Source organism: Erithacus rubecula, assembly GCF_903797595.1.
Source record: "Erithacus rubecula genome assembly, chromosome: 8".
NCBI lineage: Eukaryota > Metazoa > Chordata > Aves > Passeriformes > Muscicapidae > Erithacus > Erithacus rubecula.
In genome coordinates, this window is record NC_136659.1 from 23,063,284 (window position 1) to 23,185,179 (window position 121,896).

The 121,896-nt window shown below is 47.8% G+C and overlaps 2 protein-coding genes across 4 annotated transcripts; one reads left to right on the forward strand and one right to left on the reverse strand.

Moving 5' to 3' along the window:
• The first annotated feature begins 39,316 nt into the window (after positions 1–39,316).
• Positions 39,317–62,478, forward strand: IGFBP5 (insulin like growth factor binding protein 5). Its single transcript, XM_079310804.1, has 4 exons — positions 39,317–40,664; positions 57,285–57,511; positions 57,672–57,791; positions 58,157–62,478. The coding sequence occupies exons 1-4, from the start codon at positions 40,334–40,336 to the stop codon at positions 58,286–58,288; spliced, it is 810 nt and encodes a 269-aa protein (XP_079166930.1). The 5' UTR covers positions 39,317–40,333; the 3' UTR covers positions 58,289–62,478.
• A 2,185-nt stretch (positions 62,479–64,663) lies between these two features.
• IGFBP2 (insulin like growth factor binding protein 2) lies at positions 64,664–121,492 on the reverse strand. 3 transcript variants are annotated; one of them, XM_079310801.1, is made up of 4 exons: positions 120,990–121,492; positions 69,856–70,079; positions 68,300–68,440; positions 64,664–66,568 (listed from the first exon to the last, which is right to left on the reverse strand). In XM_079310801.1, the coding sequence occupies exons 1-4, from the start codon at positions 121,387–121,389 to the stop codon at positions 66,401–66,403; spliced, it is 933 nt and encodes a 310-aa protein (XP_079166927.1). In that variant the 5' UTR covers positions 121,390–121,492; the 3' UTR covers positions 64,664–66,400. The 3 variants fall into 3 exon arrangements, with proteins under 3 accessions (XP_079166927.1, XP_079166929.1, XP_079166928.1); XM_079310803.1 differs by lacking the exon at positions 120,990–121,492 and adding an exon at positions 93,465–93,486; XM_079310802.1 differs by lacking the exon at positions 120,990–121,492 and adding an exon at positions 90,449–90,494.
• Positions 121,493–121,896: the final 404 nt, after the last annotated feature.

Consider the following 121,896-nt stretch of genomic DNA (forward strand, 5'->3'; position numbering starts at 1 on the left):
GATTCAGGTGGCTTTGTTCCCTTTGTCTTTGCCAAACGTTTACATTCCTGCAGACACCAGGGTGTCACAGGAGGGAGCACTGGCAGGAGGCCATGGCCCCTGCACCCTGGCTAGAGTTACATGGCATTGGGCATAGAGCAGCCAAGGAAGGACAAATTCACAGGCTTTCACTGGGACACCCAGCAAACACATTTTCTACTGATGACTGCGTGCTAATTAGCCCAGCCCAAAGGTAGAGGATGCTTTGACTCATTAACAATGGTAGTGATTAACTAAATTTCCCATCTCTCTTCCGGCTGGAGCTTCAGGATCTCTCCTTCACCTCAGACTCCAGTGTGGAGGATATATTTAGTGGCTCTGTCCATGCTGCTCCAAGACAGGGTTGCTGCAGAAAGACACAAAACTCCTTCCACCTCACACCCCTGCTCAGGAAAAAAAGACAGACTTGCCCAGCAAGTCCCCCTTAGGCAGCTTAATGTTCTTAGAGTGGGAGCAGAAAGGAAAATTTCTGCCCCATACCCTTAATACCAAGATGGTCTTTGTGGACCTGTGATGTCTTGGCCTTTTGCAGCTGGGCAACAGAGGTCCAAGCTGGACATCTTTGAAGCTTCAAGAACAGGTTTGATGGTCTCATTCAAACTTCTGAACTAACCCACTGCCACAAGCACAGTGATTTAAGGCACAGTGGGAGACAGCATACAGGGGAAGGAAAAAAACCACCACAGGTTACACATGTGATCAGTAGCCTCAGGAGGTTTCTACCCATTGCAACCAGACCTGCAAGGAGCATTTCCAGAACGCTGCCTTGCCTGTCAGATCAAGAAAAAGTGGTTGCTATGACGCCACAAACCATATTTCTCAGGCTGAGATGTGCCAGAATTTCAAACAGATGTGGCAGTGCAAACAAGAAGCCCCCTTGGGAGCCTGCCAGGGCTCAGACAATGCAGCAGCACCCGCACATGGTTGGCAGCCAGGCCGAGCCAGCCCAGCAATAATGGCCCGTGCATGCACTCTCTGGCCTGCCTTGCAGCTGAGCCCAGAGCAACTCAGCAAACAGTGGGACTGGAAAGCTTTGAAAGAAAACTGCTGAGCAGGGAACTCTGCTGAAATAGCACCTGCCTTTTTTCTTCTTCTTTTTTTTTTTTTTTTTTTTTTTCTTTCTCTTTTCTTTCTTTCTTTTAGGGCCACGTTTATAGCTTTTTTTTTTGGAAAGGCTAACCCCAGGCCTGTTTGGCACTTGCTCTTGGCCTGAGCCTTCACGTGAAGATCCTCTGTAAATAGGCTAATGTTGGTTTCATTTCCACTCTGAAAGCAAGAAGGGATCCTTCTGTTTCACTAATGCTTTCTTCTCTGGCGGTAACAGAGATGGCTGGAGTGGGGCAGGAGGGGGGATTTGGCTGGAAACAACACTGGCCAGAAAGGAGAGGTTCTGCAGGAACAGGTTGACTTTGTCAAGCAAGGTTTCCCAGGGAAACGTGCCAGCTCATCTTTCACCTCCAAAGGTCAGAAACCCACTTCCAGCAAATTTGGACATTTTGAGGTTTCACTCAGAAGTGGAATGGATTATTTTTATTAGAAATGGGTTTTTTCAAAGACAGGCAATATCTCTTCTTAGACTAACTAGGAGACTGAGTAAAACAAATCCACTTTGGGGCTCAGCAGCCTTTCTTGGGGTCTGAAATGAGAGTGCACCATTGTCAGCTGCACACAGGTGGGGAACACTTGCTCTTCACTTACCAGCTCCATGTCAGCTGTTTAGGCAATTTGAGGAAAGAGCCTCTGGGGACAAGAAGAAGAGATATTAGTGAAGAGAGAGGGGCCAAGGTAATAGTGTGAGACAAAGAGAGGTACAGGTAGATGAAGATGTGTCTCTGTCAAATCCATAGTTTTTCTCTCCGGTTTTAGTGTCCTGTTTTGTGTATTTTTAATTATTCTTTTGATCTGGTACAGTTCTAGAACACTCCTGGGTGTGGGCATCCTGGTCTGTAGCTCCTAATCTACACTGGGATTAGAATTCAACAAATCTGCTGCTCTGGCAGAGGGCAGGAAAATGCTGGCATAAGAACAGACAATAGAGAATAATTTTTTCTTCTTTTTCTAAAGGCTAGGAAAGCCAGCATGGACCCCACAAGAGGTGTTAAAGCAACTAAAACTACCCTCAGTTTTATTTCAGCTGCAGTTTGCCATTGGTCATTGTGCTAAACTGAATTAGGTGGTACATGGAAATATCTTGATCCTAAATCTCCACTCCCAGCCCCTGTATTGCCTCCTGTGGGAGTTTGGTGTCAGGGCAAGGATGAATTTAACTCTGTTGCAATATCACTTCAACAATTTAAGTGATAAAGTGAAAAAGAGCTGTTTACTTGGATGTTTTAGTTCTGCTGCTCCTGGTGCACAGGGGAAAAGGGCATTTGTGTTTGAACAGAGTGGGAGCTGAATACCTGGCAAGAGCAGGAAAAGAAAAACCCTCTTTTCTGTCGTGTGTTTGGGTCCCCAGGGAATTCTGGACACTGAGCTCCCTCCTGAATTCCAAGGAGTAGACAGGCTAATGTAGTCCCTGGATCTCTGAATATTTTATTGAGAGACAACTAATGAGAACAATCCATGGATTACAGACCTGATCTTGGTATTTTTGCAGGTATGTGGGCAACTGAGGACAGGACAAAGGAGGAAGGAATAGTGTATGGTTGTGGGAGACCAGATCTGAAATAGTAGGATCAGTCTGGAGAATCTCAAAGGAACTGCTTGAAAATTTTTATATTATATACACTTCCCATGAGAAGTGTTTTTGACACTGAATGCTGAGGATACCAGGATCATGCATTGAACCAAGGTCTATAAGGCAGCTTTCTCAGTGCTTTAAGGAGCTCATTAAGAGGAATTGGGAGGTCCCAACTACAGGGTGGTAAGCACTGTAAATTTCTTATATTCTTTCCCCAGGCAATTTGCCAGTGACCACTGAAGAAGAGCCTGACGGGTGGACATTTGACAAAATGCTTGGGAACTCACTGGCTTGCCACTGACACAGGCAAATGGGGAGGCAAAATGACTGTCAGTGGGTTATACTCAGCCCAGGGGACACTTCTTCAATGTTCTTTCAGAAAAAAATTAATCAAAATGAGAACTAAAACACTGGGGAAAATCAAGCTGGACTCCTCCACTGTTGTCTGACCCCGATGAGCTCGCAGTAGAGAGATTTCACTGCTGAGAACAGGAGACAGTGAGTGACAGGTCTCACAAAGAGCAGTTTGAAATTCTCTCCTAGGGAATAAATATCATGTTTACCAGAGCTGTCAGCACCCACTGCCCAGCTTTGCACACCTGCAGATGACTTCCTCCTGAACTTGATTCCCGTCCCTCTCTCTTTCTTTAGATGAGCAAGGTACTGAGGGTGTAATTTATGGTGTCTATTTATGCATTAATCTATTTATTTGTCTTTCTGCAGGTAAATCAATTCCTCCCTTGCCGTGCTGGCAGGGTTTCAGGGAGGGAGCAGGAGGATGCGTGGGAGCGGAGGCTCCCGAATGGTTGCACACAACTCCTGACTCTTTACTGGCACAGAAAAACGGTTTCCCAGCCCTGGGATTCCATATTGCTCTGCTGGAAGAAACAGAACCAGGCATGCTCTCTCTAGGCCTGATCTTATCTAAAACCGCTCCCAAGGCTGCACTGCCTAGATATGGGATGGCTATGGAGAGCCCGACTTTGGCAGCTCCAGCAAGGTGCATGGGAGCTCTGATTTTCACATACCCTGCAGCACCTTTTGTCTCCTTCACATCTTTTTTTCCTCCCTTTGATCCAGGAGAGAGACAGAGCTTCTTCCTTTATTCCCTTGCTAGGTTTCAGGCCCTGAAGGATTTATGATCATTGAGTCATGATCATACAGAATTGGATTCAAAGTCAGAGACCTCTTCTTCTGTCTGCCCTTTTCAAGAAATAAGTTTCCAACCTGAACCTGACCCAGGAGAGGAAAAATGACACAACCAGTATCAGGGCAGAATCTGAAATTGCCTGGCAGGAAAAAAAAGATAATTTGTGTGAGAATAACATATTGGCATCTAAGCCCAACAGGCAATTACCCACCAGTGGAACTCATGGTGGACTCAGAGCTGGATCAGAACTCACCTTTTCCTTCACTGAAGTGAAACCACTGATTATTCTGTATCTAGGCCCCCACTAGCAGTGGGCCTGTGTCAGTTTTGCAGTAGTGTTAGACCTTGGAAACCTTTATCTAGAGCCATATGCTTCTTTTTCTGAGATCAAGCAATTAGGATGTGTCAGTTAAGAATGGATTTGCCCTGCTCTCTTTTGTGTCTGCCTGTCACGAGGCAGGTGACAGCAGCATCACTCAGAAAGCTCTGGGAGAGACAGAAGAGTGGAAAAATGCTGCCTGGGATACATGTTCTTTTTATGTGTGCTCCTTTTTGGTTCTTAATGCGGATTTTTTTCTGCTCCTTCAGCAGTTTTCCTGCTGCCTCTGCATGACATCCTCACACTCAAGCTTCAGCACTGAACCATTGGCTTGTTGGCCCAGAGAAGAATCCACAGGGCACACATCAGCAGGGCTTTCTGACCAGCTGGAGGGAGCATGGCAGGATTTTCCCCACACCCTTTTATTTGGTGCTTTAGAGCAGCTGAGCAGCAGAGCAGAGCTGCAGCATCCAGCAAGGCAGTGCTGGCTCAGCCAGGCAATCTCTGCTCCTTTCTCAATAAGGGTCTTGTGGCTTAGCTGAGGCAATGACAGGTTTCAGCCATGATCCTGCCCCTTCCTAGCAAACCTACCTTCTGAACAGCAAATTGGCAGATAGGCCAGGTTGGCTGGACCCCAGGCCTTCCTGGATCCCTTCCCTGACTTCTCATCATGCGTGTTTTAAATTACTGTTTAAATCAAAGATGTCAGTGATTCAGGCCAAAGGGCTTTGCTGAGAGGTAATCTCATACTTTTTTTCTGGCATCCTTCCTTGTGCTGATCCCAGCACTGAAGGCTTGGGGATCATGAGGGGGCTGGAAGGGCTGCCTTTCCATGCTGCACAGAGCACACAGCCCACTTCTTTGGAGGACCAAAATATTTTTGTATCATTTCTTTCTATAGGAAGGACATGAGACAAACATTACAAGCCAGATATTTCCTGGGTTTTGACACGTTACAAGTTGCAGCTTTTAGTCTTGTTTGCTGTTTGTTTGTTTGTTTGCTCTTTTCCAAAAGAGTTCCAGGGACTTGGATTCAGGGATGGGTGTATGTAAATGTATGGGTGCTGCTATGGGCTGTGAGAGCAAATTTAGGTTTGCAGTATTTGGCTCCAGTGACCCAGCTGCTCTGCTGCTCCTCTCGCTGGGAATGAGGTCAGTCCTGGTGCCTGGCTGCACCCATGCCCCCCCAGCAGTGTCAGTGTGAGCTGAACCATGCTCCCAAACTCACTGCAGACTAGAAGGAGCCTTTTAGAGCACTGCCCAGCTCCTCTAAACTTGGACTGTACTACCTCAAAATGAGGGAGAAGGAATCTAATATCTGCTGCCAAACTCTGCAGGAGAGGGAAACTCCCTTCTAAGCACAGTAGATATTAATGTTTATTCCTTCTCCTATGACAGCATGTCCCTCTCAGGGACCCTACCTATACCATTGGTTATATCTGAATGCAGAGAAATGGCCTCCCCTGTTTTGGAAGGTATTTCAGTAATTATCTGCAGTCCTGAATTCCCTAGGTTGGCCAGAAGGGGAAAAGCATTTCCTCCTCTGTCACCTTTAATTGCATTGCACCTCCCCTTCATTCCTCATCCACAGCAATGCTAACAGGATGCCTCTGGTGGGATGCCTGGCATAGTGGAATGGTATTGCATTCTGCTCCAGGTTCAAGCAGGGGCTGGCTGAGAATGGTTTGGGGGAGAGGAGTGTAGAGTGTTAATCAAGCTGTATATTTGCCTTTAGTTTGTGGATTAATTTAAAGTGTATAAATCAATAATTGCTCTAGCACAGCTTTGCCTCATTTTCAGCTTTTCCCAAGGAGTTTTCTATCAGGGCTTATTTCTGCTTTACCCTTTCTGGAGTCCCTCCTCTTGTCTCTGCCTTGTTGCATGTCTCTCTATCTCAGCCTTTTCAGTTCTGCTGGAATTTTGTTAGACTTAAGAGTCTTTTTTACAAAAGCTCAGTAAAATATGATCATGGCTTTATAAAATGCATGAACGTGAAAAAGTCAAAGCTGTAAATGTATGTCCATCTGAAAAAACTCAGCACACAGACTAATACTCTCAGGCATGAGTGAAGCTCCTGGAGTCTGAGGGGCACAAACCACTTTTATTCCACCCCTGGCAAAATCTTCAATCTCAGCGTCTCAGTAGCAATCTCTGTATCCCTTCTGCAGGGAATGTTTCTCCCAGCCCCCAACTTGGCTATAACACAGCACTCTCACTCTCCAGATTTCTATCCTCACCAGTCCCTGCCAGGGATTTGTGTCCAGATCAATCTTTTCTTGCACTTTTTTTTTTTTTCTGTCCTAAGGCCTGAACAGCTGCATCTCATTCTGAGAAGCAGAGAAGTCCCCAGTGGGTGGGAAGGATGTCTCTGCATTGTGATCTGACCTACTGTTGTCTTTTGACACCTGATTGCCTCTCTTCCACTTTCTAAATGCTGAATCCCAATGGATCTAGCCCTGTGCTGCCAGTCATGTCCTGTTCTTGCACTAATTCACAGACTGTACAACCTAAAATTTATAATTCAGCTTTAAAAAAAAAATTGGGAAAAAAAAAAAAGTAAACATAGATATGTCAGTATAGTTCTCAGTTGGTTCCTTAATACTTTTTCTCTTAAAAAAGTAATATAAATGTTGTCAAGCACTTGTCTCCTATCTGTTTTTTATGGTCTGCCTATGCTTTCTGTGACCTCCTAGGAACTTCCATGGTAATATTCTGGTTAAGATCAACACCTCACTGGTTCTAGAGATTTCTGTGATAGATAGTGTCCAAGGTTCTTGCAAGTCTGATTTTTAATGACATCTACTCAGACATACATCTGGGACATCATATTAAAAAACAATCTAGGATTCTCTCAGCTAGAAGAGCAATGGGTGGGAATGTTTATGTCACAGGGATGTCTGCCTTTCCTGAATTTCTAAATCGGTTACTTCCATCAAAAATTAAATCACAGCCACCCCCAGTCTCCAACAAAGATTTAGTAACAAAGAACTGTTAGACAGATGCAGTAATAGGACAAATCCTATTACTAGGGATTTATCTGTGTACCAAAACAGGCATTACCCATTATTCTCTGGAATCTATTAAAATTAAGCACTAGATCCAACTTGACATAACTTTTGAAGATTCCAAGTTTGGAGCCAGAGAACTAAGAAAAACTAGAGCAGAGAGCCTAAACAACTCCCAGTTTGAGAGAAGGCTGTAGAGGGGTAGAAACCCACAGCTACACACAAATTTTAATTGATTTTTCCTAGATAAGGACATTGTCTCATTTGTGAAGTAGAAGACTCTGAGTGACTTGGGAGGCCAATTCAAGTTTATCCACTATTTTTCTTATTTAGTCTACAATGTCTCTGAGATTAGGTTGTTGGTACTTTATTCTTTCAAGAGCTAGGGCACACATGCACAGACCTCCTAGCACTTATGTGTAGAAGGGAAGAGCCTGGTTTCAATTCTGTGCTCAGAATAAAGGCAAAGTACCAAACAAATTCAAATATGGTGAGAAAATGTTTTTTACATCTGACACCTGACTGAAGCACACCAGGGGGATTTTGTTCCTTTACCAGGTCTTTTGTCCTATCAGTGTTTCTCAGTTTCTTAGAACAGGCAATTCCAATATTTGAGAACAATATAGACTCCCCATTTAGTTATTTCCATCTCTACTGGGTTGGCCTTTTATTGACAATGGGCAAAAGGATATGCTCCATTTCTGTTGCCCTGGGATATCAATTTTCCAGGAGGCTTGGCCAAGAAAAAACCATGGACACTCTGAGCAGGCTAGAGCTTTATTTGTGGGGTTCACAGCAATTCAGTCAGCTGCACTGTGAACTCTGTGTGGGAGGAGATTCCTGGAGAATTGTCTTTATACATGGAGAGTATCAATATCTACAGTTTATGCCTGACACCTTTTTTCCTGGATGGCCAGGTAGCTCCAGCTCCTCATGCCATCATTCTTTGGACCCTTTTCATATCTCTTTCTCTAATGAAAGAAGAAAACTAATGACATTGTAACTAAAGAAACCAGAGGTGATAATTAATGAAAGAGTAGAAATTAAAAAGTAGAGTAAGAAATTAAATCTGTGTGAGGCAGGGGCAGCTCCATGTAATGAAGGTCTAAGAGATGATCACCTCCACAGTCTAGAGGTGACCTCAGAGCTTCTGCAACAATTTTCCTCCAAAATAACAGGCTGGAAAACTACACTCTATTAGCAGTGGTTAGTCCCTATTTTAAGGTGCTTCATCTCCCTTCAAAAGCACAAATGACCCACACCTTCATAACTTGATGAGTTGAGTCTGTGGAGCAGAAGTTCAGGTTCTATTTTGTCCCACCTCTATCTGAAGGGTTCAGCCATGGGTTAACCTCCATGCCCTGTAACATTTCAGAGCAATCAGGGAAGACAGACAGATGGAAACACCGGGGGATGGAGGGAAGCTGATTTATATGCAGCTGAAACACAGCCGTGGGGCTGCTGCCAAGCCATATAGATGTGGTGGCAACACAAACAGAGACACGCAGAACAGCCTGTGCAAATATAAACACTGCCACACGTGATGAGGGTTCACCAAGTTCATGCAAACACCAGGGAAGGAAAAGAAAAAAGATACTTAACTGGGGAGGCAAGTGTAAAGATTATGTCAGGCACAGGAGCTCTGTTAAACAAGAAAACAAAAAGAAAGTGCTTCTTTTCTTGTTCTAAAGAAAATCACGCTTAGATAATAGGAATTTGCAACAGATTTAAAGGACATGGGCTGTCTTGTGTCATCAGGAGATACTCTTAACACTCCTGTCAATAACAGTTGCTATCAGTGATCAGTTTTCCTCTCCTGTCTAGATCTGGTGGCTGGTAGTTCTTTAAATCATATGTCTCAGATCGATCATTATGTTTGTTGCTCTGTCACTTCAGGATTGTTTCCAAATGTTGGAGGATCTTACTGAAAGCTGTCCTGGCACTTCCAGTGCTGCTCCAGTGAACTGGCATTTCTTCTCCAGCTTTCCCACGTGAATCTACACCAAGCCCAGCAGAGAGTAGAAGTCGTCATCCTGCTACAAGGGGCCTGCATGGAACAAATTTGTGGAGCTGAGTATAGTGCCTAGAGGTTATGAATTGCAGGGTAGAAACCACTAAAGCAATTATTGCTGACTGCTATCCTAGGACAGAAGGGACATGGAAACTAAATACTCAGCCATAGCTGAGGACGTCTCCTCCACCACCACGAAGTCCTCCTGGCCACACATGTAATAACAAACCATTTTCTTGCTTTGGGGTATCGTGTTGCAGAGATGCCATTGCTGCATTTTTTAGCAGCACCAAACTGCAGAAAACACTATATTCCAGATAATTTGTTTTCCAAGATAGTATGCCTTTCTTCCATAGAAAAAGCAATTCCAGCACTTCTCCTACTGCACATACCCCCTCTTTTCACATCCCAATGTCCCTCTAGGGCCTGCCTCTTTGCTGCCATCCTTTGGCAGCCTCCAGGTAGAAAAAAGGGCAGAGAGTCACTGACTGCCATCTGTGAAACCTTCAAATATCCCCATCAAAAGCTAAGCACTCAACAAACAAAGCTGTGGTGTCTTACCAAGGGCCCAGAGGGACACCGCAATTTCCTCCGGGCTGAGAGATTAGATGGTTAGAGCTCAGGAGTGCAAGCCAGAAGGCTCCCATCCAAGCCCAGCCACTGACTCAAAGTCCATAACCACCTACAGGCCTTTGCCAAATACAGCTGTAAGCAGAAAGTTATATCCATGAGACTGATGAGACACAGTGTCCTCTTGTTTGCTGCTGTCCATAATATTGACCTGGACAGACCACACTGGTTAGTTGAAACTGGTTGAGATATCCTTGAACAAGGGTCCTTCCCATCGTACCCATAGCTACAGAGACACTCTTGGCTGCTGGCACCCTCTGTTCACCCACAGCAGTCAGCTCCAAGGATGCTGAGAATATTCCAGATTTTCAGTGTGGGAGCCTTTCCATGGAATGAATCTCCCCTGGGGAGAAAAAAAAAAAGAAAAAAAAAAAAAAAGGTGATGAGATTATGATGCTGAAATTCCACCTATTTTGTATCCTATCGTTTCTTGTTTCAATGGAATGTTTATATCCATATGGGGTTAGTTGGATATTCACCATTTGCATTCTCTTTTCCAGATGGATGAGGCCGTGCTGGAATCTCTCATGTGCTAATCAACCCACCTGCAATAATATATAAACACATGCTATTTCAAGATCTCAATCTATCATGGTGCTTTGCTTCAGACTCTTACTTTCTTGATAGTTCTTTCCTTTTTCTTCAGTGTCTTAATCTCTCCAAGTCCTTCCCAACAGTTGTTAGACACCATTGTTAACTCATCTACAAGATGGCTGTGCCTTTTGCTCTCCAGACAGATTGAGAAATGGAAATGAAGTGACTATTGCTTTTTGCATCATATTTTTGATAAGGAGACGGAGTGAACTCTAAAATATAGCAGCATGAAAGTAATTTGTCTTTTCAAAAATGCATCAAAATGTCTCCACATCTGTTTACATTCTCCAGTTCTACATCTCATCTCCATAGGGACTGAACAACTCTGTTTGGTCTCGCATTGAAGTCTGGATATTTGTTCTGACTCCTTGTGAAGGCTGTACAGCCCAAAGCACAGTCCTTTTGGATGCCTCCCCATTCCAGCAAGATCACATTTCACTCTCTTTCTCTACATTTATTAAGTGCTCTCCATAGTGTGAAGAAGGCTCAGTTGACAGCCCTGGAAATGGAGGATCTCTGCTTAGACATAAGATGCAATATATGTATCACCACTCCACCCACTGGAAATGAGACTTCACCTTGGAACCTCAGCAAAAAGAAGCAAATTAACTCTCTGTGACCAAGAGTCAGCTCTTCTGCTGTTGCAATACATGCAAGTGGCAGTTTTGAAGAAAAGGCAGATGTGGGCAAGTCTTGCTTACCCTCTTTGGATTAGATCACAGAATCATAGAATCATTTCAGTTAGAGAAGACTTTTAGATCCCTGCTAAGTCCTGTGCAAAGATCCCTCTGCCCCTTTGAGACAGGTGTACCTGGGGTGTTGCCAGCAGGCCTGATGTCATATAAACCAACCCATGATTAAAAAGCCAAAAAATTCTGTTGGTGACACCAGGCTCAGAACCAGATATTGGTCTGCTGGCTCTTCCAGTTTCTTTTCTCATCATTCCCTCCAACTAGAAAGACAAAAAAAAAACTATTTGTGCTCCTGATCTCTTAACCAGTCATCCCAAGATCCTGAAGTATCTCTTAATATCATCTATTCTAACATTTCACCAGCTTTCCTTGGTTCCAGACAGAAACTCTGTCAGCAATGAATCAGATTTGCTTCCAAACCAATCACCAGCATCAACCTCAGTGCATGCAGTACCTTGAAGATCTGGAAGGGCAATATGAATCCATATTTCTCCTGGTTGCCTTATTGCCATTCCCAAGCTCAGCAGGAATTCACAGCCAAGCCAAGAGTGCCAGGATGCATTGGGTACATGGCAGGACCAGCAGTGAACCTGGCAGCAATCGCAGCCTCAAATAATTAAAATGTTAAAAAAAAATTATGAAAGAGGATCAACTGCTGTATAAAGCTTTTTCACATTTTCAGCCATTTTCTTTCAAATTTTGCTCCCACATATATTTAAGAGTCCGCTATGAATATACAAATTTGTGATGTTATCCTCTTTGAAATGTCTTTAAAGCTTCTCTTCTTTATAACATGGAAGGCAGTCCCAGCACTTGTTAGATCTCTGAAATCTTGAGGCACCTGGTAGTTTCATTTCATAGTTCTCACTACTCAGTATCTCTATTCATTTTTTCTGTCCCTTTCTCTTTAGATTATTGAATAATCTAACATTGGCATATGAAAGAACTTCATGAGCACACTAATTAGCATAAATAAACCCTACCATTTTAATGTGATGCATTTATTCTCTGCCTCACTTTCAGAGACAGAAGATCCATTCTGTGGAAAAGCTAAGGCTGGGAAAATGTCTTTTAAAGAATAAGATGGACAGATCAGGCTGGGAAACAGCTACAAGTGATTCCCTCTTTCCTGGAAATGGCCTCTAAAAGGCACTAGTGTTAGCAGTGATGCTACAGTTTGATAAAAGGAGGCCTTTGATTGCCCACATCACCTCTCCTTTTTTTTAGAATTGTGTTGCAAACATAAACTTTAAAAGAAAATAAAATCTGAAGGAGGACTCTGAGCTGTCCTCCTCCTGCTGTATAACTTTTAAAATCCATTTGCCTTATTTCTCTCTCCCTCTCAGAATAATTGTTTCAGTAATCAGAAAAGAGTGGGGATGGTTGTGTGGTATTTACAGCTGTCAGTGATTTCACGAGCTGTTGTAAACATCCCTGCCACTTAAAGCATGTTGAGAAGCGTGTTGAGAATATATACATAATACATATATACAATATATATAACATACATAAAGTGTGTTTGGAATATATTGACCATATACTGTCACGGTCAGTGCCATTTTAGTGGAATTGAAATTGTATTTAAGACTCCATGGCTGACTGTGAGAGATTGGTTTCTGTCATAAAAACTGAAATACTTTATTGATAACATGTTTTATGAGCCTAGCTGTTAGCCTTGGGGGTGTCATCACACTGTAACCTTCCAGTTCTTTCCCTCTGGAATGAATTGAAGGTGGCTGGTCCATTAATTTATTACCAAGACAGGTGCTGGAGCAACAGAAAAGAAGGTAAGAAAGCAAGGAAGAAAGAAAGAACAAGCAAGATGGAGAGACTGACAAACTTAACTACAAGACAGCATTTGCCTGGGCTGTAATTTGCTTGCATGCCAGATGTCCCTACGGTTCAGGCTGACAGAATTGCAGAGGGTGGGAAGTTCAACACTGCCCAAAGCCAAAAATAAGAATATTTTTAAAAATAAAAGCAAAAATTACTTTGCTGTTTATGTCCTTCACCAGTGAAAACTGTGTCACTCCACATACATAGCTGACCATCCCATTCACTAACGCTTCCCCCTGCAAACATGTGCTTGGAGTCCTCCTCTTTGGCCAGACCAGCTGAAAAAATGGATTTTAATGTAGCAGGGTGAGGGAATTGTAAAATGCACCTCTCTAATTAGTTTATGAGTTTGAGAGTGAAGGACTTGGGCGAAGAAATGTCATGATGTCATTTCTGTGATATTTGAACAGGCTTATTCATATTCCTCACCTTATATCTTTTCCTCTTGCACCCATCTTCCTTTCCTCACCTCTCAGTCTCCCCCCATCACCCCTGTTTCTTTCTTGCTTCTTGCCAAGTCCATCACATACCCGGGGTCAAACAGGCAGTTCTGCAGATGGGTTGATGATGCTGCAAAACACTCAGTATGAGATGTTTCTGTCTGGCCTACAGATGGGAGACTCATAAACACTTGATACACCCAGTCCCCCATTACTGGTTTAACAGCTTTTCTACTGGAAAGCCAAGAGCTTCCCCAGGCAATGCAGGGAGTTGCCATATGTTGGGAATACTAATAGTTCCTCTAAAAGCTCATGTGTTTTCAGGCTAACAGAAGAGCTGAAATTCTTTTCTTCTTAGTATGCTTTCAGTCGTTGCAAAAGGATCCATCTGGATGGGCTCTCGTGTGGGTATTGGCAGGCCCTGTCTATTGCATGTGTGTGAGTGCTAATAATGCTTTTTGTCTTAAGTCATAGAGAGATTGACTGCATTAAAACATTCTTCATCAGGATCTTCTGTTCCTGATGACACCAGGGCACAGCTCACCAGAGACACCATCACTACATGTGCCTGATTCTGAACAGAGTTTCTGAGAGGTGCATGTATGCCTGCAAGCACCAAGTGGGGGAAAGAGGCTGTTCCATACCTCCAGAGTGCTGCTCCATCCTGCACAGAGCACAGGGCACCTCCTAGAAACCAGAGTGTCCTGGAGTAGGACATCATTAGGGGCCTCTTTTTTTACTGTGAGGTTCCAAGTTTGATCTCAAGACAACCACATCTGTCAGAAAGTCACAGGAGATTCTTCCCTGTGTGAGGCCTAAAAGTATTTGAGTATCCTACTGGAAGAATCTGTCTTCCTGAATTCCTTTGGCTAACCTGAAAAGGAGACAGCCAAACAATGACCAGTTGCCTTGAGGAGCAGTGAACATGACAAAATTCTCCTTTATCTACCCTACTTTTTCATGAAGTGCTAGGAAGAGAACACCCTGCCTCTGTCTGATGGCACCCCAAGGACTGAGGGCTTAAGTGAAGACCACATCAGTCTGTGACAGTGAAGGATTCCAGTCTGCATTTAGTAGGAAAAAGCTCATTAGCCTTGGTTGTCTGGCTGAGTTACTGAAGGGAAATTGCATTCTTCTTCCTGAATCCCTTTTGTGGTTTGAGATTGACAGTGCATCCTTCTTTCCACACCAGAAATACTTAAGTAGTGTAGTTCTGTACCACCTTCTGTCCTAGCTATAGACATATTTTTTTGTATATTATATATGTAAATCCCTAAGGAAACTGTAAAAAGTTCAGCAGACCTTGGTGAAAGCAAACTGGCTTCTCAGTGAGACAGAAATGAGGTGTGCTGAGAAAAGAACACCTCTAAAGGGAAATTCAGAGAGTTGTTCCCTGAGCCTTGTGCCAAATTCCTTTGTAACCTCAAGGTCTTGGTGTCCAACAGAGACTACATCACTCTTAGGAAGAGGCTAGAAAACATAACTGAAAGTGCTAAAATGCCATCATGTATACAGCCTCTCTCCCTGACCTCAAACATAGTTTGAATCACCAGATCTCAAAAGATGAATAACACAAACAAGTAAAATCTAGAGCAGAAACATGGAAGAATTTCCTCACAGGAAAGACTTAGAAAGAAACACTCTGATGTAGATCATTGACAAACAAAATACAAGAAAGGAATATAAAACTCTGAGTGATATGTACCTAATGCCCTCATCACACTCCCAGATGAGGGATTTTCACCTCTTTCTGAGGCACATGTCTAGCTTGAAATATGCAAGCTGCTCGTGTCACATCTTCATGTGAACACCTCAGATTACTCATAGGGTTTAAATTTTGGCACCCTGCCTCAGGATGTTCCTGAGTCAATTCCCCAGTGGGAAGAACTGCAGGAGGGCAGGACTGCCCCGTTCCTGGCAGTGGAGCTCTGTGGAGAGCAAAGCAGCTTTGTGATACCCAATCTCATCAACTCATTCCTCCCACCTTCATTCTTAGAGCCATAGTGAGTTCAAACCAGAGACTCTATTCCTTCAGATGAATTCACTCCCTGTGACATTGGATCCAGCCCATGTATGCTGGGGATGCCTCTCTGTCCTTCCCTCAAGAGCATTTTAGACAAAGAATAAACTTCTCTCTAGCTGTGCTACATTAATCAAACTAACAGCCCTCAGTTGCTCCAGACCCCACAGTGGTCCCCATCACTGACACGAACATTTCCAGAGAAAATGAGGGGTTTTATTCAGAAGAAGATGATATTTGCTGTATAACTTATACAAAAGCCATTTGTGGTGAGATATTTGTATATTGGAGCTGCCTTTAAAAATCTTAGTTTCATAAAAGGCTTTGTCATCTCCAGAAAAAATACTGACACATTTACATTAAAACCAGAATTCTTGGAAAACTGTTTCGTCTTCTGCTAGCTGAAATTAAAGAAGAAAAAGTCCACATTGGTAATTCTTTTGTCAACAATACAGCACAAAGGCCTTGGTGTCCTCTGAAGTCTTGTCAAGTACTTACTGTTACTCACATGGTAGAAAACAACTTTTGTATCTTCTTTAATGGAGTACAGAATATTTATGTAAGGAATCAGATGGAGAATGCTGGAAGGGCTCATTCTTATCTACACTGATGTTCATCCCACCAGCTTTAGCCATTTGTAAATCAGATGCTTAAATTAAATAGCTGTCTAGATTATTTTGTTCATGAAGAAAGGTGGAGATTTTCAAGCAGGAATAGCCTCCATCTTTGGAACAGGCTGGGATAAATATTCCTTAAAGATACACATCTTTCCCCACTGCCTAAACTGGGATCTGTGCAACTTGCTATAGCAAATACCTGAACACTAGAAAGTTTAACTCTAGAGGAGATAAACCACATCTTGAGACTGCCCTCCAGTATAACATTAACCAGACCACTCACTGCATGACCGCCTTCATTTTATCCTGTTTCTGTAACCTTCTGGGTCGTTCTCTCTCTGGTAAAGCTGTGCCAGACACTTATGGGACAGCAGAGGGATTTTGCCAGCCTATCACAATGTTGATAGATCTTGTTTCATGTCATCACAACAGCAGTCTTCTCCCCTTTCTACATCTTTCCCTTTTTTGCACTCTGGTTGAGTTCTGGGGACTTTCCCGTCCTGTGTCACTTCATCTGGTCACAAAGCCACAGACACAGCCTTGTTTGCCAAACATGTTGCATAAGGTTCAACTTTGTGGGTTTCCTCCGGAACAAGAATACAAAGATCTTCTGTGGCAGCAAAACATCAATTTTCTCTCTTAGGGTGCACTAGACATGGGCTTTGGCCTCTTTATTTCCAAGTGAAAACAGAGTTTAAACTTGAGCAGGATCCTGGAACAGGAGAAAGGTGCTCAGAAATGCCTGAAAGTACTAAAAGGAGATCATTTTAGTACTAAATTCCAAGTCAAGAGCCAGGGTGTACCTGGAGATGCTGCCAGCAGTCTCTTCCAGCTGCCACTCCAATAACACCACAGATGAGGGGCTCCTGACCCTTGCTTGGTGCAGGTCACATTTCCAACCATCCAACACCTAAAATCCCTGCTGTGTCCCCTGGCTGCTCTCCTTGTACCTTTGGCAATCCCAGAGGTGCCTCTGCAGGGCAGTGACAGGCCCAATAAGTGAGCCAGGGTAAGATTATGAATTTGTGTCTTGCTGCACACCTACTGTGAAGTAGGAGGCTCTGGATTAGACACAGCTGTCTGGACAATGGACACATCCAGTCTGGTTGGAGCAAAGTACCAGAAAGGTACTGAGGCTGTACAGTCATACAGTGCCATGCAGCCTGCAGCAAGAAACAGCCTTTTCTGTACACACTTTGCCCTTGAGGAACCAAGGGAGAGCTTTTAGCCCTCATGGTTAGTGTGGAAACTTCCCCCAGTGTGTTTAAGAAACAATGTTTTGTGGACAACATCTTGGCTTATCACTGAGCAACATTTCTCCCCCTCATTCTGTTAATGGCAGTCAAGAGGGAAATATTTGGTATTCTCCATGAACACTCATGGCAGTTCCAAGAAGGGCATACTTAAGGTCTGTGGCCTACCCCAGGCATTGTTCAGCTTAAGGCAGCTGCCAACGAGCTAGAGGGTTGTATGAGAACATTTGGCAGCTGAGCTGGGTCTGAACACACGACATCTGGCCCTGCAACCTGAGGAAAGTAAGAGCAGGATAAATAAATATGCTGTTTCCCACACGTTATCTAAACGTGTTACCCTGTGCAAGTTTATTAATCCCTAGGGAATTTCTTCCTCATTAACTCATCCAGAGTTCTCTGGAAGCTCATCTCCATCCATGACATCCTCAGATCAACTGCATGCCACAGGAGGAACTACCCACTTTGTCTGATTCTCACATGGCCCTGCCAGTTCCATTGGGTGTGCACCTCACAAGCATCTTCCTCTGCCCTCCTGCATCCCCAAGGATGGCTCTGCACCCCCTGCACCAGCACTGCTCACACATGGTAGCTGTGACCAGTGAAAGAGCTAAAGCTCAGCTCCTTGTCCATCCTGCTGCAGTGCTCCAGCCTCTCTTTTGCAGAGTTAACACTCCACACATGGCCTGCACCAGACATCTGAGACAAGACAGTGATCAGCTGATGCATTTTGAAGTCCCAAAGTGTCTGGGGGTGCTGTTCCCTGAGCTCTCCTCAGTGCACCAGGAGAAAAGCCACTGAGCATCAAGAAGGAGACGGCTCGGCGTGTCGCAGCGTGACATCTGCTCCTGCTCCTGCTCAGCACCAATAAGGGGGAAGTAAAAAAACATTCTTCAAGCTTTCCTAAATCAAAAGTGTGTGAAAAGCTGAGGCTGGGGAAGAGCTTGTCCCCTGCCAACAAATACACACACAATCGTTTCTTCCATCCGTATCTCCTCAGGGCAACTGAGTTTCTGGTTGAGCCCAGTGCTGAGTCACTGAGGTATAAATTCTATGAATATAAAAACCTTCCTCCGTGACAGCAATCCAAGAAAGCACAAACGAGCAGAAGAGATGGAAGGAAATAAAAAAGCTAAGAATGTATCAGGGCTGACAGTCCCAGAAAAAGCCCTAAAGAAGGTATCTCAGCACCCTCTCTCTGCAACAGCTTGCCCCAGCAGAATCAGAGCCACCCCTTCCTGAAACCCCCACAACAACAAATCCAAAAGATTAATGCTTGTTCCAGAGTGGTGCCAAGGAGCTCTCCTGCTTCTCTCAGGAGACTGCAGAGAGCTTTGCACCTGGCAGGATGAGGTCTTTGGGGTCTTGGAGGGGAGAGCCCACTTTATGGCTGGAGGTGAATGACAGCCATCTGAGCCCTTGTCCCATGCTGTGAAGGGTGGCAGGGCTGCTGTCTGAGCTGCTCTGGCCAATTTTTACAATGCTACCATTATCCATCAGCCATCTGGCAGGCATAGCCTTTATTTCTTCTGCATCCAGCCCTGTGTTGGCAGATGTTAGGTGGAAAGGAAGGTTGGCAGGGGGAAATTTGGCATCTTGTCCCTTCTCCCCTTTGCTAACATTCCTTTGGCTTGTAAGTCTGACAAACCAGTGATGGGAGAAGATTGCTATCAGGTAAGTTCTTTGCGAGGACACAGGTTTTCATTTCTTTTAAGACTTCAATGGCAACATACATTTCCCAGGAACCAGCAAGGAAAAGCCTAAGTGGAAAGGCAACTAAGGAAAATCCTGGGTTTAGGGTTTTTGTTAATAAGAAGGTAGGAGTGTCACATCCTCCAAAATATCCTTGAGGGTCACTGATGTTCTCGGCTATTAAAAAACCTCTCACAAGTGTCATGGGCAATGCAGAGGGTGCAGTGCTGAGGGAGGATGAAGGTCTTCCACAAATGACTGTCACACAGGTTTCACAACCAGGGTGCTGACAGGGGCTGACCTGCTCCACAGACTCATTTCCTGGAAGAGTGCATCCTCCCCAAATATGGCTTGACTGCCTGAGCTGAAGATGCTGTTATTCATTACTTCGAGACCCAAAGCAGGGACTGAGGTCCCATTGTTCTCAGCACTGTGCTAACAGAACGAGGACAGGCAGGCTCTGGAAACCAAACCCAGCAGGAGAGGGGCTCCAACACTCCCACCCCTCCACTGGGTGGTCTCAGCAGAGCTGTGCTCTTCTGGGCATGCTGGACTTGAGTGGCCACATTTCTCTGAGAGGCTGAGTACTAAAAGTGAAGACAGAAGTCAAACCCAGCAGGCAGAGGAGCTGCCCATGGCACTAGCCTGCACAGAGCAGTGCTCCTCTCCAAACGGGCTCAGGGGCTTCTGCCAAGGGCAGACTCATCGAGAAACTTGTCCAAAGACAGCGTGTCTTGCTCTGACTTTAACGTGATGCCTTTTGGTCTCTGCAATTCCCCCAGCACCTCTCAAAGGCAAATGGATTTGATTTTGGCAGCTGTTCAGTGAGCCACATGTTCAGCTGATCTGGATGATGTGATTGTTTTTGGGAGGACTTTCCAGGAACATTAAAATTGCCTGGAGGATGTGTGTAGCTGGCTGGAGCAGGCTGGTCTGAAAGCAGGAACCCATCCAACTGTGACGAGTTATGGTCCCAGGTGCAGCCAGTTGGTCCTGTCGTGCCTTCAGCAGGGTGTGCCTCCACCTCCAGCCAGGACAGACACCCTGGACACACAGCAATGGCAGCTGGGAGGAGACACTATGGCCCTGCACGAGCTCTGTGAGTCCTGACTTTGCTCCATATTAACCAGTGAAAGAGAAGCAGCAAGGCTTGGCTTTCAACTTAGGAAAGAAAGGCAGGCTGTGTCCCTGCTGGAGCAATTTCAGAGAGGTGGCACAGAGCTGCACATCCAGCACTCAAAAGAGCCCAGAGGAACAAAATATGAGGTTTGGGTTGGTTTTTTTTTTTTTAGTTAGCTAATGGTGAGAGAAATAAAGTGTTGCTCTTTGGAGTGAGATGCAGGGCACTTTTCCAGCAGAAGGATTTTGAGCCTGAACCTCAGCCCAAGGATCTGTCATGAGTAATGGTTGGGTGTCATGCTGGCTACTGAGACCCCTGGTCTGGCAGGAGCACACTCAGATCAGACTCTGCTCCTTGCAGCAGAGACTAAAGTAGATAATGCAACATGGAGATTTCCACTGTCACATTTGTCTGATAACACACCAAAAATAGGTCTCCCTCTCAGGATACTTTTTTGTTCTCAGAAAAAAAAAAAAAAAAAAGCAGATGGTACTACACCAGCTTCTCTAGATAGTACAAAAAGACAAATTTTAAAACCTCCTCATTTGACTTGTGAGATTTAAAATGACCATCAAGTAGGGAATTTTTAAGTGAGGACATCTGAGAAAAATGAGCACAGTCCCAACTGCCTGATCGTTCATGCCACAGTCAAGTCCTTCCTTCAGGAGTCTTTTTCTCAGAAAGTTCCCTCCTGCCCATCTCTCAGCACCCACCCACAGAGCTGTTCAACTGGCCACCTCACAGGAGAGGCACAGACAAACCTTTACCTTCTCATACAAACACTCAAATCTTCCTTGGAGCCTTGTCACATTTCTTCCTTATTTGTAATGGGCTTCAGCAAAACTCATTGTCCATCAAATCCATGTGCCCAAGACCATGTAGTAGAATCCTGGAGTGTGTGTGAAAGCAATTACATTTTGCTGCTGGATGTCTTAGCTAAAATGCAAATTAGCTGTCACTCTTTAGTAAATTCTGTGGTACTAGGCTTTACTCTGCTTCCCTCTTTTCCCTTGAGTCACAAATAAACATGAGGGAAGAGTGGCCTCTCCTACACATCTAGAGATGCTGATAGCTCAGTCAGGCAGCAAGACTTGGCTGGCCCTGTCTGTTTATAAGAGCTTACAAATCTTGCAGCTTAAAAACTACAAACCACATGAACATGCTGCTAAATGGCTCAACTCCATGACTGAGGGAAGACACCAAACAGCAGAGGAACCCAATAGGAGATGGACATCAGATGGGATATGAAAAGAAGAGTGGCAGTCTGGGGGGAGCTGACCCCTGTACTAGAAATCTAGCTGACACCTAACTAGAAATCTATTCAACTGCCTCAGGTAGGAGCCATGGCCCATTTCCTTCAACATCTTTGCAAGAGAGATGTCAGCTCTCATCTTTATTTGTTATCATGTGCTGGTTTTAGCACCAACAAATCCAGGGGCACTTGAATCTCAAACACTGTGTTCTTCTCTGATGGGCTGCCACAAATTCTACAAAGACTGCCTGCCTCTTGCCCTGTGACCTTCTGATGAGTGGAAATAATGTTTTACTACCAGCAATTACAGCAAGAGAAAACAAATTACTCGTCACAAGTTTGAGCTACAATAAAGCAGCTGATGGTGAGTCTCCTGAGACAATTAATATAGCTCAGCTTGGAGAACAACACAACTGTGGGAGCTCTCAGCCAGCTGGAAGACTGCAAGACTAGCAAAATGACAAAGTCAGCAGTTACTACCTTTGCCTGGCTGGTTGTGTATCTCATGCCAAAGAGAGGTGACAACCTGTGGTCCCTTTACTTTAATCACAAACAGTGCTCTCAGCAAGAGAACCAGCCTCCCCCAGCTTTGTGCTCCCTGCTGCAGCCCCACAAAGCACCAACCAAGCACAGACAGCCTGCCAGCACCCCGGCTGCACTGAGGGGGAGCATCAAAAACCAGCTCAACGCTGTTTCTGTGCACAACAGGACATCTGTTCCTAGCTTCAGTCACCTCTACAGCTTGATCCTGCCTTTGAAAAACATGTGAATGTGGTATTATCACTTGGGCTTGAGCATGACCTCAAGCATGAGGGAATCTGACTGCTGGAAGACCTGAAGCCAGCACTGAAATCAATGAGTGCAAATGGCTGCAGTGGGCCAGAACTCCAGAGAGACACTGGAAACAAAACCTTGGGTTGTCTCCTGCAATCAGCCAGCACCTGGTGGGCAATGCAGCATTTTCCAAGGCTGCTGCTCTCTCTCTCTCTGTCCCTTGCTGAGGAGCTCTGCTATATTGGGGTCAAAACCTGAGAGATGATGCAAGGCAGAAACACAACACACTGCACAACTGTCCACCAGGCACATCTGGATGCAGTGTAAACCTCACCTCTTTGTCATTTATTGCTCCCTCTGGGAAGTTCAGATCTGTGCAACAACAACAAAAACCAAAACAAAACTGTGATTAGTGATGTGGAAATGTTGCTACAGGTTGAGATGATGCAAAATGTGGACTGGTTTAGACAAAGCAGGTGAAATGCCCAGCTCTCTCTAAAACAGAAGACCTCTTCAAGCATGTTTTCCTTTCTCCAGAGGAAGGAAAGGAGAAGCAATGAACTGTGAGACTGTTCCCAATGTAGATTACCTCTACCTGCTCCCTCCTGGATAAAACCTGGCAAGTTACTGTCTTTTATAGTTTCAATGGACTTCCCATTCTCCTCTCTCCTATCCTTGTCACCTGTGATGTAACAAATGTGGCAGCTTATCCAGATCTCAGCTGAGCAAATATTCCAGGCACAACCACATCCCTACCAATACATCTTCTGAATTTCCCCACTGTGTCCTTTCCCAGCTGTTTTGCTGGATATGATGTCACCCACATGACATTGTCCACTCTCATCCTGCCATAAGCATCCCCAAAGTTTATCCTGCTGTCCTGCCATCACAGCAGGTTTCACAAGAAGCTGACACCAGGCTCTCCTCTCCTCACGTGGCTCATATCTAGCAGATTATGTATAAGCACAGATGGCTCTGCACAGGCTGCTAATTAGGGATTGTTCCTTTTCATCTGGTCACTGGGGTTTGTCCTGGGCAGGAGCAGCCTGACTCCTTCCTCTTTGATTTCAGAGGGTTTTGTAAGAAGTTACCAGGCAGAACTGATGGTGGATGAGGTTTTCTTGAATTCCTCAATTTACATGGCCTGCAGGGTGATCTGTAGCTCTGCAAACACACCCATCACTGTTCAAGGATTTGGTCCTATTTACAACAGGCAGCAGGGCTAAGCAGAATGCACAGAAATGTGACCCAAGTTTCCAATCCCCAGGACAAGGATGAACATGGATGGCTGTGTTTCTCCCACCAGCTCACTGCCTCTGTCAAGTCCCTGAGTACAGGGGGGGAATAAGCTCAGTGCTTAGCCATTTTTATCACCCCTTCTCAGAGGTACACAACATCCAGGCACCACTCTGCTCTGCTGGGGATGGTGCACAGGAACAGCTCAGCTCAGAGCAGCTTATGCCTCCATGTAGGCACCTTCTCCATCACTGCCTGCCTGTGGCTGTAGGGCATGGGCCAGAATGGTGCACACAGGCAAGATCCCTTCTTGGGATCAAAGGGTGCCTTTGACCAGCCTTTCCAAGCCACTACAACTTCTGTCTCACTGCTCTGCTTCCCTCCATCCCCTACTTAGCCTCTGTGGCCACAGAGATGGGGCAAACAGTGGGCAGCAGGAAAACCTACAGGACACCATCTAGATGGACAGAAAGACAAGAGTGGACACTGGAGATGTTGCACTAGAAAAGCTTTTTTGGAAGCATGGGGAGAGCAGAGAGTGCCCCAAAAGCCATCAGTGTCACAGTGCCTCCCACAGCAATGGACATGGAGGAGGAGATGATGAGAGCAACATCAGGCTCCAGCTCCACAGGAGGATCAGCTACAGGATGAGCAGTCTCCTCATGAAGCAAAGAACAGCCTTCACAAACTCCTCAGCACATCTGGCCACGCTCTGTAATCTAGTGAAGCTCATCCCATGCCTCCATTCCCCCTGGGAAATGGTCTGCTGGCAGCTCTTGGGAGGGCTGAGCTGATGCTGTGATTCTTTCCTACGTTAGCCTTCAAGAGGGAAAAAAACCCTCAACTGGGACATCCAACACCTAATAAAAATTACCTTAAAGAGACTTCTGACAATATTCCTTAGACCTCACATTTTCTTGACACGTTTAGTTATTTCTGGTGGCAGGGGCAATTCCTATGCAGGTGAGGCATTTTCCAGTGTGGAAACACCTCTGTGGCAGAGGAATGAACTGTCTGGTTGCAATGTCTCACACACATATTCCTTAGATGGCCATGACCAAACCCCTGCTGACTTGGAATAAGTGAGACAAGCAAACAGACCTTCAACTCTGCTGTGGAGCAGCATCTCAGCAGGGGAGTGTTCCTTTGCCCTTCCCCTGAGCATCCTGGCATCATCAGCATCCCTGGCGTGCAGAAATTCTTCCTTGTCAAGAGCATGACCTCACTGCTTCAGCGGCTGCATAAATGCAGCTAGGGATGGCCTCTGCCCCCAGAGAGCCTATAATCATGTGTAAAATGCTGGACAGGGAACACAGCTTGATTGAAGGAGAGTGTGAAGGAATAATAAGATAATACTGTAATATGTCCTTGGCCTGACTCCCTTTCCTCAATGTGTTACTCTCTCAACCCTGATGATGTGATGTCTCATTTACAATTCTGGAAATGCAGGCCATATATATCCTTGTAGCTAAAAGATCAAGGGCCATATTCTGGAGTCTGCCTGGCACAAGTCAGCTCAGTTTGGCTTATAACTAAACCCTCTTCCCTCTTCCATCCTGTGGTAGTCACCTCCTCACTGGGAATGAGACATGCTACTGCCCAGGCCAAGCTTCAGAAACACAGGTAGGAGCTGGCCAACTAAAAGGACATGTTTATTATGCCTAGTGTCTAAGACTAAGAAGACTTGCTGATGACTGTAGGGAAAGTCAGTGTCAGAAACTAGGCTTTCCTGTCCAGGGACCATGCCAGGAGATAAAAAGAAGGGTTTTTTTCAAGTTAGGATTAGTCCTTATTGCAGACCTGTTGCTTTTTTTAGCACATCATTCAGAATTAGTTGTCACCTAAGGCTCAGCTTTGTGAGGGTGTGCAGGCACATATATAATAATGTCCTGTGCTGAGTGCACTTGTGAGCCTTGAGGAGGTGTGAGGTGTGCTGGCTGCACATGCAAACAGCCACCCTCATGCACAGGGAAGCCTTTCCAACAAACATAAATGTTCTTTCTCAACCACTGCATGGCTGGTGCTGCATACAGTGCCCTGGCAAAAATGACCAGCAGAAAATCACTGCAGTGCTCAGCAGAGGGATTCTGGCACTGGGTGCTTGAACCACAGCTGAACCACAGCTTCTGATCCTGCTCACCACCAAAAGCTGGAGAGAAGTTGATATCAAATCTTCACCAATGGTGTCTTTGACCACTTTGGAGTTATGGCTTGAAGTTAATCCACTGGAGGCCTTTATCTTCAGTGCCATGGCTTGTAGTCTGAGGAACTTGGATCTGGGAGGCCCAGGTAGCTCAGGGCTCCTGTGAGTCACTAATCCTTTGAATTAGGAGGTAGCAATTACAATTAGCAACTTCCAGCTACATGATCACATTGCCCAGACGTGTCTTTATGGTGTGTGGCTGCAATGGCAGAAATGTCATTCTGTTGTTTGCTTGCTTCTGTCCTTCCCCTCTGCTGCTGTGGGCTATCTGCAGGGAGAGCAGGGAAGGGGGTTATTTTTTTTGGGTGATATAAAGTGAGTGGGGAACAATGAGACCAGAACTGCTGATTTGACCTTGAGTGCTGGGAGAAAACATAACACACAGTCTGTATAAAGTTTCCTCTAGAAGAAAAATAATAATAATAATAAAAACCTTTTTGTTCCTCCACCAGAGAAGACTGTAAAAATTTGCTCCTGCAAAGCTGAAGTGGATTTCACAGCCAGAGCCAGGTCATTCAGAAACTGTTGCCAGGTCAAGTTTTCACTTTGAACATTTTCACAGTTAAAGGAGGATCCAGAACGTGTAAGAAAACACAGCCCCAGATTTTCCACTTTAAACTGCTTGTTGCTTTAACTATAAGGTGCAAAGAAGAGAGGAGGATTGGGGACACTGCAGTGGCAGGGCTTGGGTGATTTGTTTATCTAGAAAATTTGTGCATCTGCTCTTTTGAGTGAAGTTCCCATTGGCTTTTTTTTTTTTTTTTCCTCAATTTTCCAGCTGTGTAGCACAAAGCACGAGCAGGTCAACAGCTTTGCTGAAGATCACAGAGTGAGTCAGTGGCTCTGGAGAGATCAGAGCCAGGACCCCACTGTGTGCCAGCTCTTTGTGCTTCCTTCTGCTTTTAAAATTCATTTCAACCCCAGGTGCTAAAACAAGGTGAAACAGGACAAATTCCAGACTCTGACTTTGGCAGAAGCTTATGAAGGACACAGTGAAAATGCCACCACAATGCTGTGGCACCAGACACCCCAGACTGAACAGTGCTCAGTCATATTTATGCTTAAGGGAATGGGCATTTCCATGTCCCCTTGACTTTACAGTAGCTTTTCAACCCACTGGCCCATTTCAACCCAATCTGACAGCACTGCAGGGTGCTCCAAGATGCAACATTTCTACAGCTTTCCTGAAAACTGGCAACCGGATAAAGAAGAGAGCTGGAGATTAACTACCTGCTATAGGAAAAAGTGACTCATTCACAGCACTGGCCAGCAGCAAATCACTCCAGAAAGAGCAGGGAGGGTGGGGGGCACAAAGCAGAGGTTTGTGGCTGCATTTGCACAAGGAAGGTAAAGAGGGCTGGGGCTCAAGCACCAGCATGGGACTGTGCTATGGAACTCAGCACAGCTGTCACAGCATCTCCTAAGCCTTTGGAGAGGGATCTCAGGCAAGAATCAGGCCCAGGCACAAGATGGGTGACATCCTCCTCTTCTGGGGTGGGGACACACACACTGTGTAGTTCCATAGATGTGATCTGTGACTTGGATCCTCCAGACTGACACTGAGTGTTCCTTCATTTTCCTGCCTGGACAATTAACCTATTAAAAGTGATCTCTGCCTTTTCCTCCAAATGACTATTTCTTTGTGCTCAGGTTAAACCTTTTAATTTCTGAAATGGATAGTGGAAAAAAAAAAAAAAAAAAAAAAAATTAGAGATCTGTTTTTAGATATTAAAAAAAAAAACAAAAAACAAAAAGCCAACCTTGACTATTTTGCCAGCAGTGGATCTCGATTTGTTATTGTAGGGTCACTCGAAAGTAATGGCTGGCAAGGGTGAAAGTAATTTGCAAGCCCAGAGCTACGCTGATTAATTGTGGCCAAGCTGCGCAGCAATAGTAGGGTCTTTTATTGGGAGGTCACCAAAGGGTACAGGGCTGAACAGAAGGGATCATTACTGGAGGGCTGCTGGTTAATAGGAACCATAGAGCTGTTGATGAACAGGGGGCTCTGCTGCTCTGAGCAGGATATTCATGAAGGCTGAGCTACAAAACGGGTCCTTGTTGTGGTCATGCGCTCTGGGCTGCTCCTGTTCGTGGGTGCACTTGTGTGGGCATGTTCGGTTTATTTAGAAAATAAGGGCATTGAAGCACTTGTTTTCTGAGGGAAAAAAAAAAAAAAAAAAAGCACAGGGTAAGAATTACCCCAACTGTGCAAATATTGAAGAGAAAGAAAGGAGAATGTCTCATTGTCCTTTTTACAAGTCTTTAAATGACAAAGCAGAAGATGTGAAACACTGGGCAGAGCTGTGTTTGCCATCGCCTGGGGTCCCCAGCACAGCAGACAGCTGCTAAACCACTAATCTTGCTTTCCTGACCTTGCAGCCTTCTAACAAATCTTTTCTACTTTAGCAGAATTGGTTTCAGAGAACTAGGCTGTGTAATTTGGTACTCTGGTAATGTCCTCATCTAACAGATGCAAGGCCAAATCCTCATGCCTTCACTGGCACAGTCCCATCACTTTTGGGGAGACTGCTCTAGCTGAGAGCAGACCCTGACACTTTGCCCATTAATCTCATTCCCCCTTCCTATTGTGTTTGATTTCATGGTGCCCTGGAAACTGGGAAACCTGCATGTCCTCAGCCATTTATGTACAGGAAATGTAGTCACTTAACTAATTTTTTTGCTCAACAGAGAGGTTTTTTTGGGTGGTTTGTTTGTTGAGTTTTTTGTAGATTTTGCCTTTTGTGCCTATGGAAACTCATTATGGCAGAGAGGAAAAAGACTAGTGATTGTAACTCAGCAGCCACACATCATTCTTGGTTAAAACTGTAGCCAGGAACAGAAATCCAAACTTCATCTGAGGCCCCTCTCCAGCAACCTCTTCAGCCAGAAGTGGCCCTTGTGGCTCATCCACCAGCTGGAACTGATGTAGGCATGACTGAGCCTAGGACATCCCGTGCAGGCTGCAGCTGTACCAGGGTGACTGCAGCCACCTGCTCCTGCCTGGGCCCTGGAAGCTGAGCATCCATCAGCCAGAGAGCCCACAAGCCTGCTGGAAAAGCTCTGGACTCCAAGGCACAAAAATCAGGTTGTTTTAGAGGAACACTGTGAACACTGAAGCAATCACCACTCAGTCAACTGATCCTGGAAAGGACAGGGTTTCTCAACATCCACCAAAACTCTCTCAGATTTGGGAACATCTCAGATCTTCCACACCTAACTTTTCCCATAAAAAAGGCTCCACAACTACGCTCAACCAGACAACCAAGTTTTAAACATATAAGAAGAGATGGGATGGAGTCTGCAAGGACAGGCTATTACATTCATTTGGAAGAATTGTTCTCATTTCTTCACGATGAGGGTGGTAAGGCACTGGAACAGATTGCCCAGAAAAGTGGTGGCTACCTCATCCTGGAAATGTTCAAGGCCAGGACAGGGCTCTGAGCAACCCTGTCTAGTGCAAGGTATCCCTGCCTCTGGTAGGGGGTTGGAACAAGATAACCTTTAATGCCTCTTTCAACCCAAACAATTTTACTGTGCTATGTCGGTAAAATTGAGGATGAGGTGAAAGTCTTATATGACTCTGATTGTGATGCCCTCCAAAATCTTTACACTTGAACCATTACACTTGAAATATGGTCAGATTTTGGAAGGTTTCAGCAGAGAGTGTGACATACTGATCTGAAAAGATCTGAAAACTCTGACCATGCTCTGGAAAGATGAGATTTTAAGAGGCAGACAAGAAGGACATCAAGGAAGAGATGGGAAAACAGGGAATGTGCTATTCACAGACTTGGAGACCTCAGAAAAGCATCAAGGATCTGGCAACAAGTAGTGACTTCAGGCAGAGCTAGAGTACAGAGAACAGCTACAGGAGCCAGTCACCTGGGAAAGCTGCTACAGTAAAGTTTATGTTGGATCAGACTGTCCTCAGGGATTTCTGCTGGAAGATTGAAGAGGCTGCTGAAAACTCCGGAAAAAGAGTGCAAATGGGCCATAAAAATGAAGGCACGTGGGAGGAATGATTTTTTTCCTTTGGCCGAAACTTATGCAGAGACTTTTGTTCACAGATAAAGTTCTTCTCCTGAGGAAGAATCCATCACTCTGGGATATGAATGCTGACAGAGATGGCATCATTGCCAGAATGCTTGTTAATTATGGCACTTCCAAACGTGACCAAGAAAGGGTTCTCCAGCTTCCTTATGCCACAGGAGAGGGAGATCCCTGCTCCTCTTCCCAACTATTGTAAATTGCCTGCTCTTCATGGCACTGTCCGCTGAGTCCACCCTGTCAAGCTGGTCTGCATTTCACTTGAGCCCTCAACCATCTGTTGCCCATTTTGCACTCACTGGTTCAATCTCAGGCTCCCATCTGAAATGTGAAAATTAACTGCCCTAAAGGAAGCCAAATATTTCAAGGCATCATTTATACCAGACTTGTTTCAGACAGAGGGATGGTGACCAAAGGTCCGTGGATCCCAGTGGAATGTGCAGCCCACAGCTATGGAGCAGCTCTCCTGGAAGTTTCTGTTGTTGGAGGGCTGTGCTTTCTTGCCCTGTTGCCATTCCTGTCCTCTTGGCAAACAGCAGCCAGCTGGTGGCATTTTCCTAGGACCATTGTGGGAAGTGCCCTCAAAGACGTGATGTCACGTGTGCCGGAGCATTCCTTCGGTCTGAGAGAGCTCCTGCCAGCCTGATAGGCAGGGAGAATACTCAATTAATTCCTGATGCATCCCAACACAAAGCTGTCACCCACTGGCATGAGTGTGTTGAGTCACTGCATTTCCCCAGGCTGCAAAAGCACAAGAGTCATATGCTCATATGCTGTTTCCCAGCAAAGATCCTCGAGGGTGCTGGATCCTGCTGGAGACACACATGCTCCACTCAACCTCCCAGTGACTCTCTGAGGAGCAAGGACCAATGAAAGGTATAAATGGCTCTGACTTTCCCTCTCCCTCTCTCTTAGCCTACCACAGCACGGCTGCAAAAGGAAAATAGGAAGACTGCAGACAAAGCCGCATGCCCCAGGTTGTGAAACCCGGTTCACAAGAGGCTGGGGAGATTCCCTCCTCAAGAAAAGAAAAAGGGAGGAGGGCAGGGGGAAAAGAATAGAAATGATGGTTTGGACCAAGTTCAGGCCTTTGATGTGTGCTCTGAGTCTGGGAGCCCAAAGACAAGAGACACTTGTACATTGAAAGCCTCACTATTTCTGCACTGGGCTCAGACTCTGTTTTCCCTCAGCTCCTCCTGGATTGTTGCATCTGCTCTTATTCCAACTTTTTTAGACACGTGCTCTAATACTACTTTCTATGCATCTAGTTTAATACCACTTATTATTTCCTTTAACACTGAGTGAAACAATCCTCAGGGCCAATCTCAACCCAGTGGAGCAGTGTGTCCCGTGGCTGTTCATCAGATGGTGGCAAGGACTCTTTCTGGGGCATCCACAGCAATGCTCTGCCCTGCCAGGCAGCAAGCAGGGTAGAAAACAGAGTCAGGATATTTCCTAGGGAAAACAAGGGAAAGGATGTGTTGTTGAAGGGTAAAAATGCCTCCCCTCACCGAGGAAGTGAGGATGTTAGGGTGGCAGACTGGCAGTGAGGCCCTTCAGCTCCTGCTCTGTGTACTTCTGCAATTAGTGCACAAGTGAGAGAACAAGTGGACCACGACTGCCAGCCATCTGTCAGGAGTGCCAGGGAGATTTGTCCCTGGCTCACAAACACCACCTGTGTCTCTTTGCCATGATGGCCATGCCTGTCTATATTATGGGAGCCAGCAACTGGAAAGCAGAGGAGGAAGATGGAAAAGAAGAGGTAAAAAAGTTGTTGGTCTTGGATGGACAGACTGACAGATAATTACTGCCTTTAGAATCCTGGGGGACGGGTAAATTGCAGGGGAAGATGTAATATGCCATAAAATTAATATCTCTAGTTGAGGCTGTGATTTGACACAGGCAGGAAAGTTATGAATTTTAGTTCAAGAGTCAGTATTATTTTAGTTTACCCTTGAGAATCAGGATTCACAGGCTGGAGACAAAGTGGATGTTGCAAAAAATGATCCCCCACTAGTAAGATGTTTTTTCTGTTCTTCACTGAGGGACCTGTGTAATATGCAGTTTTAGGGAGGGCATTTGGAAGAAGACATAAAATATATCAGATTACAGGTGAGAATATGTGGGATGCAAAGTTCTGATGTGTCTGAAGTAAGACAGCTCTGAAAGTGGAGATAACTGGGTCAATGACAAAAAGTGTTATTTTAATGCCTTTGAGGTTTTGCTTCTGATGAGTATTTGGGTCCTCACTCCTCTGACTTAGGATAGGAGAGGGGGTGTCAAGCAGGAAGTGTCAAGCAAAGGCAGTGAGAGGAGAGAATAACCTTGGCTGCAGTGCACGGGAGACACTTGTCAGGGATTTCAGTGCTGCAGGGGACTGGGGAGGACAGTGGCCTCAGAAAGAGGCACCAGCAGAAGGAGCTGGCTGGAGAAAAGCCAAGTGCCTTTTGACATCTCTGTTCTCTTCCCTAATTGCTACACCCCTTTAAATAAATAAATATCCTCTGACACATGAGGAACAGTCTGACTTGTGAGAGCTACTCCAAATTGCTCTGTTCATCCACTAGATCCACCCGTGCAAGAGTGTCTCCCAGGAGATCAGAGGCAGGCACAGCTCAGTCCAGAGCCATGAGACAGCACCCCTTGGTACTTCTTTGCCTTGAGCAGCAGCTTTAGACAATCACCCCCAGTCCTGTGTCCTGCACCCCACCTCTGCTGTGCTCTGGACCATCAGGGGACTGGGTTAACAAAACAAGACACTGAAATTCAGCCTCAGAGGAGGTGGAAAATTGGCAAACCAAGCTGGGACCTGTTTGTGGGAGCAAGCTCTGTCATCGAGGGAGGGAAGCCAACCACCCTCCCTGCACATGCACATTGTCCTCTCCACCACACTGGGGACAGAGGTGTCCCAGCAGCAGCTGCAAGTCACAAAGGATTTGTTGTAGAGGAAAAGCAAAGGCCAAAATACACACACAGGTTGCCCTGCAAGAGCTGATCCTCCTACTTGTCAGCAGTGTAACCGTCTGGAAAAGTATAATTATTATAAATGTAATTAATAGTGATCTGGGAAGATTATAACTTTCTCTCCCTATTCTTCTTTCTCCCTTCCCCCACCCCACCCCTTCCAAACTTTCTGGTTGTGCTTATTTTGGCAACCCTAAAATAGTAATTCGATGCAAACTCTGGCCACAAATCCAATGGAGCTTGATAGGCTTTAAACGAGGGGAGGGGGGGATAGGCAGGGGTGATGGCTTTAATAACTGTTCTTGGAGAAAGGCCATTGATGTGTTTTCATTACTAGGAAGAAAAAGAAAGCCAGAAAGAAAACAAGTGGTAGGACAGCCATTAGAAAATAACTATGAATAATTATAGAGTGAGGGTAAGGAGAAGTCCAGGGAATTACTTCAGGGATATAATCATGAGCCCACATCCAGGCCAGTTACTAGTGGCTGAGAATAGGATGTATCCAAGCAGGGTTTGAGGGCCCCTCTGGTTTGGGTCCATCTCCATCCATGAGCCAACACCACCATCACAAAACCTGCTCTCCCCAGAGTCTCAGCAGGACCCCAAAATGCTTCATGCATTTCTGATCCTACAGCACTCTGCAGACCTTCAGGGATGAGGCTCCATGTGTCTGGGGTGGGACAGAGACAGGATATTTTCCTTTCACATCAGGAAAGCTGAGGCACTAAGCTGCAGCCTGGATTAATTCAGTGAGGACCTTAATTGTCCTTGGAACAATACAGCTGCTCACTGTGGGTATTCAATGAAGGCAGCTGCACTCAGGCATCCCACCAGCAGAAATCTCTGTAAGAAATCAAGGTGTGATAGTCACAGGAGGGAAGAGTTCTCCCTGTTTAAAGGGCTATAATGGTAACAGCCAGCACTTGCTATCCACACATCCCAGAGTAGTTTGGATGTCCCTGGGAACTTCTGCAGCACCTCAGCAGAAGAGACAGGCTGGTTTCTGAGTGCTCTTCAGGCTACAGGGATAATGTTTCCTCATCCCTAGAAGCCATCCATACCCACTCCTGTCAATGGTGCAGCCATTGACTCTCCCACCCATGAGCCACTCTGTGACAAATACACCTCCCTGCCCTTTGGACAGAGGTTTTGGTGTATTCCTGGTGGTGACATTGATTCAGACAAGAACATTTTCAGGCACAGGGAATCACAAAATGAGATGAAAAGCCTATATCCATCTTGGCTCATGCACAGAGCAGAAGGGAATCCAGACTGGTTGAAAGATGAAAAAAGGAAAAATGAAATCAGCAGGGCTCCAAGAGGGTATTTTCATGCCAGCTCCTCAGGCACTATGCAAAGGTTCAGGAATGAACGTGCACAGAGCAGGCTTGGAGGGAGGTCACAGTCGTCTGCTCCAGGTAAAGTGCTCCTCACTGCTGTTCATGGGCCAGCAGCAGGTACACGACCACAAAGGACATCCCACCTCCACCCTGCACGGGACTTCAAGATTCTCACTCAAACATATTTTCTGCCCTGAATCATTATCCAAGTACTCAGAATGTGTAAAACCTTACACGGGCAGAAAGGAGAATCCTTCTTAGGACAACTCCTAGATGTCCCTCTCCTGCCACAGCAACAATCTATCGTGTTTCTGTGTCACCCATCACCATGGCACCCACATGCACAGCAAGGTTTCTAGAGCACCTGAGTCTATGCTAGAGAGACACAGCAACCCCCTGTATTTTATTGCATTACAAGGTAAATAATTAGCCAATATCTCCAGAAGACAGCAGGCTGGGGCATCTGTTCAAATTTCCCAGAGACCATCTGAATTTATACTCTTTCTTTATTTACACTACTTTTTCTCCTGGTTATTGATGATGTTTCTCATTTGTTTTTATTAGATGCAGGTGTTTTCTGCACTTCAGCTGGGAGCACTTTCCCTTTTCAGCCAATTTCAGATCTACTTTGTGTCTCAGTCACCTTTTGACTGTGATACTGGAGAGGCAGAAAAAGAGAGAAGGAGATACTGAGTTTTGCTGCCTCAGCAGATGTGTGTTAAAGTGTTTTAGTGATTCAGCCAGTGTGTCTGCCTCAGGCCAAAGGAGAGGCATTGTCTGAATCTAAAACAATTAATAACAAAAAAACAATGTGGGCAGCAAGAAGCGGGGGAAGGTGGAGGTGGAAGGCGAGTGAATCACATGGATATTTCCAGCCTGCAGAGCACCTTGACAAGATCTCCAGCCACTTATAAAGACAGCCCTATAAGTCCACTCTGTCCTCTCTCAGACACAAAAGCCTCAGCAGTCCTGTTGCACAGATAAGGGAAATTGAAGCTTCTTTTGCAACTCACCCCCAATCATTGAGCATCTCTGCCCAGAGCCAGACTGCCCTTTTCCAAGGCCCCAGAGAAGCAGGAACATGGCATACACGGCCAGTGGGGCAGGAGACTCGCAGCCCTGCTTGCTGCTGGGCCATGCACAGTGCTGGGAGGGACACTGAACTGCTCACCCCACACTCAGGTTCTTGAGAGCCACCAGCAACACAATGACCTCTGCCCTCTACTCCGGCCAGGAAGGTGCAAAGGGCTGTCTGCTCACGATGAAACATCTGCCTTCCCCCCGTTAGCAGAATAAATTAATTTCATCTGTGGTCAGGCAAAAGGAATTTGTCCCCTGAGCTATTTCTGCCTTTATCATTTAAACATCCAGTATAGCCTTTATGCTTCAGTCCTTGTGAAAGTCTCTGAGGAAGGACCTCCTGATGCCTGGGATCTGCTGTCCCTCGCTTACCGAATCCCCCCACTCTGCACCCCCAGCTGACCCATGTGGCCACTGCGAGGTGGAGGCACCCCAGCCACCCGTCACCACTGGCAATCTTGGCAGCTGAGCCCTGATAATGTGAAACAGAGCCAACAGAGCCCCGCAGAACACCCAGGCGCTGATCTGGTGGGGGGAGACTCCATTTCTACATGCGGTTTAAAATTGATACCCCCATGAGGCATGTTAGAAAGCAAAACATTGATGCTGTCTTCACTGGAAGCATCGGTTGCTTTGTTTTTTTAATGACACAGAAAGCTGCTTGCAAAGAGATAATTTCATTCAGCCTAGCCCTTGCTGGATGTGGAAGGAAGTCCTCGGAGGTGACTCCAGCGTATCCAGTATGCCACCTAGCCCTCGCTAGCTCTACTGCATCCACGGCTGCGGGATGGCTGCGGGATCCTGCTGGAAGGGGCTCCAGCTCGCAGCTGTGAACACTTGCTGGGGTTATCATCGCAAGCAAGAAGGCACTGCTCGAGGGAAGAACTAACATCTTGGGAAGGAATCACATTTTACTTTCGACGCTCAGCGTAGTCTCCATGCAAAGTGAAACGCTGTGTCGGTATCTGCACCTCCTGCTGGTGTTCATCTCTGCTTTCTGCACTTCTGCCTCAGACTTGTCCCATCAGCCCTACTTCTCTTGCTTGTCGTTTTTCCCTCCAAGGATTGTAGAAATATTAGCTTTTTCTTTCTTTCAGAACGATGCTTCAGGCACCTGATTTCACAACTATTCAGTGTTTTTTAATGCTTGTTCATGAAAAAAAAAATTATACATTCTCCTGTATAAGCATTATTTTGCTAATGAGTTTCAGATCTACAAAAACTGGACAGTGGTTTTGGAGGGAGAAGAAAAAAGTATTGTACTTTTGTATCTGTCATTCAGCTCTTAATCTTTCTAGACTGCCTGAACTTTTTTATGTTCTAAGTGCTTCCAAAACACACAGATTAGCCCAAACTGATTAAAGTATACTTTCCATCCTCTTTATCATACCCAGGAAAGTCAGTACTTTTGCATATTACTGAGACTTCATTATGATGAGACATCATAATGAAGTGTAACATATCTGATATGTTAAGAACAATAACTGCTTTCCAAATAATTATTTCTCTTTTTGCAGCAGAGCAGTATGTAACACATGGAGCCTATAGCAATGAAATACACTAGAAGACACTAATAGAAACGTTGGTTTCCTCTGAACGCTCTCTGTTCACTCCCTCGAAATAAGAGAGCATGTCTTATAAACATAAAACATGATTGTGATCTCCCCTGGAAGAGCACAAGCCAGGAGAAATGTGATCTTTGTTAGCTGCAGGCTCTCCTGCAGCTCACGGCCAGCCATGCGCTGCACACTGTCCTGGCTGTCTTATGTTGCCAGGGTATGGGGCTTTCTTAGTGTCAGCAGAAGATGCCATGAAGACAGACCTTGTGAAGAGCATGGAGAGAGCACAGAAGCACAGACTGGGGGGCTCATCTGCAACTCCATCCCAGCCCCAGTGGTTCAGTACAGGTGGCAGCCCTAAGATCCCCATGGCTGAGATTACCTTCATAAAATGGGGGGAAACCTGCCAAGAGGGCACCTCTCATAGGCTAAAATATTGTCATTTTCTGGCTGAGGATACAAGTCAGTTTCCAGGCAAGCCTCTGTGGACGAGTGTCCTCGCAGCACAGCACAGGAGTGAAATGAGGGTGGCTGCAAGACAGCTTGACATGACCTGGGTTTTGGCCCAAGAGAAATTTCCCGGACAGCCCTGAGTTAGAGCAGCTTCCCCTGGGATCCCTCGCAGGATCTCTGCCCCGTGGCAATCCAGCCGTGCCCAAGCCTCCCATGCCAGGGCTTGCAGCTGGGCTTGATGGAGGCAGTTCTCTACATGCCTCACCATTTTGTGTCTCGCAGGTAGGAGTGGGAGTGAAACCTCCCCTCCACCCCCCAGATACTCTCACTGTCTCTGCACCAGGTACTAATACAGGCACTCTGTTTCTTACAGGGTGCACGAGAGAATGAGGAAAGCCATTTTTCTCCTGCCCTAAGCCCTCTCACAAAGTGCTTCCAGATCTCCAGGTGAACAGTGCTCGCTCTCTGCCTGGTGCTATTTTCTGCAAAGCACCCATTCAGACCAGTGGCAGATTCTCATAAAAAACAGCGGCAGGATGCAATTAATATGCTGTAAAAGCCCTAAGTGTCAACTGGAGAAACCATTTTAAAGCACTTCAAGATAAAACCCCTGGGGAGTGCTCTTCTTACCTTAAAGGTGCCTCTTTTTTTTCCTTTTTTTTTTTTTCTTCCCCCCCCTTCCCCCTCCCCAGTTAACTGCAATCTAAGTGCAGAGATTCAGGTAGTAATAAATAAAATCTCTGGGAAAACTCTGGGTAGAAAGAAAAGCCAAAAAACACCCAACCAAGCTTAGAAATGTTATTTTCTTTTTTGAAGGGCAAGGGGTAAGAAGAGAAGGAATTTGATCCTTTCTACTGAGTCCACATGGGGTAGAAAGGCAGTAAAATATGGAATACCTGAGAAGTGCAAAGAAAGCCTTAAGCTGGAAAATTTGGAGAAGAAGGAGTTAATGCTTTTAAGCAACCATCCGTCCTCTTACCATAGATAAGGGTGCATTCTAGTGGCAAAATCCATGCAATGCAGCTGCACAGATCACTGATCTAAAAAGAAACCTGGGGAATATGAAGCTTCGGAGGAGTGTGTGCCTGTGTGGAAGGGGGGTTGGCTTGAATCTCACATAAACCTCGCTCAGAATTGGCCGATCCCTTTGAATTTCCCACTGCCCTGGCAGATGCCCCCGTGCTTCAGCTTCTGAGCAGACTCCCACCCTTGGCTCTGTTCAGCCCCCTGCTCCAGGTGTAACCCCTGGGCTCAGCTGCGGGGGCTGCAGCCCCAGTTTTGGAGATTCCCTCCCCTCCGCTCCCAGCTCCCCTGCTCCTAGAGATGAATGAGAGCTAAGGGAGGCAAGTGAGAAGGACCAGGGCCGGGAGAACTGTAACCCTGAGGAATGCAGCGGTGGAACAAAAGACAACAAACCCCAAGCTGCCCAGGACAGGGGATGAGCACTGCAAAGCGCTTTTTTTCCCCCCCCTCTCTTCTCACTCCCCATTTTGTGCGGGGCAAGAGGCATAAGAATGAGCTAAAACGTGCAAATTGGATTTCACATGGCAAAATTCCCCTTCTTTTCTGGCATGCCCTGAGCAACAGCGAACTTTTCCAAAGAGGAATCTAACACAGTGCTTACAAGCAGCCCAGCCCTCCCTCTGCTCACTGTCCGGCCGTGTTAACCCTTGCTGCTTAGGGGTGTCAGGGGCGCTGCCCGGCACAGCTTCACCGCGGTTTTAAACCTCGCCCGGGGGCAGAGGGACAGCAGAGGAGGGCTGGGCACTCTGCACACACAAAGGCTCTTTCCCGGGCCCGGGAGGGGGACAGGAGCTGGCTGGCAGGGACCCAGCCATCCCCTGCTGCTCACCTTTGGAGCTCCCAGCCTGGCTGCCCAGGCACAGGAGAGAGGGCTGCACAGCCCACCAGCACCTCACATCAGCCCTGCTAACTCAATCCCTCCCCAAACTCCGAGCCCTGACCTCTCCCATCCACTCTCCCTGCTGCCCCGCAACCCAACAGCAACCCTTTGCTGCTTTTTTTTTTTTTTTTTTTTTAAACCGTGAAGATCTGAACTTTCCCCCCACCTCCCCCCCTCCGGTGCTCGGCTTCCCCTCCTCCCCTTGTCTCTGCTCATAATATTATCCTTGATCAGTGCCCGGGGTTTGAAGCCCAGAAGTCAGGAGCAGCGCACCCCACCCCCACGGCCCGAGCGCGCACTGATAGGGCCCTCGCTGCTGGCACCTAGTCAAGCTGAGGTGTCATTGGGATCTCAAATTGCAGCGAGGGGCTGGCAGGCAGCCAGAGGCAGTCTATTTAAAAGACAGCCTGTTCTGCAGTATTCAGTCTCTTTAGAAACTTCTCCAGGGGAAAAGTGTTGGGAGATCTACAAAGTGGATTTTTTTCCTCTTTTTTTTTTCCTTTCCCCCTGATTCTTTACCGCTCCTCTGCCGACTTTGCAACAAAAAACTCCAACTTTGCAGAAAAACTTTTTTTTTTTTTTTTTTACTCTTTTGGTCTTGTTTTTTTTTTTTTCCTTTGCAAATCTTGGAAGAGGAAAGCGGGAGAGTTGAACAGAGCCGATCGAAACACAACTTTGCTTCATACCAAGCTTCCCAGCAGCTCGCTGCGCCGGGAGAGACTTTTCCTCCTGCAGAAGAAGAGGGAGGGGAATTTTGCATCCCCTCTTCCTAGTCCTGCGTTTTCTTTTTTTCTTTTTTTTTTCTTCTCCTCTTGACTGCTTTGATGCATTATTAGCAGAACACTGGTTTTCAAGGAACTTTGCTCCCTTCCCAACCTGCCTCCTCCCAGCCCTTTGGGAAGAGTGTGAGTGTGTGTGTGCGTGAGTGAGTGTGTGAAATCGCCGTCCCACCTCCCCAAACACCCCTGCTCCCCCCCGCCTCCCCCTGCAACCTGTAGGCTGTGCAACCCCTGCAGGCTTCGCTCCCTTTCCCCCTCCTTCCCTCCCTCTTCTTTGCGCTCCCGCGGATCGCGGTGCGAATTCCCTCTTTCGAGGCAAGAAAAAGCTGAAAGGAGAAACAGGGGGGGAAAAAGACAAAAAAAAAAAAAAAGGAAATCTAGACATCCCCCCTCTCCCAACGCCAAAAGAAAAGCAGGAGGGTCTCGCACCCCGAGAATAACCCCCAGAGTGGGGCGCCTGCAAGCAGGGGCTGCGCTTTCCTTTTTGAATTTTATTTTTTAAAAGCTCTTTATTGTTTTTAAATTTTTCTTCTTTTTTTTTTTTTTAATTTTTTTTTCCCTTGGCCCCCGAAGGGGCAAGCGGAAAGCCAGCGCCGCCCGCTGCCGGCAGCCCCCCGCGCCCCGTCCCGCAGCATCCCCGCCGCGATGCTGCTGCGGCTCCTGGTGCTGCTGGGCGCCTGCCCGGGGCTGTCGCGGTGCCTGGGCTCCTTCGTGCAGTGCGAGCCCTGCGATGCCAAGGCGCTGTCGCTGTGCCCGCCGCCGCCGCTGGGCTGCGAGCTGGTGAAGGAGCCGGGCTGCGGCTGCTGCCTCACCTGCGCCCTGCCCGCCGGGCAGCCCTGCGGCGTCTACACCGAGCGCTGTGCCCGCGGGCTGCGCTGCCTGCCGCGCCAGGGCGAGGAGAAGCCGCTGCACGCCCTGCTGCACGGCACCGCCGTCTGCCTCAGCGAGAAGAGCTACCGCGAGCAAGCCAAGGCCGGTGAGTGACCCCGACCCTCCAGCCGCAGCTCCCCCGGATGCTTATCCGCCTTGCCGGCTCCTTTTCCATCTTTCCGCCCGCTTTTCCCACCCCGCCGCCAGCTCCCTCGCTCGTTTTCCCTCGTTCCGGGTGCTCTTCCATGACCCTCCGCTTGCTTTTCCGTCTTTCCGGCTCCCTTTCCATCTTTCCGCTTGCTTTTCTGCTCCCTCCCACTGGCTGCTCTTCCCTGCCCCCGCCGCTGGTTTCCCATCCCGCCGGCTGCTTTTCCATCTTCCCAGGTGCTGTTCCGTGCCCCCACTTGCTTTGCCGCCTTCCCGACTACTTTTCCATCTTTCCGCCCGGTTTTCCATCTCCCCTCCCCCCCTCTCCCCCGCCGTGTGCTTTTTCGCCTTCCTGGCTCCTCCATTCCCCTCCACCACCAGCAGCTGCTTTTCCATCTTTGTGGCTACTTTTCTGCCTTTCTGCCTGACTTTACTCTTTCTCTCACACAATTACAGACCCTGGCTGCTGTTCCATCTTTCTATCTATTTCCCCGTTCTCTCTCCTCCCCACCCCCTCCACGAGCAACTTTTCCAAGCCCCCAGTTGCTTTTCCATCTTTTCTGTCTGCATCTCTACCACCACCACCACTTACTTCTCTGGCTGCTCTTTCACCCCCCTATTGCTTTTCCACCTTTCCATCTACTTTCACATCTTTCTAGCTGTTCTTCCACCCACACCTACAGTTGCTTTTCCATCTTTCTGGGTAGTTTCCCACCCCCCTAACTGTTCTTCCATGCCCCCTGCCACTTTTCCCATCCTTCCTTCCATCTGTGCTCTGGTCAAACCTCCTGTTGCATCATCTCACAGCCTCCCCCCACCCTGCCTTCCTTTATTGCCTCGTGAATGTCCCATCTCCAGCAGAAGGGTTTTCTTTCCCCATTTCCCAGATGCACCCTTTTAGCAGCTGCACCCCACTCCTTCCCCAGTTGCATCCTTTACATCTTTCCTGCATCCCTGTCTTCAACCCTCTCCCTGACAACTTTCTATCACCATATCCTCCACCTTGCTCTGGGGCCCGAGCTGATCTCTGCAGATTGAAGTACAGAGGAGAGCAGGGCATCTCCTTTCAACCAGCAGCCCTATTCCCAAAGTCCTCAGCCACCCCCAGGTTTGTTGCTCTGCCTCACACTTCCTCCTTGGAATCACTACAGCCTGCTCTTTCTGTCTGCCAGCTGCTGGGCATCTTTGTTGGGTGATGGGCTTTAGCTCAGGGAGATGAACAGAGCAGGTGCATTAGGGACAGGACATGCATTTATAAAACGTAATGGTGGTGTGGCTAACAACGGGCAAGAACAGGTTAAAAGCAAGCACGAAGGCAAGCACAGCAGCACCAGTGCAAGGCCAAGCTTCTGAAGTGTTTGCACCTTGCACGTGACAAAAGCATGAAAAAAAAGCACTCTTTCATTTTGACACTCATTTCACTCCCATCTCTGAATCCTGTAGCTCATGTGAGGACAGAGTCCCTATATTCCTCCAAATACATCTGTATTTCTGCCACGGTGTGAAGGGGAGGTAGGGAGGGTGTCTGTATGTCTGGGGGACCACTTGGCAAAAAAAAAAAAACAACCCAAACCAGAAACCCTCACTTTTCTTGGTCCACGAAACAGTCATTTCTACTTGTTAGCAAGTGTCTGCTTATACCCATGCAACGGGAATCCGTTTCTCCTTTCTAGCACCTAATAAATCGTGATGCTTTTATTATTTTTCCCCTTTGCTGCTTGCAGGCAGTGGTTGCGTTGCTACGCACCATCCTTCAGAGCAAAACCAAATTTCTGTGTGTAATAACTTCCCCCCTCCCTCGAATTACATCAGATGTCCAAACTCCCTTTAATCAGCCAGAAACAGCAAAGCTGAGCTTGGTTTTTGGAAGGGCAGCTGTAAGGGATGAGGGTTGGGAGCTGACCTGCACAGGGAGCAGAGGGTGAGGCCAGGGGCCACGTTCCTGCCGTGGAGCCCAGGAAGCTGAGCAGTAACCACTGTCAGCAGAGATAGGCAAAGGATCCCGGAGCACGTCATCCTGGTGTTTATTTACTCTGCACGTGTGTGTGCGTGGCCAGGGGCAGGCAGTGTGGTCAGGAAGGCAAAGCCCAGCAGCTGAAACCCAGCAGGAGAGCAGGGCTCATCCCTGCGCCTGTGTGAGGGTGCCCCATACTGACACCTGAAAAGTTTTGGCTTGAGTGTCCTTCCGTTTCACCTGCCTCACAATTCCCAAGTAAACTGCTCCTTTAGCAGGTGCTTTGTGTGAAAACTTTAGCCAGGTCCCTTGTAATTCCACTGCTTTTGATTTTCTTGGGATGGGGAATACCCTGTGGATGAACAAGGAGAGGGGCAGGAAAGCGGTGGCAGGTTTGTCGTGCAAACCAACCCCCTGGCACTACCTGCACTTCCAGTTTGGACTCCCCAAGTGCCGCAGGGGCCTCTTTTTGACAGGTTTTGTTCACAGACAGCAGATAAGCCTGGATGGGAAAGGCTGCTGCAAGAAGCCACAGGAGACCAGCAGGCTCCTCTTGAGATTTATGCAATTGCAAAAAAGAAATAAAAAATAAATCAGGAATTCCTGAGGATGGGGGGGGAGAAAGTCACTTGGCATTCGACTGGTAGCGTGTGAGAACAAAGTATATTTTTATAGGCATGTTTCTAAGCAACAGGGCAAGAAAAGAAATTAAGTTTGACTTGAACTTTCTGGCCTCTGCCAGCTTGGCCAGCAGCACAAGGACCGTGCACTGGGGAAGCTGGCCTGGCCCTCCCATCTATCAATGACCAAAATTGGCCCTGAGCTGCGAACCGCTGAGAAAAAAATCAGCACTCTGCAAAATAAACTATGTGACAGTGGTGAGGACTAGATCAAACTGAATTTCTATCTATTTCTGCCCTCATGCTGGCCAAGTTTAAAATTGCAGATGCTTTCCTCCTTATGGAAGGTAGGACTGCATTTGAGCAGCACTGCAAGAGCCAGAGCCTGGGAGCCCAGGCTTAGCTGTCCTGTAAGGGCAGGTGTCTTGCCCAGGGATGAGATGCTTGCAGGTACCATGCCTCAGTTTCCTCATATGTATGCTGGGCACAGTGGTACTGAGGAATCTTAGAGGTAATGAGCAGGATGTCCTCCTGGTTTGTTCAGACATGAAAGCAAGTGTGGGATTAAAGAGCCTTAGTATGATTTGTTTTAAGTAGATGGATATGTGGGTACTGACAGGATGGTCCCTGTAGTCCTTCCTCCCACAACAGTCAGACAGTGTCCTTTACTGAAAGCCAAACATCACGTCTGCAATTGACTGTTCCTGGTAAAAAAAACATGAATGAGCTTCATTTATGGCACAGGCTGCAGGATTCTGGGTTTTCTCTGTTTTGTTTAGGTTTCCTTTGAAATATACCACGTCTTTCCATTTTTCTCCCCTGTGCTCCTGCCAGACTTCCTCCTGCTGAGACAGCAAGGTCAGGCTGAGCACCAGGGAGCAGAGGGCACAGATTGGAGCCTGCTGCCCTAAAAAGGCACATGGAAAAACAAAGGTTGTCAAGTATTTCCTTCTCTCTCATTCCCGCTCTCTTTCTAGAAAGCGAGCAAGACTTGGCAAGTTTCCTCATGAAACCGTGAGCCAACGATAACCAGGAGGGGAAAGGGGGGAGGGTTTGCAGAATTAGCCCTAAGAAAATCATCTTTGCTGCGTCAGCTGAAAGGTGGAGGAGGAGGAGTGCTGCCGAACCCAAATTTCCTGCAGCTTGTGTTTGGTGCTGTCCTTTGCTGCTCCCCAACATATTTCCCCCCACCCCATTCTCCCTTCCCGTACATTTGGGGGTGCTTCAGGGGTGAGCAGAGGGGATGTGGCAAGGCAGGTGGGCAGCTCTGTGCCGAGGTCCGGGGTGAGGGTGGGGTTAGGGCAGGGGTCAGGGGAGCAGGGCACATGTCACCCCGGCAGGGACCCGGCAGGTGCGAGCCGCAGGTCCATTGTGCAAAGCAGCTCCAGGCTCTCAAGGTGAAAGCTAGTATCAACAGGCCTGCAAAACCTCAGACACAAAACAGGAAAATCTCCATTTTTCTTTTGATCTGGAGTTTCAATAACAATATATTTAAAAAAAAAAAAAAAAAAAAAAAAGAAGAGAGAGAGAGCGAGAGAGTGAAATCCATCAGGTGCCAGCAAGAGAGCTGGGTTTCTGCGGTGTGTGTGTGTACGGGGGAGGAAGGGATGGGGTGGTTCAAACAGGAAAGGAGGGGCCTTGGCTGGAAGGATTTTTCGGCAGCCTGGTTTCTAAGGAAGGAGAGAGAATATTAAGTAGCTGATCCAAATGAAATTCCTGCCGAGTGCCAGGAGAGTTCACCGGAGAAAAGACGTGGCTCTGTGCGTGCGTGCGTGCATGAGTGATAGAGCTGGCCCCGAGCTTCCCCAGCCCGGGACGCGCTCCAGGGCAGGGCAGGGACCCCCTCCTGAGCCTGCACCGCCGCTGCTCTCACACAGAGCCTCTGCAAACCTGAGGGATGCTGGGGAAGCCACTGTGCCTCCTTGTGTCATACTTCAGCAGCAGCAGCAGCAGCATCCCGAGCCCAGATGACGGTCGCGGCTTTGGCGCGTCAGTGACACCAGCAGTCATGTGCGACTGGAAGCGCTTGCTCGACTGCGGGGTGTCCCCTCAGGCTTGACAAAAGGGGGTAGGAAACACTGGGTACCTCCTGTGCCAGCTTCTTGACATCCGCCAGTGTCTTGTGCCGCTCGGTTTGTCACACGTGTCGGGCAGGGCAGAGGCGGAGGAGGAGGAGGAGAGGCGGCGGCCGGCCCGCAGCGCGGTGCTCTGCTTCCTCCTAACGACCGCTGCGGGCTCTGCTCCCCGCGCCCGCACAGCGGCTGCGGGAGCGCTTCCAAAACTCGCCGTGCAAACCCAAAATCCTGGGAGCAGCCTGGCAGGGGTGGCGGGAACCTCAGTCCCTCCGGGGCTTGCCGTCCTCCTCTCAGCTGGGCAGATAAAAGCGCTCATGGCACGGCAAATCCTGCCCCTCTGTTTCTCTGTTTGTTTGGTTTTTTGGATTTTTTGTTTTGTTTTGTTTTTTGGTTTTTGACCCAAGCACTTAGTAGTGCAAATTCAAGGCCAGACATAAGTGGAGGATGTGGCTGGAACACCTGCCCCTCGATGTGGGTTGCAGAGCCAGGATTAATATGCACAGGGAAGATATGCGTGTGAGCATATGCACACATGTACCCGTGTTCACACGCCCACGCACGCCTGCATAAACATTTAATGTGTGCAAGCACACACAGGGAGCATTCTTGTCTCTGGAGGCAGAATGGTTTCCAGGCAGCACACACAAACCTCTCTTAGATGCAGGGGTTCTGGTTGTGACTGGCACATCATATTTTGCCATGAAGATCAGATGCTGGCATACAGATCAGCTTACCCTGTCCTCCCACTGAGGGCTCAGAAATGAGATGCACCAGGTGAGCATATCAAACAATGGGAGGTGAGGAAGGAGATAGATGCAATATCTATCCTCCTCTCAGCCAGCTGTGTGGATGTAAACTCATCCCTGTGCTTGGAGGTGGCTTGTGTTTTCTGGCTAGACTAAGATAATACACTGGGAGATTTCTTGAGGGCAGATTTTCCCATGTCAAGCAAGCAAATTCTCCACAGCGAAGGTGTGAAGTTGTGACTTGCAAAGGACAGCTGGTCCTGCTGCCAGGGCACCAGTGCCCGGTGTTGTAGGTGAAAGGAGATGGTTCCAGGGGCACCATCTGCAATCCTGCAAACTTCTCCATGCCCAGGCAGCAACAACTGGCCTTCAGGAAGGTGTGAAAGAAGAATTGGATTGGGGAAAGATGGCATGTTTGCTGGAATGTAGCAGCTGAGGGCAGGAGAAAGAGCATCCAGCACTGAGCAGAGGAAGCTGCAGGACCCAATGCCATGATTCATGCAGAGGACAGAGATGATCCAAAGATCATCTTTGGCCTGTGTGAACTCACTGGCAGCCAGCCTGATAACCACCTAGTCATTTATAAGTTTTTTTACAGAGGAAAAGTAGATATTATCTGTTCATCATCAGCACAGGAATAGTCAAAAGTACGAGGAGGCTGTGCTGGTGAGAAGGAGAGGGATACCTGACCCCCCATGCTGGAATCCCCTAAGACCTGGCCCACTGGGTCCAGTGAGCATGAGCCTGCACACTGGGTGTCCCCAGGGCAATACATGGGGCAAGGACATGGAGTGGGGCAGCAGCTGTGCCAGCTCCTGGATCCCAGGGCTGCCCATTTAAGATCACTGGGCATGGTTCACAATTCATGCCTCAGGTCATCCTGGAGGGGTCCAGATGGTGACATCCCCCATCCTGGCACCACTCAACCCCCACAAGACACTGTGCTCCTTCAGCTGTGTATCCAAGGCAACTCTCAGCAAGATGTTGTTTTTGAGGTGGCTCTTTGATGCTTGTGATCTGAGAGGACCCCTTAGTGTTCATGTCAATCCACTGCTTGAAGTTAATCCCAGCAGGAGCCAGCATAATGTGTTTGCAGAAATTTGGGACTCTCGGTGATTTGATGTGAGCAAATTTGCTCTCAAGGAATCCATTTCTCAGCATGTTTTGGTAAATCTTCTGTCTATGATGATTCCAGGATGAGTGTGAGAGGCTCTGGTCAACAGATTAAACTTTGAGGAGGCATATTAAATTTATTCTTGTGAGGTCAGTGGGCATTTCTGGTGTGAGATGCACAAGACCTTGCTCTTGCTATTGCCCTTATTCTCCAGACCTCTCTGATATTCCCATCATTTTTTATTGTAACTCCACCCCGGTGGTACTGTCTCTTCCATGCAGAATGTGGGAGTGGGGGGGTCAGTATCTCCCACAGCAAACTGGCACACTGTTCCCTGTTAGCCTGGCAGGCTTTGATCCTGCAGGATGCTGAGCACCTTTCCTCTAGGGCCAGAAAATCAAAGGCTTTTGGGCACCTCTCCCCTCAATGGGAACCAGCTGCCTCAGTCCTCGAAGGACTGTGGGGCCAAAGCAAAGGCTGCTGGCTCTGGCAGAGTTGGAGAGCTCTTTGCAGCTTTGAGCCTCGAGGGCTGTTGTTGCAGTTTGGTTTGTTTGCTTGTTGGATGGACACAGCTGGCTTGATGATGGAGATAATTGTTATGTTGATGGAGATGACTTGTCTGGTTGCTATTTAAGGGCAAGAAAGTAATCCTGACAGATACTTAGGGAAATGATTGCCTAGATAAACAGAAGAAGGAATGTTTCTTAAAGGTAACTTTGGGGGCACAGTTGGCCAAGATGCATAATTCTTTTTTGTAGAAAAACAGTAGAAATATTTTATTTTTCCAAATACAGATGGGATTCATCAGAGGACAATTAAATCAACAGAGCCATTTATTATTCATGCTTAAGAAATCAGATGTTATGTGTTAGACTAATGATGAAAATCTGTAATTAAATAAGTCAGTAAAAACTATGGAACCTGGCATTCACTTCCTAATTTAAAGGAGATGCTGGAAAGGAAGAAAAGTTTTCTAGGGAAGAATTGCACATCTTACACCTGTCCAGCTGTCAGTTATGCTGCCACAGATATATACATATCTTCAGATATTTTATCTAAATACAAAGTGACATACAGTCATTGCTCTTACTTGTGCATCCTTCTTTCCTGGTGAAATAGTAGATGTGGGTGAAATTTTACTGCATCATTTCATAACCATTTCAGTGGCCAGTTATTTGGTTTTGCAAAAGCAGCAGTGGCCTGAGGTTGCAGGAGAAACAACAAAGTGCAGAAAGGATTTTATCATTCCAGAAAGGCTCCAGACCTGTGGCAAGGGGTGGTCAGTTGTCTTTCATGGAATTTTAGACCCCAAAATGGAGGTCTGTGCCCTTTTCTCCATCAAGAGATCCACAGGGATTTTTCAACATTCCAAAGCCTTTAGTCCATTGTGTTGGACTAAAAGAAATTGCTAATGTATGCAGTGGTACAGAGTGGAATGAGAGGGGCAAGAGTCATCCATTAGGATCAAGCTTGGGCAAATTTCTCCTTATCAATATTGTGTGAGTGTGAATGTGATCACTTTTTTGTGATCCTACTTAGGTGTACTCAGAGATTAAATAACATCCAGGCCTACTGCAGGCAAAGGCTTTCTGAGAGAAGGAGCCATTAAGAAAGGAGTCCTGAGGGCAGAGGTTGGAAATTCAATCCCTCAGAGGTGGTAATAGTCAGCATGGACAGTACATGTGATGATGTGTCATTGGTGCTGACACAGAGATGAGCAATGGATGATCTCACACAGCTTTTACATCTGGTTTAAGGCAAAACTGGGAAAGTGAGGCTGAAGGCCTAGAAGTGAATCCAGGCTACGCTGGAGTTTGCAATCACAGCTGCACGCCTGAAATACTTTTGGTGTTGTAACAGTTCTTGTCCAACACCTGGCACAGGTGCATCTCACACTCCACCTTGATGGGCCTTTTCCTCTCTCTTTGTTGCAAGCAAGGGCTTTGGCTTTCTTGGCTCTTGCAGCTCCTGACTGCTGTTGAGGCCAACAGAGACTCTCAGTAACTATCTCTGGGGACATATCTTAGGATGGAGACCACCAACTTCTGGCAGGAATGTTTCCTGGATTCAGTCCCATTACAGCAGTTGTTAAAACTTCTGCTCAACGTGAAACAAAATCAGATTCAGAACCCTGTCCACCTTCATCCATAAATAGGCCAGAGAGCTTAGTGTCTGCATAACCTGTAGTGTCTGCATTTTTGGTAGGACACCCTTTTCTCATTATCCTCTCCTTTAATATATGATTTTCCTCTCAATTTCATACTGCTCCTAAGGTAAAAAGCTACAATATCCACACTGACATCCCAGCTCTTGATAGCCACCAGCAGCTCTTTTTTGGTTATGGGCCAGCTTCTAAGGCCTTCTTAGCACCTGACTCTACTATGATTTGTAATACTTGGGTTTCAGAAACCAAAACAGCATCAGCATCTTGGCAGCACCTGCTTTTAAGTCCAGGTTTCTTGATATCTCATGTATATTGATACCACTCAGGTCTAAAACCTGAGTTTTAAAGACAAGCCCCATTTAGAAAACTCCTTCTCCCTAGTTAAACTTCTTCCACTGCTGATATTGAGCTACCTGCATCCAAAAAGTTCCCCTGCCTGGTTCTTCTTCGTGCAATAATGACAGTCAGACAGTTGATGGACACTTTTAGGGTTCCAACCCATCACACCTCCTTCATTTCTGCGGGCACAGAAAGATGTTTTCTGAGTCATCCCTGGTGGCCAGATGATCAAACAATCTTCTGTTTTCATTCAGAAAACCTTAAAGCATGTGTGTTCTCATCTTTTTGTCACAAATGTTTACCATGCTGGTAAACAATCCAATGATGCCTTTCAGGAGCTAATCCAGATTTTCCTCACCCTTTGTGTCAGTTAGGCAGAGACTGTCATGCAGTCTTCTCTGAGTTTTCCTTTTTTAATCTCTTCTGCTCTTAGTTTCTTGGCAGCTTGGTATGGGTTTGCCTCCTTTATTGCAACCAGTGAAATCAGCCACTAGGGTGGATTTATTGGAAAAGATATGAGACTAAGAAAGGTTGAATTACTTCATCCTTTCCAGGAAGGAAGAATATGTCTTGGTCACTCTGATATTGAAAGATGATTTATTTAGATTTCTGTGGGTCATAACTCAGCTCTCAGCTTCTTCTGCAGTTTCAGCATATGGAATGGGGAACATCTGCAGTCTCCAGATGATGTGAAGGAAATATGTTTTATCTTCCTATCATCAGTGCATCAGCAACAGGAGCTTCTTGATATAAATCTAGTCCTCCACTACTTCCTTCCCCTCCACCTGCCAATTCAGTTCTGTGGAAGATGACTTTGTTCAGGAAATGTCAGGCTGATATAAGCAGATATCTAGCAACAGAGTGCCTGCAATTTTGCAAGATGGTGCACATCAGCATCATTTAATTGAAATGGATGGATGTTTGTTCATCATCTTACCAGAGGGTGAAACTCTGGAAAATTTCCAGTTCTTTTATTGATTAGACATGTTGGGTTCTCTCTTGGACAGAAATCATTGCTATGAGAACCCAGAGTATCTGGCTATGCTGCCTGTTGACTCAGATCCTCACCTGGCCTTGGTGTGTCTTGTGTGTGCATTGCAGACTCCCACACCTGCACAGAGAACTGATTGTAAACAGATTTGGGACATCCTTGGAAGGAGACAAAGACAACACCTTCTGTTCAGGCAGAGTTTTTATTTTTGCATCTCAAGGCAGCACCAGCCTAACACATCAGCTGGTGCCCAAGCTTGGCTCTTCCAGCAGAGCATGGGTGCTTGGAGACTGCTGAACTAACAGCTAGCAGTGTGTAGGGAAGGAGCTTCCTTCATGAAGCTTCCCATATTCTAACCTGCTTTTCTCCTTGCTCTACAGAGTTGCTCTCACAGTTTAATTTTGTGACTGCAGTAAGGAAGAGCAACCGAGGAAAGTACCATCTGGCACATAGCAACACAGATACTTCCTTAAGCTTCCAGTTCCCATAGCTGCACCTCTCCCACCTCCATGGCATTTGCTGGCACTGCGAAGTCGTGCTGACCCAGAGATCCACTCCTACAGATAGGTCCTGCACTTCCAGAGCAGACCAAAAGCTGAGCTGGCTCCCTTGAGAGCTCCTTTCCCACATGCTGAGCTGCATTTCTCCCCCATCCAGCTCTGTATGAGGACACCGAGGTCATCAGGATGATGATCTCCCTTTCCCATGAATCCTGTGTGAACCTGGGGGCAGCCCAAGCACCTGATATTCACGCTCTGCAGGTGAGCCGTGGCTGATACAGCAGAATCTGCATCCGCAGGTTTCTGCTGAGGAGACATTAATCACCTGAGAAAGAGCTGGTCTTCCAGGCTAGTTCAGCAAAGACCAAACAATAACTTAAAAAAAAAAAAAAAAGGCCACAGAATAGCACATCTCTCTGCCATCAGTGCCTGTTATCTGAGGTTCTTCAGGTGCTCCTGAGCTGTTCCCATGGATCCTCCTTGGCTCTTGGCTTAATAAAATGGAGATAAGTCCTAACTTTCCAAGCCAACTCTCTGGATGCTTTTCCATCTCTTCTCTGACCTTGGCCTTACTGATCCATATCCCTCCCTTAAAAGGTGTCTCAGTGGAGCAAGGGAGTGAGGTCTCATCAATTTTCTCCATGTTGTCACAGGGGTATAAGATACTGGAATACCCTGGAGCCCCTCTTCCAAAAGCTTGTGTGGCTTTTGAACCATGGACTGATTGGATTCTGATCATCTGTCTTTAGTAGGTGTCTGGGTGTGGTGGGGCAGATTGGGTGTTTCTGGGAGCACTTCACAGTGCTTTGACTGCTAAAGACTTCCTTCCACGCTCTGCAAATCACAAAAATGTTTTGCTGCCTTTGGCAGCTGTTGAAGTTCCTAATTCCCAGGGAAGGAAATAGGTTCTGTGTTTTCTTACTACTGCTTCTGTGTCTGCAAAACAGCTTGACCCATGGGAACTACATCACAGACTGCAAGGGGACCAAGACTTAAGAGGTGGTAGGAGTTACCTTTGTTAACTTCAGAACTTTGGAGACCTAAGTGTGATAATTGGAGTCACAGGAGAAGAGACTGGACTTTCGCTCCACCCTGAAATCATTACCCAAGCCAAATGATGGGGCTGGTCACAATTTGGAGGGTGCAGCATCTCTGCAATGACTTACACATGGAGTTTGGCCATCCAGAACACCTCAGCGTTAGCATTTGGGTGTTATGTGACATAGATTTAAGTGTCTGTTGCACATTGCTGAGACTTGTGGGAGGTGGGGTGGCAGTCCCAGCAGGGCTGCTGTTATTCTGTCCTTAGTGTGTGGTGTCTCCTCTGAGCCTCTCATCACCTGCAAGCATTACCAGCATGCTCGCTTGCCAGTCCCTACCGGACAGACTGCACCGGCCTGGTGCCAAGACCCCACCAAAGCACAAAAGTTCGTTCAGAGTCCAAGGCACACTGCAGCTGGCTCTCCAGCAGACAACACCCTGGGCTAGTGGAGGGACTGGCTGCAGCCTCCATCACTGGCTGCTCTGCCTCCAGTGGGTGCCAGATGGCCTGGGGCTGGGCGGCTGCCTGAGCTCACTGCCTGACCTCACCAGGGCGGTGGTCTCAGCAGTGACCCCAGCCAGGCACAGCGCCTGGGCCGCTCCACTGACCACCCCAGCAGGGCTGGGGCAGGTCACACTGTGCAGGGGGCTGTGCTGCTCCCCTGACCACCCCAGCAGGGCTGGGGCAGGTCACACTGTGCAGGGGGCTGTGCTGCTCCCCTGACCACCCCAGCAGGGCTGGGGCAGGTCACACTGTGCTGGGGGTTGTGCTGCTCCCCTGACCACCCCAGCAGGGCTGGGGCAGGTCACACTGTGCTGGGGGCTGCGCTGCTCCCCGACCACCCCAGCAGGGCTGGGGCAGGTCACACCGTGCTGGGGGCTGTGCTGCTCCCCAACCACCCCAGCAGGGCTGGAGCCGGTCACACCGTGCTGGGGGCTGTGCCTGGGACGGCAAGGGGAGCGAGCTGTTCTTCATTAGGCGGGTGAAAGCTCAGTCTGGTGGCCTCTGGGGAGCTCAGGAATGCTTTTGCTAGTTCTACTCTCCAGCTGCCAAAGGGTGCGAGATGAGATGACTCTCCTCTCTTTACAGCCCTTCTCTGCCTGCATCATCCCTTCCCTGCCTGCATCTTGAGAATGCAAACACAGTAGCTGTCTCTGTGTGCTGACTAGGAAGGAGGAATTTTTATTTTCTCATCATGGCCACAGGTGCAAGTCTAGGTCAGGGAGGAATTTGCCTGCCCGTACCAGGAAGTTTTGGTGTAGGTCAAGTATGTCCCCTTCTCTGGAGTGGTAATAAATGGGAAGGGCAGCTGGGGAAAATACTCAAGGTTTTTAGCAGCCAGGTACCTAAGAACAGGATTTCTGTGTAAGCCCCATATGCAATGACTCTGAACAGCCATGGCTGAGTTTGGGGCAGAGGAAGGACTAGGCAAATTCTCAAAGTCTCCACAAATGACATTTGTGTTTTTCCTGTGCTAAAGGTTTAACTGAGATCCCCATTAAGTCTTTCTCCAACACCTTCCTGCTTAAGTGGTGTATTGTGTGAGTGCCTATGATGTAAATAGTAATGATCATGATAATAATCAAGAGGGCTGTTCAGCAGGGTTGTTCTGTGGTTGTGCCTGTAGTTCTTAGGTGCATGTGGCTTTTGGGGGTGGTGTTGGACAGGACAGCAAGTTCTCTTGCAGTGGGCTGTGGCTGTAACGAGCACGGTTCATTAGGAGCAGCGGTCAATAGATTCTTTCTGCCAGAAACCAATGAAAATGTGTTACAAAAAATTCGAGCCTCCCAGCCATTTGGAAGAAGTTTTGTGCTGCACTCTGTACTGTCAGCAGGAAGGGATGCAGTGTTCCACACATTCCACTCCCCCATGTGAATGCACTCACCACCTTATTGGCACCTCACATGGGTCCAAAGCATCTGAAGCCCAGGAGCACCAGGCTGGGTTTTGATGCGGGGCAGATTGAGGTGTAGTCTGCTCTGGGTGGTATCTCTTAAGGACAGCAGGCAGCCAGACAGGAGCAATTTGTGGCTTCCCAGAAACAGTGCCTGGTATTTTGCTACTCCCCTTCCCTTCTGCAGAGAGCAGTTGGAAATGGTTTCTGTTAGGGAGCTTCCTCTGGCTAGCCTGGAGTGGGGAGAAGACACTATGCCTCAGCCCAGGGCACAGGACAGCCTGTGCTCTGCTGTGGGTATTTTCGGCTTCCCAGGGCTCATGGATTAGACATCAACAGCACAGTCCTTTTGGCCTGGCCTGGTCAGGAGCCTTTCTAGATGTTTACCCCTCTTTCCCTGGGCAACAGTGGATCAGACTAGACATGAAGCCATGGGGTGGCTCTGAGTTTGTTAAAATTTGCTTATTAGAAAAAGGGTTTGCATCAGCCTTGTTGTTGAAGGAAATTAGGCTATAAAAAACTTCAGAGGATTGGAGGAAAGGGATCCCTTCAAGGCATCCGTGGAGTTATCACTGGGATATAAAGACCCAAATTAGACACCACTGCTGAGTCACAGATGAAGGAGTCCCATCACTTCTATGCCATGCTGCATGACATCCCAAGTGTATGTTCCCACTTGAGGGGGAACACACGCCAGGGAGAGTGAAGGGGGTCAGTTCCAGGTCCTTTTTCAGCCCTGAAGAAAGCACTGGACTCAGGTTGGGATCTGGGCAGCTTATAGTGCACATCAGTTGTCTGCAAGACACAAGGCTTCTGTGGCTCCCGGTTATTCTTGCTGAAAGGACTCCACGTTAGTCCCCAGCTCACTCTGGCTTGCTGGCAGCTTGCAGGGAGAGGAAGGATAAGGTGATTTCAAGAGGGTAAAGCTGCTGATCATGTGAGCAGTCTGAGCTTCTGCAAACGCCCCATTGCATGGTGAGTCCTGGGGACTGGACACCCTGTACTGTTATTCTGACTGAATCCTCACTGCCTTGTATCCTTTATTTGTTATTTATTTGTTAGGATTGCCCTAAGAAGCTGTGCCTCACTTATTTGTTATTGCGGAGGTAATGAGCTGTGCCCCTCCTGTGTTACTGGGGGGTTGCCAGCACCAGAGTGAAACTTCCCTCCTCTTATTACTGTAGGGCAGCCCAGGGCATCCCATAGTCTGGCAGCACATTCTCCAGCCCTGGATGTGGGTGCCAGAGGGGATTCCTGGGACAGAACACAGCGTGTTCCACTTCCATAAGAAGGGTTTAGTCACTGCAGATGCCTCTGTTCTTTTTCAGACCTTGAGATGCTAGAATATCTTTTGAGGCAAAGGATGTACTTCAGCTGCACCTTGTATTGTTTCATTCTCTGGGAATTAATTCCCAATTTACTCAATTTCTTCTCTATCCCCTGTCTGTAATCCTCTTAAAGCCCTGATCTGTGCAGGAAGTTGAGTCCTGTAGCAAGGAATAAATCCCAAGCATGTGAGCATCATTGGAAAAAATGGCAAAATTATGCCATCCTGGGAAGCCACATGAATTGTTTATGTTTATGTTTATGTTGCTTTTGGCAGTTAGGAGAGTGTTGAGTTGGAGATGCTGATCCTATGTTGTTCTTGTGGAAACAGAAAAAACAAAGGGCCACTTTGATAAATAAGTGGCCATGAGAAACTTTCAGTTTTTTGCTGGGAGAGTGCAAGGTCACCTTGGCAAGGAGGAATAGGAGACCCGTAGCTGTGGCTGGCCTGGGCACCCAGTGACCAGTCTATCAGCTCAGTCGCCTCCAGACCCCCCAGCTGAGGTGTGTGTGACAGTCTGGCGCTGCCATCTGCCACTGAGCCTCTCGTCTGTCCCCCCTGCTGGGCATCCTCAGGCATCCCTGGGCAGCAATGGCATCCTCTTCACCTTTCCTCCTCCTGGGGATGCATCTGGGCTCTAGGGAGCAGTCAGTCTGCAGAAAGAATCCCATTTGTCTTGTTGGGGGCGTATATCTGCTTTTATTTTAATCCTGAGCCTTTTTCCCTCCTGTAGGAGGGGATGAACTGGGTTCGCTGGCATAGAAATTGCAAGAGATGCTGTCCAGGGACAGATCTCAGCTACTCAAATGCTTTCCTTCTGCTGCATTGAGTTTCCTCGTGGTCACTTGCTGGACCCAGCACAAACTTTTCATCCCTATTACACAGCTGGAGACCCAGGGGTCAGGAGACCAGGAACCTCAAGGAGCTTTAAACTGTATTCAAATTTATTCAAGAAATAACCCTTTTTCGCTCTGATGTACAACTCTGATGGTTGTACATGTCAAAAGTCATCTAAGTTTAGACTGTCACCAGCTTGCTCCTATATATAATTGCTCAGGGCTCCTGACTGCATCCTGCAAGCAGAGGTTTTGCAGGGAGGAGGGGGTCTACAGGAAGATGGGTGCTGTGGACAGAACCTAAACATGGTTCCCTTTGCTGTCAGTCCCATCAGTAGCAGTCAGGCAGCATTACTTGGCAGTGTTACCCTTGGTTTTTCTGGCTGCTTGATGTGCCAGCAGGTGGGAGCTGGTTTGATTCCATGAGTGGGGCTGCAAGCTGGGGACCCTGGAGATCCCAGCATTTATCAGCCACATCTTTGGTAACACTCCTGAAGTGTCTGCCCAGACACGTGGTGGCTGTGCTGTGATTGACCTTGGCTTTGGAATTGTCTCATCTTCAAGCATTCCTGGCTTGTGCCCTTGCCTTCTCAAGGCAGGGTGAAGCATGAATTTTCACTAAATCCTCTCAGCATGGATAAACAAGGGCTTTTCTGCATCATTTATGTGTCACCTGGCCCTTCCTGGAGGTAGGATGACCCCTCACACTGGTCTTTTTCCACAAAAACAAACATTGGCCTTATATGTGGAAATGCATCCTAGACCTCTGACTCCTCCATGTCCTCTAGACATCTTCCTGTCCCGAGCTCAGAGGTCACACAAAAACCACACAGTGGGATAAAGCCAGGGCTGTAGGCAGAAGCTGGATTCCTTTGGTTATCTGTTTTCATCCTGCCTGGTGCAGAGATCTCCTCTGGGGTCGGGCAGGGGGCTCTCTGTGCAAAAGCAAGCCCCACTGATGGCCACTTCCCTTGCAGAGCGGGAGTCCCGGGAGCACGAGGAGCCCACCACATCGGAGATGACGGAGGAGACCTACCCGCCCAAGGCCTACCGGCCCAAGCACGGGCGCCTCTCCGAGCTCAAGGCTGAGGCCCTGAAGAAGGACCGCCGGAAGAAGATGACCCTGGCCAAGTTTGTGGGCATGGCTGAGAATACGGCTCACCCTCGCGTTGTCATCCCCGAGCTCCGGCAGGAGTTTGAGCTGGTGGGTGCCTTCATCTTCCCTCATGAGGCTTCCACGGGAAGGTGACTGCAGGAGGGCTTTTACCCCTGGGAAATGGGTACCGTGGGGGGCACCTGGGGGCTTTTGCAGCTGGAAGGTTCTGTGGGGTTCCCCTTCTCACATTTGATCTCCCTGCGTGCAGGGCCCATGCCGCAGGCACATGGAGGCGTCCCTGCAGGAGCTGAAGAGCAGCCAGCGCATGGTTCCCCGTGCTGTCCACCTGCCCAACTGCGACCGCAAGGGCTTCTACAAGAGGAAGCAGGTAAGATGCTCCCCGCCCAGGAAGGCTTGACACTGCCCCGGGTGGGAAGGATGGAGGCTTCTCCTTTGCTGGGTTAGTCGGGGTGCTGCTGCAAGAATCTCCAGACACATTTGGTGGTGGGTGGCCTTGCTGATGGCCCCAAGTGCCATCTGGCCTGAAGCAAGCATCCTGAAGGAGCTGGTGAGGGAGGGTGAAGAGTCAGAGAACCCTGGGCTGGGATGGCAGCAGGGACAGGGAGGTGCTGAAAGCAGAGAGCAAGAGCCAGACCTTACCATGGGGATTGCATTGCTGGTGGGAAAGGGGTGAGGCAACCACACAGTGTCTGGTGGCCAGCTCCTGATCTCTGCCCTTGGGTGTCTCCCCAGTGCAAGCCCTCCCGGGGCCGGAAGCGTGGGTTGTGCTGGTGTGTGGACAAGTATGGCATGAAGCTGCCGGGGACTGACTTCCTGAGCGGAGACCTGCAGTGCCACGCGTTCGACAGCAGCAATGTGGAGTGAAGCCGCGTCCCCTCCCTCCGCCCCATCACTATCTACCCAGACTCCCTTCCACCCTCCCCTCCGCACCTCCCCACGCCCCGGGACTCCGATTCCTTTCATCTCATGTAAGACGAAAAAAAGAAAGGAAAAGAAAAAAGAGAACGGAAAGAAAATGAAAAAAAACAGAAAGGGAAAGAAAGAAAGAATGGAGAGAAGTAAGGAAAGGAAAAGTAAAAAGAGAGAAAAGAAAGAAAAAAGAGAAAAGAGAAAAGAAAAAAGAAAATGAAAAAAGAGAAGAGAAAAGAAGAGAAAAGGAAAAACAGAGAAGAGAGAAAAATAAACCCTGAAGAAACTGAGGACTCGGAATCTACAACAGCCTTTTGACAACAAGGACTCAGCAAGGAAAGGATAGAGCCAGAGACAAACCAGCCATGGCCGCTCTGCCGTCCTGCAGCTCTCCCCAACGCTGCCTGCACCCCTCTGCCACAAGCAGAGGTCACCCTGATGTAGGAAGCTCTCCAAGTTGGTGATTTTCCAGTACGGGTTTTGGGCAGGTTAATTTTTATTTTTATATTGTTTTCGTGTTAGTTGTTTTCTGAAGGGTCTTGAGAGAAAACCTCGTGGCCACCCACGTTCCCCTTGCAGTCCTCCAGAGTGTCCTCCCCATGTTGCTGGGATTCACTTGAGTTGATTTTCACCTCAAATGACTGTCCCCTCTCCAGGCAGATTTCAGCAAGGGAGGAGACCAGGACTGTTTGTTTTGTGTCTGGAGATAAGGTGGGGAGGGAAACACAGATCCTGCAACAGCACAGATACCCTCAGAAAGTATCTGTGAACTTCAAAAAAAATCATCACAAAAGGAAATACAGCCTTTCCTGTCCAGTTCATCTTGATTGGAAGGTCAGAAATTTTCTTGGACAAGCAGGACTCTGACCTTTGTCCATCCAGGTGTGAAAGTGTTCGTCACCTGTGTGCACATGTGTGTGCATTGACGTGGCTTTCCCTCCTTGCAACACTTCATCTTTAAATCTGGAAGTTTCAATGTAATATGCAATTGGGGGATATGCTGCCCCTCCCAAAAACAAATAATAACCTGCTGGATTAAGCACAGAAGCAGAGTTACAGAGGAGCATCGGTGCCTGTGGAATCAGGGCCTCATCAACACTGAGGACTGCATCATTGCTCAGACTGAAATATCCCTACATGGGGACAGGGGAATCAGGGCCAAAACTCTTTACCACCCTTTGCCACCACAAAGATGACCAACTATGGAGGGTTTTTTTTAATTTTTTTTTTTTTTTACAGCCAAAAATGTGGTTTGCTCCAGGGGAAAAGAAAACCCCAAACCTTCACTTTGTTTCATCATGTTTTTTTAAGGCTGGTTTATAGCTTTCCCCGTGGGTAGGAAAATGCCAGTCTCCATCCTTTTGCATTGAGGATACTGCTCATGTTGCCATGGCTGATTCCCATCTTCCCTGCAGTAAGATCCTGTGATGGGCCCTTGCCTTCAGCCTGGGACCCAGCTCCTTGTCAAGTGACAGCAGCCACTGCACCATGGAGACCCACTGCCTTGGGCACGCTGGGACAGCCCTCGGCTGCCTGCCCAACTCATTTGTTGTTTTTAAGGTTTGCATTTGATTTTGGGACTCTTGCCTCTTGCTTATCCATGACAAGGGTCTCCACAATGTTGGTGCTGGGAGGAGATCCTGCAGCTAGCAGAAGAAATGAAAGGGAGCTGTGGGGTCTGTGTGCTGTGGTGGGGAAACACACCCGCTGGGAACCACATCCTACTGCCACAGCTGGAGCTGGCAGCCAGCACTGGCCAAAGGACACAGCTGATCTCAGGTGGAAGGTTCCTGAACCCCTAAATCCCTTTGAGCTTCCTGGACCTGGGCAGAGAAAAATGGAGGTCCACAGCACAACCGAGGCCCCGCCAGTGGGGATGGAACTAGGGGGATTCTGCACTAAGGGGTTCTGGTGAAGGTTTCTTGCCATCACAGGTTGGGAGCCCTCATAGCCTCCCATGAGATGACATTACTCCCCTAAGCACCCTGTGGGCCCCCACCAGGACATTGCTCTGATGGAGGGCTGGACTGGACACCTGCAGTTATTTCCCTCCAAGTGACAGTGGAGGCGTGTTTTGCCTATGGACTTACACAGAGACCCAGAGGAACACATTTCAGCCTGGGGACAAAGCACCTTCCCATGCTGAAAAGAAGGAAGTGTGCCACCAAATGCAGATCTGCCCCCAAAAAAGCCTGTTGGAGTGGGGTAACTACGTGTTGTTGGAGGGGAGCATGGTGGGGGCTGAGAGAAGAACCCCTCCAGGCTCTGCAAGGCTGATGGAGCAGGGTTGAGTTAACCAGAGTGGTCAGTCAATGCTGGGGTGCAAGAGGAGTGAAGAATGGGGTGAAGACAGCAGGAGGAGGAGGAGCTAACCCCAAGGGCCACTGGACACCATTGTTGATACTGTCTGCTTGCTGATCCCTGTGCAAAACCTCCTGATTGTCATAGGCCAGTACCACCTTTCCCAGGACCCTTCCTTCCTTCTCTCTTCCTCTTTCTCACTTTTTTGTTTGTTTGTTTTTTTGTTTGTTTCATTTTTTAATTTCCCAAAACTTGAAAGCCTTTGGCTGCAGAGAAAGGAGACATACCCCCAGGGTGAGATGGGAGCAGGCAGAGGGCAGCAGATCCCCACAGACCTTCCTTTTGGGGAGAATGCTTTTGCAGGGTGCGGGTTAGCTCACAGGACCCCACGGTGGTGCGACAATAAGGCCACCGCAAACACCGGGAAGGGGCCACAGGACAATGCTCTGTCCTCTCCCTACAAAACAGTCTGGGGCCTGTGAGCCCAGAGTACCAAAATCCATCCCACACAGCCTCCCCACGCCCCTGCACACCCCATGCTGGGAAGGCATTGCCTGTCCTGTCCCCACGAACCTGGGGGGAGAATGATGGACATTTGGGTTGCACCACCCTCATCCCCCAGATCACCTCGGCTCCCAGGATGGGGCACCAAGTGACCCCCCCAGCTATCCACTCCCTTAAGGATCCCTGGCAGGACGAGGCTGTTTACAGGCTGCACTAATATTTAGGACTCGAGTTGGAGCCTGGGTTGGGCTGGGAGTGAGAGAGACTTCAGGAGGGCTTGGTCACCCTCTGGGGTGGCAGTGATGAGGTGCTCCCATTCTCAGCACCCAGCAGCACACATCTGCATTAAGGATGAGAGAACCAGAAGGGGCAGATTTGGAAGCTGGGGAGGGTTGAGGCACAGCGGGAGACACTGGCAGTTTGTGCATCGGGGAATCGTGAGGCTCAGGGGTCTCTGGCTGCGGTATTTGCGCCAAGCCCTCGTTGGTATCTAGGATGCGAGCTGGGAAGGAGAGGACAAGGATGGCTCAGGACAGCCCTTCCACCACATCTGCCCCGGGAGCGGCGCTCAGTGCCTGGGCTACCTTGTCTGTACTGCAGTGGACTTTGAAAAACCACTAGTACAAGAGCATTTTGCACTATTTCTCCGCTCTCTCCCCCCTTCCCCTTTTCTCCACCTTCCCCATGAAAATTCTTCGCTGTTGGTTTTCTTTTTTCGTTTTGTTTCGTTTTGTTGTTGTTGTTGATTTTTTTTTTCCCCCCAAATGGAGCATTGTATATTTAAAGAACTGTCAGTTCACCTCGCTTCCAGACCGCTGTCCTGGCCCTGGCTAGGAGCCCTGCCTGCTGTGGCCCCTTCCCCAGCCCCACCAGCCGCCGCCACTGCCACCGGGACAGACGCCACCACGCACGTTACCCACCGTTGTAACACAGTTGTTAAAACACACCAGATTCCGAGTTTCCTGCCTGGTTTTTATCTTTAAGCAATACTCACTACACATTTTACGGTAGCTTTTTATAGCTTTACATACATACGGTAGCTCTGTTGTTTCGTTTTGGTTTTGTTGTTTTGTTTTTTTTTTTTTTTCCAGTAAACAAGAAATACTCATAATCTTACTGGTGGGAAAAAAAAAAAAAAAAAGCAGTTTGTGAAAAACTGACAATGGAAGAAGAGCTTAATGCTCTGTTTAGCATTTTGTACTTAAAAAAAAAATCTCACATTTTATTAAAAAGTGAAGATTGCTGTATACTATTTATTCAACTTATAATTTATGTTACTCTTTGATCTTTGTCTTTTCTCATGACAAAGCATTTATTTAATAAAGTTATGCATTCAGTTAGCTCGTGCCTGACCCTCGTGGAGCATCTGTATGCCACAGCCACAGCAGCCGCCCGTGTGGGGTCTCTTGGGGGTTCAGCCGGCTCCACAAGGGTGCTCAGGGAGCTACAGGGCATGGGGCAAAATGGTGGCGATGCTTTAGGGGAGCTTTTGATACTAGAGCAATCTGCTAGGTGACTGGTAAAAGGTGCAAGCTTAAGTTTACAGCGAGCAGAGTTACAGTTTGGGGGTTTTTTTTATTTATGTTTTTAGAATTTTCTTCGCATGGATGTGGCAGTGGGGCACAGCACACACATTCAATCAGCTTACCAGGGCACAGTACGCAGCAACCAGTGGCGTTAAGCGCCTAAATGCCATCTCAAACTGAGCTCCGCAGCTTGGGAGCAGGCGCTATTTGAGCCTCAGACCTCTTGGGGCCGCTGGAAGATTTGCCCCAATGTGCCGGTACCAGGAGCATCCCTGGAGATGCTCAGCCCAGCCAGGCCGTGGTCCTCAGACACTCTGGTAGCTCTTGGTGGCTCATCCCCGGTGCTGGATCTGCCATCACCCTTCATTCTCCCACTCCCCTCCATTCACCTGCCAGCATCACCCCCTGCGCCCAGAGCGGGGCGGGAGGCGAAATCATTCCCTTTGCCCCTGCACTGAGGACCATGGGTTGCCAGGGCTCTGCTAACAACGCACAGGGAGCTGGCACAGCCACCCTGACCCCGACGGACACTCTATCCCCCGATGGACACTCTATCCGCCGATGGACACCCCGGACACCCCACACGGCGCAGCCCGGCCCCTCAGCCGCACGGGGAGCCGCAGCCGCCACCAGGGGGCGCCACGCCCCGCGCGCGTTGCCCTCATGGCTCCGCGTTGCCCTCATGGCTCCGCGTTGCCCTCATGGCGCCGCGTTGCCCTCATGGCTCTGTGTTGCCCTCATGGCGCCGCGTTGCCCTCATGGCTCCGTGTTGCCCTCATGGCTCCGCGTTGCCCTCATGGAGCCGTGTTGCCCTCATGGCTCCGTGTTGCCCTCATGGCTCCGTGTTGCCCTCATGGCGCCGCGTTGCCCTCATGGCGCCGCGTTGCCCTCATGGCGCCGCATTGCCCTCATGGAGCTGTGTTGCCCTCATGGCTCCATGTTGCCCTCATGGCGCCGCGTTGCCCTCATGGAGCCGTGTTGCCCTCATGGCTCCGCGTTGCCCTCATGGAGCCGTGTTGCCCTCATGGCTCCGCGTTGCCCTCATGGCTCCGTGTTGCCCTCATGGCGCCGCGTTGCCCTCATGGAGCCGTGGACGGGCAGGGCCGCGGCGCTGCCGCTCCGGCCGCACAGCCCTGCATTGGGCTTTCCGCACAAAAATGCCCTGCTGCCTCCAGCTGCGGGCTAATAAATCAGACCCGTAGGGGCAGCTGGAGCTTTGCCCTCCCCTGCAGCCCCATGCACTCGCTGCCTCCTGTCCCCATACAGCTTTCTGGTGCTCCTCACCCCTGGCAAGCCCCTCAACGTGTGTGTCAGTCTGAAACTCATGGCAGGGGGTAGAACAGAAGGGCAAGAAGCCCAGTGGCTTTGCCTCCCTTTGGGGAGTCCAAAGGGAAACCACAGCCGCCACCTGGATGGAGGATGCTGGGCCAACAAAGAACCTCTCCTTCAATTGTAATTGAATGTAATGTGGGTTGGGTTTTTTTTATTTTTGTGATTAATTGCCTCTTTGTGATGCCCAAACACCAAGGTCTGCTGTCACACTCCCTTTGGCAGCACTCCTCACCTTGGGAGAAGGTGCAGGACCTCTCTCCACAGCCCCCTGAGTGGAGCAGCTCAGCCAAACTCTGGTCACACACAGAGCCTGTGCATACCACCCTGCACTCTTCAGCAGGTTCACAAAAACCCATGTGTATAGCCAGGCAAAAGAGGAGAACCCAGTTTCTCCCTGCTCACATAACTGGGGCCAGTAACAACAAAAAGCTCAGCTCCCATTACTGCCCATCAGTCATGGACAAAGGACAAACAGGGACAAATTTGTGTGTGATGCATCAGACAAGAAACGTGTCCTGCGAGCACTGTGGAGGGGAAAGACAACAGTTTTCTGGCATCCTATTTAATTTATTCCAACTTTATGTAGCTCAGCTTTCTTAAAAGGGAAGAAGGCAAGTACATAAGAAAACTTCCCAATTCCTAAACAAAACATAGTACAAACTGCAGATGAGAGCCAGCATGTGCAAGTTTTATATGAAAAAGCAGAACACCCTCAGATGTTAACAGAAAACAGGTAGCATCATTTTTACAATTTCTTGGTTTTGCATGGAGGTGTGTTTTCTTCTTTCATGCCCTCCCATTCATACACATCCACATATACCCATCCCAACTTTCCAAAGGGGGTCCTTCCCCTGTCTCCTCCATTGCCATGTCCCAACCCCTGCAAAGGCATGAGGGCCCTAATTAACAGAGCCTACCTGTGCCCTTCCCACTTCAGATCTGAAAAGTGGGTCCAAGAAGGGGGACAAGAAACAACAAACCATTTAAGAAAAGCCCGAGACATTTACTCCAAGGAGAGGATTTTTGCAATTGCTCTAATAAGAACATCCATATTTAAAAAATTAAAAAAAAAAAAAGGAAGAAAATAATAAAACCTCCTTTCTTAGGCAATGGGGAAGTTATTTATTCTCAGCATCAGTGTGTTCTGTACAGAAAGAAATCAACAGGTGAATTAACAGCAGAGACACATCTCTCCTCAGCATGTCCAGCACAAAACCTCTCAGAGCACCTGGAATCACTTGGATTTCATCTATACAAATGTGTATGTGGGCAGAGGAGTGTGTTTGTGTGTGTGTGTGTTTGTATGTGTGTGTGTGAGAGTGAGGGCCTTTACACAGCAAGATATATATTGTCATTTACTTACAAAAAGAAAAAGTTATGTGCTGAATAACAGGTGCTCACTTCAGTCCCAAGCAAAAATGGAGGGACAAGGGCAGCTGCTTGGGAACGCAGGTTTTAGAGGTTTTGTTTTGTTTTTTCCTATCTAGAAATAAAGAAAAAATGAATAAGAGAAAGAGAGACATTCCCTGGCTTGTTATCCTAAATCTAACACGCATCCTTCCACCCAGCCTCAGCAAGTTCATTTTAGCTCCCTCTGCATAAGCTGATCCTAAGAAATACTGTGCAAAAGCCCTTCAAATCCCTTGGAAAAACAAGCATTTAGCTTTGCTATCACCCAAAGGCCCCATGCTCCCAGACCAGTGGCTGAAGCCGGGTCCCTGTGGAGTTGGCTGTGCCCTAGCACGAGCAAAGGAAGCACCCAAGAGTGTTCTTAGGGGTAAGGTGGCAGCTGTCTCATCTTTAGCCCTTCCCCTCACTGTTGCTTCCTTGGAGAACACATCCCAACTGTGGCAGTATATTTCAGCTGGGAATCCAGGGTCTTTCTTCATTCCCTCCCTCCCATACCACATCCCATGCCAGAACTGATGGCTGGGCTGGGGCACAAGAGACTGACTGGTAGGACACAAGAGGCAGGTGACAGTATTTACAGTCTTTGGTCTTGGGGAAGAGAGAAAAAGAGGGGGAAAGGCTGGGCTCTTTCATTTTTTTTACCTTCTCCCACTCATAACAAGGGGTTTTGTCCCCTGGGAGGGGTCAGGGAGCACATGGCACTCTGTGCTGGAGGGTGCAGAAAGACGCCTCAAAGCAGCAGGGAGGGCGAGGAGCAAAGAAGACCAGTTCTCTGGTTTATGTTGGGTGAAAGACTAAGAAAGCAGTCCCTTCTCCTTGCAAACCCCCCACCGCCTTCCCCTCCCATTATCCCTCCCCTCCCCAGGAACCAGGCAGCTGAGGAAGGAGGGCAGCACCCAGTCTCTTCCAGAGCCTAAAGAGACACGCTGAAACCCATGTAAAATCCAGCACTGGGGCACAGTGAGCCACCTCCAGCCAGCAAGATCCCGTCTGTCTACTGGCTCCGCAGGGCGTGCGCTCCCCGGTCCTCCTGCTCGTGGGCTGTATAGAAGAGGTGGCACTCGGGGTCCCCGCGGATGGTGGGTGCTCCCTGGATCACCTTCCCATGGATGGGGTCCACGCACCAGCACTCGCCTCGCTGCCCGTTCACAGACATCTTGCACTGCGGGGAGAGGGGCAGCACAGCTATCAGTCAAGGGAAGGACAAAACAAACCAGCCCAAAGCCCCAGCACTGGCAGAGCTGGGGTTTCTCTGGTGATCTGGTACTGGTTTAGATTCAGGCAAAATCCATGGGATGCTGTACCCAACACTCCCAGGGCGTATGCTGCACCAGCAGTGTTACTCCAGCAGTCCAGGGTGAGGCCTGAACCTCTTTCCCAGGAGCTGTGCCAAGGTCCAAGAAGCCAATTTTAATGAACCAGAAGGACAAGTATCCCTGAAATGCATCACCCTTTTCCAATTCTGGATAAAAGCATCCAAAGAGACAAAGGTCCCTTGGGAAAGAGGGATGAGACAGACTGACAGAGGAGCTGTATAAAATTCTTCTCACCTGCAGATTAGGCTAAACAAACACCAGATCAGGGTTTCCACAGTCAGACCAGAGATTCACTCATCCCAGAACACAGCTGGAGACCATGGTGGATCTGGACCTGGACTCTGTTGTCCCAATCTTGTTAGAGAAAAGTTTCTTGGTCTAATAGTTTTTGTTCTCCTCCTACCCTGCAGTGCTGAAGGCACTTTGAACCTGATGTTCATCCCTCCAGCCCCAGCAGATACATTTCTGAACAAGGTGTAGTGGGAGATGCAGAGGTTACTATACACAGGTCAGTGCAGGCTGACTTGTTCCCCAGGCACAAGGAGCAGCAGAGACTGTTTTTTCTTCTGTAGCACACAAAGCAACACTGCAGTGTCCGGGCTCATTCCCCTGACATGGCTCATCTTACAGGCAATTTGCCAGCTCTGCTCCATCCAGGCCTTCCAAGTGTGCTCATGCTGGGGGATCCAGCCAGCCCATGGGGCTCTTCAGGGGTGGATGGGTGAGGGTCCAAGTGGGACAGAGACAGGAGAACAGACAGAGGGAGATTCTCTCAGAGCATACTATTTTTTTTTTATTTATTTAATGCTTCTGATCAAGGGGCAGAAGTAGCCCTGAGTAAAAGGCCTGGCCATGAAAACAGCATGGGTTCTCTCCAAAGGCTCAGCTACCAGAAATCCTCATATCCAGGTACTGTTCACAGGTAACTCCAGTCAACCCTGCATCAGCTGTTGTTCTGCTGTTTTTCCTGGCAGTTTTTTCCCTATTCCTCAGCAACTGACACCTGGTGGTTTTGCATGGATGTAGCCAGGAAGTCAGAATTCAGACACACAAGTTTTCTGAGTTCTTCTGGGTCCCATAAATACCTTCAGAAGCATGCTGCACCCCAACCCCCACCCTGCCTAGAAGAAATCCCTCCTGGAGCTTTGGAACCAGCCTCGACTTGTGGAAGAAAATGAGTAAAATGCAGTAGAAACCTTCCCGACTCCCAGAAGTGCCTTCTGCTTTGTCTGCAAGAATGGTCAGTATTCAGTCCCTCTCTGCTTTTCTCCTGCACCTGGGCCCAGAGAGGACAAAACCTGGCTCAAAGGGGAAGAAGAACTAAACTGATTCTCCATCTCTGGACTGCCCACAGCCATGTGTGGATATGGATTTCATCTCCACTCACAAACCTGTAGCTGCAGCTACACCTGAGAGTAACTAAACCTGTCCATGCCACGTGCAGCATTTGCTATTTACCCCACACCTCACATCATGCACAGGGTATCAGCCCAGCCCTGAATTATGCATGTTCTGTGTCTGCACACGGTGGGGACAGACAGTGAGCCAAGGGCTCTGCTCCCATTCTCCCCACTTACCTGTTTGAGATTGTACAAGCCATGCTTGTCACAGTTGGGGATGTGAAGGGAGTAGAGGTGCTCCAGGGGCCCTCTCTCATCTGGCAGCCGCATGGTGGATATGCGTTCCAGGACCTGATCTAGCTCCTGCTGACAAGGGGTCTGAAAATAGCCCAGAAAGGAGAAAAAAAAATGCATCAGGACAATGGTACCATTCAGCATCAACACTGTGAACAATGGGAACACCAGCAGGGATGAACACATATGCATCCCTAAAGATGCAGGTTTACCACAAGCTCCTGCTGCAGACTTCACCTCCAGGAACCCAAAATCAGACATGCACATCTCCCATATGCCTAACAGGGCCAAGAGCCAACAAAATACCAGGTCCCAAGTCCTGGATACAGAGGAGAAACCTCAGAGAGGCTACCATGGCTCCCACTGGTGGTGACACATGACATGAAGCAGGGCTAGTCCAGACAGACCAAGAGCGTTTCCATAAGCATACACCAGAGCACACAGCTGTAATGCAGTTTTAGCCCAGAAGACAAACTCAAAAGCATGTGAGACCCCACAGGAGTGGAGAGGAAGACCTGGGAATGGGAGTACCCAAAGCCAATGTCTGGAGGTATCCTTCTTGGTCCACAGCAGCTCCCAGACAGGGCTTCTAGCCAAGGCAATGTGGCTGAAATATGTCTGATGCAAGCCAAACTGAGTCCACACCTATCTGCTTTTGCAGTGAATGAGGGTTTTTTTGTTCTTTTGTTTTGTTTTTTTTTTTTGCAAAGGAGTAGCATCAGTGTGTGAGCTCTCAAAGGTGATGGTGTCTCCATTTTATTTCAGACTTCTGTTTTGCCTAGTCCTTGGAAGGCATGAGGACTCTTTTAAAGTTCCCTTCTGTCCCTGTACTCCCCAGATATGAATACTCTATATGTTTACAGGGATGTATATTGTGAACCCTTTAGGGTGGGTTTCCATCTCCATCCCATCGAGTTGCTTGGATCAAGCTTCCCACTAGAGGGAAGCAACGGCCAAGAACTGGCTAACAGACAGGATAACAGGAGCAGGCAAGGAAACCGGGAGCTCTTGGTGCACTCTCCCTGCTACAGGACAGTCACACAGGTCATCCTCGGGGCTTGTAGCCTTCTTTAACCTGGACTGAGGCTGCCCTGCAGCAGGCAGACAGTCCTGCTTCTGGCCCCTCAAATCCCCTTGGGCCACGCCTGCTTAGGGAAAAAGGGTCTGAGAATGCCAGTCCATGGGCAAAGGGCATGCCTGTACCCCTGCTGAGGTGGGTGTTGAGCCAGCAGAAACCCCTCTTCTGGAGGTGAAGCTGCAATGAAATTAATGCCTCCTGACCAGTGTATCAAAGTTCATCAGATGGTGTGCTCAGCCCCAGCATCAGGCCAAAAATGTTTGCTTTTCCTCTTTTGCTTCTCCCCACTTACTTTTTTTTCTGTTTTTAACAGAAAAACAGTTTAACAGTTTATTGCAGATGCCACTTAGGCTTTGCATTCAGCATTTCCCAGTGATCCCACAGATGCCTCCCTTAGCTCCCCACATCCCTGCCCACTCACCCTGCCCGTCGACAGCCGTGACTTTTTGGAGTCCTCGTGGTTGTGATGGGCCTTGCTGACTTTGCCCATCTGCCTCTGCTGCTCATTCACCTTCTCTCTCATCACTGCCAGCTCCTTCATGCCAGTCTTCATGGGCTTCCTCCCTCCAGCTCCACTCAGGATCCCCACGGTGCCATCCACGTGGTTCTCAGCAAGAATGCTCTCAGAGCGGTCATCACCATTATCTGCAGGAGACGGGGCAGACAAGGAAAGCATCCAGCTCAGTCAGGCGCTGCCTCACGTGTTCATCCTGCCCTGGATCCTTTTCAGACGTGGCTGGTTACCAAGCCATAAAATCTTTGCATGCAAAAATTTTAAATTACATTAGCCCTTTCATCTGGAAGGTGAGAATTGATCCTTTCATTCTGGAGTTATTACCACTCTAAAAGACAGTTTAGAGAATAAGGGCAATAGCTGCTGTAGAAGTTCTTTCTGGCTTTTCTGTGACCTTCTAAATTACTTCCCAAGAATGCAATTTTCCCATCAGAAGTCCAGTTGGATTAGAGATGCCAAGTGTACTTCAGCTCCAGCACTTAAAACCACTGTGATTAGTAGCAATACCTTAAGTCCTCCTATCATCCCCCAGAGTATCTCCAGGAATACTTATTCAATATTCATGTGCTAAAATAAATTCTCAGGCCTGCTTTCAAAAATACCTCGCCTCTGTTCTGTGGCCACATGGCCACCCTAATATCCTTTGGAGATCCTGCCATTTCAGTGATCATCATCCTTGCCATACCATCTTTCCCACTGTTTGTCATACACTGTGTTACTCATTTAGCTTCTACCTACTTCTGCATTTGACCACTTCTGCTGACAGTGGAATAGTCATGACTCTGCCACTGCTGAAAGCCACAACATCCCAGCTAGTTCAGCCATTTCAAAATCAGTTAGCAGAAATCTGGGGATCTCTGGACTTTTTCCATCTCCTCTGCTCTGTGCTTTATGCATTTTCCCAGTTCACCAGAAATTTGTGAGAGCAAACCTTGCCACAGCAGGACACGATGGTCACATTGCTCAGACACCAGTCTCTTTGGAGTTTGCAGGGCCAATAAGGACAGATCTCAATTCCTCCTGTTTCCTCCAAACACCCAGGAGGTGACAGCTGATCGCTCCTTGTTGCCTGCTCTGATCTGGCTGAGAAGCACATCTAATACTATAGCTGAACATAATATTGAAGCTGACCCTGAATCAATCTGGAACTTGAAGCAAGACCTCCAGAGGTCCCTTCCAGCCCAAATTAGGACTGAGCCCACACATGCCCATCACCTCCCAGTGCAATAACCCAGGCCAGGCTTTGTATGCCTCTGTATGTCTCTATACAAGACCTCCTCAGCAGCTCCACAGGTACTACACCAGGGGACAGACCAGGCTGTTCTGGTGATGGTGACAAACAGGAAGAGTCTTTCTGTATTGCCAAGGAAGAACTGTAGCACCCAACTTCCCAGCATCAGAATTCTCTCTGGCACCTCCAATTTCTGCTTTCCAGCATTATGGAACTCAACACTTATGTAAAGGTAAAGAAAGCATATTAAATTGTGCATCATGCAGGGCAAGTAATGCCTTAGCTTACATAGCAGTGCTTAATTTATGCATCTCTCCTGCTTCTCAGAGGACCAAGCACACAGAGCATTTACCGATGTTAGCAGTTCATATTTTCAGAATCCACCACATGAAGATGTTTTGTCAGGGCATAGCCCTAGTGTCATGACAGAGTGAAAGGTCATAATAGAAAGTGTTTTATTTCTGCCACAGATTTCTAAGCTCTTTTCAGAGCTCTTCTTTACAATCTCAAGATTACAAAGAAGAAATTGTGAGAATAATTTTGACTGAACTTACTCAGCAAACATGCAGCTGCTGGATGCCAAGATGGCCCGGGTGGTCTGGGTCAAGGAGCCATCCAGCCCAGCCTGCCATTCACAAGAGACCATCAGCAGCTGCTTGGGAGCAGAAGGACCATTCCCACTCTGTGCTGCAGAACAGCAGTAAAAGCTCTTTCATAACTGAAGATTGCATCTGACCCACAAGATTCAAAAGCCACCAAAAGACCCATCCCTCAGTGGATTTGTCCAGTATCTTTTTGAACTTCTTCACAATTTCCAGAAGTACTAAATACATTTGGTCTGCAGGTTTTTAGCTGCTTAGGTAGCAACTGAAAAGGAAACATGGGGCATAACCAATCTGGCAAAGTCCATTACTTTCCTCAGTTCTGGTTCCAGATGAGAACTGAGACCAGGTTTGATAGCCAGATGGGCAAGCTCAAAGTCTAGGCTGCTGTCTGGTGACTGCCATCTGGCCATCATCCTAGGAGTCAGACAGGCAGTATTTTGAGCAAGAATATTCTGTTTATACGCCAGTCTCTCCGTTAATTAGAAACACATAGTGAGAAGAGAGAAGCCATGAGGCTGCCTTTAGAGAGGATCAAATAAAAAGGCACCATGAAGAGAGGGGCAAGGCTGGCCAGGCCCTGATCCTCAACAAGCTGCTTAGGAGAGTTTTAGCCTTCTGACCTCTTTTATGCTCCTCTCCTTGGTGCTCCCCAAGTTGTCAACAACAGCAGAACAAGGGCAGCAGCAGGGCAGCTTCTCAGACACATGACAGTCCCCTACTTCATTCAGAAAGAGATGGTACAAACTGACAGAAAAGCAGCAAACTGGAAGTGATGTCTTCCCCCATCCATTCTCACTCCTTCCTGCCTCCAACTAAAATATATAGACATCTGCCCAAATAAGCACTGTGCTAGTAAATGCAGGCGAGCTGGTAAGCCTCTTGTCGGCTGATTCATTCACAAAACCTGCTTCTGATAATATTTTTGCTCATTTTTCTCACTTTCCAATGCTAACAAATACCAGCCCAAAGAAAACCACTGATGGGAGTGGAGTGTGCAAGCCAATGTGCATGAACACACCCAGGGACAGGAGAGATTGGTCTTGGCTCCCCAGGCAGCATCACAGGAGCAAGACTGGACCAGCAGCCAGGAAGGTCTAGCTGCTATTGACTGTAAGCTCTCCTCTCTAAGGCCAAGTCAGCCACGGTGAGCCATGCCTTTGACCCTGCTGCCAAGCTGGACTGGTCCACCTGGGGCTGATGGCAGAGCCCCACTGCAGCTTTTCCCTCTCCCAAATCTGGTGCTGCTCTTAGGAGAAGTCACCCTGACTGGGAGCTTCCAGGGGTGGCTTCATCACAGGGGAAGGGAGATGAGGCAGAAGAGGTTAGCCCCATGTGCAGAGTACCAGTGTTTCTTTCAGAACAAGCAGCATGCACAGGAGAATGCTGAGCACTAGCTGTGATGGACCATGTTTGAAAGAACAAAAGGGCTGGGGAGCAACAAGAAGAGTGGGGAGATAAAGACTCGAGGACAGGACACCACAGAGCAGGCCACAAGCCAAACAACCCTTCTTAGAGCCAGATAATGCTTTTTAATGCTGCCCAAAAGCTGCAAGTCATGCTTGTTTATTGCAATCCATGAACTAATGAAGCCACCTACCACCCCTACTAGCATGGGATGGGCAGGTATGTAATAGCCTCAAGACACAGAGCCCTAATCTGTCTGTCATCCTGGCCAACACCTTTTTGCTGACCAATTTCAATTCACGCTAAATATATCTGTAAGGGAGTGGTGCCAAACTCCAAAACAATTGTTTTATAGTTCTTTCTTAAGGCATGTGGAAAACATCTCCTGTGTTATTTCGGATCAAAAGGTAGAGAGTTTTGTGCAGGGTGAGACAAGTGCAGCAGGAATCTAAGCAGATAGCTGAGGTTCTCCTGAATGCTGATGTCAAGTCCATGAAACACCTCTCCACTTGCCAAGAAAGTATTTCTTTATGGCCTTTTTCAAGGAAAATTCCCATTCATTCAATGGGGCGAGGACTTGGCTGAAGAAAAAGCCTGTTCCAATGGCCATCAGTTAACGTCTGTAGGGAGCTGCACCGTCTCGCCAACACTTTCAAAAGCAGCGACCAATTCCAGAGCTAAAATTTTTGGGAATCAGGTTTGAGACCTCTAGGCACCTCTGCCGAGACACAGAGGGGCTGAAAAACAACCTGTCACTTCCAGAGCTCTGAGAAAAAATGTACCACACAAAAAATGGCAGCTGCCTCAGGTTAAAAATATATTTTTATCCCTTTGAAGAGCCCTGAAGCGTATCTGGGCTGCAGAATGGGATGGAGCCAGTAGCACTCACTTAGCACAGGAGGGCCAGGCTCTATCACAGGGAGCACACACCCTGCCAAGGACTGCAGCCGCCCTCGCCAGTGTTGCTCCTGCTCTCTCTGCACTTGCTTTCCTTCATCAACAGCTTGCCCCAAGGGTTTCACGTGCGTTTGCCTATCTGCCCGGGGTGTTTGTACAGTGTTTAATGCTGATTAAGGTCTCAGACCCACAGAAAGTTTCACCCAAGTGGCCTTCAACACCCTGCCTGAAATCTCATGGACTGGGGGTCCTGGCTGTGTCCTTGGCTGGCCAGGGCTTACACCTCCCTCCTGCAGCAATCACAGCCTCCACTGGCCAGCACTTTCCTTCTAAAGACGTCTAAGGGCTTTGCAGTTCATTAATTACCCTGAAGACAGAAAGGTGTTCATCCTGAATTGCACATGGTTAAAGAAAAAAAAAAAAAAAGACACAAATGTTTCAGACTGCTGCCCAAAGCCATGCAGGGAATATATGGGCATATCCAGAAGCTCAAGTCCTGGCCTGGCACTGCACCATGTACAGGAGTAAGCACACTTGGGGCTGCATGAATGCAGCATCCATGAAGAGATTTTTCACCCTGAGCAGTGTCATCCATCTTATCTAGTTTTGGGGGTTTTTTTGCTTCCAATTCTTTCAGTTTTTTGTGTCTGCAAGTTCTACCATTTCAGGATAATTTTAATGCCTTATTGCTTGCCACTTTTTATTTTGAGGAGCAGAGCTGCCTGTTGAAGACTGCCAGGAAGCCAGTGCTTGTCCTGTGCAGCCTGAGAGAGACAGGCCTTTAAGTCTGACCTTTCATATGCACAACAGCCCCAGCAGAAGAATTACTTGTAGGAAGGTAGGGAAGGAGCAGACAAACCCCAGCCACAGCCCCAGTGACCTCTGCCTCATCAGTCTGAAAAGTACTTCTAGAAGAGCCCTGAGGAAAGGTGCAACAGCTCTGGTGTGTGTGTTATGACCTGGAATTCAGAAACCTCAGAAAAACTTTGCCAACAAGTATTACACTGGCATTGCAATTTTCTCACAGCAGGAGCTGCCAAGAACAAAGCCCACCCATACATCCAGGACCTGTGGCACTGCCAACCTGTAAAGCATCAAGCCCCATGGCACAGCATCCATCCACACTCAGCTGGCAGCAGAGGGAAAATAGGGGAGCACGGGTACATGGTCTGGCCCCAAGCATCATCAAGCCAGTCTGGATGCAGCTGTCCAGAGGCAGATGAAACTGAAGCACCCACTCAAGTTTCACTCTTCACTTTGCACAAAAGTGCATCTGGAAATGCCACAGAGAGAGCATAAGCAATGGGCTGTGTAGGAGAGGGGACAATGGGAGAAGGGCACACATCAGAGAAGCATCACCTGCCCTGGAACAGCATCTCTCACAGAGGGCAGCCATGGATGCTCAGGTAAAGGACAGAAGAGAAGACAATTACAAAGCAATTCTTCTTCTGCTCTCCTCCTGGCCATCAGCAGTTCACAAACCAAAGCTATTTTGTCTAGACTGGTTTAACAGCCATTGACAGACCTAGAGAAGGAAAATATGACCCCTTCTGGATTCCAGTACAGGGACACCCCCATATTGCTTCCTGTCCCCTCTCCTCAGCCAGCAGCCTGTTCTGCTTAGCCTCATCCAGTTCTGCACAGGGAACATGTCACGTTTAAACTGTTGATTTGGTTGCAAAGGACTTACAAGTCCAGCTTTTGGGAGGACTGGCCTTAAGACCAGTCATCCTACTCTCAGAAACACAGGCTACCATGGGACACCAATCAATCAGAGCATCTCAGCATCTACTGAAGAGCTCCCCAGGGCTCTATGCACTGCCTGCTCTCCCAGGATTATTTCATCACACCAACGTGCTCAGTATCAGTGAGGAATTGCACACCACAGCCAGAAAATTCCTGCATTGGTCTCCAAGAGCTTGCTTTACCTCTGTGATAAGCTGTCCACAAAGCACTCTCAGATCTTCTGGGGTCAAAAGCCCTAGGGCTCTGCTAACACACCCCACTTTTTTTTTCTTTTTTTTCTTTTATTTTTGCCATGAGATCTTTTCAGCCCATCTATACTAGCAGGGAGAGAACGGCATGTTCTGGCCAGGGGTTGCTTAGCAAGCTCCTCTCCCTGCCCTGAGCAGCTGGCACTGAGGGGTGATCCAAGGGGCACCCAGTGCTTTCCTTTGACTCAGGCATCCTACAGGAAATGCTTTATGCTCCTCCAAAGTGCCAGGGACACTGACTCCAGGCAGCGCAGCTTCCGGCAGCCTACTTTGCTCTCTTTTCTCTGCCTATTCCTGGTGGCTGGAGAGCTCAACTATCCCTCCTCCATCCACCTAGGTCCAGAGCCAGAGGAAAACCTCTTACCACTGCACAGTGCCCTGTAGCACGCTTGTGCACTGCTGCACACAAAGCCCTCCAGCAGCAAGGGAGAAGCAATGCTGACATGAAGCTGACGTCTGACGAGGATAGCAGAGGGACCAAGATGTCCCTTCCCCCGGGGTTTTACTTCAGTCTTTTTTTCTTTTTTTTGACCATGTTTGTAGATTGGTTTCCCAAGGATACAGGACTTGTGCAATTCCACAGCCTACCTCTATGTGTTTCTGCATGCACCCGTGTTTGTGTGACTGCCTGTCTCCCTATTAGCTCTCCTCCCCCTCCACCTCCCAATATATCTACAAACACGTCAGCAATGCCAACTGCATCTCAAACAGGAACACAATTTGCAAAAATAGTAAGTTTCCACCATTTCATGGAAATGTGCAACCAGGCTGAAGAGAGACAAAATAGCAGGGTTTGTTTTGTTAGCTTTCTTTCCAAATGATTTGACTGAAGGGCTGTGTAGCACATTACCAGTCCACTCTGTGCAGACCCAGCAAAGCACAAACCACTGCTGGGGAAGATCTGCTCCAGCCCTCCTCCTGCCAGCAGTGAGCCTGCATGTATTGTTTGCAACATCCTGCTCTCTCCAGCACCAGCTGTTCACTGTGTGCCAAGAATGGTTAAGTGAGAATGCTGCTCAGGACCCTCAAAAATGCAGGAGAATGCTTCAAGTCCCTTCATTTACCAAGCTTCCACTTACAATGCTGCTTTTCTTTCACCATTCTTCCCGAGTGTGGAGCTGCTGCACATCCCAGTGCACAGCTACAGCAGAGACACTCTGGACTTGCCTAAAAGCTGAGGCTGAGGGTCTCATCTCGTGGCTGATGACAGTGTTTTTGTGCATATACTTAACCTCAACATGTGTGAAGGCAGCATGCTCAGGGGAAAGACCTTAAACACGTTTGGAAGGTTGTGCTGAGTGAGGCTCTCCGAGCTCCCTGCCACCATAAAAGCATTCCCCCTTCTTAGTGAACCGTATCTCAGCCTTTTCAACACAGTTCTACAATTAGCCCTCTGCAAAGCTCCAAGCTTCCCAGCAGAACCAAATGAATTAACTTGAAAACACTTCCCAGCTTAAATTAATTGCACTGCAGCTTCCCGATTTGACATTGACCCTGTCTGTAAAATCCCCAGAGCAGTTACTACTTAGTCATTAGGGGCTTCTGCCTGAATGAAAGAAACCATTAATCCTACCAGGCCAAGTCTCTGCTCTCCTTCCCTGCTTACTCACATGCATCTGTGTGGTCTTTAAGCACCCCAGAAAACCTGAAACTACTTTTAGTATAAGATCAGCACCTAAATCCTTGGTTCTTGTGAATTTCCAGAATAAAAGTGAACAACAAAACCACCCTATTCATTTCCTATAGGTTTAACTGCTGTGTTTGAATTACCTGTATTTCCACAATGGAAACATGGGCTCATCAATAACCCCAAGTCCAAATCTGTCAGGGTTTTTACATCCCACAGTCCAGAGTATGCAAGCACAGAACAGTTTTTCTTATGGCTATAAGGGTGCCTGCATGTTCATTACTCTCTAGATGATCTCTGTTTGGCATTGGGCTGCTGCAGCTCTCTCTTCTGCAGGAGAGCCAGATGCTGCCAGAATTACAGGAGCTGTGAATCTCAACAAGGCTGATTCCCAGGTATGATGCTCTGCAGCCTGCCAGGAAGGACTGATGAAGGACTTATGATCTGATGGACACACAATCACAAACAAGAAACTCTTCAAAATCACACTAAATGTTTCTGCCTCCCTCACACATTGTGGGAAAATTATAGCATAAAGGACCTTTTCAGATTATTCTTCTGTTTTTAAATTATTACCTTTATAGGTGCAGGTAGCAACAAGCAAACACCATGCTAACTGGAGATAGACTGGCAAGGATTAGTTTGAACCTGCACAAACGAGAGATGGACTACTAGAGGAAGCACTCACATCTGTCCATGTCTCTTGGATAGGGTGCTTTAGCCAAACACAGGACATCTTGCTTCAAGGAGAGGTGGCTGAGGGAAATTTTGTGGGTTCTATCATGTAAGAAGCCAAGGGGGATAGTCTCTGACAATGCCCTCTGCCTGTTCTGGCTCCTCAAGGATAGACCAAAGCTCACCACAAGTCCCCTGGCTCTGAAAGCTCAACTAGAATTCACTGATTTAAGCATTTGGTGCCTGTTCACAACTCCCATCAGGATGAATGGCTGGTGGGACACGGCATGACTGCAGGAGCCTGCAGCAGAGCACTGCACTGCCTGGGAAGGCTGTGTGCAGCTCAGCCAGAAGTCTGATCTGATCTTGCACCCTCAAGGTGGAAAGGTTGAAAAGCCTCAAAACTAGGAATAAAAAATCCCTAATCAAACAATAAACAACCCACAAACAAAGAAGAAGATCACTTAAAATGCAAAAAGGTGCTTCATCCTGCCTGTGAGAGCCATCTCTCATCTATCTCTGGTATTGCTCTGCTCCCTTCTCAGCCACATTGGCTTCTCCAGTTATTATGCATACAAATGGAATGAACTTCAGTCATTTGTATTACTAGTTTTTAAATAACATCTGACTTTTCCAAAGTCAATTTTCCAGACAGCAGCTGAGGCCAGGGCTCCCCTTACCACCCGCCCAAATCTCAGAGCACATTTCCTCAAAGTCTGCCTTTTTCAAAACACACTATTATTACAGTAGTTTCTTCCTACCTTCTCAGAAACTCTGCCAGAGCCCAACAGCCAACACCATCAGTGTCACCTTAAGGTCTGCTGGGCCTGCTGTCCCCACACAGCCCCTAAGCCATGCACCAGCCCCTCAAGTCAGCCCTGATTGCTTTTTCCCCAGAAACCTGCATTCCCCAGGCACAAAGGACAGGTGCCTCCAAATAAAACCAGAGGCTGAACCGTAGGTAAAAGAGGGAGTATCTGCTGCAATTTTAGTTGAGTCTTTTTTGCCCACAAGCATCTCCCATCTGCTTCCAGCATGCTCAGTCATTATCTTCCCTCCTCACGAGGGCTATTACTTAGTTGCTATATCCCACATTTAAGCCACAAGTTGAGCTGTTCCCAGATTGGTTTTTTTCCTCATTTGACATCCAAGCTAAGCAACACCACAATTGTTTCAGGTTATGTCAAAACACTTTGGTCATCTGTTCTTGGGGCAGTATTTCACTCAGTTTTGCAGTTACTTTGCTCAATTTCTTTAACCCTTGTTTTACTTTACCCTTCTCCCAGCTAGAGGCAGAGCTGAATTTGAACCCTTGTGTTCAAGTACTCCATGAGAAGGGGCTGAACTTGGTATTGCATGTGTATTTGTTATGCACATGTACTAGTTATCTTAGTATGTGCATTTACTGGAACAAGGCAACTGCCACTCTCTAAGGATAAAGTCTTCACTGATACAACACTGCTACTTACTAAATAACCAGGAGCTTTGACAAAATTTAGACTTTGCAGATTAATCCCACTGCTGAGTAGCACATGCACACATGCAGGAACACAATGAAACATTCAAACTCATGGACACTCTACCATGGAGAAGGCAGCAATTTGAACTGTAATAACTGTTTGTGGCATACAAGGTGCCTGTTCACCTTGCAGATGCAAGTAATGCAGGGATTTTTCTGGTCCCTCAATGATTTCCAGCCTCCAGAGCCTACATCATGGCCACATCCATGCCACTTGGCCTTCAGGAGGGGAAGTTTCCTCCCCACAGGTGTGAGGGAAGCAGTGCCAGGCAGCCTGCTGCTTCACTCTGATGTTGCTGCTTTGGTCTCTTGCCTTTATAGAAAAAAGGGCTGGATCTTATTTTGTTTGAAAATGACTCTCTATTTTGGGCCACCCATGAAGTTGCCCAAATTCAAACCTCAGGAGTTTGCAGACTCCTGCTGAGCGAAAAGGCAGGAAGAGGAGTCATAAAAACTGTGGCAGAGGAAGGAAGAAAAGACAGGGGAACATCAGTAGCTGCATTCCCAAGGAGGATTGCAAAGCTTAAGAAACAGACCACCACAGAACACAGTGATGGAGACAGAGGTGATAACCCAGCTGAACCACTGGAACAGAAACTGGGATGCACCTCAGTCAGCCCTCCATTTACACAGCTCCAGAAAGCATTTTGTGTACAGCCAGCAAGCAAGCTCAGCACCAAGTGCCCTGGAACATCTGCTTTACACCTGATCTACACAGCACCACTTTCTTGGCCACACGATCTGGGTACTACTTAAAGCCTTGGCAGAGATCCAGGCATGTGGCCAAGAGCACTTGCAAAGTGGGATCTGATGATACACTGGGTGGGATGACCCCCAAGTTAGAGATAAACCACCCCTGCCTTTGTAAACATGGCAAATAGTGAACCAGCCTCCCCAGCCACAGCCCAGACAGCTGCTCTGCAGCAAGTACAGCTCACACTGCACTCTGCTCACCTTGTACAGCATGCAACGGGTTTTACCTGGCCTTTACTGTTGTAAAACCCCCACATTTTCAAAGCAAAATGCAGCAGTCATTCAAGGGCATGTAAGTCCCCAAGCATAGGATCTGGGGAAGGAGCTCATCAAGGGGGCACTAAACCATCCCAGAGCCCTATGGTGGGAGGCTGTCAGTAGATGGGCTGCCCTGGAGTGCTGTGACTCACACTGCTCTCAGACAGACCACCACTGGAAAGCACTGGAAAGCACTGTCACCACAGCCATCCCAGAGGCAAGAGCAAAGGAGACAGTGGGGAACAGCCCCCAGCAGCTACATACCCCCTTTCATCAGTTCCCAGAACAAAAGCACTACTCCCCATCAGGAAGCAAAAGGCACCCCCACCAACCTCCACCACACTTGGTCCATAAAGCTCCATTCCATTAGAGCCACTGTTGGCACATCTGTTAGTGCTTTAAAGTACATACATCTGGCTTAATTGAGCACTTCACTTTACTGCTGCTTTATCTCCATTTTCTGAACAGGCCTTGGAGAGAGGGGGCTTTGTGTAGCTGAAATTTGCTTCTTTTTTCATTCTTCCTTTTAATTTTTTTTTCCACTGAATCCCACCTGAAGCAGGAATAAAAGCCACCGTGACAGTTGCTCACAATCTCCGGGACTGCTTTCAGGAAAGTCTCCTCTCTAGAAAATAAACCCCATGTAAATATTCTGGTTTGTCTGCTTCAAAGCTGCAGACTTCAACCTCACCAATCCTCCCTTCCCACTCGTTTCCCCAGCAAAAAAATCAGAATTAGTGGCAGAAGGTGGTGTAGCATATGTCAGGAAGAAAGAAAAAGGATCTTGCTGCCCCTGCTGTCTCTGAAACGTTGCCTTTCCCAAGTTACAACAAACAGGAAAAATAGAATCAAAACACAGCCCCCATGTCCCCCTCCAACCACCCAGTGCAGGCTGTTCTGGTGCCAGCTACTGCTCACAAACAATCACACTGTGGATTCCTCTGGCACATCCTTCCAGGTGGCCTCAACAACAGAAAAACCCAGCTCAGGAAGCCTGCATTGGATGCATACAGTGCTTGAATCCCTTCCAGAAAGTACAAGTGTCCCTCATGCCCCCAGACTGAGGAGAGGTTACCTGAAATGCCCTTTGCCAGCTCCTATATGCCTGTTTCCCTGTGAAAACAGAAGCCAGGCACACAGCAGCTAGGAATGTAGAGGAGCACTGGCTGTAAAGTTGGCTGTTTTCCCACTAAGCCACCACAAGTACTTTACAGCCACTGGAAGAACAGGATTGGTGCCTCCTGGGGCAAGGAGTTTGGGCACCTTCACTGCCATCCTCACAAGGACCTATGCCTAGCATCCTTCCACAGCTTTCAGGCCATGATATGGGATGGGCACTGTCCTAGACAGTATTTCTCTCACTGCAGACTGAGGCTGAGACTGCTCAGCTGGCCACCTGTCATGGAGCACCAAATGCACACAAATACATTATGCTGCTTAATGCCAACACAGAATGCAACCCACACAAGCAGCCCAGAAGCTCTGTAGCTGCTAAAAGCAGGATGACCTGCTGAAATCAGGACTGTTGCAGCTTCAGGGTAAGTGGTTGAAGAGATGCTTCATCACACACCACACATCACGGCTGTGATGCAGCAATCCCCTCAATCTGTTTCAGGCACCAAAAAGGGAGCTCCTCAGTTACACCACCACTTGTTTTTCATGTCCATCAGGTATGTTCCCCACCCCCACCAGCCATCTCCCAAGTGTCCTGCCTTGACCTCAGATCCTTGTTCTCCTGCCTGCCATGTACAAGAGAATCCTCTTCAGCCAGTGTCACACCTTGTGAACTCTGTGGCTCTCAACTCTTCCAATGGAAGCAGGCATCTGCATCCTGCCTGACCCTCTACAAGAATAAGATATTCAAAGCACTGTCAGCTCTCCCAATGCTGTGTTCCAGTTTGATTTCATGCTGCAGTGCTGAGTCCAAGCATCCTTTATCCCTGCTGCCTGGTATCTTTTCTCCCATGTCTAAGCACAAAAGCCACCCTTGAAGCGAGCAAAAAGCAAGGCGCACTAGCAGCAGCCGAATGAGCTCCCCTGGTCATTCCTGTCCCACTCCAACAAGACTTCAAACCCAGGAAAAGAAGTATCTGATTAGTGAAGTGAAAGAGAGTCAAAATTTAATTAAACTCTGCACTTCCTATCCTGAACTGGTAATGGATGATCCTGTGTGTTTGATAATTACTCAGGAACTCTTGTTTCACTAGAGAGGAAAACAGACCTGTCCTTAACAAGACAAACTTCTGGGTTCCTTGGGAAGAAGGCAGCAAATTACAGTCCTTAAACCTCTCCCTGCCCTCCTCTCTTCTTCCAGAACAGCTAATATCACAAAGCAGAGACATCTTTCCTTTGAAAAAATCCCTCATTAGAATTTACAGTTGAACCCAGCTGGACTCTACCAGTTCAAGTTATCCTCAAAAGGAAGCCCTGTCTTCCAAAGTTAGGGAAGGCAGAGAATTTAGATACTGCTGTACAACCCACACTGACACTCAGCCCTTCAACCAAGACAGAGAGAGGGGACAGCAGGTGGCTTCTGTAGCACTGCTTCCCAGGGAAACAGGGAGCAGTCAGGAAATGAGCTGCTCCTCTGTGACCAGCAGCTGTTATCAGGAGGACTGTAATGAATTATCATCTCCTGTGCTTCTGGAAACCAGTAACATAGGGACTTTCCAAGCCAGAGGCTGCACATGGATCATCACATTTCTTGGCCACCTGTACATCTGTGAATTTCTATACTTCCTTTTAGATGACATTTATATCTCAAGGCCATTTCCAGCTTCTTACAGGAGCAACCTTCATAGTTCAGTTCTGTGCCCTGCTCGATCTTTTCATGGAATGCCAAATGAAACTGAAAAATAGTGATCTTCTTGTTCCTGCTTCATAGGCCTTCAGAATGCTAAGTGCACCTGCTGTGCACCATGCACGCCTCCAAAATCAACCACAGCCCTGGTGAGGGGCTGGGAGCCAGGACACCTCTTCTTTAAAAAGAAAGAAAAATGCCCAGCCTCTTTGCAACTACAGAAGGCCTTGGCATGGGCTAAGGGCACAGGAAGAAAGCCAAAGCACATGGAAAACAGCAGCAGCAGTTCTTACTGCTGCCTAAGTGGAGAGCTGGGACACCACCCTAGAGCAAGGAACTCTCTGCAAGCTCCTGAGGAGCAGCACAGGGTGCCCTGACACACAGACCCCTCCAGTGCTGCCCCAATGGCACCACCCCCATCAGCACTCACTTCTGTCACACAGTGAGACATGTTGGCTGAGGACCAATGAAAACACCTTCTAATGGGATTTTTCAGGTTTCAAGGGTATCAGTGTCTGGCACAGGCTAAAGTAATTAAGATGACTTCCAAGAGACAATCTGGCATTGATTAACCAGCTATTTACCACTGAATATTACAAGTTTCCACTCTAAAACTCTGTACCAGAACACTTGCTATTTCCTAATTGTTTTCTCCCTTGCCCCATTCCTGTCTCTCACAAAGCCCAGCTGTGGCCTCTCACACCACTCCCTCAGCCTCACCATGCTTTGCCTTGCTAAATAAACCATGATGGTGTCAGCCAGACTAAAGCTGAAAGGCTTCCTGAGGGTTAAAGGGAAAAGCATGTTGCTCTTGGCAAACAGATAAATCCAGTTTTCACTGAACAGGTCTCAAGATGGACAGCCACAGCCACATATGCTTGCAATCATCATATTTACATTTGAGTCTTCCTACTGAATACCAGTAGGAAGAATACCAGGGCAAGAAAAGCCTTGGGCTGATCTCATTTCTACCAGCTTCATTTGGCTGATCCCTACACAGCCACAGATCTCTTCATCATCAAGTTCCTCCAGACCAGAGACATCCCTAATGCTGTAAGAGCTAAGTTAACAACTCATTTCACTACTACTCCCTCCTACATCACTTAGAAAGCGTGCCTGGAGGAGCAGCAAGCAGGTGATGCTGGAGGGAAGGGTTTGTAGTAAGCAGGGAAGAGTTACTGGTGGCATTTAGCACCTCACAGGAAGGGTAATGCAAATTTTGCATTCAAAGACAGGATTTGTTACAGGACCAGAGAAGGTAGAATGGGCATGTCCAGTTTCAGGGCACTTCCACACTCTCTTCATGTATAATATCTCCCCTCTTTGAAAGGGAATTAGGATGATCTTCCATTCCCAGTGTGTTCCAAAGGAGCAAAATACACCCAGCCTCTGCACTATGTGAGTCCTTCCCTGCAAAGCTGTATCATCCCTGCTGCCAGTGCCCCCACAGCAGCACAGGAGATGCATGGAAAGGCAAATCAGTGGGACAGGACTTTGCCTCTTTTGAGGTCTGCAGAATACTATGTAAATTGATGGGGCAACATGAATATTTATTATTAAGGAGGTGTAAGAGAAGAGGAGAATGGAAACTGCTTATCAATAATGAAAAGCAAAAGTGAATAAAACCTGTGGAGATAACCTGTGGAGAAAGACAAGCATCTTTCTTGCTCCTCAATTACATAATGGAGCACTACATAAGAAAGTAGGACAGATTGGTCAGATAAGATACTAGAAAGGAAAAGGGCAACCAAGGAAAGTAGACTACACCTACAATTAAGTCTAGGAAGACCAAAAGGAATTAACAACTCTTATAAATATGCAGCTTTTACTGAGATGAAAACTACTGGATTAGATGAACATGGACAATCCAAGTAATTAGCCACTGGTATAGTTTACAAAAGGGTTGTGATAGTGTATCATGTTATGAGTGATTTTAAGTCAAAAACAAATGTTACTTCTAGTGTGCCAGTCTGAACAGCCATTCACACAGCAAAAATCTGTGGTCTGAACTGGACAAGAAAGCAGGCTTGAGAATGGGACACTGTCCTTCTGGCTGGGAAAAATTAACCTGAGAGCATCAGAGATGGATATCCTAAGAGATGGATGTCCTAAGAGATTACCTGACACGGTGTGGAATGATCCCTGAACCAAGAACCTCCACCAAAGAAAAGGGCAGTGCTCAGATCACATCTACTGCACTGGACCTGGGATGGAGGTCTCCAGATGATGATTCCCTACAAAACTGCCCTCGATCAGTTGCCACAACCAACAGGATCAGCCTGAATCCTTAAATTGGACAGAAAATGGAGAAGCACCCATACAATGAAACAGCCCCAGAGACAGACAAAGGAACAAACTCCTAATAGAGCATCAGCTGGTGGAAAATGTAAGAAGTCATCGGAGAAGTCATGCAGACAAATTAACTTGGAAAATGGCAGAAGGCTGATGAATATTTGGCATCAAAACAGCCATCAGCCTCCCTGTGATGTTCCCAGAATGAAACTGTAGAATGAGCCATAAACAGTCTGAAGTGCATCTTGCTCCTTTGCCCCAAAGGCAGCATGGCCATGCTGGGGGAGCTTGGAAATGGAGGAGCAAATGTTTAAAAATCTAACCCTCACTGAGTCACAGGAATAAACCACTCTAGGAAGGCCCACTGTAAGCTGGGGAAGAGCCTTTTGGAGGCCTTAAAGGCATGTGACACTTCTCAGTTTCTCTCCTACCAGCTTTTGTTTCATTTGCAATTAAAGTATCAGAGCTGCCAGCTATCCTTTTCCCTGTTTCTGTCAGGGTTGTTAGCCTCAGACAACATACCTGATACCTCCTCTTAAGCAACCTATTCTGTCTCTGTTCCCAGCTTTACCACATTATCTAGTCATTGCCATTGTATAAGGGCTTTGTTTCAAAGCCTTTCCCCACTTACTCATTGCAAATACTCACTTTCTGATCACTTGCTCCATTTCCCAAATCCCCTTTCACTTAAAGTTTAAGGTCACAAAGTACAGATTTGCTCATTTCAGCTCCCCCCCCAAGCTGGAGTAGTTTGGCTTGGCTGCAGAGTAAACTCTAGAGCCTAAAGAAAACAAACACATAGGACACTTCTGCTACTCTGAAATGCTGAGCAATAAAATCTCAGCAAATAAATAAATAGATGGAAACACGCTTTAGGTCAGAGAATGTCATGCCACTTGGTTTGCTACAATTTAAAATAAAATCAATTTTAAAAACAAGCAGACCAGGGACCCACACCTAAAAAACAGTATTAACAGCAAAACCATCTCTCCATTACCTTTGAAAATCTAGTACGGTAAAACTTTTTCTGAAATAGAAGTATTGTTTTAGCCTCAATCCAACTGTACTGTGAATAAAACCCCAAATTCTTTTGAGCACAATTTTATTTTGCATTTGGTCTTGAACATAATTTGGTCACACTGACCTTTAACAAAGACCCTCCCATGACAAAACCTACCTTCTGTCAAGCTGAAGGAGCATTGGCATGGCAGGGTTAACACTATGTCCTGTGTCCACTAATCCTGCTGGGCTTATGAGGAGAACTAAAACATCAGAAAATTCTTATTTTAAGGAAAAAAAATCCCCTCTGAGATTAGTGCAAGGGCCTCCTGAACCACTGGACACATCAGCCACATCACAGCAGCCTCCTTGGGAGCAGAAAAGTATCTGCCCTGCCCTTGAGGTATCACCTGGAGATGGCATCCTAGAAAGACCGTGCTCCAGCCAGTAGATGATGCCATATTTTCTAGGCAGGGTATTATTAGGGCTGAGTTATGGTATGACATCCTCATGCCAACACTATTTTCTCACTCACAGTGCTCTTTCCCCTCCCTGTCTTTGTTTTCCTCCTGTAACTCATCAGAGCAGCCAAGTCCTCCCCGTGGCACAAGCTCCCACTCCCCTGGAGCTCTTCCCTGCACCTGTGCCTGCCTGCATCCATTTTTCAGGCTCATGACTGCTGCTGAGGGCTGCCAGCTGCTTTCCAGGGGGTTAACACTTCCTTCCCCGTGGGACACTTCTCTGTGGACACAGGGTGAGCCTGGGTGATTTCTTCAAAGCAGGATGGGAGATGCTCTCACTCTGGGATCAATGAAAACACACAGGTCTTAGCTTTCCACTGGCAGTTTCACTAGCAAAAGTCCCATTCATCAAAGTCTTCAGCCTGGTCTTTCACTGCCCATCCCAGCACTGTTCTATTCAGCTTTATCCTGACACTCTGTACCACCCGTATCATTTATTCCAAAGAGTTTTTCTGGCCTTTCTCTCTTCATAGCAATGAGCCCAACAGTGCAACCACAAGTATTCAACATCTTCACACCTACAGTTTCCACCAGGGCTGGTGTTCTTGCCCTTTGATTGATTTCAATCAATTTCATTCTTTGACTTTTAGTTCTTACCCTCAGCTTCCAAGACTTCCATGCTCTCATGCCCTCCAACTGTATTTAACAATGAAGCAAAATTTGGTTAATACTGGACCCATACCTACATTATCTTTGATCTTCCAGTTTGTCCTTGCTGCACAGCAGCTTCAACTCTAATTTTATTTATGTAGCTGAGAAACCTGTTGCTATTTGTTTTAATTTCTTTTGCCAGACCTAACGCAGCACGACTTTTGGCAATTCTCATTTTATCCCTACCCTTCCTGACCTCTAAGACATTGCTTTTTTGCCAATTAGTCTTTTTTTCCATTCCTTACAGACTCTCTGTTTAATCCCAGCTATCCTTTTTAAGGTGGCTATTCATCAGCTTTCAGCAAGGAGCCCTTTCCTGCCCTGTTTTCCTCTTCTGCTTAGGACCCTGGTCCACATAGTTTCTGCACTCCTGAATAAGAGGCTCTGTATCCCCTGCATTCAGGATTCTCTGCCCAGATGACTTCACCCACCAGGTTTTTTCATTTTTCAAAGTTTGCCCTTTCAAAGACAAGTATCCTAGCTCCAGATCTACTTTTGTTTAGGTTTCTATTTAATTTAAAAGGAATCCATTTTATGAGCACTAGGTCCAAGATTCCTCTGTACAATCAGGCCCTCTTAACATCAACATCAGTTACCAAAACAAAACCTAAAATAGCACCTCCATTTGCTGGTGCTCTATTTAATGAAAAAATCTGGGCTACCACATCCAGGCATATCTATGTTTTACCTTATTAATAAAACATGCTTGCCAATGTGTATTCCTAGATATTAAGATACATTCCTAAGTTCCCACAGCAGTATTATTTTGGAAACTTTTATCTTTCCAATAATATTACTGAGACATTTATCCACACAATCAGTGCCACCCCACAGAATTTTCTTCATTTTCTTTGTTTTCATTTTTAATTCCACCTTCCCCACAGAGGTTGCCTTTCTTGTCTTTACACTGCTATAGCTACCAGTCCATATAGACTACATGCCAGTGCTTCTGGTATCACCAGTTCTGGGTCCTTGACTTCTGATCAGCCACCCAGACCTTCCTCCTTTCTAGGATACTGTCAAAGAAAACAAAACACACCATCACAGAAAAACACCACCACAAAACCCTGTCACTGCACAACATTTAAGTCTGCTAATTGTGGCCTCATCTTTGGTCTGTTTGAGATGGAGTCAGTAGTGTTGGCTCAACATGAGGGACTGTGAATGGACTTGTCATGGATGTCACAGGGCCTGGCACATTTCTTCATCAAAACCAATGTTAGCCAAAAAAAGAGGAAATGCAAATGAGAAAGGATGAATTAGACTAAGACAAAAATGGATTCTGGTAGGCTAAGAAAGTCTCAGTGCCCATTCTGTTACTGTGGGACCAAAGAGTTTTGTTTTCAGTACTTCCTTTGTTCCTGATCCCACTCCAATTTTTGTGTGCTCTGTTTCACCGGGAAGTCCTTGAAAGCAACTAATGTGGCCCTGGCCATAATCTGCTTAAGGTAATTTATGGTGGTACAATACAGCTGACTTCAGGGAAGTCAATCCTGACACCAGGAAGGTCCCATGAACTGTCTCAGAGCCAAGTTTGTGAACTAGGATTCAAGGGAGTTGGATTCCAGCCCTCCTACTCTGCTTCTCAATCCTTAAGAGACCTTGAGGAAATAATTGTATCACTCTATCCAGCAGTACACATCTATAAAAAAGGGACCATAAAAATCCCACCTTTGACAGAATGACTGACAGATCAAGCCGGCAGATAAAAAAACAATCCTTGTAACTACGGCAAGGACAGCCACATACCCAAAATAAACAGATATTTAGCTGCAAGTCCCTTACTCTGACACTGACTGTGCTTTTAGTGTCACATAAATAATTCCCTTTTATTTTGTCATGCTATTATCACTGAACATACAGGTTAAAGTAAAAAGGGGCAGGGGACTGGGGAAACTCTCATTTCTTTCTCTCTTTAGTCCTGCAAAAGCTGGAGGTGCTCAGCAAAATCCAAAAGGATTGTGGTAAGGATTACCTCACCTGCCTTGCTCCAAAAATCACCTCTTCACAAAAAATGTAACGCACTGCAGCTGCCCAAACTAAGACAACCCCAGACAATAATCCTGAGCTGTGCATTTGACTTGATTTTTTCCTCAGGCTATGCAGATTAAGCAAAACTGACCCCATGCAGAAACCCAGGAGACACAGACAACTGTCTCTGCTCACTCACCCTGACACAGCCCCCACTCTGGACCACACAACAAGGTGAGTGGGGGGAACACAGATGTTTCCCCAAAGCACTAAACACAATTCACCTCACTGTTACCTTCTTACCTGCTGAAAATTTCCTGTTCTTGCTTGGCATCAGGCACTGCGATGACCAAGCCTGGCAGAGGTTGGACGCTCCTCAAACTTGGAAATTTCAGGAAAGACCTGGGTGCATTTTTTTTTTTTTTTCACCTCATACAACAAGAATCAGCAATTTTGTAGAAGTGATTTGCATCTTCTCAACCCAGTCATTTTTCATATCAAAAAGGTGTACGTGCCAAACCACATGTGAGCCTAGGCATGTGAGAGCAACAGTAGTCTCCAACTTGCCCTTGAGAAACATCAGGCATTAATAAGCCATCCATTAACAGGGAGAATGCTGTGAACAGCTTCAGAATGGCCAAGATTTGGTCCTGAAGGAGCTATAAGACTCTGGGAGCAGAAGTCAGGCTCCTGGAAGTGATAAATCTAACTCTTCACCTGAGCCACTGGATCAAATGCCATTGTTATCACTTAAAATCAGTGTGTTAACCTGAGGTCCCTCCAGGACAAGAGAGTCCCAATATACAATTTGCTCAACAGGCTAATTTAGTGATAATCTTGTCTTCTAAAGACTTTTTCATCAAAGAACAACACTCAGGCTCCAAGGGAAAGGGTGAGCATCCCTAATCTCACTGCCCCATGGCTGGATTAGGTAATATGGATCTTCAGTTTAAGAAGCTGAAGCTGAGCTCCCTCAAATCCTCCTGCTCCTGCTGAACCTCCTGAGGCCTGGCTGATTAAAGGGCTGCAAGAAGCAGCCACATAATGAAGTCCTCCAGCCCTGAGCCCTTGCTCTCCATAAATTCATCACAGCTTATAAATTCTCTGAAATCAACACCACACCGTCACAATGCTTAGCCCTCATTTGTTCCACAGTGAATAACATAACTCCAGTGTTGGGCAACTTGACTTGCAAAAATCCAGACTGTCTGCTCCTCCCACCCTAAGGAATGCTCTTGCCTGCTCTCCATTGTATGGTCTGGATGGCCCTGGGTTTGGAAGGAGGACAAAGCAAAGACAAAGGGACAATACTATGGTTAAAGACAGCAGCCTGGGCTCTCCTGTTGCCATATCGCCTCAGCTGGTTATAATCTCCTCCACAAAATGAAATAACAAGAGAATTACTAATGACTGGAAGATGAGTGTGCCTTGCTGAGGCAACACAGCAGGGCAAAGGACCCTTGCTAAGAGCAGTGAGAATCTTATTTCAGAACACAGCTGCCATTTACCCATCTCCCCAGATCCCAGCATGCCTTCAGTAGACTGCTGCAATGAAAAGGAAAAATCCTCTTCTTCTTCCACCAATTAATGCCCCCAGATTACCTTAGTTGCTCTGAACCCATTTTCCCTTAATAAGCTAGGCCAGCCTGATGCTTGTCCCCCACAGCTGTTCACAAGCACCTATTAAGAGATCTCAAGCACCCAGAGAAAGCAGCATGAACAGGACCAGCCAGGAAATCCCCAGATGGCCTAAGGGGAGGGAAAAAAACCTGCATGATGCAACCTTGTGCTGAAGCAAACCTGCCCTAACCAGTTCCCATCCAGAGTAGTTTCTTCCCAGGGCAAATGAATTTCTTCCCCAGACAGCTGTTTGTTCATGTACAGATGTCCAGAGGCAGCCACCTCCTTGCCTTGTCTCCACCACTTATGCCACATCATCAATTATATTTCATGTTATTTCACTCCTTGCTTTGAGCAACAGCAGCTCTTGTTTCAGGTAAGGACACACTTCCCCCTCTTTGTTTGCCCATCTCAGACCAAGCCTTCACTGTATCTTCTGAGAGCAACATTTAGCTTGTGACTGACCCTGTACTTCTTTACACTCTGATGGGAAAACAGCAGTAGTCCAAACCCATTCCACCATCAAAATTCCCACATAGAACCTCTGGGGACTCCACTTTCTGTGGCACCCTAGTCTGAACTTGAGGGTTGTGTTGTGCTGATTATCAAGAAACACTTGGAGAGAGGGAACTGGGCTCAGGGAGCTGAGGAAGGAATCAGGAAAGCCTGACAGACATCAACCTGCCATCAGCAGGGGTGTAAGCACAGCTTTCAGGAGGTTGCAAACAATAGGAAAGAAAAGGCTTGACAACCCAGAAAGGAACAATTGCTTTAAAATTGCAAGATTTCGACCAAAATACTCTTTCTTGAGCTGGGGGAGGATGAGGCCAGTTTTAACATCTCTTCTGCCCAAAATGACAATGGACTGGAGGGTTCTCCAGGGAGCAGAACAAGGAGGTTGTCTGTTCAGGGGACTGGTATGGATGAATTCTTTCCATTCGGCTTTCCAACATCACATTTGTAGTATTTTAAGTAAAAAAAATTAAAATCATCTTTGCCAATTTTCATTAAATGAGTAACAAATAATTTGAATGGCTCCAAAGATTATTATACCAAGCATGATATGATTGAAACATGGGAAATGTCACCACTAATGTTTAAAAAAACACACTGAAAAATCACCCATAGGACCTGACACCCACAGCCAGTCTAGACAGACTGACAAATGACTGCACATTTGCTCACCACCAAAACTTGTCCAGCCTAGCATGGAAATACCCAGAGACACAGCTGGGCTGGAAAACCTACTGGTGCCAGACAGAATCTGTGTGCCACAGCAGCTGGACAAGGCAGAGGAAGAAAAACAGTTGGCACATCCTAATGATGGTGCAGGACAAGCCCCAAGTCCTCAGTGACTGTGTCCCTTCTAAGAGACCACAGGAAACTCAAACACAAGGTTCCCCTTCCAGTGTCCCCTGCTTTATGTCTCACACTCACTGCAGAGTGTGTGACCTTCACGAGGGGAGCAGGGACAATGCTCATCCCAGAACAAGATCCAGGCAGGGACAGAATACAGACATCTCTGCAATGGAGCCTCAGCAGCTCTCATCTCCCAGATCTCCAACCAGTGACTAATTAGAAACAAGTTTAAATCCCTAGCTGGGGAGGTGCCTGAAAAGAAACAAAACATAAGGATGACGATGATATTTGTTAGTGCTGTTACTTGTTATCATCTCAAAATGTTGACAGCAGCTCTTACCAAGCATGCACCAGTGAGTAACTTACATGCACTAATTCTCCCTCAAAAAGTGTGTGTTTAACTTTTATCAGAGACAGCACTTCTCCATTCCACATGAAACCTCAGGAATTGCCAAAATGATTTAAAACCCTAGCAAACAAGAGCTCTTGGAAGTGATAATCAATCCCCTCTTGCCCACATGTGACTCTCAAGATCTGTTTCTCATGCTCCACAGTTTCCTACTGGGACCCATAAGCAAGCTGTCAATTGTCCCTTACATACAGGCAAACAGGTAATTAGTTAAATGACCTAATTAATATTAACACACTTGAGTGATATAACTAACAAAGCTCGATTTTTAAGGTGTTTTATGTATCTTTTCTCAGAGTGTGCTTGTGAGTACATTGTTGGTTCTCTGATGTCTAATACTGCTGAATTCCTGCTTTGACCCCTTAGGAGACATGAACAAGGTACAGCCCTACCACCCAGCAGCTATTTCCATAAAAGCCACAGGAAACCAGTATCTCAGAGCTCAATCCCTCCGCTGAATTTTCCGGTTCAAAAGTTTTCAGGGTAGCCATAGAGACAAAGATAATCCACACGTGCCCACACACAGGCTTGTTTGGAAGAAAGCCAGGCTCAAAATGGGACAGCCAGTGTATTGCTTTAAAACAAGAAAGAGAAGTCTTTACTGAGTGCAAGAGCCAAACAAGGACCATGTTTGCACTTTATTGCCCAGATGCCCCCTCAGCAGAGTTAATATGGCATGGCACATTGTGGAGGTGTTAAAGGAGAAAGATCTGCACTTTGCCATCAGATGCTCTGGATGCATGAAGTGTGCATTCATATGATGGGGATTAAAAAAAAGAAAATGAAGAAAATGTAAGATTTTGAAGTTTTAGGAGGTAGGGGAGAGACAAAGAATGGGCACAGTGAACTCAGCCTCGTAAAACACATGCAGGCACTCGCCTGCACTGAGCAGGGACAGGGAGAGCTCTGGTGCCAGGTCCTGGAGCAGCACAGGGATATGCCCTCTCCATGCCCGGGGCTGAGGCGATGGCACAGGCAGGCAGGGACAGACGGGCAGAGACAGCCAGGCAGGGAAAAGCCAGGCAGGGAAAAGCCAGGCAGGGACAGACAGGCAGGGACAGACAGGCAGGGACAGACAGGCAGGCACAGCCAGGCAGGCACAGCAGGCAGCTCAGAGCTGCTCTCCCTGTCCGAGGCTGCAGCACGGCTCACTCAGGCTGCCCCAGCTGCTGCTGCTGCAGGGAGCAGGGCACAGCCCCGGGCTCAGGGCAGCACCCACAGCAGCCCCAGCACACGATGGCACCTTCTGCTCTGGACACATCCAGCCCTGGAGGGGCTCCCGCACCGCCGGGACTCCAGAACCCAGGGAGAGGGCTGGACCGAGCAGGAGAAATGAAGTCTAAATTCACTTAGAGTGACTTTAGGACCCAAACGAAATACAGCAGGCCCAGGGGACCCTTCTGGCTGGCCTCACCACAACTGAGGAATTCAGGGGTACCTTCTGCAGCAAAGAACTCCTTCCATCTCCAGTGTCTGCCACTAGCACCATTTGCCCCTGTGCCCCAGTACCCAGGAGACCATTGAACTAGCCAGTAATTCAAATATTCCATGAGTTTTCTGCTCTGTTCAGGCTGGGACAGCTTTCAAGGAACCTACATCTCTAAAATATCCCCACCACACACATCACACCCCTAGCCTGAACTCTTCAAAAAGTAAAAGGGAAAAGAAAAAGCTGTGTCAGGATGGAGGACACAGCATGAAGGGTGCAAGCACAGGCACATCAACAGCTCCTGGGAAAGAGGGGGGGTGTTGAAACACAGCCCAGACCTGCTGCTTAGCAGCTGGGATTTAACACTTGTTGCATCAAGAGAAATTAGTAACAGGAATCAGCACAGAGAAGGATGGGGGTGTCAAGTTCAACACAGCACTGCACCAGGGGAGAGCAGCAAAACTGGTCTTTAGGGAAGTGTTGGTTGGGTTTGCTCTATTTTCTATGTTTTGTGAATAGATGTTCATACTCCTAACCAAAGTCCCAGAAGTGTATACCCTCCCTTAGATCTTCTTATTCCATCTTGGTGAATCTCCAAGGCATGAACAGCAAGTGAATTTTTATTATTTTCTTTGCTGGAGCTCTTAGGGATTTGAAAGAAAATGCTTTTGTTAATGGCAACAGCTAGCTTTATCAGCTAATTCCTACCACTGATCCAACAGAGTACTGAATGGGAGGAGTAAAGTGAAAATCCACATCCCCCCAACATTTGCCTCACTGAGCGTGCTGGTGCTGCCCAGGCATCACCCCTGCATGGCTCCTTCAGCCATGGAGCAGCTTTGGTGGGCACCTGGCATCCAGCCAGGACCAACCCACCACAGGTGTGCAGCACACGTTGGCTCCTCTTCAAAATTCAACCTGTGCCAGCAGCAGCTCAGGCTCCTGTTCCAGGTGACAGAGCTCCCTGCACCAGGATGAGCAGTGAACCCTCCATCCCACATCTGAAATTGAGAAAAATGAAACATGAGCTCAGCTACCACCCATCTGAGCAGATACTCATGAGGTGAAGGCTCCTGAGATTCTCCCCAATACCTGTGCACTTCAGCCACACTTCAGGTTGTGACTGCAGAGGATCACACAGTCCTCTACTTCCAATCTTCCTGCAAGGAATGTGAACCACTTGGCTCTCCCACACAGATGAAGGGAAGAAAGCCAAGACACCAAGCAACCACAGGCTCTCAGAAAAGAATTCATGATGAAAAATGATGGCTTTTCCTCTCGGAAAGTGTGACCTTAAACTGGGAAGAAGCTAGAACCTCACTGTGCAGCCCCTCACTCCATGGAGGGCTGCTAGATCAGGACCAGACCTGCACATTAGGACTCTTGCTAAAGCACATCAATGAAGAGACTCAGGAGAAGCCTAGTTGGAGGCAGGGAAAAACTGTGACAAATTGAAAATTCATCGTGGATTGCGTAACTGCATGAATAATTCCTTTCAAGCCAAAAGAGATTCCTGCAAAAGAGGTGGCTTGCTGCAGTCCCTCAGCTCCATTTAATGAAAGAACTCCCAGACAGATGGGTGGTTTGGGTATTTGGGTTATTTTGGTGGGGTTTTTTGGTTTGTTTTGATTTAAGGAAAAATTTTAAAAAAACCAACAAAAACACACACAAAACCAAACTCAATGGCAAGATGCAGCTGATTTTCCACCATCAGAGAAGAGCTGGTGGAAGCAACCAAACAGGTGACACTGATAGATTTCCCCATGCTGGTAGGACAAGAATTTGCTCAAAATGGCAAGAAAGATTCTCATTCCCTTTTGCTAGAGACAATTTTTCATTCATGAAAACAACAGAAGAGATGCTCATTGGGAGGGAAGAAAGATATGAAAAATACTTTCTCTAAGACATTGAGACTTATGAAAGCATCAGGAAAGAGGAATTGGTGAAGAGAAAAAAGGGACTGGGAAAAAGTCCCAACAGTAAGATATTCAGTAAGATGTCTGATACCCAGAAGCAGGGAAACCCCATATCTATAATTAGAGGATTCAAATCTGGAACCACCCAGCTCAGGAAGGGTCCCATCCCCTGCATCTCCCAACTGCCATGGCAGGGTTGGCCTTTTTCCATAGGCCAAATCAAATTCTGCAATAATCTCTTCTGGCCCTTCTTGTAACAAGCATTAGGACAAGAGGAAATACCCTTAAGCTGTAGCAGGGGATGTTTAAATTGGATATCAGGAAAAATTTCTTCATAGAAAGGGTTACCAAACACTGGACTGCCCAGGGAAGTGATGGCATCAACACTGAAGGTATTTAAAAGATATGGCATGAAGGTTTAGTGGTGAACTTGGCAGTACTGGGTTTACAGTTGAACTCAGTGATCTCAAGGGCCTTTTCCAACCTAAATGATTCCGTGATTTTGGTGCAGAAAGTGCACTGTTTCCCAAAGACAGCCAGGCATCTCTGGAGCAGTATTGCTGAAGAGTGCATCTTGGCCCTGAAGCACCCACACATGCCCTGATGTCTAATGCTCCAGCTGAACCCATGCTGCAGCCTTCTTCTCCAAGTGGACACTAACAGGGCCTTCCTCCTTTATCTGATCAGAGATTTCTACCAAACTTTGAAGATGGAAATCATTGGTCAGACCTCTGCACCACCCCACCAGCAGGGAGTTGGTCAATGGATCCAAAAACTAGTGGGAAAGAGAAAACCTTTATAGAAAGCTGACTAAAATTCATTCTGTCCTGTGGGATCTTTAGGAGCCAAGCCCACTGGCTTTGGAGCTCCCTCCTTGAATTCCACATATTTTACACTATTTGCCTAAAACCAGATCCCCAACTCTCTGCCAAGCCCTCCTAATCCATCAGCTCTGAGGCCAGGACTGCAGCCCACTCCACAAGTTCCTCCTTTCTTCTGCACAGCCCCAGCTTCTCCTCTTCCCTGAACACCACTCCCACAAGTGCTCATTACCCATTTTTCTCCTTCACCTCAGTTCCCCTCTTCCCTCTTCTTGCTTCCCACATGAACATCATGAGCTCTGACTCCTCACCCAGCCAATCTCAGGTCCCATTTTTTTCAGGAGAGCCTGTGTATCTGCCATGGGCTCCAGGACCAGGCAGGAAGACCAGAGAAAAGGACAGGGTGGCAGGCTGGGTGGTTTGTAGCCTGCTGCTTATTGGGAGGGTGGGAGAGATCCCTTTTTCCCCTGTTTGGGGACAGGGATGTGTGAAAGAGGTTCAGGACTGCCTGCTTCTCCAGTCCCCTTCACTGGCAGAAGCACTTTGGCAGCTCAGTGCTTCGCACCCGCTCAGGATTGCTCTGAGCACCCACATCCCTACCAGGAGATGTTGTTCCACATCTCCCACACCAGCCCAGTGCAGAGCCAAGCCCCTGCATCCTGGTGTCCAGCTGGGCTGGGCTGTGGCAGAGTCCCAGCCTGGCCCCAGCTGGGGAGCAGCTGTGCTGCACAAGTGCTGACTCAGGCGTGAGCAACACCAGCACAAGGGCATCGCCTGCCCTTGGCACCCAGGGCCAGACAGCTGGCAGCCCAGAACACACTCTGCCCTGCTGAATCACACACCAACCCCGGCAAGTCCTTTCAAGACCCATCAGTCACCAGAGGGGAAAAAAAATTACATGCACACAAAGTAATTAGAGGTGTAACCCTCTCCCCTCCCTCTGTGCAGGCTTAATGCTTCCTTTGTCCAGGCATGTTTGACTTGCTAAATCATGCTTCAGGACAACTTTCTTGACAGAAAACAAAGGTTAATTAATATTTTTAAAAAAGAGAAAGAAAAAAAAAAAAACCCACACACAGAAGACCCTTATTAAAATGGCCACCCTCTCAGCACAGCTCTCAACTCACACTGGTCCTTCTTGAAAACAGAGCAGTGACCCATGGCAATGACCCCTGCAAAAAAGCCAAACTGCACACAACCAACTCAGGGCTGTCTCCAGTGATGGAGGGGTGGGAAACCAGCCAGCAGAGCAGATCAGAGGCACAGCAATGTTCAAACCCGACGGCTGTAATCCACCTCACTCACAGAAATCCCAGCCCCACTGACCATTTGCCTCCAGCTAATTCAAAAGCTCCTCCTGGCAGCTCGGTGGCACACATCCTGTGACCTGCTGTAGCTCTGCTACCCCTGCACCAGCAGCTCTGAGGAGCACATTACAGAGCAAGGGATACCAACTCCACAGATACAGATACTCTGCTCCCATCCCTCCTCACCTAAGCAGCTGAAACCACAGCAAAGTCACTTCCCATTTATCACCTGCATTATCAAATCTTTCATCTACATGGTGGAAGTCCCTCATTACAAGCACACACATGAGAAAAGCAGGTAGAAGGCAGCTTCAAGCCTGCACTCTCCAAGTGCAAAAATATCTCTTCCACATACTGCTCCAGTTCACCTGGGACACACATAAGCACTTCTGATCCAGTTGGCTCCAGAGAGGTGGTGAAAGCACACATGCACACGCATGCTCACCAGCCAGCTCATTATATCTAATTAGACTGTCTTCCACAGGGAATTTTGAAATTCATATCCAGCAATTACTGTGTCCTGTTCTTTCCTCAACCCTCTGGATGTGTGAGCATGATTATTCACCACATGAAAAATAAAAATTAAACTTCATATATATTAAACTTCAGAGAGTTGCCATATGTGCACATTATCAGAGGTGCACTGTAATTCAATCGGTGTTCCTACTTCAAGGCAAATATGGTGGCAGCAACACAGGGAAAGAACACTCCAGCCTCAGCTTTGGATCCAGTTGTCTCCAAGAAACTGACAACATGCAACCATAACTTTTCCCCAGTAACTTTTACAAACAATTTGTCCTGCTGACATTCTGGTGTGTAAGATGTGAAGTCACACATGCATAAAGCCACTGGCAAACATGAAGGTAATTAAGCCAAAGTGCAAAGGGACTCATCCTTGATGGACTCAAGGAAAAGTCATTTCCATGTGTGTCCAGAATAGGAAAATTGTAGTTTCATACCTGATATGTCATGTGTAGGATGTAAGAGTGGTAAGCACTGAAGGGCCCCATGCATTCCCCAGTGTTCCCCATTCCCAGCTCTGCCAATGCTGCCAGCTCCAGGGACATTTCCTCTGCTCACAGCAGATTCCTTTATAGCTTCTGCTTTACTGTATCAATTCATGACACAAAAAATTCCTCACCTGGCTTGTTTACACAGGGGAAGCTTAATCTGAATTCACTTTCACAGTAGAGAATCTAAACCATAGCATGCCAACTCAGTACAGAGTGACTCCTTTAAATCTGCCTTCTCATCTGCAGAGAGAATGTTGCTCATTTTGAACAAGGAGCACTTCAACTCCCAGCAAATGTCTTGCATTGAAACTTCTATAGATAAAATTAATCCAGAGTATATACACATCATTAATTCCTGAGAGTCCCTCAGCTTCCAGACTCAGCAGCCTCTCATCATGCCTAATCCAGCAAATCCCAGATGAGTTCAGTAAACTCGTGGTTATCTTGCTGATATGAAAGCACACCAGCAGATTTCACCAGCAGATGCCAACAGCATTGCTCCACTGCAACAGCTTCTGGAGGGTATTCAGGACACAAAATCAGCATCTATTCTGCAGCCCACTATTCCACTCTTATGTTTATTGTTAGGGTGATTTGTCACCCAGAACAGCTCTTCTGAAAGCAAAGAAATGCACACATAAAATACTAAAAAGTATGTTATTTTACACTGAAGGGTCATAATCTGGTCTGGAGTGTCCATGGGCAGGTCTGAACAACCACACCCAGCCCACACAGCACTCGGGACACTGCTGCTACACTCCTTTGATCCCAGCAGCAGCAGAGCTAATTTCACCCTCAGAACCTACTTCCTTCTAGATGAGCTTTGCAAATGTTTTTAACAAACAAGAATCAGAAGCAACTTCAGACACATGTGAAAGAACCAGGGAAAGCTGAAGATCATTTGACACTCCAAACCTCACCATGCAGCATGGGAGGGGTCTCACTTGACCATGCCATATTCCACTCCTGCTAAGGATAATGCTGAGCTTCTCAGGACAGGCCCTGACTCAGCTGATGTTTCTCACTGACAGAAGCTGAAACATCCTTCTTCCATGTATCTTGAGTGCTCTGCCTCCAGCTCTCCACTCCCTGGTGACTTTGGATGAAGACTAACCCCAGACTCAGCACCCACAAACTGCATCACTGCACTGGAGAAAAACCTCTGTAGGGCAAAATAAAACTCCAGTCCTCCTCTCTGGATCCTGCCTCACAGGATCCAGCCTCACCAGCAGCAACAGCTGCAGCCTGTCCAAGCTTAAGGAGCAGCTTTGCTTGATGCCACAGAGCCACCAGCCTTGGGAGCCCAGGGAGCCAGCACAGCCCTTCTGCCACGGTGCAGTGGCATCATCCCATCCAGCCATGATGCACAGAGACATCTCAGGGCACACAGGGGCTAAAAATGGCTGTGTGTCTGTCTGGCCATGCAAACTGGTAATTTTTCATGTCAAAAATTCAAAAATTCATGTCAGCCACTAAAGAGAGAACGCAGACGTGACAGCACAAAAGCCACCAAAACTATGTTCAACAAAGAAACTGCCACAATCCTTCTCAAACATACTTTGGGTCAAATCCAGCTGCAGGCAAGGATTATGGAAAGGCTGCCACTGGTCTTCTGGGAGCTGCCTATGATCTTCATGTAGATGCACTAGCACAGGGCACAAACAGTTCAGTGCAAGGCTGGTGCTGCTCGGTGACTTTGCAAGCTCAGCTAGTGAAGCCAAAGGATTTGCAATTTCCATAAAGCAAGTTTTTTCACCCTTGCTCTTTCTGGTCTTAAAGACTCACACAGAAAGGGAAAAGAAAAGCCAACAAACAAAATTCCAACCATAAGACTAACAAAAAAAAATACACAGTAAAACCCTCCTACATTAAAGCAGAAAAATATGGAACACAATGGACTAATACAACCATCATTTATATGGATGATGAATATTTATAGCATTTGACTTTGTTTTCCTTGTTGTTAAGTATCTAGTTTAGATTCCTACTGTTGACAGAATTGCAAGTCCTAAAATCTACAGGATGACAAGTATCCACTAGGGTTAGTGCACACAGCTACCCTAACCAAGCTGTTCACATTTAATCATTATTCCAATGGCAGAATTTTGTCAGAGAAACTACAGTTTCAATTTGAAAAAACATAAGAAATTAACTGTGAACTGCAGCATACAAAGTTACCAAATAGCTGTCAAAACAAAGGGAAAAAAACCACACCCAAAACATTTTCACCAGTAAGATCTTCCAGAGGATCGAGATTCCAGCAAATTGATACAGCCAGTAAGTGACAGAGGGAAACTGTAAAATAAAAAAAAAAAAAGAACAAGACAAAATAAAACCAAAACAAACCAAAACCAAACAGTTTTTCGTAATTTTTATGACCTTACATTACATGACTGTTGCTCACAATCAGAAACAGCAGTGACATACTTGCAACTTCTTTCCATTTTGGTCTGAAATTTCTGAATTGTAATAAAGACTTTAATAAAAGGAGAACCTGTAAAAATTGAGACACAATGCGACTAAATGCTTAGCAGTATGACAAAACTGGCTTTGCTCCGGAAAAGTGTTGTTTCAGCAAGAAAAATAAAAGATAATAAGACATTTATTCTGGCTACTGGAAAATACAGATGTTAGTCCTAGATCATATCCTGTTACAAACAAAAGCTAAGGGAGGGGGAAAACTTTTCAAAAGTATTGGAGTCACAACAGCTTTTTCACAGAGACAGAGAGAAGCAACTTGAATATAAATAAGTGTCCAAAATAGGTCAGCACTCTTTTCTTGGCCACTGAAGTCTGATACTTTTCTCTTGAGGTTATCCTGGCCGCTGGTGGCACACGCACTGCAGGGCCAGCGGCTGGGGAGCTCGCGGGGTCACAGTGTCCCAGCACAGCCCTGCACTGCCAGCTCCTCCAGTGCCCACACGCTCCATGGCACCACCAAATGCAGCTCCAGGAGTCAGGAAATGCTCTGTGTCCCCTGAGTGAGCTTGGCACTCACCAGGCAAGCAGTGTGGTAAAGGACAGGGTGTTTTCCACAAGATGCATCCAGCCCTGAGCATCCCAGGCACTGCCTGCTTCTCTGGGTCAGGAGAGGATTGGACCCTGCACCACCCACCTATGGTGTGTGAGCAAAGCCACAGCCTTCCCACCAAACCTTAAACCAACACAAAAAGCAGTTTTAGAGCCAAAAATCAGGCCTTGAGGTGCAGAGCGTGCACCTCAGCTGCTCTGCCACTGCTTCCATGGCGAGGGAAGATGGTAGGAGCATCAGGCTGCAGCAGAGCCACAGGTTCTCCCTCCCTCTTTAAGGGAAAAAAATGAACAAGTTATTTCTACAGCAAGAGGCAAGCCTGCCAGTCCAGGCTCGGCAGCATTCCTGTCTAGCTCTGCTTGTTTACCACCAATAAAAAGCCCATTAGTTGCACAATGCGCCTGTTAAAAATAACTCAAAAAAAATCATCACTGGCAAATTAGTAAGACATTAGGACATGCAGACACCTCAGCATGGTGTTATGGAAACCACAGAGGAGTCAGACTTCCCTCAGGAGCTTTTCCCAAGGAAGACAATTCCAAAGATTTCTCTCCCTTAGAGTGGGCCCATCCAAAATTGAAGGGACCAAAACGCAGCAGTCACCCACTCAACTGACACAGGGTTTCCAGTCAAGTGACTTCCAGAGAAAGTAAATTTACCAGGCTCAAATCTGCTGGTTTGCACTAATGAGAGCACAAGGTCCCCCCTCACACCGGGGCAGCCAGCAGAGAAGGCTGCAATGGCCTGAGGCATCCCCAAAACTTCACACCCCTGACCAGGGTCTGATGCAGCAGCAGCAACAGCTGCTGACTCAGCACACTGCCCTCCCCAGCCATCAAGAACTCTGCTTTAAAGGTATTGCTCATGAAAAGGCAAAATGGGGTGAATCATAAGCTGCCCTCCTTTAAGGACATGTCACATAACTGCTAAACACAAAATAACCAGCTCCCAGCCTAGTCCCTGACCATGCTGTGACACAAACACAAATCTGTCCTTGCTCCCTGCCACACACACCCCTGCTCTCCAGCTAAGCCCAAAGCAGCACAGCTCAAGCCTTGCAGGCTGGGCTTACAGTGCCTCTTCTCACTGCTTCCAAATCTGTGCAATTCAGGGGTCACTCCAAAGCTAACCCCAGGCTTCAGAGTGCAAAGAGAACCCTGCCTGGCTTCTCACAAAACTCCTCAAGCACCCAAAACCCAGGACACAAGGGTGAAAGTAGAGCAAGTTCAGGAAGGTACTGCCCTGGAAATTTTAGGCAGAAGAGATGAGGATTTTTACAGTATTGCCCCTCTCACAAAACTCCTTTAGATGCTGAGCAACCCCAGGAGCTGCCCTAAACTCAAAAATAACACTGCTTTTCCTCGAGTCCAGCCAATTTACAGGGAGGCTGCCCCAGGGGAACAGCCCAAATCCACAGAATTGCCATTAACTAGCATGAGAAAACCTGAAGACACCACTTTGCAGGGATGTAACCTGATTTCTGTCTCTCCACAAAACAGTGGGGTGTCTGTGACTCCTCTGCAATTTCTGCCTTTCCTCCATGTGAGCACCTGTGAGCTCCTCTGGGAGCATGCCAAGCAGAGATATGTGTGGAGGACATGACATTTGTGAAACAGGATAAGGATTCCCTTCTGCTGACAAGGGGATAAGAGGGGATTTCAAGAACAGCTGCAAATATCCAAGATGGTGATTTAACTTTTCACAAGAGAAAAATTTCTCTTCCCATGCCCACAAAAGAGAGAATATATTTTTCAGATAATGCACTCAATCCTCCAGATTTGTATGAATGAAAATGGGGTCACACAAGCAGCCAAACAAGCACTGTGCTAAAGCCTGGGTGAAAGTATTGCCTCTGGATATGAGAAACAAGAACATCCAGCACCACAGGTTCCCCAGGATCTGCATTACCTATGTAACAATTCTGCTGCAGAGCCCTGAACACCAAAAATTCCCAGGCAAGACCCAAATGCCACACCAGAAACACTCCCCATCTCCAGACTGGAGAACAACAGCTGAGTTACACCCAGGAGAGGAAAAGCTCCTCTTAGCTCAGGAAGGAGAAACAACCAAATCCCCTCCCACCTATCATATAAATTCAACTGGGACTTGATGAAGACAATGGAGGAGTAAGAACTACAACCCAGTGTTTTGGCTGGGATGATAAAGATGCTCTGTGATCAACTGTGATCACCTCTATCTGGAAATGGGTGGAACAATTCCTCTTTCAGGGTCTCCATTTCTGAAATCTGTATTATGATTTTAAAGCTGCACTCAGGAACATTTTCCCACTGCCAACAAGCTCCTTCCACAATGGCTGAACCAGTAACACCAGCAAGGTTACAGTAAGAAAGAGCTAAACCTATTGAAGTTCCTACCAGATATGTTTTTTTAACAAATATCAAAGGAGGGTGCCTAAAATCAGACACCAGAGTGGCCAGTGACCCACTCTGCTCATCCCTACTGCATCTAATGCATCCAAAACAGTTTTGGAGGAGAGAGCAGGAGAGGGGAGTCCACTCCAGCAGATGTCACACCAGATAAGAGTATGACAAGTGTCTGTGCCCTGGTGCTGCCAGGCAGCATGCCAGCACAAACAGCATGCAGGTGCTTTGACAGCATCACAGCCACACCCCTGGGATGGATCCCGGCCATGCCCTGCCAGCCGAGCCCACGACCATCTCTGCTGCTCATGGCCACGGAAAATGAGCTGTGGTTTGCCCCTGCTGGGCTGGTTTGGGGTGCAGGGCCAGCACAGGGGAGGTGGCTGGGGGTGCAATCCCCAGGAGCCTGCAATAAAGGAGATCTGTGTGGCTGGAGAGTGTGAGGTCTCCTGGGAACAGCCCTTTTACTGGGCTCCAGATGCTCTGGAGTGATTGCTTATATGAAGGCGGGGGAGGCCTCTTTACTGTTTCTCATTTCCTCTTTTTTTTTTGCTTACCCCCCCCCATTTCCTGGTTTTGTTCAGAAGCACAAGAGAGTCATTCATCATTTTTCTTCCAGCACAAGGAGCACTCTCACCTCCCCCTCACCCCTAAATCCCTCCCCACCAGGAAAGGGCACGCGTTCTCCAGCCAAAAAGGCTCTCAGCAGGGAAGGCAAAGCTCCCCAGCTCCTGCAAGCAGCTCTGGCACAAAGGGCCACATTCTCAGCTGGCTTCAGTGGGTGCCAGCCCCCAAAGGGGGAAGGCCAGAACTCAGCAGAAGCAGAAATGCTAAGTCAGAGAACGGATATCAGCAGAGGAGGAGAGAGATTTGCACTGGCTGGAATTATGATGGAAAGCAGAGAGGGATCTGCATGCTGACACGACAGACAGCACCTCAGGTAACTGGAGAAAAAGAGCCAAGACATAAAGGTCCACTTATGTCTCAGCCCACATGCCATATTGGTCACTCAACTCACCAAAACCTGGGAAAACCTTCCTTGTGGACTAGGCACTCCACTCTTTGGAAAGTGGATGGGCTCTGGTCCAAGTGCAGAGCCCAGGCACTGGACTGGCAGCACTTTACAAGCTGCCAGCCCCAGGTTTGGGATGGGCTTCCAGGAAAGCCCTGCTCAGTTGGCAGGAGGGGAGAAAGGGGGTGGCTATAGATGCAGACATTTAACCCATCCAGAGGGTCGGCACCACCCCCAGGAAAACTTCATTAGAAAGCTGTGCTCCAAAGTCCACTTTGGTTCTCAGTCACATTGCTCTTTCCACAGCTTCTTGATGGCTTCTCCTTGCCCCACCTTGGAGAGAGAGTGCCAAGATGAAAACATCTCAGTACGACAGAGAAGAGGATCTCTCTTGGAATGCCCTTAAGAAAGAGGGCGAGTAGGAAAACCCCAAATTCTGGCACACATTTTTATAAAGGAACTCTGCATTGTCATGAAAAGTAGGACAGTGAAAACACCTGGGGTCTGTTTGGGGTTGTTTGGTTTGGCTGATGACCTGGAAAAAATAAAAGGAACTAAAACTGGACATACAGAAAGCATTCCAGGTTTTGGTTTTGTTTGGGTTTAATCACAGCAGTAACAGCAGTCAAGCCAAAAAGGCTGGCTTATGGTCAAACCCAAAGCTTCTTTTTGGTCCTTTTAGAAGGAAAAGAAATAGAAGGTTGTGGTCAGCTCTGGGGCCAGCTGGGTGGAGGGAGTCTGTGTGCCAGCAGCTCCACCAAGGAGGTGCATTTATGGCCCAATTTCAGCAAGAACTGATGAGCAGTGACAGCACAAGCCACCAAGAGCCTGGCCATGTGGGACTGAAGGCTTCCACACCCACTGAACCAGAGCTCCTGCTGGCTCCTGCAGTTGGTGCTCGGGACGTTCATGGAGCCCAGAGGGATCACTGTGCTCTTCCAGGCTCTCCTCTAAACTTAAACTGCTTATGCCAACAAGTGCCAGCGCTTTGCAAAACCCCTGTGTCACAGTGTGGGAGCCCAGACAGCCTGGGCTCACCTCTCAGGCACAGGAAGAGTTTGGGGTGATTTTTCACACACCCTGGATCACTGGTGGCACGTTCTTTTGGAATTGCCTTTGAGAGTGTGGATGTTCATTCCCTTTTCTTTCTTTAAAGATGCTCAAGTGGTGAACTTCTTTAGCTGCTCATCTCCCTAAATACAAGCTTGTTTTGAGGTTCCTTTGTGCTCCCAAGGAGAAATGTCAGTATTTCAAAGCTACCAGAGTAAAACCTTAGTTTTACCTTTCGTTTTTTTCCAAATGGTTTGGCAGCCAAACCAAAGGGAGCAGTCCCAAGCAGGAACCAACACGTGGATTCCATCATACTCCAAACCCAGAGAGTGTCACCTCCACAGCTCCCAGACATGCTTGTGCAGAGCCCTGCCCTGACCCTCCCAACCTGGCAGGAGTGCTCCTTGACAGCTCTTCTTGCTGGATCCATGAATGGCAGGTTTCAGCAGGTCTTCACTGAGCCAGATAGGTCACAATAATCCTTCTAGCACCCTGCTGAAAATATGCAAAGTAAATATGAGACCGAGCATGGGGAGAGAAGGTGAGGCTGGCAGAAATGAAGCAAGAACACAAGAGGAAGAAAGAAAGCACAGCACCTTATAGCAGGAAAATAATAAACTTGTTGGCAAAAAAACCAAAAAATGCAATGGGAAAAAAGTACAGGGTTCTAGAGAAAAAAAAAAGCAGCAAAGGAAGAGGGCAAGAGAGACCAGGATGAGCATGCTGGCCTGAATGCACATGGTCAGCACGGGTATAATGATGCATATTTTCTTCTTGACACTAAAGAGACCCCAGAGGGCCCACAGAAGTCTTTTGCAAGTCAAAGGACCAAGCTCTTGACTATTCCCAGGTGGAACAACTGCTGAGTCATTCCTTACCCATAAGGCTCTCATCCCACAAAAATCCAGACTTCTGCTATTGCAATGAGTATTAAAATATTTTTTTTTAAATCCCAGGGAATTTTGCATTGGAGCCTTTTTAATGTTTTCCCCACCGTGGCATCTTCAAACCAGGCAACATGTGGCACCATCAGTGTTTTTGCAGTGCTCATCACTGGAGCAACTTGAAAGCTGTTCAGTCTAAAGAACTTTCTCTCCTAAGGTACAGTCCCATTACTGAATCTTCCAGGACCAAAGGATAAGCACGCCCAAGAACAACACACTCAGCTGTACCTGCCTCAGTTTCCTTGACTCCCAGGTAGAGCTTTTACTGTGCAGCAGAGGCTAAACTGTGCCTGGGGGCTGCAGAACCAAAGTCTGGGAGGAATGAGATTAATTACATGAATAACAAAAAGCCGGATGCCAGCCACCAGCCCCCACCCCACACAGCTCAGCGGGATGCAGAAGGGAAGCAAGCAACTCAAAACCCAGAAGAGCTCCCAAATGAGGCCAGTCTTATCCTATTCCAGCTACAGACCTGCATCTTGGCCTTCACAAGGGCCAAGAAAAGCCCTGCACATTTTCTTTAGAAAGGAGCACAACAATGAAAAGCCCCCAGTAGGAGAGTTTTCCTTTCAGTCTGACCTGGAGCGTCCTGTGCATCCGCCACGAGGGCACAGCCACCGGGAGCCAGCTCACCCGCTCGGGAGGAGAAAAGGGAAGTTAATTTTCACAGCCAAAAGAAAATAGGGAGTTCATTTCAGATGGCAGGAATGTAACCGTGACATTGAGTCACTTGCTATTTCTGCTTCCCGGCTATGTCTCTCCACAGGAAAGCCCCTGGACAGAAGCACCCTCCAGGCAGCATTGCAACACGTGTGCTCCAACTCTGCTCTAATCCCACTCCTGCAGTCCCCACTTCAGGTCCTTGGGAACAGGGTGGTTTTGAGGAGATTCAGTCTCGCTCACCCTGTGCCTTGGCTGCCTTAAACACATGCCTGTGTCTGGGAAAAAGGCAAACCTGCAATCCTGGCCCAAGGCTGCTCAGGGTCTGACCCAGCTGGGAACAGCAGAGCTCCATTCTGTGCAGGACATCAGCCAGGACAGGATGGCAGCGCTGCCCTGCATCAGCCCCTGTGCTGGGCTCAGAGGGGACCAACACCACCTCTCCAGCTCTGAAATGCAGCTGTTTACCTCTGTCACAACAGGGAAATCACCTTTGCTGCAGGCTGAGCTGTGATGATGGGTGACCCTGCCCCATGGCTTTGCAGCACCCCCAGCCTAACTCCACCACGGGAGCAGCCTGATCTGTGCTGTCCGAGTCCCTGCCAGGCTGTGTCCTCTAGACACAGAGCATGCTTCCACAGCTCTGAAAGCAGAGCAGCCAGCTGGGATTACTCCAGCACAGGCCAGGCTACACAAGCCCCAGGTACTGGTGTCAGGCAGTCAGCCCAGCTCAGGTCACGATTTCAGGGATTTCCGAGGCTCAGCCCAGTGTGCCAGCAGCTCACAGGGACACCTCTGTCACTGACTGCACTAATTGCAGCCTTGCACTGCAGGCTCCTTCTGCCACACAACCTACAGTCCATCCACCCACAGATATTTCTTGGGCAAAACTTTGCTAACTTCCCTCATCTGATGGGAGTCCACTGCTTCAGCAGCAGAGTTACAAAATCTTAATGCAGGCTGTGCACAGGTTGTCAGGATGTGGTTTGCATGGCAGTGGGCAGCCTGGAGTGGGGTGTAAATACTCCCACAGGAGCATGCACACACTCAACACTGAGCTTGATATCTGCCTTAAACACGATGATGATAGAAGACAAACAAGATGCATAATTTAACTGCCAAAAATGCCATTTCATCACAGGATGCCATGGAAGGGAGGTGCATTCAGCTGACTATCCACACACCGGCAAGGAAAAGCAAAAAAGATCAGGAAAAAAAATGCACAGCAAAACACAGACTCAGTTAAATATTTATGGGGGCCACTGCATTTCAATTACAAGCAGTTTTTTAGGTCAGCTGAGACATTTTAGTTCTGCTAAGGCAGATCAGCTCCAGGGGACAAGATACTGCTGACAGTGACAAGCCAGAGGCTCAACCCTCCCAGCACACCCCGTAACTAGGGATAAAAACAGATCTGGGCAGGGCTGTGCTTCCACTGGGCACAGCCTGAGCCATGGGACCTCCCTTCTCGCCACAGCTGAAGCCTCAAGACACAGACTGATGTACACAGACACCACTGTGGGCTTGTCTGCCTCCCCCAGCACTTGAAGCCTCACTGCTGGAAGTCAGGGCAGCTCACCAAATAAAGAAGGTGCCTCTGTGAGCAGCCAGCAGGCCAGGCTGTGCTTTGGAAATCCCTGAAATCGTGGGCTGAGCAGTATCAGCAGCATGATGGGTTTCCATAGCACTGCTCCCACCTCTCAAGGCTCACTCCATACTCCTCCTAAATTCCCAATCTGTGCATCACTGGCTGTCACCTGAAGCCAGAGGATGAACGTGACAGATATTTGGCCAGGTTCACCTGCTGCCCTGTCAAATCTGCACTGCCCAATACTCTCAGTGTGCTCTGAATTTGCAAAGGTCAGTTTCAGCACATGCAGGACCAGCCCAATGGCCAGGAGTAAGGTAACAAATCCTTGAAACCAGAGTGATAAAAACAATAAACAGAAAACTGGAGGAAAGCAGCGACTGAAATTCACAACACTACTAGAGCAACAGAAGCTTTCCAACCATCTGAGATTAGAAGAATCTATGTCTTCATTTGCATTTTTTACACTTTATACATTTTGTTAATGCTGGAAATTCTGTGTTTCAGTCTTTGTTAGCTCATTTGGCCATAGTCCAGGATGAGGGTCACTATTCTCAAGAGAGCTGAGCAGCAAACCAAACCACTCTGTGCCATGGGACCTGCAGGAACTTTACCACCTCACTGGTCAGCTTTGTCATGTCAAACTCACTTCATCCAAAAAAACAAGTACAAGCCTGGGTCACAAAGGTGGGGCTGAGCAGAAAGGAGGGGTCAGTCTCAGAATGAGAACTCCTGTCCAACCACACGTATCTGAAGCAATGTTCATAAAGCAAACACTGGAATGACCAGCAAGCAGTGCACCTGCCCTTACCAGCAGGGTGAATCTCAAGACAACAGCAGCACTTCTAAAAAGGGATTAAAATAAAAGCACACTGAGTCCACAGACAACATTTGTTTAAAAGCCACGTGAGAGGTGGTAAATTTCTGCAGGCTGACCCCCCACAAACGTAAGCAAGGGAAAATTATCAGCTCTGGGTTCCCAAAATATTTACCCAGTCTAACATTACTCTATTACTCTGACTACACTCAATCAAACATTTCCAAAGTGCCATGCCACCATAACTCAAGTGCAGAGCACCCTTTCAGAGTATTTCCAAGCACTTCACTACCATAAAAGCCAACAGTGTCCTTGCAAGGCAGGAAACCCATCCTAATGAGGAGAGGAGGCTGAAAGTGTGCAGCCTTCATTGTGCAACATCCAAGGGTCAAATCTGAACACTGCATCCAACTGGAATTGTGGAAATTATTTCGAAGCCTAGATGAACAACCTAAACTGAGCAGGGAATGAGAGGCTGAGAGAAGACAGCACTGTGGAGCAGGCTGGGGTGTTTAAGTGGCTGCAGTTGATCGAAAATTGGGGTTTAGATCTCATCTGGCCAAAAGCCACAGCTTGGGAAGCACATCTGGTGGAGGATGTCAGTACACTCTGTGTGTTTCCTCACGAAGGTTTGGAATACTAGTTCTTATTTTTAGTACTATTTCCATTTCTTCATGTAATGAGTTCAGTGTTTCAGGCAGCCCTGGAGGAGCAGGAAGGACAAGTCCTGTAATAAAACTAATTAATTCATGTGGAATTTCTAGCCACTATTGTGAAAGTGGACAAATTCCTCACTTCTGAAAAGCTGCCCAAGTGGCCATTAATCTGGCTGTGGTCACAAGCAGGATTCCTGTGGCCTCCTGCAACACCCAACCAGCCCCCGGGACAAAGCCTGCAGAAACCAAAGTGGATGTTTTTATTTCCTCACACCGACTCCCACAGCCCGAGTTTTACTAGACAAGATACTTGCTTCAGAGGGCTCCATGCCAAATTCCTCCCTGTGCCCACAGACCAACCATGCCCCAGTTATGTGCAGAGAGGTCTAGACCTTCCCAAACCTCCAAATTCAGCCCCAAACAGGCATTTTTGGCTTTATTCACAGCTCTGTAGACCAGTTGCTTTCCACCTGCCCAGTCTTGGCCACGCTCTCGGCAACAGGTGCTCTGAAAGGAACAGGGTACCAAGTTTGTCCTTAATACATTAGAAGTTGTATTCCCAGCACCCAGCTGGGTGTGCAAGGAAGTTGAGCTTTACAGGTCCCATCTGCAGGCAGTGAGAAGCTGGGCTCCTCCACAGAGAAATTCCAGGCAAGAATCTCATCAACCAAAATCTCCCAGTAATGCACAAGAATTAATGGAATCTAAAAGCTCAGGGTGACAGCGTCTGTGGGGTCTGGCAAGAACAAAAAAGAAGAGAATACACTGATTTTAGTTACTAAAATCAACAACAAAATTACTCAGAATTCCCACAGTGACTGACCTGTAAGAAGGCACCATTTTGCCATAGTCTCACTTTTCTCTCCCAGTTCCAGCATTCTTTGAATTCAGTGATGGATTGGTGGGTTAGCTTCTAATTAGTACCTGTACTGCTGACCCACCATCCTGTCCCAGGAATGGCAATAGTCCCTAAACACCACTAGAAAATAAGATCTTCTACTAAAAATGGTATCTGGAATAATCTGTAACAAGCTGGATTTCTGCCTAAACAAGATCCTGCCCAAACCAGCCCTGCAGAAGCCATGGAAGCAGTCCTGTTCATTATGGTCAAAAGAAGAGGCACCCTACTAGTTAACAACCCACCAGTCACCTCAGACTGAGCAGCAAGCATCCTGCAGAAATGGATGTCAGATGCTCACCCTTTTCTAGCTGGAAAACAGCAAAGAGAAAACAAGGGAAGGAAGGCTTCCATCTCCTCAGCAAGCCAAGAGAAATTCATCAGCTTGGACTAAGTCTTCTGCAACTAGCCAGGAGAGCTGAGAGCAGACTTCTGGCTGAAGTCTGACCAGCAGCATCATACCGGGAAATCTTGCTGTAGTCTGGAGTAAAAATACTGGGCAGAGCTTCATGAATTTTCATTATATTACAGGACATGTAATCCCACACATGTTGTTATGCAAGTGAGTGCAGTGCACTTTGTGTCAGTGTTGTAGATATCCTGCATTACAAGGACAAGCTGCAAGGAAGCACAAAGATACCTCTCTAAAATTGCCACCAGCCAGTAAGGTGTTGAAAATATTATAAATTTCAAGGGAAGAGCATTAGAAATACCCTCATCCCACCTGAGTTGGTTTATCTGCAGAAAACAGTAAGAAAAAGCAGGGATTTTAACACAGTCCAATTCCCACCAGTGCTTTGTGTCACTCTCAATTACAGTCCAGAATGAAATACCAAGAAATCGTTCCTTGCAGCCGGCAGAATTAATGGGATCTTTGACTACAGAGAGCACCAGGCAGTGAACTTGCTGCCTTACCAGCCAAGAGGCACAGTGCAGCTTTCTTCAGAATAAAAGCTGGAATGTCAGAGGACAGTTCAAGGCTTATAAAAGTGACCTGATGTCTCCCAGTATTCCAGTCCATAACAAAAGCACGTAATTCCCAATCCTTTCCTTTCTTAAACAATTTATTTCTACCATAAGCTATTGCAACATGAGACTTCATCTTCCCACTGATGTCTCACTAAATGACATGTCTGGCAAAACACTAAGCAGAAATCAATCAATAATGCAATTACAAAGAGCTGTCAAATGCTGGGCTGCAGCAAAGCTCTAATAACTGAGCACTAACCCTTTTCTCCTCAGCCTCTGCCTAGGATAGCCATCACATCACGTGTTCTTGTAATTAGGTGTCAACTCGTTTAATGAGGTCACACTTGGCCAGTTTGTGAATGAGAAACACCTTCCAGCTTGCTGGCAGTGACTGCTGCAAGTAAGCAGAGATGTTTCAGTCAGATCTGGTCTACTGAAGGTAGTTTGTTTTTGTGGAAAGAATAGAGTAGATTTGAAATCTGATAAATTGGCAGAAAACTCATCCTTCCAGAAAAGTGAAGATTCAGTTGGGTAAACTTCTTATCATGGCTCTGTGGGTCCAAACAAAGCCCAAGACCTGTGTGACAGAGCATGAGAATGTGCACGGGGAAGAAAGCGGCACATGGCTGCCACGACATCAGCTGAGTGGAATAATCTGCACAATAAGTGCAAGGATTAGCAAGGATTTTTCCTTCTCTCACGAGTCCACAGCAGGACCATGCACCATGGTCAGCCTCCCAGTCCCAGAGCACACTCAGCACCCATAAAGTACCACACTGTGCACATATGTACTACAGCTCCCTCCTCCAGGGACACACGGGGCACTAATGCAGCCCCCAGCACAAACCTGCCCCTTTTGGCAGATACAAACAGTCCCAGAGGACGCTGGAAAGACAAGCACAATGTGTTCAGTACATGCTGCTAAAGGACACAGGAGCAGTGATTCCAGCAGCATCCCCCCAAGGGACAGCCGGGATGAAGATGGGTGGAGGCGACAGTGGAAGTGCAAGCAATTGCAATGGATTTGCATCTAATACAGAAAAGGTCTGCTAAGCAGAGACTTGAGCACAGTTACATATCCCACCCCAGTTCAGGGAAAGAAAACAGGATTTCTTATGCTTGAAAACTCAGTACACCACCAAGCTCAGCCTTCCTTCTGTAACAGAAATGCTTTATACAGCATCTTTACATTTTACCTTAACCTTCCTCTTAGAGCAAAAGATTCTCTCTGAAGGAGTCCCAGCAGGAAAGGCAGATGTTACCATGCTCAGAAAGTTTAGAATTGTCCATTCCAAACAGAAATGCAAAAAATCCACCAAGGAAACTATTGTTTCTCCTAGCTCCATAGGTCAGAACACATGACCAGGAAAAGCAGGTACAGGAATGCTGGTGGCTGCTGGGATGAAACTCTGCCTTTACAAATCCAGTTGTGTTTGTGGATAACAGCAACAGCTGCCCATCGGGCAGATAAATTAGACCCAGATGATACTGCAGCCAGGTCTAGTACAGAGCCATACACAAAGACACCTCTCACATTCCAGTTTTCACTGTTTTGCCTCCTGAATTGTTTATCTCAGCTCAATTCCTGGATGTGGATAAAACAAACGACATGGACTTTCTCACAGACGGGGCTTCTTGCTGTTCCCTTGACAAATACCATACTCAGTGAGTATAAGCCTGAAATCCAGAGGAAAGGAAACAACTGCAAAGGGCAAGAAGGAAACAGATCATTTGCCAAGGGACAGCATGAAAACACATTTCTGCTTTGGGTCAGAGCCTTGAAATCTTCCCAGGCTTCCCTCTCCCTCCAAACCACCATTTTCACACCAGCAGCACTCTCACCACGGCAAACTCCAGGACTGTGGGAGGGGGTAGCATTATTTTCAAGAAGCTGCTTCACAAAGGTGTTATTAATTGTCTTAAAAGATTACCAGGTTAGCTCTTGACCAGACACAGCTGCTGCGGATGAGCGTGAAGATCTGGTCCACCTACTGGCAAAGCCCCAAAGGCAATGAGGACAGATGAGCTGTGTGGTTTTCTTGTTCACCTATCATCTCTACAGCTGTTACTAATTGCTTTTGTCTTTTAATAAATTCTTCCAAGGCAAGGAGCTGTGCAGACATTCAGCTTATCCTGTAGTGGCTATGGACAGATCAGCACACTCCTGTGGTTTGATTCTGGTAGTCAGCTTCCCTGGCGTGTGGCAATGCCCAAGCTTGCATAAGCCAGGCTGAAAGCCTGGTTCCTGCACTCCTAACTAACTAACTCCTCTTGCTCATGTGCTTCCAGCACAGGATGAGGGGGACACTCACAGCCTGGCTCTCCTCTAGTACTTTCAGGACATCCACTGGTGCACTGGATCCACCACCTTGACTGGCAGGGTCAGAAGCTGTGGGGCAGAGGACAGATACACACACGCACATGCAGATCATGACGGATGCATCAGTTCCTTATAAAAGCAGGAGAAAAGCAGAAGTCTTCCTGGCAATTCAGTAGAGATGAAAAATGCATTCATAGCATTACTGGAATGGTTTTCAAGTTGCTGTTAAAATTCCAGTTACATTATGCTACCTCCAACCTCAGAGTCTTCTGTGTTTTCAAGCAATACATTAAACTGTCTTTTAACAGCTGCCTGCCAAGGGGAAATGAAGGTTTTGACATCTGACCTGTAAGGAAGGATGTGTGGCATTTGGAGCTACCCAAATAAGGATTTTAGCTGGATGCTAAAGCAAGCTGTGTTTTTAACAGTTAACTATTTTGACGCTGTTTTAGTGTCATGGGAGTTCAAAGTGGAGACCCTGGTCAGGTGAGTACGGCAACCCCAGCCTGTCAAGTTCAAGTGTGCTTGGAGCCACATTCTTTGCACAGCTCTTTTTCCCTTTGGAAAGGTTACTTTGCAGTTGCATGGACTGAAAAAATACATTAGTTTTAACAAGTAAGTGAGATTCCAAAGCAGGACTCATTAGCTAGCAGTGGGTTCTGAGACATATCCCACTAAATGAGTACATGTATCCCAACAACAAAGTAATACTACAAACACAATTGAACTGAACTGACATAGGGGAAAAAAATAACTCTTAACTGGTCAGCTTTGAACAACAGCTCAAGAACCATTTTTTCAGAGTGGAACAAGCTTTATTCCTAGGATCTTGTTTCCATTAGGAGAAAATATGTTCTTCAGCTATTCTCACAGCTTGGGCAAGACAATCTAGGGCATTTGCATCATTGAGATCTGCCCTGCTCCACCTCTTAGCATAAGTTCCCACCTGGGAGCAGCACTTGGCATCCTGCTGAACACCCTGCTGCACCTTGAGCCAGCTCAGGTCATCCATCTGACACTTGTTTTCTAGGGCTGGCTCACAGCAGGACAATCTCCCAAACCAGCCTGCTCTGATATAAGGTCAGAGCTGAACCCAGCAGAAGGAAGGGCAGAGGACATGGGAGCTGAGAGCTGCACACCACCACACAAGCCCCTGGTGCCAGTTCATCATGGCTGAAAAGAGAAGGCAGGATCCTCACCCCCTGGCTGAGACTGGAGGGGTTGAAAGACCCCAGTGGTACCTAAAATACCTCTCAAATTACCCTGTGTCTGCAAGACCCATAAGGCCAACCTAGGCCTGCTTTGAATAGAAGGTGGCTGCAGGGCCTGAGACATTTTCTGCCAGGACACAGCACAATGAAAAGACAGTCCTCACCCTGCTCCCTGTGTCCTGGAGGACCTTGGGCACATCATTCGCTCCATCTGCAAAACACTGTGATAATCTTGCAGAGGTGCTGAGAGAATAAACACACCCAAGACCAGCAGGAGCTCTGTGAGCTCTGTGCACACAGGAATAACCCTGTCCCCAGGTCAGGCAGTTCCAGCCACAAGTACAGGAATTTGTCACGCCATGACCTGAAACAAACTGCAGTGGAACGTGGTCCAGAGGCACCAGAGAGACCTAAAAGGCCCTGATCCCTGTAGATGCTGAGTCTCCACCTCACTCCCACCACTCAGGGGGGTTGATGCACTCTCCTCCCCAGGGAGGGCAGAAGTTCTTAGACTGATTTCCACAGACTGCTGCTATTTTGTTCCAACATTCCCAACATCTCCAAAATACCCAAAGCCTCTTGTGCAATGAGCAACATCCCTTGCTTCTTAGCTGCATGGTGGTTTATGTTACTTTCCGCCTACAACCATTTCAGGATTGGCTTTACAGACCTTACTGGAAGACTAAACAATGCTGGAGCCATAGCAGGAGAATTTGCAGAGTTTTATTCCTTGTTTCATTTCGGCAATCCTTCTGCCTCTCATCAGGGACAAAAAAACTTGCCAACCTCTTAATTTAGGAATAGCACGAGCTCTGCATTCCAGTCCTGAATCAGCCAAAGGAGCCTTTTCAAGCTGGAAAGGGGAAAAAGGGTAAATACCTTTAAGCACATTTAAAAAGAAAGAAAAAAAAAAAGCACCACAAAACCAACCACACCAAAAAACCCTCAACACCTGCTTTCTGCAGGCAAAAACTTGCTCTTGGGGCACTCTTGAAACTGGCTTAACATCAGCATTTGAAAGCAAATTCCAGTCCCTGCTCTTTTGGGTGCCAGAGTGCTTTCCCTGTCACTGCTTAAAACGAAAAGCAAACTCAGCTCTCTCATAGATGTTTAGCAAGCACAGTGCAGATGGGATCAAAGATGAGAGTCTGAAGAGAAGAGCATCAAGTGAAGCTGGCAGATTCAGATTTTGTTTTTGTTGAGGGTTTGGTTGTTTTGGTTTGGTCGGGTTTGGTTTTTTTTTTTTTTTCCTGATGGCTACAACAACCTGTTAAAAGTTTTGTAATCTGAAGAGCACAAACCCTTTTCTGGATGTCCAAGCTCCTCTGCCAAGACATGCTCAACTGTGAATACTCCAGCTGCATGTTTCCCATCACGCTGGCTAAGGATGTGCCAGTATTTTTATTATTCACCCCCTATGGATATTACAGAGCACCACATACATTATAGGGCTCTTAAACTGTGCTATTTATATCTGTGTGTATTATCTACTGAGATACAATCAAATAAATCACACCCATTGTAAAGGAATAAAGATAATCAAATCAAGCAAAATACTGAGTGATGTAAACGTAATTCTGAATTAAAGTCTGTAAAAGAAAAAAGAAGCACTAACTCAGAAAATTACCTCAGCCCATCATTGCAATGCCCTCCACCCACTCCAGCTTTTTGTAAAAGCATAAGCCTGGAAGTCAGCACCAAATTCCTTAAATCTAAATGCCCTTGGCTTCTTCTGGCGAGTCTAAAATTCATTCCCTTGATGCTCATATTCTGTAATCAAGGAAGATTTCGCATCAACGTTGTTCTCCAGAGTCCTGGCTCTCCACAGCCCTTCACAGCTGGGCAAGGGAACAGGGACAGGAGTGGGGAGAACAGCAGTCACAGCCTGGCTGTGCGAAGCAGCAGCTTGAAACGTACAAAGTTCTTCCTGCTGCTGTTTTTTCACTACTCTGCTCATCTCTCCTCATCGAGCAGAGCAGCACACACAGGTACCTGCACCAGCACACACAGGTACCTGGACCAGCACACACGGGTACCTGGCTGCATTCCCATCCTCACGGAAAGGGAAGCCAAGAGGTACAGCCCGCTTCAGAGCACTTTTAAATAAAGAGGGAAGGGAGGGAATTCAAAGTCGTGCTGCTGAACTAGTTATGCAAACAGGGTCAAGAGCCCAAGTCGTAGCCAGGGGAGCAAACCCAGCAAGGCAGCAGAAGTCAAGGAGGGGTGCTGGTTTACGAAGGAGAAAGTGCTGGTTTCTATTTCCAGAGCTGATTTGTCAATTCTTAACATCCCACGGAAAAGGCAAGAGCTTGCAGTGGATCGCACGGGAGAGGAGGCATTAATAAACCCCAGCAGTGCTCTATCGGCAGCCGAGGAGCGCTCCCTCCCACGGCAATCACAGCAACAGGTCCGGAGCCTGCTGGCGTCCCGGTGCCCGCGGCTGTGCTCCCCTTGGGGGGCCGGAGGGGCCGGGACACCCCCGGGAGCTGGCACAGGTCAGCTCATCTCCAAGGTGGGCTCTGCTGGAAGGGTGGCCGCAGGAACAGGTTCCTCACATAGCAGAACCCCGCAGTCTTCCCCCTTCCCAGCCGGCAGCACACGGTCCTCCCGCACCACCTCTCTCCGTATCTCTGGGGCATCCATCATCCTTCAGGGTGCTTTTCCACCAAACACAAATCTGAACGTTCGCTCCTCTCTGCTCCCCCAAGGACTCTCCCCACCCCTCAGCTGCATCCCCCCAAAGTTCACCCTTATCTGTTCCCATGGTGGGGTTTTTTTCCCCTAAAAGACCCCAACCTCCAGCCTGTCCCCTGGAGCGGTCCCTACATTCCCTCCCATCCTGTTACATTTCACCCCTGGCATTCCTGTCCCATACCAAAGAAACCTCTCTAACCCCCGAGGTAATTGCACCCCAAATATCCCATTTTGCCCACCCCAGGGATGCGCTGATGCTTTGTCCCCCCTCCAGTGCCCCTCTCTCTCATTCCCTCCCTCGTTGTGCTTCCCTGGACTTACTCTCGCTCCTCTCCCGCAGGGATCCCCCTTGTCTGCGCTCCGGCGGGGTCGCTCTGCCCCAGGAGGACCCCCCTGAGGTCACTCTTTGGGATTCCTTTGTCCCCTGGGCGTTCCCGAGTGCGCGGTGTGCATCGCCCACCTGTCCCCGGTGCCCGGCACCCGCGGAGCGACGCGCGGTGCTCTGTCCCCAGCGCCCAGCCCCGCGTTCCCGGCGGGCAGTGCCCGGTTCCCAGCGCCCAGCCCCGCGTTCCCGGCGCGCAGTGCCCGGTCCCCAGCGCCCAGCCCCGCGTTCCCGGCGCGCAGTGCCCGGTCCCCGGCGCGGCGCAGAGCGCTCGGTCCCGGTGCCGGTTCTCGGCTCGCCGTGTCGGACCCGCGGAGGCCGGGGCCGGGCGCCGCTCACCTGCGGGGCGCTGCTCACCTGCGGGGCGCTCGGCGCTGGCGCCGTACTCGGCCGTGTCGCGGCGGCGGGCGCAGGTGCCCTGTCCCTGCACCAGCGCTTGCAGGGGCAGCTCGGCGCCGGGGTCGGGGTAGCAGCGCAAGCCGGCGGCGCAGCGCGGCGTGTAGACACCGCACGCCTCGGCCTCCAGGCGGGCGCACACCGGGCAGCAGCCGCAGCCCGGCTCCCGCACCAGCTCGGGGCAGGGCGGCCGGGCGGCCGGGGGGCAGGCGGCCAGGCGCTCCGCCGTGCAGGGCGGGCAGCGGAACAGCACCTCGGGCAGCGCCGGCCCCGCCAGCGCCAGCGCCGCCGCCGCCGCCGCCAGCAGCAGCCGCGGCCAGGCGGCCCGCGCCGCGCCGCGCCCGACCCCGCCGAGCGCCATGGCGGGACTGACGGGCCGCGGGCCGGCAGGTGGACGCGCCGCTCGGCCCCCCGGCGGGGCGGCGCGGGGCGGGGAGCCGAGGAGAGGAGCGGAACCAGGCGGCGTGGCACGGCACGGCACCGCAGGGTACGGCACGGCACGGCACCGCAGGGTACGGCACAGCACAGCACGGCACGGCTCGGCGCGGAGCCGGGCTGAGCGGAGCTGAGCGGGGCCGGGCGCGCCGCGCCGCCGCTGGGTCCTAGAGCCGCCCCCACGCCCGCCCCCGCTCCCCCGCGGGGGTCGGGGCTGTCCCTGCCGCTGGGGAGCGCGGATCGGACCAGAGCGGGCTGGGGCAGCGCTCACAGCAGTGGGGGTGACCCAGAGAGGAGCTGGGGACGGTGACCCACACGGGCAGAGGGTCTGCTGCAATGAGACCAGGGATGGGGTCTGCCCCGCTGGATGCGGCGGGACCAAACGCGACAGGGACCGCCTGACAGAGACACCTTGAGCAGGGATGGAGATCGC

Coding starts and splice junctions, on each gene's coding strand:
- IGFBP5 (XM_079310804.1), top strand. CDS start 40,334: ATGCTGCTGCGGCTCCTGGTGCTGCTGGGCGCCTGCCCGGGGCTGTCG. Junction 40,665..57,284: donor CCGCGAGCAAGCCAAGGCCG/GTGAGTGACCCC, acceptor CTTCCCTTGCAG/AGCGGGAGTCCCGGGAGCAC. Junction 57,792..58,156: donor GCTTCTACAAGAGGAAGCAG/GTAAGATGCTCC, acceptor GTGTCTCCCCAG/TGCAAGCCCTCCCGGGGCCG.
- IGFBP2 (XM_079310801.1), bottom strand. CDS start 121,389: ATGGCGCTCGGCGGGGTCGGGCGCGGCGCGGCGCGGGCCGCCTGGCCG. Junction 68,441..69,855: donor CACGGCTGTCGACGGGCAGG/GTGAGTGGGCAG, acceptor GGCTATTTTCAG/ACCCCTTGTCAGCAGGAGCT. Junction 66,569..68,299: donor GCTTGTACAATCTCAAACAG/GTAAGTGGGGAG, acceptor CTCTCCCCGCAG/TGCAAGATGTCTGTGAACGG.